Source organism: Trichosurus vulpecula, chromosome 1, assembly GCF_011100635.1.
Source record: "Trichosurus vulpecula isolate mTriVul1 chromosome 1, mTriVul1.pri, whole genome shotgun sequence".
Taxonomy (NCBI): Eukaryota; Metazoa; Chordata; class Mammalia; order Diprotodontia; family Phalangeridae; genus Trichosurus; species Trichosurus vulpecula.
Genome location: NC_050573.1, coordinates 436,693,878 through 436,838,056, shown reverse-complemented (window position 1 = coordinate 436,838,056; position 144,179 = coordinate 436,693,878). Strand labels below are relative to the sequence as shown.

Sequence of the window (144,179 nt, the reverse complement as noted above, 5' to 3'; positions counted from 1 at the left end):
CAAAAGAAAGGAAAATAAGGTATCTTATTCTAAGAGGGAAAACCGGGAGTTATCAGGAAAAGACTACTTAAAAGTACTATTTAAAAGGGACCTTACCAAATAGCAATATACTTAGATTCTAGGTCTTTCTGAGGATTTATAGATATGTTTTCAAAAGGCAGAAAGGTCTGTCCTCAATTGTATAATTTTTATTTCTAAACTGAATGACCGTACTTTTGAACAGCCTATATTTTACCAAATCATGTTCTAGATAGATTTCATGGGGAGTGGAGAACGGAACAAAACACATAGTTAAATTAATCTAGACTTAAAGTCAGAAGAAAAGCACAGCACAAAAAACGGTTTAGACTGTCTAACTCTAGAGGCAGGAGCCCTCTATTTGCTATACCATGCTGTCTCTGCTCATGTTGCTCAGGCTATAAAAATCTAGTTTCCAAATTTGACAGTCAGATTATCTATGGTTGTCTGCTTAATTACTTGCTTTGTTGACATTGCAGATCATTCTTATTCTTACTCTGCATATCCCAGCAGGGAAGCCCTTATAAAGATGTAAATGTAAACGCTGGGTTTTTTCTTCTTTTTTCTTTTTTTGGGGGGTGGGGGGGGGGGTGGGAGGAGGCAGAGAAAAGAAGGGAAGGTTGAGAAACAGTGGCTTTGCTCAGCCAGGTACAGTACTTGCATCTTCAGGAGAAGAGCTCATTTATTCCCAGCGTCAGGGTGGGTTGCAAGGAAGATGTGAACAGGGATATGGAAGGAAATACTTGACAGCTGCCCAACTACTTCTCAGCTGGGTCTTCAAAGCTTCATTATTAGCTTAGAAGTGAATTTGTAACTCACACAAACCCAAAATGGAAGTATGATTTAAAAAAAAAAAGCCCAAACTATAATCTAACCAAATATAAAATGCCTGTTGATTAGCTCCATGTAGCTTTAGGCACACCTGTGGTATACTTCATGAGTATCAAGAATCACACATGGTGATTGATAAAAACACAAGTGGTATCAAAAAAGGGATCCTCCTTGGTAACAAATGGACATCCTTGTAGGGATGGTTTTCAAGGGAACACACTCCCCTTCACTGTCATTCTTTGAGTCATGTTTTTCACTCTTGATAACATTCTGTTCTAAATTTGGGTTCAGTAATCTGAAGGTCCAAGGAATTCCTTTAGGTGAGCTTCCTGATCCCCTTGCTTTTCTGTACACTGCCATAGATCTTGTGGAGTTGGATTTAAGTTTCAGCAAAGCAAGGAAGATGCTGCCCCAGGGGCCATAGTTTCTGCAAGTTTCAACTGTTCCCTCCCAAATGAAGACAAGAAACCAATTACCAAAAGATTGAAGCAAGAAGAGGAGGAGGTTTCCAGATGTAAACCTCAGCACAGTTTAACATACAAAAGGGACTCAGGGCTCCACCCCAGGAAAGGGGAATGAAAAAGGAAAAGTAAGAAGAAGTACAAGGGTAATAAGGGAGTTTCTGTGATACAGCCTAATGGAGACCCAAGCCTTGTTATCATTCACTATGACAGTCATCTGTTGAGGTAGTCATTTTGTCATATGAAAATCTTCATCCCATATTGAAGGCAACAAATTCTCCCAAAACATCCCTTGTGTAAACTAAGAACTTGCATATGAAATTAACAGTAAAGTTTTGTTATTTTTTTTTTAATTTTTAAGTCAACTATAGCTACCTATAGTCTCTTACTGGAAAAACACTATTTCTGTGTAAATTGGTAGACTTGCATCTACTTTGTGTTCTCTTGCTTTGAAAGGGGCTCTTTCCGAGCTCCCTTCGGTGAAGATGAGGCTTTAAAGGATCTACCTAAGAGAAATCTCTTTTTTTCTTTTTAAGTAAGGCACAACACATAAATACTTTACAAATTAATACTTTCAGTGAACCCACAATACAAATTAATACTTTCAGTGTACCACAACAAAAAGCAACAATGCATGTATCATCCAAAACACTCTAGCTGATTAGTTCGACTTTCATTTCTCACCAACTTCCAGGAATTAAAATTTTTCTGCAGAAGCCAAATGAAAAGTCAATGATTACACCTATTTATCCCTTTTTTTCCTCTTTCCCTTTCTGTGTTCTCCCCTCAAAAAAATTCTACTTCACTTTGCCAAGTTCACTTTGACACACAGAATCCTTCATAATTCAAATGAAGATTATAGTCATATTAATCTTTTAACTTCATTTGCAAATTATAACCAGTACAAACAATATCAAATGCTTAACCCACATTAGCAAATCTAGGTCAAAAGATAGTATCATTTTTGCATGGATTCAAAAAATTGTGAACCATTAAATTTAAGATGTGTAACTTTTAATATGATCCATTACTTTCATTCTCAGGTCTGAGTTTATACCTATCTAAGTATAAACATTTAGATATTCTAGCTACACAAAACCTGAGAGCTGAAAAGGAACTCGCACCTAATCCAACTCAGTCACCTATAAAGGAAAAAACTGAAGTCTAGAGTATGAAAAGTGACTTGCCCAAAATAAAAATAAGAGAGTCAAAGACAGTAAAGGAAGCTTTCAAAACAATCACTTCAATCGGTCCTTTTTATCTTCCTTCAAGTTTTAAGATCATATATTGCAAGTTGTCACTTTCTTTGGAATTAACCTGACTTAGCATATTAACACATTTAAAATTGTGCTGAGGACATAAACAGAAAGAACAAAACAAAATCAAAACTGACTGCTGAGTAATTGTAATGACTAAACTGGAGGTTGCCCCCAAAAGATATGGGAATGCACCTGCTTCCTTTCTTTGCAAAGACTGTCAAACTTCATTGATACATTGCTTAGTTTTGCTATATTTCTTTGTCTTCCTCTTTTTACATGGGATGGCTCCCTGGGTGAGATATATTGGGAAATCAAGGTGATGTAAAAACAAAAAGTAGCAATAAAAATTTGTAAAATAAGATGCCATAGTAATCTAACTTAATATTATGTCATTATATATCATGTCCTGATATTTGGAGACTGGTCCCAAGAGTTTTATCAGTAAAAATGATCAATATTCAGTGGAAAGGTTGTGGCAAATTAACTTGTCTTACTGTACCTGCACTCTTTAGTCTAATGTGAGAATGCAGTTCTCAGGAGAGGAGCTGCCACTCCATTTGTCCTCCAACATGCTTCCATCAGAAAAGCTATTTGAAGGAAGCCATTTTTAAGCTTTCATTTTCAAGATTTTGGAATACTAGTAAACCAACATTAAATCAGATCACTTTCACAAATATTTTAAGTTGTAATTACTTCCCAATTACTGTTGTTAAAGTGATGAAAAATGAAATTTTGGAGAAAATAACTCTCTCTCTCTCTCTGTCTCTGTCTCTCTCTCTCTGAAGGAAATATACTTCAAGACACCTCCCTAAGTATAACAAAAACTGTATTGGAGGTGGGCTAAGGGGAGAAAAAGAAAAAAAACAGAATAAAGCAAGTATAGGTGAAAAGGACCTTAGAGAACATCTAGTCATTAAGAAACTGAAGTCTAGAGAGATTAAAACGGTTAAAGGGATTGCCCAAGGTCATACAGGTAATAAGCGCTGGTACTCTCTAGACCAGAGCCAGGACTCTCAAGATTCCTAGTCTACTCGCTTTTTCCCCTTAAGTCTTTCTCCTATCACATTGCCATTTTCCCTATTACTCACCCTTGTAAGTAAGTTTTAAAAGTCATTACTGTTTCCAAGTGAATGAGGAAGTCACTGAACCCAAGAGAAAGCTGTTTAAAATTAATAATATTTAAAATTCTAGCTTTTAAAAGGCATCACCTGAAACCTTTCCTTAAAGATGAATATGCAGCTTTTTAAATGTAACCGTTTTTTACAAGATGTAAATCACATTGCTAGAACAAATTTTGAAAGTCTTCTGGTAAACCCCTTTAGACATACATATATTTCTTCTATATGAACATATTCCTTGCATATATACATATTCCTTAAACATATATATATGTAAATTCCTTAAATATATATTGAGGTAGCACCAAAACTTCAAGTCAAAAAATTTAGTTCAAAGTATGGACTCTGCCACTACTACTTGAGTGACCTTGGACAAATCCTCACCTGTAAAATCAGTGAATTTGACGAGGTGACCTTTAAAGTCCTTTCCAGCTCTACATCTATGAGCCTATGTTTGAACAAATTATAACAGAAAGTTCAGCTCTACACAATAATCAATATCAAACACAACCAAAGATTGAAATAGTCATGTAATATATTTGATAAATTATTCTAAAACTCTAATCCATTTATGTAATGCAGAGTCAATAACGAATGGCATACATTACTGTCAGTTTCTACACCATAAAGCTGGCAGTATTTGCAATCATGTTTCTGAAATTATTCGAAAAACATGCTTAAATTTATATTAAGTATTGATTCACCCTCATGTCATGATGATTTAAAATTAGGAAGCATTTTTTTTGAAGTTCAATTATTTAGGGGAATGTGGGCAAGGAGGGCTGGAAGTTCCCCATTAAACAGGGTAGGGGAAGAAAGATTGGAAGGTTTTTTAATTCAAACTAAAGCCCTTAAATGAAGTTGCAAAATAAAAGATATTCTCCAGCAAGAGAAACTCTCAAGAAGCACCTGGAGCCCATAGGTACTATATCTGCCTTTGCTTCTCACTTTAATGCCGCAAGGGACAAGTTAATTCTTTACAATTCAAATTCTGGGCTACAGAGCCTAAAACAGAAGTCTCTGTACATTCTCGCACAACAGAGCAGCAGTTTATATTGGGGATGCATTTAATTTCCAAATAAATGCCTTCATTACTTGCTAGCAGCCAAGAGACGGCATGCTGTAGAAGAAAGAGTAGTGTAGTCAGGAAAGACAAGAGTTCAAATGCTACCTCCGATTACCACTAGCAGGACACACAAGTCATATAAAAATAAGGCTCAATTTCTTCATGTGTAAAACGAGATTGAGAACAAGCCATATACCTAACTTACGAGACTGTGGAGATGGTCAGACGAAATAATGTATGTAAACTGTTTTGCAAATCTTAAAACACTGTAAAACATCAGTTATCAGTACTGTTATTTTTATTACTACTACAAGTAACGTTTACAAAGCGAAAAACAGTAAGAGAAATCAAACTCCCTCCCCCCCCCCCCTTTTTTAGAGGGGAGGGGAGGAACCAACGGTGAAAACTACACAATAGAGTTCTGTAATTATGGTCACTGAAAGATTTAAGAAGTCTAAGAAAGAAGGATTTTTCTCGTTTAACACCAACATTCAAATTCAGATTGCATTCAAGATATAAACTCAAGGCCCTTAAAAAGACAACTCCTTAATACTTAAATCACCTTTAAAATAAGACGATCCTATAAAGGTTAGTTCTTACACTAAGACGATCATATGAAGGTTAGTTCTTGCACTAAGACGGTCCTATGAAGGTTAGTTCTCACACTAAGACGATCCTATAAGGGTTAGTTCTTACACCTGCGGACTTTAAAGCTAAATTTAGCCAAATTTAGCCAAAGGTAGAGAGGTCTTTTGTTTAAAACGTACCCATCCCAAAGGTTCCATTCCCCACCCCCACCCTCATTTTCTCCTTAGAAGATTCAAAGCCCAATGCAAAATCCTTACCCCATTTTGTTCAGTGAAAACTTCTATCGAAGTTGCTCTACGGAAGAATTTCCCAAGGAGTCTTTTCAGTGGCTTTACTGCCGTTGGTTCCCCACGTGATCCGCGCGTGTCTGGAGGTATTTCAAGGATGCCGAGACAATTCGGCTCGTTTCCTCAGGTAAATTAATCTCTCGCGTGGAGATCCCAAAACGTTCAAAGCGAAGGTGGCATCTGCTTGCGAGAGTTAAAATGCCGCGCTGGGGAGCAGCGGAGGCCAATTCTCATTCCACAGCGTGAGTCCGCGTGGGTCGATGCACAATCCAGGTTCATGGAGTCCTATAAGAAAGGAGTTCGGCGACCGCTGCTCGCATGTCCTTTTGCACAAGGATGCAGTCCCCGCGCCAGGAGCAGGAAGGATGCTCGCCTTCTTTTTCCGAGCTGCAGGGAGAGCGGGCGGCGCGTTCAAATCTCCCTGGCACCCCTGCAGGTCTACCGGGTGGGGAGCGCGACACAACGGGGCATGCAATTTTAAAATTGGTAAAAAATGGAAATCAAAACCCTAAAATTGGGGAGGAAATGCAACTGTTTCTGTCCCCCTTGCAAATAGAAAAAGATTTTTTTTTTTAAATAGAAAAATCTCAAAGCGCAAAGCCAGCAGCTCCCAAACGTGCACGATACTCCACGGAGGCGAAATCTTTTCCCTCCCCCTCCTCTAGGACTCTGAGCATAGAGGAGGTGGGGAACAGGAAGAGAAGGCTGGGGAGGATCGATTCATTCTCCTGAAGAGAATAAATGAAGCCATTTCAAGGCTGGCAGCAGGAGGGGAGAGCAGCAGCACATCTCTGGGGGAGGCCGAGAGATAAGGGGGAGGAGGGCCCCAAAAATCTCACCTCCCTCCACCTCCCCCTTTCCTTATTTGGCTGAATACAATGGAGCCTTGCCTGAGCTGGTCCCTTCATTCACTGCTTTTTTTAAATTAAAAAATATAGTCTTATTCTTCTCTCTCTCTCTCTCTCTCTCTCTCTCTCTCTCTCTCTCTCTCTCTCTCTCTCTCTCTCTCTCTCTCTCCCTCTCCCTCTCCCTCTCCCTCTCCCTCTTTAAAGCCAGAGGCTTCGAACCTCCCAGCGAGCAAAGAATGAATGAATCAGAGACAGCCGAGCCCCCCACGATTCTCCCCTGCACCGAGCCCCCAGCAGCACGGTGCGGACTGGAGGCAGCAGGGAGGGAGGGATGGTGGGAGAAAGAAGGGAGGGGATGTTAATATCAATTGGCTGCAGGGGCCCCTCAGAGGATGCAATCGGTTCTGCCCACCCGCGGGGGCCCAGGAAAATGTGGCTCTGGAGTGCTCGCTGGCAAGCTGCAGCCGAGGTAGCCAGTTCACATGCCTGGCCAGTCCTCCTTCTCCCCTGCCTCACACCTCCATCCTCACCCGCCCCCGCCTCGATCTTTCCTCGCTCTCCCGCGCTCCGAAGAGCGGCGCCAGCCCCGGCCGGCCCTGCTCGCTGTTGCTGTTGCTGCCGCCTCCTCCGCTGCCGGGCTCCGGGGCAAGCAGGCGGGGAGGCTGCTTACCCCACCGCTGGCTACCGCCTGGGAAAAGGAGGAGGAGAAGGAGGAGGAGGAAAAGGAGGAGGGAAGGAGAATGGCAGGCAGAGCAGGCAGGATGCAGGAGGAGGGAGGAGGAGGAGGAGTGGAGTGGGGGGAAGGGAGGGTGGGAGCGCTCGTCTCTCGGTCCCTCCCACTAGCAGCAGAGGAGGCAGACACAAGCAGCGGCCGCGAAAGACCAGCAGCTAACCCGGCGCCCGGAGAGGAGAACCAGGGAGGAAGGAGACGGGGCCGGCAGCGATGGGAACAGTAGGGGTGGTGGTGATGCTGCTGCTGCTCCTACTGCTGCTGCGGCTGCTGCCGTTGCCTCTGCTGCTGGTGCCCGAGGGGCTGAAGAGGCTTAAGCCGGCCCTGGAAAGAGGAGGTCACCGGGCCCTACCCCCCAGCCTCCCTTATATGCCCCCGGTTGGTCTGCTCTTCCAGTAGCTCCTTGCCCCAGCCCCTGCTGCTGCCGCTGCTGCCGCCGCCGCCGCCGCAGCCTCTTCCAGTGCCCACACCAGGCGCGCTCGCTGTGTCTCCATCCTCCCCTCCGGAGGACCTTTAAATAGCAACGTCACCGCGTTCCCCTCCGCACTCACGTCACCCGCCGCTCACGTCACCAAGGTGCGGGGGATGATGTCACGCGGCCGGAAGTACTGCTAAATTAGGGAAGAGTGGGGGAGAGGCGAAGGCGCTGCCAGGTTCCCTGTGCCCACCTGCTCTAGCATCTCTTTAAAGGCCAAAGCACAGGAGAGACAGCCCAAGAGGGGATCGGAGAAGGAAGTGGCGGGAGGGAGGGATTTTCTAGCAAGGAATAAGCCAGATACTAGTGAATCATTCATAGCAACCGCGCCCGAAGTGTCAAGCAGGTGATTTCCTATGTCCCACTCACTGCTGCTGCTGTTAGCAGTATCATAGGGCTCCTTGTGTCCCAGCCAGCGATAGCGTGTGGGAGGGAAAGCCCTGGCTCTTCCTGGTCGCTAATAATGATTATACAGCACCTTAAGTCAGTAAGAAATCATCGTAATTTAAAAAGCATTTATTAAGTGCCCTGTGGGCATGGCACGCTACAAAAGTTTTACATTAATAAAAGACAAGTTCCTGATTTCTTTAAGATTACTTACCAGAAAAGTTTGTCAAAAAGGAAGAGGTTAAATCTAATTCCAAGTTTTTGTGAATTGTGATAATTAAGAAACTCAGGAGCTAAGAAAGCAGTGGAGCAATTTCTTTTCTTTCTTTTTTTTTTTTTTTGTTAATTTGTAAAACCTTGTCATTGTACTCCCAATAGTCTGGATCGATTTGATCGATCACACACACACACACACACACACACACACACACAAATACTGCCACCAGAGATAATTTTCATTTTATGATTTCTGTAAAGTGCCATTAAGTATGAGGCATGCCTTTGTCATACTCTCATTTTCTGGCTTTTTACTGAGAATACCACCAAGGATTATCATTTATGTTAATTACAGAGGCAGGCTAGGATCGGCAGCCAAAAGGAATTTAAAATCAAAACATTTCCATTTTTCCTAGCCTCTTTGGATATGAGCAAAAAGCTACATTACAATATTTCTTCTATACTTAACAAGATGGATGATTTAACTGGTGTGAATAGGCAGTCAGCAAGGACTTACTATGTGCCAGGCCCTGTGCTGAATGCTAGGGATACAAATGTAACAGTGACCACCCTGAAGCGTACTGCCTGAAGGCCAAGTATATTACATTGCACCTTTCTCCCAGGGTTCTCCAATACTCTTCAGGGAGCTATGATTATCCAGTTTCCTTGTCCTTGGCTTCAGCCCCCACCAATGGTGTTCCTTCCATTTTAGAGGTCCCCTACAACCTAGTTCCATTTAACCACCTAACAGCCAGATTAGCTTTTACAAAGGAATATTTACTTCAAAGGTGTAGCAAGAATAAAGACCTAAATATTTCCCCCAACATGGGATAGTTCCCCTCCCCTCCGACCCAGGCAAGATTCTGAAATGGGGAGGAGGATGAGGTTCATAACTCAGCTCAGTTCCTATATATCTTGAGCTCACCCTGGGCTCAAGTCCTACCACCCTCAGTTCTCACGGCTTCCCTGATGGACTGGCAACAAAATGCCCACTGAAATCCTGCCTCTAAGAGACTTGAACCGGCCCCCTCCTCCCTGGGTCCTAGAGATTCCGCTATCTGTACCTAGAACTGAAAAGGGCAAATGAAAGATACCCAAACCCCACACCCGGGGTCACAGGGCCTACAAAGGGTGAGGAGAAAGACTACCTCTCTAAACAGTACAATTCATGATGCGTGTCCTGTGAGCGAACAGTACTTTCACCCCCTCTGGACACTACCGGAAAGAGAGAAATTGAGAATGTTCTAGTCTGGTAATTTTAAAGATGCAGCCTGTTCCAGATATACAGCCAATGGGAAAAGGCCACTCCCACCCACATGGTAGAAGAATGCAGAATGTCTTCTCTCAGAAGCAGGTCTTTAGCATCTTCCACATGTTAGGTTATCTGGGCATATGCAAATCAAAGCTCCATTACACAAGGAAAAGCACAAACCCATCTCTGTTCTCAAGGAGTTCACAGTCTCCTACACCATGGCAGAATTGTACTTCTTCCAAATCTGAGGAACTGGTCTTCATGAGTAACTCTGGCCAGGAAAATTCCTTAGCTGATAGCTAAACTAGTGGATGTGGGCTTCTTTGAAATCAGTTAGGCTGGTTCTGAAATGGCAGACACGCAATCTGTTGCTTGGCTGGAATTCAAAGCCTTTTTAGCTAGGGAAGACCTACCAGAGCTTATGCTCTATCAACATAACCTTTGATAACTCAGAGTTATGGGATCACAGATTTAGAGCTGGTAGGTAACCTAAAAGACTCCTCTAGTACAAAGCCCTGATATTATAGTGGTGGTAATCTCTCCATGGTGACAAGGCATCAGAATAGGACGTTAGTGGGATTCTTTGCCATTTCACCTTACATATTTTGATGCTTACTAAGATTTGCTATTTGGAATTCACCAATAGAAATGATATGCATGTATACAAATAATATAAACTGGAATGCAACCTATTAGAATACAGATCGTTATTCTACAGATCTATATACAAAGTGGATTGAATCATAGCACCAGAAACATAACCATCAGTAATGGCATATTAAATGATATTTTACAATTAAAAACCCCTTCTACCTATATTATTTTATTTGCTACTTCACAGATGAAGGAGGTACAGTAATATTTCTATGGTGCCTTAGTGCATGTATCGCTATTCCTATTTTACAGATGGAAAAACTGATGATAGCATAAGTGACTTGTCTGATATTAAAAAAAAACAAACCAGTAAACACAAGAGTTGCAAACCAGTTCCAGTGTAATTATAATGTGACAAACCCAAGCTAAACAAAATTAACCTCCGCCAAAATGCTATTTTTTAAAAAATCAAACTGTTTGGATCATTCTTACTACAAAGAATTTACTTTCAGGTGGTTCAGATCTTAAAAGACTAGCAAAAAATTTGGAATATTATGAGTAGTACCAGGCCATATTTTCTTCTGATCTTTAGAATGTAACATCAAGATTTCTCTCTGACTTTAGACTCTTAGAATTTAGAAGCAGTGAGAGACAAAAAGTTAAAATGTAGTTGCTCAAAAAACTTGTCTCTATGTGGCTAATTGAATGTTATATATTATCATATTCAGAGGGAGATGTAATCATTTCAGTTGAAACAAACGGATTTTCCTACTACTTAATTCCAAAACATTAAAACTCATGTTTTTCAAGTAATTCTGTCTCATCCCTTCTATAAACTAAATTTCTAATTTACCTATTGCTCTCCTTCAATTTATTTCTCTACAAACCATTTTTTTTGCTTGAGCTAACTTAACTTTTCTGCCATTTTCATTAAAGTTCTGATTGGCATTTTTCGAACAGTTTGTAACACCTTCGTATCACTGACTCCTAGTTTAAAATCTTTTTTCTATCTCAGCATTACCCAATTGTCACAATTATCTGTCAACTTCCACTTTTTCTCAGATTACTGACCCTTTATTGGAGGTTCTGCTTAGCAGAGACTTTCTTCTCGTCCCTTTTGTCTGTTGACAGGCTTCTTCTACATAAATTGAATGGTGACCTGGGAGAAAATTATCCAGAGTTTTATCTGATTACATCACATCGGCTTCTGCTCTCATTCTAGAAAATTCATCCTATAAATGGTCAGTCTTTCCTCCTAGCATGTGTGGGATGAACTATATCTGGGAGCACATATGCCCATCTTCACAAGGGGAACAAAATTCTATTTTTATGAAATATCTATTCAGAAAAAAAGAATGCAAAGAATTTCCTCCTTTGAAATGTTTCTAGTGAAATTTTCAAAGGTATCCAGGAATCAGGCATCCCCTTTCCACCTGAAAGTGCAAATATTTTCTACCCCAACAGAACAATGTAACTTAAGGCTCAGTCAGGAAGCCTATCCTTTCACTTTTCTATCTGTGTTTCCAGGTAAATCATTATATTGTTTTTCAAAATTGCAACCTTCCTAGAAAGTAAAAAATAATGTATTTTCTTTTACCATTAAGGACAAAACTGCTTTAGTACAGAGTTTCAGTTTAACAGTTCCTGTTTCCCATTTACACTTTGAAATTTGTAGAGAGGTTCATGAATACCCTCTGATTTTAGAAACTGTGGGCGAAAGCATCTGTTTTAGTTACAGAATTTCCTTCCATGCCCTTAATAGGAGATAACAATCTTCAATGGGATGTTTATAAATGGGTCATGAGATATGTCTTTTTCAAAGAAGGGAAATTTGAACACAAGAAGGCCTTCCAAAATGCTTTAATGTACCTGTTGCGTAACCTCAGAAAAGAAACATTCCTCTGTATTGCTAAGTCTTCTTCAGCTTCCTCTTTGTCTCTTCCAAAAGAACCTCAAAATAGCAAACAAAATAACAGGTAAACAGATCAGCATCATCCAAATATCTACTTATGAAGGAAAACCATATAGGCACTTAACTTTTTAAACCTAAATTTCCCCATCCACAAAAACTATATACATCACTAGATTATTGTGAGGAAAGCAGTGAGCAAACTTCAGGGCAACATACAAATGCAACATTTTTCTGGTTCACTTAACTTAAATTATGAGCTCTCTGGTAAATTGAAATTTTAAAAGAATATGTATAAATAAATCAATCAACAAAAAATATCATTTGTTTATTAAGCACTCACTACGTTCCCAGCACTGTTAAGTACTGGGGATACAAAGAAAGGCAAAAACACAGTCATGCCTTCAAGGAGCTCACATTCTAATGAATGCAAAGGAGGAGTAATAGAATATTACAAAATAACAGAATATAATATTATATGATCATAGAAGCAGGAAGGTACCTTTAAGGGCACTTAGTCCAGCCTCTTATCCCCTGCAGGAATAATAGCTATATAAAAAGCTATTTTGCCTTTGGAAAGTTTTAATTATTTAGAAATCATTCCCTATATTGGACCAAAATCTGTCACCCTGTAACTTATACTCATTTTTCCTAATTCTGCCTGTGGAGCTACATTAAAAAAATCTCTCTTCATAAAATAGTTCTTCAATTATCTGAAGAGAACTATCATATTTATACTTAGTTTATATTTAAATTTATATTTATTTATAAATAAATCTTTTTCTGGTCCAGTCCTAATTCCCAGAATACAGATGATGAAACGTTTTTCTCTCCTTTAAGTAGAGAGGTAGGGGACTGTGGGTATGGAATGTTGCATACTACATTAAATGTAGTTGCAGGGTTAACAGCCAAATTAACATCATTTACTTTTCTGATCTGGGTTACTAGAGTATTAGATCCAGATAACACTAGACTTTACATAAGTTTCATTTAACTTTTTCTTTGTTACAAGGGAGAGGTGTAGAATGAATGTATATATTAGGAAATGATTGTGGCATTTTTTTTAAAAAAAGGAATCAATTTAAAAAAACTTCAGTGGATCATGACTCATTAATGTGTGTAATCCTTAAAATGGTACAGAGAACAACCCTTTCATGCCTTCTCATCCTCTGAGTAGGGGCCTTCCTTTGGGTCTTTTGACTTCACTAGTATAGTAGTCAGCTGTCAACCTATTATTCCTCGCTCTTGTTACACAACTGATCTTTTCTGAGAAAAATTTCCTCGATAACACTTTTTTACACCCTCTTCTTACATGCAAATTAACCTTAGGAATACTCTTTAGCTACCATGTATCTTTCCATTATATTTTTGGTAGTTCACAATTTTGATTCTTCTAAGAATGTGGTGTTCCATGTTCACAGTTATATATAACTTCTACAAGAGACTATTTCAATCAATCTGTGATCTCATTGGTTCAGGAGTTCCCTCCAATGATACAATTTGCATACCTGACCATTTTATATAGCTCCCCAAAGCTTGCCACAGAGAACCACTGCCACTCAACACACTGGAGACTTTCCTTTTCTCCCAACAATATCATGAGGGTACTCATGGAGCATTCTGCCTATTCATCTGTCAGGCTTCATTCTTGTCACATAACCAGCCCATCTTCTTTCTCTTAATTATCCTTTGCTTTTGTTTTTCTTTGTCATTTCTTTTTTTAAATAATATTTATTTTTCCCCAATTACGTGTAAAAACAATTGTTAACATATATTGTTTTTGTCATTTTTAAAGTTTGAGTTCCAAATTCTATCCTTCCTCCCTCCCTTGTCTGATATAGGTCATATGTATACTATCATGTAATACATTTCCATGTTAGTCATTTTGTGCAAGAAGACTCAAAAAAAAGAAAGAAAGTGAAAAATAGTATGCTTCAGTTTGTATTTAGGAAACATCAGTTCTTTCTCTGGAGGCGGATAGCATTTTTCATCACGAATCCTTTGGGATTGTCTTAGATCATTGTATTGCTGAGAATAGCTAAATCATTCATGGTTCTTCATTGTACAATATTGTGTTACTGTGTATAATGTTCTCCTGGTTCTGCTCACTTCACTTTATATCAGTTCACCTAAGTCTTTCCAGGCTTTTTCTGAAGTCATCCTGCTTGTTATTTCTTAGCACAATAATATTCCATTAAATCATATACCACAACTTGTTTAGCCATTCCCCAATTGATGGGCATCCCCTTGATTTCCAATTTTTAGCCACCACAAAAAGAACTGCTATAAATATTTTTGTACAAATAGGTTCTTTTCCCTTTTTAAAAAATTATCTTTGGGATAGAGACCTAACAGTGGTATTGCTTGATCAAAGGTTATACAAAGTTTTATAGCCCTTTCGGTATAGTTCCAAATTGTTCTCCAGAATGGTTGCATCAGTTCACAGCTCCACCAATAGTGCATTAGTGTCCCAGTTTTCCCACATTCCCTCCAACATGTATCATTTTCCTTTTTTGTCATATAAGCCAATTCGATAGGTGTGAAGTGGCATCTCCAAGTTGTTTTAATTTGCATTTCTCTAACCAATAGTGATTTAGAGCATTTTTCATATGACTATAGCTTTGTCTTCTTCCTCTGCAAACTGCCTGTTCATATCCTTTGACCATTTATCAATTGGGGAATGAAGTGTGTTCATGTGAATTTGACTTAGTCCTCTACATATTTTGAGAAATGAGACCTTTATCAGAGATACTTGCCATAAAATTTTTTACCATTTTTCTGCTTTTCTTCTAATCTTGGTTGCATTGGTTTTGTTTGTGCAAAACTTTTCAATTTTGTATAATCAAAATTATCCAATTTACATTTTGGGCTTTTTTTTGTCATTTCTGGTTGGTTATATATTACAGCTTGCTCAACTTCCATGCACTTCTCCATAGCCCTCTGTGTATTAGTCATCTTTAGTTCTTTCAGTGGTGTTCCCTATCTCACTACCATATAGTAATTTGGGCATCCTTGAAAATATTGCATAATTTGATAAATGCAATTCAGCCTTCTCTTCCTCCAATAGAGTTCTGGATCCAATTCATTGTCCATCTGCAATACATGTTGAAAATGACAGAATTATTCAATAAACATGCAATTTAATGGCATGCCATTATCTGTGAAATAGATATTTTTCATTTGGTTTTTCCTGTGTGGATTGTTAGGCCAATCTCTCTTGGTTAACCATGAATCTCATCAAGGAGGACCTGTAATATTCCTGTATTTGATGTAATTAACAAGATATCACCTGAACAAGGAAACATTTATATAGAATCCCTCATCTATTCAGACTCAATGCAGGATATCTTTCATGACAGTGTCAGACACCTTCAGCAAGCTTCTATCTTCTTTTATGTCTTGAGGGGTGTTGATAATCAGGGTATCATTGAGTCAAGCTATCTTTGTGACGGTATCTCCATTGGAATTTTGAATAATCTTAACATGTATATGATAAATACTTTATTAGAAGACAGAACCTTTTTGTTTTATTGAATCAAATGCTTTAAAAAATAATTAACCACCATAAATATAGCAGCATTTACCTTCTCTATACCTTTCAATCAGTGGTATGACTGTGAAGGTGTGGGCTGTTATAGAAAATTGTTCTCAAATTTCTGCCTGTTACCATCCTTATCGTGTTTCCCATAAAAAATGCCCTTGATAGATGTGTAAATCATTCTCATAAAGATTTTATAGAAAAGAGAAAGTAGGCATGTGAGTAGGTAGTTACTGATGGGTCTCTGTCACTGTGTTTTTGGTTAGTTTTTTTTTTTTTTTTTGGTAATGAGTCAATCCATGTTTTCCCCCAGTTATTTGGTATTCTCCCCCACTCGAAATATCTTAAAAATCAATCACTCATTCCTTTCAAAATGGCATCAGCTCCAGCATGAATTTCTTTTATTGCACCCATTCTTCCTGACTTTGTTTCCTTATGTTATATTTCTGCTTCCTCAAACACCACATCAGGGACCAATGTATAAATACATGTAGTGTTTCCTCCTTCATTGATAATGAGAATTGATTGCTATAAATATTCTGGTAAATCTATTCCATTTTCTATCTGTGTATTGCTCTCCTTCCTGTTTCATCTATAAATGGCTCTTAGGATAATCTATCTTAGTTGGCTCTCATATTTAGCTTTTTTTTAGACTCATTGCCCCATTCACTGTTTTATACCATTTTATGAGGCAAGACTGCTCATTCTGCCACCCTTACTCATGACATTTAGTCTAGGGAGATGGGGTTGGAAGTGGGGGAGGGAGAATGCCAAATCTTGCTGCATTAATACATAAGTACAATGTACAAAAAAGAGAGGTGATAGCACACTGTCATTTGGGCTGATCAGACTACATCAAAAGGGCTGTGTTCGGTTCTAACTACCACATATAGAATGGAAGGGTAATAAACTGGTTAGATTAGAAATATTGTGAGGGAATTTGTTGAAAAAAACTGGAGATTTTTTTAAAAATTGATGAATTTTATTTCAATATGTCACATTATAATAAAAACAATTATTGTTGTTGTGCTTGCAACATAATCCCAGATGAAGCCTCTTCAATGTACAATCTCTAGAAATAGTTCCTTAAAATAGCATAAAATAGTGTTGACAAACTTTCACTTTCAGAGTTTTCAGCATGCTTTATAAATGATTACCAATATTGTCTAGTTTGTGGGTTTTTTTTAAAAAAACCCTTCATTTTGTTGTCATTTCAAAGTTGTTTTCTTTTCCATAGTTGTAGCTTCCCAAGTTAGCTGGCTGGGTGTGGCTGGCTGGGGTTTATATCACAAAAGAGCCCTTGGAGCTATTAGCTAAGAAGCTAGATCTCTACAAGGAAGAAGCTGTGCTGCAGTTGAAGACTAGTTAGTGGTAGCAGAGAGTAGTAGTGGTTCAGAAAAAAAAAAATTATCGTAGCTGAAGACCTGCAAAGGCAGCAATGTACCAGGTCAGTAAAAAAAAAAAAAAAAAGAAAAAAAAAAAAAAAGCTGCATCACAGTTGATGACCAGAAGAGAGCAGCATCTGCTCAACAGAGATGCCCAGTAGATAGCAGAGATGTCCTGCACAGGGAGTAACTTGATGACATTGGCAGAGGACACTAGGAACTCTACTGTGTAAGGAGCATGAGTTGTTTAGCCTTGCATGCATGCTTCTTGCTCATCCATGTTTCATGTGTGCACCTTCAGGTATGTTCCCTGCATATGTCCTCTTTCTCACTAGTCATGGGGTAACATATAGGAGAGTGTAATGGGAAGGAAGCTTGCTCATTCTTGAGAGCCTAGAAAACTACTCCAGATTTAAGGCCACTCAAAATCATAGCTCATGAGCGTCTAACTGGACGTTTACTTTTACCAGGCTAACCTGAAGATACATTAGTTCGAAACAAAAGACTGATTAAATTATCGAATGGAATGACAAAGTAAGTAATAAGAAAGCTTTCCCCCAAACATAAGAGTGTGCTCTCCCTCAGGTTACTATACCATCGATGATATTTTTACTATTTGTGTGGTTTTGCAATATATTAATTTGTGTTATTTATCTTTTTGGTACATTTGTCATGTCTTCCAAATTGTATTCCTTACACATAGTAAGCACCCAATATATATTTTAATTGAATTGAGTTATAGTTGTTTTCATCATCAATATCTAGCCCATACATTGAACACAATAGATTCTCATTGAATATTTGGTGATGATTAAAATTAACTATTGACACCAATGATGTAACATTGGATTCATACCTTTACCACAAGGTCGGAATGAATCCAGGTATGGAAGAAAAGGTGTCCACAACCATCTGATAAGACTGGAGAGGGGAAGCACTCAGCATAGTTACTAAGGAACATGCTTCATAGTTGGGGTTTGCTACTGTTACACTCTCCACCAGTTTTTCTGGTAAGATAACTTAGTTGCTTTCATTCTTCCCGTTTCTCCATTAGTTCTAGCCAACTCCCTAGCAGAAGAATATGTATACAAGTGTGGGGACTGTGTTTTGAATTAAAAGTTGATCATCTCTTATTTAGAAACTTAAGAAATAAAGAACATATTGGGACCACTGCTTTACAATAATTAAATATGCTGATGTAGGAGATAAAATTTAAATAATTACATAATATAGCAAGATCCATAAATACATGGAGAATTCATTTTTTCTCAAGAGTACCTTTGTAAAACCTCTAAAAATTATGAAATGTTAAGTTTCTTTTTTTAATTTAGAAATCAATTAAACATTTCTTGATTGAAGGTGTCTATGGATAAGAATATAGAATTGAGGGCTGTTTATTCTATTCCATTCTTTAAAGTTTCTACTACTTCGGTAATATTTTCCAGCTTCTGTTCTAAGCTGTTATTCTCTTTCCAAGTATTCCTTCTAATTCCTTCATTTCCCACCCACTCTGATTCTTGTCAAGACAAATCCATTTTTTTTTTCTGGGATTCTACTTATACTATTTCAGCATAATTCTCTTCTTTTAGAGTGTTATCCTTAGGTTCTTAGCTCATAATATTTCTTCAGTATATTAGAACTTTTCTTATGTTGCATATTTCTGCCCTCAAGTAGTTTATAATCTAACAGGGGAGTAAATGTAGCGAAAGTAAGCTATACGTAGGGGCAGCTAGGTGGTACAATAGATAGAATGCCAGGCCTAGAGTGAGGAAGACATTTTCTCAAGTTCAAATCTGGCCTCAGACACTTACTAGCTGTATGATCCTGGACGAGTCACTTAACCTTGTTTGCCTCAGTTTCCTCATCTGCAAAATCAGTATCTTTGCCAAGAAAATCCCAAATGGGGTCACGAAGAGTCAGACATGACTGAAACAACTGAGCAACAACAACAAAGCTATAAACTGGATAAATAAGAAATAATTTACAGAGAGAAGGCACTAGAATTAAGAGGGGTTGTGAAAGGCTTCTAGTAAAAGATGATAGTCTTAGTTGGACTTAAAGAAAGCCAGGGAAGTCAATAGGTAGAGTTGAAGAGAGAAAGCATTCCAGGCATGAGGGACAACTAGAGAAAATGCCCAGATCTGAGAGAGATTTGGATGCTGTTGGATGGTATCTCAGTTCAGCCTCAATTTTTTCCAAATCTTTATTAATATTTTTTGTTTTTATGCCCCCTTTATTTCTGAATATATCTTTCTCCTCTCCCTTACTCAGAGTCATCCCTTGTAACAAAGAATAAAAAAGGCAAGGATGGGAATGACTTCAGTCAAACCAACCCATACACCAGTTCAAGTTTACAGTATTTGTAATCAACCTCACTTTCAGTAAGAGTTGATTGAGCCTTCCTCTGTGAGCCTGGGTAAATCATTTCTCTTCTCTGTGACCTCAGCTTCTGAAGTCTGTCACTCCCCACAGCATGGTGTCCATCCCTAAACTGAGAATGACTTTCCTGTTCTTTGCTGTAGGCATGATTTACAATTCTTGCCCTGTGTGCAAAAATTCCTAGTCATGGTTCTGATATATATATTTAATAATTCTGTGAGTTAGGTGTCATTATTAGCCCCATTTTACAGATGATGTAGCTGAGGCTAAGAGGTTAAGGGCTTTGCCCAGGGTCACACAGCTGTTAAGTATCAGAGACAGGATTCAAACAACTATCTTCTTGGCTTCAGTACAATACTTTTTGCCACTATACCCCAGGCTCTCATTAATCAGAGGTCTGGATTGTTTGTAGGCTTCTCTGAACCCAAGAGAGAAAATAAATTGAACCAGGTCAATTCAAATTTAAACAGAGGAAGGACCCCTATTGACTGTGTGCTGCCAAATAAAGGTTCAAACTGTTTAGTGAGGGAGAAAGTAAACAGACATTTCCCCATGAGGGCTTCATAATTACTTCTTCATTATCTTATCTCTCCTTTCCCAGGTATCACACCATTTAAAAATAAACTAATAAGAAGAAAGAAGCAAGAAGCTTCCATTTAAATTTTTTACTTGTCTGCTGTATGTCAAAAGAAGTGACACTGAGGGAAACATCCTTTGATGCAATAATTTATTTGAAATATAGCTTTAATCTATGTTACATCTCAGGAATCTTCAAACCCAGTTTTTTCCTTTTACCAAAGAAAAGAAATTGATAGGGTTTTAATAGATTCACTCCATTAACATACCCATGGTTGTCTAAAATGTTAACCTTCTTCAATAGGCTTTGTAATAACACACAGGAGGGAAAAACCTCAGAATATTGATACTTGGGAAATTATCTGAGTCCAATGTATCTCCTGCTGGGCTTCTGAGGATGGATTTATTATGAAGTTCCTTATGTTATTACCTTGTCAGTAAGCTCTTTTTAGCATGCTGGCTTCTCTCTCACATATTGTCGAGGATGAATAAAATTATAGCTGTCCGTTAAAGTTTTTTATAAAAGAAAAGAATCAAGAAGCTTAGCTACTTGAGTAGTGGTATCATTCATTCTTTCATATAATGAACACTTATCATAGAGTCATAGGTTTGGAACATTACAGGACCTCAGAAACCCTCTATTCCATCTTCTCATTTTACAGATGAAGAAATTAAGGCCTTTTGTTGCTGTTCAGTTGTTTCAGTCATGTTTGACTCTCTGTGACCCCTTTTGGGGTCTTCTTGGCAAAGATACTGAAGCAGTTTGTAATTTCCTCCTCCAGTTCATTTTACAGATGAGGAAACTGAAGCAAACAGGATTAAGTGACTTGCCCAGGGTCACACAGCTAGTAAGTGTCTGAGGCCAGATTTGAACTCAGGAAAGATGAGTCTTCTTGACTCCAGGTGTTCTATCCACTGTGCCACCTAGCTGTCATAACTGAGGCCTGAGCAAATTAGATGACTTGCCAAAGGAGCCAGCACTAGTAAGCATCAGAGGCAGGATTCTCTAAAACCATACCTTTAGAAATTTCTTAAGACATAATAATTTTTAATTACATTCATATGGGCTCAGGGGTTCAGGGTAATCTCAGTCTTCTCAAGAGCTACTTGTAACAACAATGTTGCTTGCCACTACTGTGGCTGTGTAAGGCCAATAACACAAGTACACAGGAGGGCTACTAGGGCAGGTTCTTTGATCTGCTTTCCTAAGGAAAGCAACTTTAAGGGGTTTACAATTTCACTTCAATTAAACATACATATATCATTCACTTAGTTAAGGGTGAAAAGTCAGCACCCTGAACTTCAGAGAAAATACAAACAGAAATTACAAGCAGGAATTGCAAGCAGAGAAAAATAATACAAATCAACAGACAGGCTTCTAACCATCTGACCATAGCAATACATACATAGTTACCAGAGAGAGAAGCACTAACATCTGGGTTTTCAAAGCTGGGGGGCTCCTTAATGGCTAACCAGAGTCTGTCTGATCAGTGAGTGAGGCCCAAGCAAAATGCTAACCTCAAAGTATATATATACTTCTTCAGGGTCAGAGGGCTTCACACCTTTCATGACCTAATTAGCAAAAGGGTGTGGGCCTTCCTACAAACAAAGGCAAGACTCAATCAAAGGCACTTGATTGCCTTAGTGCTGAGAAGCACTCCAAAACAAAAGACAACAAAAACACTTTGCTTGCCATTACACAACTGAAGATCCTTGGGTTCTTAGTAGGAAGCTCCAGTAGGAGCAAGGCACCAGAAACCAAAGGAAGCTTACCTGATCCCATCCCCCACCCCCAATACTGAGTGTGGTATGGGAGAAGGAAGGTAGTCTGCTCTGGAGTAGCACCTTGTCCAGCGGAATGGAACTACAGGAGAGTAGGATTCCCCAAGGTTATGATGTACTCTGCTGCATTGCATTGGGAGAGAGACACATGCAGCTGAATGTGTCCTGGAGTGATCATCCTGGGGCTAGCCAATGGGGCTATATCTCTGAAACCTTTTCAACATGGAAGTTCCCTCTATCACCATCCCCAGAAGCCTTCAAACCTGGGAAGATCTCTCTACTCCTGTAGCATTTCCCTCTAATTTATTACTTCTTCCTGAAACCTCCAATTTAAGGAACGACCCAAACCATCATGCCCCTCCTCCACCCCTTCAGCTTCCTTTTTATGTGTTGTCTTCCCCCATTAGAATATAAGCAAAGAGTGCCTTTATTTTTGCTTGTGTTTGCATTACCAGTACTTAGTATAATATCTAGCATATAGCCTCCCTTGGTCACTGTTTGGGTTTTGATGTCTCAGAGTGAATATAAAGAGCAATTCCTTCTGTTTTGGCCAGAAACTATGAATGTCTTCCCCTCCCAGACTGATTTTTTTTGACTAGGTAAAAGAGGCCATTCTTTACCTCATGTTTTACCTAGCTTTAGTCACTGAATGGGTGTTGCCTCAGACAAACTTAGACCTGGTAAAGACCTTAGTTTAAAAAGGCCAAGGTCTCCCATTGCATCCGGTCCATCTCCAGTTCTATATTTTGCCCCTGGTCCCAGGTGGCTCCAGAGGAGAGAGTGAGGCTTGTGACTTTGCACAACTCTCCCTCACTTAAATCTATTTCACTTGCAAGTCAAGACATAACCTTCTTGATGTCATTCATACTCTTCAAAAATGAAGGAAAAACAACAATAATATGTGTTGTCTTCCCCATTACAATGTAAGCATTTTAAGGGCAGAGCGTGTCTTTTTTTTGCTTATATTTGTATTACCAGTACTTATCACAGTTCCTGGCACACGGGGAAGCACTTAGTGAATGTTTATTGACTTGACTTGTTTCCATGTATCATAATTTGTTCAGCCATTCCCCAGCTGATGGGCACTCCTTTATTGCCTAGCTGTTTGTTACTACTAAAAGAGCTGTTAACAGATATCTTCATGCAAACAAGCTCTTTTCGTATTTCCTTGGTATCTTTGGAATGTAGGCCCTATGATGGTATTGCTAGTTCAAAGGGTAGTAGTATCTTCTGGGTCACAGTTCAATACTGATTTCCAGAATGGCTACATCAGTTCATAGCTTCACTGACAGTGTCCTAAAGTGCCAGTTTTCCTGAAACCCTTCCAATGTTGGTCATTTTTCTCTTGTCAGCTTTGCAAATCAGATGGATATGAGAGAAAACCTCAAAGCTGCTTTAATATGCATTGATCTAATAATTTTGGATTTCTCTAATTATGATGATGATGATGGTGATGACTTGGAACATTTTTAGACTACCAATGATAGCTTGGACTTCTCCCTTTGAAAACTGCCTGTTCATATACTTTGACCATTTATCAACTGGTACCTGAAGAATTGTTTTTAACGTTGCTTATTACTGAAAAGTTGATTTGTCCAAAGGGAACTAAAATTTAAAGCATTTAAAATCTCATGTCATTATTAATGTAAGTAAAGGTGGACCTGGAACAAAAGTGTTTTAAATATTTATTACAATGTACAAGTTTGTCCGAATGGGTTTCAACATTCACAGCCTCTATCTATCTAGATGCCAAAAGCAATTACAGAAAAAATTGAAAACATAATGTGTTTGGTACTGTGCCCTGAAGACCAACAGCTAGAAATTTGCCACACACACACACATACACACACGCATATATACACACACAGACATACATGCATATATACATATACACATATGTGTATATGTACGTATGTGTGTGTGTATACTTTGGTAATGGGTTTCATTTAGAAGCAGTTAGGTGATGCAGAGGATGGAAGCCTGGATTGGGAGTCAGGAAGACATGAATTCCAATTCTGCTTACCATCTAGGCAGGTCACTTAACTCACAGCCTCAGTTTCCTTGTTTGTAAAATGTGCAAAATACCAGCTCTTTCCTCACAAGGTTGTTGTGAAGATCCAATATATATAAGGAGGGAATATGTGTGTATAGCACTTTGAAAACCTTAAAATGCTGTGTAAATGTTAACTGTTACAATTTGCCTTCACTTACCTACCCTCCTTAATTTAGCAAAGGCAAGCTCAGCTAGCTGCTTAGCTGGGACAGCATGGCATTGTGGTCCTATTATGGAACTTCACACCAGTGAGTGACCTCTTTTCAGTTCTTGTCCAGTTTGACTAAGAAATATGATACTTAGGTGATGAACAACTTCTCTCTCATTTGCCGTTAGCTTTGGCATAGATTCTGATTACTACAACAAGGGTTTATACGAAGGAAGGAAAAGCAGGAAATAAGCATTTATTAAGTACCTACTATGTACCTGAAACTCTGCTAAGTGCTTTGGAAACATTATCTCATTTGGTCCTTATAAAAATCCTAAAAGGTAGGTGCTATCATTATGCCCACTTTGCAGTTGAGGAAACTGAGGCAGAAGAGGTGAATAGACTTGCCCAGGGTCACACAACTAGTTAGTGCCTCAGATATTCCTGACTCCAAGTCCAGCGCTCCACTATACTACCTAGCTGCCAACAGGGAAGAAATATATGAAATTCTGGATTCTAAAAGTTTTCCGTTTGGTAATATCCCATCTACTTACATTCTTATAAACATACTTCTGTGTGCATATATGTGAATGTATGTGTAAAGTGATCTAGCCTGACTCTCTATAGCATACTAGTCTGTATCGGCTGCCATAGTATTGATTATGTACAATGCAGGTAATCAGATCTTGAGGTTAGGTAGCGCATATCTTCCTTGGTCAGAGGTTCTTTAAACCAAGTCTCAGAGTTCCAAGATGTGCTTTCAGTCTATTTTATCTCTCTCATGTATTCCTGAATGTACAGCTGGAAACAAGATGGCAGAATATCTATTTTAGAAAACTTCATTTACGAGAAGAAGAATAATCAAAAGAAAATCTTTTAGAAATCAACAAATACTTATTGCATGCCTACTGTGTGCAGGACACAGTGATGGGTCCCAAAGTGTCATACTAAAGAGAAATTTCTCATTGTCATCTAGTTCTTATGAGGAAGATGTTAGATAATCACTCTTTATATCCCTAGAAAATTGAAGAAGTGGCATTAAGGTGGAAAGAGTTTTAGTGAACAAGTGAAAGAGCTTCTTGATCTTCAGAGTAACACTTGAACAGGCTACCCAGGGAACTTATAGAGTCTTTTCTCCTCCCCTCTCCTCCCTCGTTCCCTCCCCTCTTTTTCTCTTTCTCTTGATTTACAAAGAATAGAGAAACCTGTACTGAATAGTTTAAGTTAGGAGCCAGTTACCTATTTGAGGTTCTAATAAAACTGGTAACCAAGCAGTCAACAAATATTTATTAAGCATTTACTATGTGCCAAACACTATGCTGGGGATACAAGGGAAGGCCAAAGATTATCCTGCTCTTGAGGAGCTCACAATCTAATGGGATAGTCAAGGCAAGCAGCAGTGCCCTTATGTCAGGTAGAGGCTCTGAAGGATGGTAAAAATAATGCCACTTTTAGGAGGCACATATCTGGTGAAGAACCAGAATGAAAAGTATGCCATAATAGAGTAAGAGAAGTGACATTGTATCCTGGAATCAGAAAATGTAGAAGAAATATCTTTACAAATTCATTTGGGGTGAGGGTGAGGTATGTTCTACTAGACCAGCAATTGGTGAGCAGCAGTAGTAGAGAGAACACTGCCTTTTCTTCAATAGGGTACACTAAACATGAACCAGTTCTTGACTCTGAAAGGATAAAGCAGTGTCCAAATATGCCACTGGCAGACCTACAGCATAGGCCACAGAAGTGGAAAGGAAAGAAAGAAAAATAAAGGAAGTAGGACAAGCTAAAGAGAGAGCAAGAAGGCAGAGAGAAAAGCAAGAGGAGCATACGATGAAAATTGGGATTGTCATCAACAAAAATTGAGCAACAAACCCAGGGACCATATGAACACAATTACAAAACACTTTTCATACAAATAAAGGCAGATCTGAACAATTGGAGAAATAATCAATTACTCACAAGTAGGTCAAGCTAGTGTAATAAAAACTACAATTCTAGCTAAATTAATTTGTTTATTCAGTGCTATACCAATCAAACTACCAAAGAATTGTTTTATAGAGTTAGGAAAAAATGCATCTGGAACAGCAAAGTAATTTTGGTTTATTCACCTCTTAATAGTTATTTTCCCCTTCTGAGTCAAGGGCCCTCAATAGTTCTCCACCTTTACCAGAAGAACTACTGAAATTTTCAGTTGTCTCAATTCTTTACCTTTATTAAAGCTTTATATATAAAAAGGATTCAGTAGTCATAAGGGTCACCAAATATGCAGAGGACCATGAATTTGATGATATCTCAAAAGATCAACTGGTTCAACCTTCTAAATTCACCCATTTAAGATGACTAAATCTTGGATTTTTTTTTCCTTTACACAGAAATATAAAAATCCAACTGACATAAACATTTATTGAATGATTAGCAAAACAGCCATTTTTATTTGATTTTTATTAGAAGTGATGAATTTATGTTGCTCAATCCACACTTACATGGTCTCCCTTATATTCAACGGAACATATCTGCAGGACAACTGATCAGATTCAGTCTATGGTCAGTTGGTCTACATGGGAAATGAACCCAGGATTTTGGTACTTTAACCAACCAAACTAGCCAGGCCTAGACAACCCCACAACACCGGTACTATTGAGACGACTAAAATTAACATTTTTATAGAAAAGGAAAAGGTTTTATGCCAAGGGGAAAATTTTCATGTATAGATCATGACACCTTACCTACATACCACTACTTAGTTTTTTATATTAAACCAAATAGAAATATGGTGCCAAAGAAGAAATAAAACAGTTTTTGGAGAGCTTGCCTTCCAAAGTTGGACCTGTATATTGTTAGCAAATATCCCCAAAATATGGAGTGAAATAGGAAATACTCATTCAGGTAGGAATTAGACTACATAGATTCTCAAGTCACCTTCTAATTCTGACATTCTGTGATACACAGAGACAAAGGAATTGGAAAAACTTCCATGGATTATTACAAAGTGGCCTTTTAGGGTTAATTGTTTATAGACCTTAAAAGGTATATGTAATAAGACTACTATACGAATGCAATCAGCCCACTGGCTAATGTGGAAATATTCTGCATAACTTCAAATGTAAAATGGGTATAATATTTCTTGCTTTCTCAATGGGTTGGGGAGAGGGTGGAGGAAGGGAAAAATTTGGAATTGAAAATTTAAAAAGAGAGAGAGGAAAAAAGAAAGGAGAGAAAGAGGGAAGGAAGGAAGGAAAGGAAGGAAGGGAAAAAGGAAGGAAGAAAAGAAAGAAAAAAGAGAAAGAAAAGACAGAAAGAAAGTAGAGAAAGAGAGAGAAAGAAACAAACTAACAAACCGAGGCAATCCCACTGGAGCTTGTACTTTGGCCTCATGGAGAGGAGAAGCTATTTTGGCTCTTTGCTAAAGGACACATGCACCCTGAACCATGACTAGTATCATCCACTGAGCCAGGAAGAGTAGTCTGCTCAGACAACCTAAAACAGTGACTCTGCTCTCTGGCTCTCTCTCTTCCCATCTGCCAAATACATGAGGACTTTTCTGGGATTTTTCTTGGATTTCCAGTGCTCAGAAATGGCAGTGAGCATACGTGCTACTTAGGTAAGCTAAAGCCTCCTCAGGTCCCTGGCTACCTCTTCTTGTTAGGTGCTTTTTTTTTCCCGATCATAGGTGACATTTCTAGCCTCAGAGGCAACCTCAGGAATTCAAGAATTAAGGGGTTCCTGGGTTCTTCCAGCAGAGCTGAATAGCAGGAGGACAAGTTTTCTGCAACTACACCGTTTTTGGAGAAGATAATCATGGCCAGAAAAATGAGCCCAACCCAAGTACAGGTTTGCCAGAAGATCTAAACCTTGAGGAAATTGTTGGGAAAGTGCAGATCAAAGGTGAAGGTTAAATGACTGCTCAACAGTCCCACAAAATGGCTCAGGTTTTAAGCATCACCCTCCTAAAAGAATCTAATAGGAGGTTACTGTTTCATGTCACCCTGTCCCAAAGCCTATTGGTATGAAGCTCTCTCCTTTTTGGTGGAGACAAAGGCCCTGTCCTGCAGAAGAGGGGCAGGGCCGGAGCTGGAAATAGATTGGAAAGCCTTTTCCAGTTTCCTTTCAGGACTCTTCAGGAAGAGTCCCATTTGGGGATTCATCCAAATCTTTTTCAAGTGAGTCAGGTTGCTGAAGGAAAAGACTCTAGGAAGACATGAGAGGAGCTGGCAGTCTCTACCATGTCTCTATTCCTAGATTGCTACTCTTGAAACTTCAGGGAAATTTCCCCTTGGGACTCTCTCTCTTGGTTGTGCTGGGTTACCTTATTCCTAATGGGAGACCTCTTTCACCCTGTATTGTCTAGTGTACATTCCCCGATGTATACTTCTGTTTTGCTACTGATTTGGATGAATGGGTGTTTTTTGCTATTCTTTATGTGTGTTCATTATGGAACTGGTATTAAGTGGGGAAGGGGTCAAGCCTTCAGTATAGTTTGGAATCCTCCTCCCTCCCTAAAATGACAAAACAATAAGAAGTTAGATGGAACCCAATCAAATCCTCTAGACTAATAATATTTAAGGAAGCAAACAGATACACTTTTAGCCCAGTACACCCTCTCTATAAGGAGAGCAGAGTGGCGGCCTCGTAAGCTCCTGTTTCTCTTTCTGGTGGGAATGAAAGTCTCCTTTGGAAAAGGGTAGGGAAATGGGGAGAGAGAGAAGAGGCTAGTGATGTCTATTCTGCCTCCCTTTGAGCTATATACAAGGATAGCCCCCTCATCACAGCTGGACCTCACTACACATGTGGGGGCCACACTCTCTCCTTACATGTTTTAAGTCTTCATTGATGTGCACTTTTGAATCTTTTACATTTTAAACATTTCTTTTCTGTGGAGGATATAAATAGCTGTTCTATACTTAAATGACTTTGTACAACGAATACTTTTCTGATCCTCTTTGAGGAGACCCTATATATGAACCAAACCTAAGCTTTAAGGTGATGTTTCCCCAGACTCTGGGATAGCAGATAAAAGAGACTGACAATGATTAGAAAGAGCCTGACCCTTCTCTTCAGAGTCCCAGGCTTTGCCTGGGCTGTCTTTGGATCACTAGATCCTACAGCTAGAAGAAACCCTTAGTGGGAGAGGGTACACAAGCCCCACTGAGATGAGTAGTATTTGTTGTTATAGGTATGGGGATGTCACTTCTGAATACTTACCTTGTCTTCTGGAGAAAATTAGGTCAAGGGATAAATCTAGCCTTTGAATCAAAGATCCTTCACCTTGTATTAAGGCATAAATAAGCTTTAGATGCTCCAAACAACAACAACAAAAAACTGCCTCATTTTTTCTTAAGGTAAAACCTTTCCAAATTTCTTTCAAGTTTATGTGTGCTTAAAAGATTATTTTGTCTTTCATTTTACTAACTTAGATAAATAGATATAGATAAGATTGATGAATATCTTTCTTTTCTTTTTTGTGTTCTATCACTTTTTTCATTAATTAATTAATTAAAATATTTTTAGTTTACAACACTTAGTTCCACAAGTGAAGAATATCTTGAAAATACATAAAAGTGATATGCATCAAATAAGGCAAATGGAAACATGGGAATATTTATTTTAAAAATAAATGAACTCTCTAGTTGCGTTTAATTGAGATAAGGGTCTTAAAGTCTGTACAGCAAATATTTTAAGGTTTAGGCAGCTAGGTGGAACAGTGGATAGAGCACTGGGCCTGGAGTTAGGAAGACCCGAGTTCAAATCTTGACTCAGACACCTAGTATCTGTGTGACAATAGGTAAATAAATCTCTCAGTTTGCCTCAGTTTTCTCAGTTGTAAAAAGGGAATTATAATAGCTTTTATCTCCCAAAGTTCTTATGAGGATCAAACAAAATAATAATTGTAAAGCACTTAGCATAGTACCTGCTACATAATAATTATTACATATACACACATTACTATTATTTCTAGTATGAGTATTATTATTAGAAGAAAACAGCTAAACTCATATCAAGAGTGTGAGAAAAGTTGTCACATATAAAATAAGTCAGTTTAGACATTAAAGGAGTAAATAAAATATTATGGTTGAATAGGAGTAGGAAGGTGATGGAAACAAACAGGAAGGAATAGGAAAAAAAAATCAAAGTAACCCAAAGAACAGGACACAAAAAATAATGTAAATGTGGAGAGTATTTTTGCATAACAATACTTAATATTTCATTAATTCAAATGCTAAAAAATGGAACAATGATATTTATTGTTCACAATTTAAATATTTTGTTTCTTTTCTCCCCTTAACCTGAGGTTTAAGCATAAAGTTAGGATTGTCCTTTTTTTTGGAGAAAAAGTGATGTTTTATGGTTTTGTGAGCTATTGGTTTTCCTGCTGAGAATTTATACTCTATTACAAAAATGAAATTAAGTGCATTTCAGAGTGCCCTCATAGCCCATCAATAAGAACATTAAATTCAATATTTGTGTAACACCAGTGTTCTGAGTAGGATAATGTTCTTTACAAATATCCAACTCACTAGTTTTTATGACACATCTATCATTTCAAAATAGTAACATGATTTTTTTCCTCCTCTTTGTAAATAAGAAAACTAAAGCACCATCAATTTCCTGAAGGGCACAGTGCATTAATAATATGGAGGTAGCTAGGTTATGCAGTGGACAGAGCAGAGAGCTGGTCCTGGAGACAAGACTTGAGTTCAAATCTGAACTCAGACACTTACTATCTCTGTAACCAGAGTGAGTCAATTCACATCTGTCTGACTCAGTGTCCACAACTATAAAATGGGGGTAGTAATAGCACTTACTTCCCAGGATTGTTGTGAGGATTAAATGAGATGATATCTGTAAAATGCTTAGAACATCTGTAAGAAATGGCGAACAGGATGCTATCAGAAAAACCTGGAAAGACTTACATGAAAACTGAGGTGAGTGATGCGAGCAGAACCAGGAGAACATTGTACACAGTAACAGCAACACTCTATGGTGATCAGCTATGAATAATTTAAGTATTCTCAGCAAAAAAATGATCCAAAATAATTCTGAAGGATTTATGATGAAAATGCTATCTACCTCTAGAGAAAGAACTGATGGAATCTGAATGCATACATTTTAAAATTTTTCCTTATTTTTCTTGCAATTTTTTGTCTGTGCTTTCTTTCATAACATGACTAATATAGAAATGTGTTTTGCATGATTGAACATGTATAGCCTATGTCAAATTGCTTGCCTTCTCAATGAGGGGGGAGGGGAGGAAGGGAGGGAGGGAAAGAATTTGGAGCTCAAAATTTTAAAAGTGAAAGTTAAAAGTTTTTACATGTAATTGAAAAAAAATTTTTTAAATGCTCAGCATATTCCCTGGTATATAATAGACACTTGAGAAATGCTTTTCCCCTTACTTTGTGGATATATCTAACTGACATTACAAAATATTTTTCACTTTTCTCCAATCTTCTCCATCTTGATAGTTATTAATATGTAACAGGGGTCTGGCCAATGAGCCCTGTGAACATGCGTGCTTGGGCAGCCTAATTCTGGAAGCATCTGATGATATAGAATGAAAGGGCCTGGCTCTCCACTTTAGAGCATTCACAAGCCCTGTTTCCAGTCTGTTTACCATATAAAGAAGAAGAATCTTTTAATCAGCTGCAAAGCCAGAACTAAGAGTCCATTCAAAAGTCACTAACTGGTCAGGGTGTTGCCTCTTTCCTGCCTGGCTAGTGTGAGTGAGGGAAGAAAAAAAGGAATAAAAAAGAAATTTACATGATAACTTTATTATATATTTAAAAGGAATAGCAAGTTGTACATAATAGATTTGTAGCTTAATGTGCAATCATCTTTTTAAAAATTATATCATGGTATAGAAATGCGTGTCTTATTTCATAGCTTAAAAATAAGGTAAATAAAATAAAAAAAATTGAAGGGAATGCTTCAAAATGGGGACTTGCGCAATTCTCATTAGAGAAAGACACACCTGACTGTTCAGAACCCTCAGAGGGAGATGTAGCCTTGCTCTGTGAACTTGTGTGAACAGGGGTTAAGATAAGGAGCTCCAGGAGCTTATGTGAACTACAAATATTTAACACTGTGATTTTTTTTCTTGTTAATGAACGAACTTAGTCAAGCATGTATGCAGTAATTGATTTTTAAGTCAGGATTCTATATCTTAGGACAGGGATGAAGAAATTTCTTTTACCAATGCAGGTCAGCACCTTTTTTCAACTTAAAATCTTAAGCACTAGAGCACTTATCTTAGGAATGGATAATCTTAAGGGAGAAAAAATGCTTTTTTTGAAATGTATTGTTAATACTATTAGTGACATTATATAAAAACAAAACAAAAAAAAAGAAATTGGATTCTCACACCAACAGTTCACCTGGATATCATTGTAGGACTTTTAATATTTATGCCTTTTAGGAAAATATTTAGGGGAAATATTGCATGGGGATATATTTGAGAAAAGGTAATAACAACATGACACTGTTATAAGGCCAGAGAAAACCACTAGAGGGTGTTCAGAGCTGTTCTTTTCCAATGTATTCTTTACATTTTTTATTATGTATCTTTGGTGACATTTAATATTTCTTATATCCTTTACAATCAATATAGAGAGTTCCTCTAAGTCCCTCCTATCTCATTCACCTTTCTTGCATAATTTGCCATACTATACTTCTTGTCACATTACAAAAATGACATCACAAATTTTCCAACCCTTCCCCAGGCTCCCTTAGAATAATTCTTTGCTGTAGAATTCTCTTAGTGTTTTTTAACATGACCTTTTCCAATAGGAATATTTGTTCATTTCTTCTGACATCATTTTCAAATTTGAAGATTCCTTACTGTATTTCCATTAGAAGTAGTGAGCACAATCATGAGAATTATTTAGTGGTTTATAATTTTTTTATTTTCCTGATAATCTACTTGATAACAACTGAAATTTCTACAGACCTTTAAGATTTGACAAAACACTCTTCCCCGTGTTGCAAAATACTCCTAAAGGTCCCTTCCCTTCCTGGAAGTGTTGACCAGAAATATCAATGAGATGCCACGGGAAGGTGAATATCCTGAAAATCCTTTGGTTTCTGCTTCCTTTGTCCTTGAAGAGATTTCTGGTTGGCCACTCTAGGCCATTCTTTCCTCATTAAGAGAAGTGGAGAGCTTTCTGAAACTAAAGCTATTGGTGGGAAAGGGGCAGTAACCAGTTGCTACTTGTGGCCATGGTCATGGCCCCTACTATTACTACCACTGCTACCCAACCTAGATGCAGTGATAAATGCCCTGGAATGGATCCTGGAGAACTGTGGCAGCTGCAACAAAGAACTAAAGTCAGAGACTTGAAATAGGGCTAGACCAGCAGGTTTGAACCAGGGCTTGTGGTAGAGTTTAGACTGGAGAAAGACTGAACTCAATTGACAGATGCTATGAAACCCCTAGCCTTGATGAGACCAAGCAGAAGGTGACTCTGACTCCTAGCACATTCTCTTCACCCTTCACAAGTTTTCTCTGTTGCTTGTGCATTCAAAGCCCTTCCTAACAAATTCCATCTTACCTTTCCAGTCTTCTTATGTCTTATTTCCCTCCACATACTCTTTGATCCAGTGACAGTGGCCTTCTTGCTGTTTCTCAACAGGACCCTCCATCTCTCACCTCTGGCCAGCCATTTTTTTCTTTTTTTCTCCCAGGGCTGGTATTCTCTCCTTTCTCATCTCTACCTCCTGGCTTCCCTGGCTTCCTTTAAGTCCCAGCTAAAATCCCACCTTCTGCAGGAAGCCTTTCCCAATCCCTCTTAATTCTAGTTCCACCTCTCTGTTCAGTATTTCCTATTTATCCTGTCTATAGCTTGTTGTTTGCATGTTGTCTCCCCTCCTTAGATTGTGAGCTAGTCAAGGGCAGGTACTATCTTTTGCCTTTCTTTGTATCTGTACAACTTAGCTCTATGCCTGGCACATAGTAGGCACTAAATAAATGTTTATTGACTGACCTACCTACAAGGATTGGTGTGATGAAAGAAATCCATAAACTTTGAAGCACTATATAAATGTGTCATTTTCATCATCAAAAAATTATTATAGATAAACTTTAAGCATGTGTAGCTGTGAATCTATAATTCGATTATTTTGCTGAATAATAAGATAGCATAGGGTGGTAGTCAAAGTTCCAAATCTGGAGCCAGAGGTCTTGGGTTGGAATCTCAGCTGTTACTACCTATGTGACCCATAGCAAGTCAGTTAACCACTCTGGATCTTAGTTTCCTCATCTAAAAAATGAGAGAGGCAGGACTATATGCTCTCTAAGGTCCCTTCCAGCTCTAAACTCTGTAATCCTACTGTCTAGACTATTAGCATTACAAAGAAATCTATTTTCTTCAAGGAGAACAAAAATATTTCCTTTGGAATCAATTCTTTGCTTTAATGTACATGCAGAAGCTAAGGAGAACTAAAACTTCACAAAGTACAATGAATGAGTATAACATTAAAAGAACTAAAGACTGCAGTGTGGATAGGAAGTCTAAATATGGTCATATCTAAAGAGGAGGCTGTGAATGCAACTATATTTAAATTGGTTTACAAAAAAAAGTATTGACGCAAATATCCGCTTTTCATTGATGTTGCAAAAAATGAGAACATAACAATAAATGGTAAATCTTCTTTAGAAAATACAGAAATGATCATTTCTAGTCCCTGTTATAAGTGTGAAATTGTTGCACAATTAAAAATTCATGTTTAGAATAGGAGAGAAACTGCTTGATTGGCTGCTCAGACAAGGCTTCCTCACATGGTGTCTGCCATGGGCTGCAAGTCTTATCTTTAGCTTTGCAGACTCAGGAAGTTGTCTACATAAGGTAAGGTTCAGAAGAATTGATCCTTGCTAATGAAACTAATGAAAGACTTATTTTTAAAAGCAAAATGTCAGTTTGTTAATTTTTCAAGAGATGCACATACACTTTGACTTCATGATACAACTACTGAGGTCAAAGAGAGAGGAAAAGGTCCCATAAACACAGAAATATTTATAGCAGCACTTTTTGTGGCAGTAAAGAACTGGAAAGAGAATGAGTACCTTTGAGAGGGGAATAGCTAAACAAATTGTAGCATATCAATCAATCGACAACCATTTATCGTATCTACTATATGCCAGCCATGGTATATGAAAGTGTAATGAAATATTATTGTTCTGTAAGAAATGATGACTATGATGAATTCAGAGAAACTAGGGAAGACTAGCATGAACTGATGCAAAGAGAAGTGATCAGAGTAAGAAGAACAATTTGTAAATTGATTACCATAATGTAAAGGAAAGCAATACTGAAAGTCTTTAAAAAAAACTCTAATCAACATAGTGATCACTTGTTACTTTAGAAGACTGACAGTGAAACATGCCTTCTGTGTCTTATTAGACAGTAAAGAAGTGGTAGATTACAGTTGCAGAAAGAGGCATACGTTTTCATACATGACCATTGTATTGATTGGTTTTGCTTAACCAGGGAAGAGTTCTATTAGGGGAGAGGAGATGACAGTGGCATTTTTTACAAGGGAAGAGTTCTATTGGGGGAGAGGAGATGACAGTGGCATTTTTTAAAAAAGCATAAAACATTTAAAAATTTGGGGAGGAGTAGGTTTCTGATAAGATAATTGATACCAATCATTGGTACCTGGCATATTGTTTTGGTAGGTTCTCTTAGAGGAACAACCAGCAACTTGCCTTTTGCTTTAAGGATAGTAATCATTATCTGTAATTGTATCCAACCAAGTTTCCTTTTTATGGAATAGTAAGCACAATTTAGAAAAATTCTTTAGATGTAACTGATGATATGAAGGAAATACATGTAGTTTTAATTTTAAAATGTCCAAACCAGTTGGAGGAGACTTTATACTTTGTTATAAAATTTGGTTTTGATGTTGGCTAACTGTGAGACCACAATCAGGTCACTTGGTATCTTGGGTCTTCTGTCCTTCCCCTATAAAGTAGGAAAAAATGCCTACCTCACAGAACTGTTGTGAAGTCTTGAGTGAGCTATGATTTTAAGAGCATATAAGATGATACACGTAAAGTGCCTTGCAAATCCTGAAGTATTGTATCATTGTCGATTATTATAGTTTTATCTATTTGTTCCTTTCTTTAATGAGGAATTATTTCTGTAGTTGTTGTTTTGGAGATCGATATTTAAGCCTAGAAGACCCTCTCCCTTTCTGACTTTAAAATCAAGGAGGAGTTAGTCAACAAGCATATATTAAGCTCTACATGTCAAGTCCTGAGCTAAGTACTACTGATACAAATGAGGTAAAAATAGTTCCTGACCTCAAGGAATTCACATTTTAATTTAGGGGTGTGAGGGGAGAGACAACATGGAAACAACAATGTACGTATAGGATAGATACAAGGTAAACCAGGACAGTACCTACCTACTTTGTGTAGAAGGCAGGATTTAAGCTGAGTCTTGAAGGAAGGCAGAGAAACAAGGAGACAGGGAAGAGTATTTCAGGAGGGAGAGTATTCCAGGCATGAGAGATAGCCAGCGAAAAGGCCCAGAGTTGGGAGATAGGAAGTCATGAGTGAGGAAAACTATAGAGGCCATTGTCATTGGATCAAAGAGTGTGTAGAGGGGAGTAAAATGTAAGAAGACTGGAAAAGTAGGAAAAGGCCAGGCTTGAAGGGGTTTAAAAGCCAGAGGGTTTTATATTTCATCCTCAAAGTAATAGGGAACCACTAGAGTGCATTCGCTAAGTGGGTTCATTCAGTAAGTTCATTCACTTGTGCTTTAGGAAGGTCAATTTGACAGCTGAATGAGGGATGGGCTGGAGTGGAGAGAAATTTCAGGGAAACCAACCAACAGACTATTTCAATAGTCCTGGAACGAGGTGATAAAGTCCTCCACTAGGGTGATGGTGATGTCAGAGGAGAGAAGGGAGCGTATAGAAGAGATATTATGTAGGTAGAATGGACAGGACTTGGCAACTGATTGGATTGGGGGTAGGGAGGAGTGAGGAGTTAAGATTGCCAGGTTGGTGCAGAACCCACAGAACAGCAGAGGGAAGCAAGGCTCCAGCCCAGGACAGCCTGGATGGTCTCTGGGTGAGGTCTATCCCCCACGGAGCTGGGAACGGAGTGGAGCAGAGCCCAGCCTGAGCGACTTGGACCATCCAGACCAGAAGCCAGGCGGAGGGGGCCCTAGCGCCCTGATTCAGTGAGCTGCGGCAGTTACGAGACTTCTCAACCCACAAACACCAAAGACTGCTGAGAAGGTTAGTGGGAAAAGCTGCGGGAGTGGAAGGAGTTCAAGGTTCCGCTTCCAGCCCCGGGGGCAGCGGAGGTGGGGCAGCTACGGCTGCTGCTGCTTCCGGCTCCAGGCCCACCTGGTGGGAGGAATTAAGTGGCAGATCAGAGCAGGGGTGCACAGCCTGCCGAAGATCTGAGCCCAGTTCGGGTTGGGGGTCCTTGGGGAAGGAGCAGTGCTGGTGCGGCAGAGCTGGCACCTCCCCCCCAAACGTGGAACATAGAACTCTGTAGTCTACAAGCAGTCATACCCCACTGAAAAACTCAAAGGTCAAGTTAGTTGGCTGGGATTATGGCCAGGCAGCGAAAACGCACCGAGACTCAGTCTCAGACTCTGCATTCTTTCTTTGCTGACAAAGAAGACCAAAACATACAGAGAGAAGAAATTAATAAAGTCAAAGAGCCTACAACAGAAACCTACAAGAAAAACATGAACTGGTCCCAGGCCATGGAAGAGCTCAAAAAGGATTTGGAAAAGCAAGTTAGAGAAGTAGAGGAAAAATTGGGAAGAGAAATGAGAAGGATGCGAGAAAACCATGAAAAACAAGTCAATGACTTGCTAAAGGAGACCCAAAAAAATACTGAAAAATACACTGAAGAAAACAACACCTTAAAAAACAGATTAACTCAAATGGCAAAAGAGCTCCAAAAAGCCAATGAGAAGAATGCCTTGAAAGGCAGAATTAGACAAATGGAAAAGGAGGTCCAAAAGACCACTGAAGAAAATACTACTTTAAAAATTAGATTGGAGCAAGTGGAAGCTAGTGGCTTTATGAGAAACCAGGATATTATAAAACAGAACCAAAGGAATGAAAAAATGGAAGACAATGTGAAATATCTCCTTGGAAAAACCACTGACCTGGAAAATAGATCCAGGAGAGATAATTTAAAAATAATTGGACTACTTGAAAGCCATGATCAAAAAAAGAGCCTAGATATCATCTTTCAAGAAATTATGAAGGAGAACTGCCCTGATATTCTAGAGCCATGGGGCAAAATAGAAATTGAAAGAATCCATCGATCGCCTCCTCAAATAGATCCAAAAAAGAAATCTCCTAGGAATATTGTCGCCAAATTCCAGAGCTCCCAGATCAAGGAGAAAATACTGCAAGCAGCCAGAAAGAAACAATTTGAGTATTGTGGAAACCCAATCAGAATAACCCAGGATCTGGCAGCTTCTACATTAAGAGATCGAAGGGCTTGGAATGCGATATTCTGGAGGTCAATGGAGCTAGGATTAAAACCTCGAATCACCTACCCAGCAAAACTGAGTATCATGCTCCAAGGCAAAATATGGATTTTCAATAAAATAGAGGACTTTCAAGCTTTCTCAGTGAAAAGACCAGAACTGAATAGAAAATTTGACTTTCAAACATAAGAATCAAGAGAAGCATGAAAAGGTAATCAAGAAACAGAAATTGCAAGGGACTTACTAAAGTTGAACTGTTTTGTTTACATTCCTACATGGAAAGAGGACATGGATGATTCATGAGATCTCAGTATTAGGGTAGCTGAAGGGAATATGCATATATATATATATATATGTTTATGTATATATATATATATAAGTGAATGTGTATGTATGTATATATCTATGTGTATATATATGTGTGACACAGGGTGAGTTGAAGATGAAGGGAAGATATCTAAAAGAAATAAAATGAAATTAAGGGATGAAAGAGTATCATACTGAGAGAGGGAGATAGGGAGAGATAGAATGGGGTGGATTATCTCACATAAAGGTGGCAAGAGGAAGCAGTTCTGTGGGAGGAGGGGAGAGGGCAGGTGAGGGGGGAATGAGTGAACCTTGCACTCATCAGATTTGGCCTGAGGAGGGAATACCATACATACTCAGTTGTGTATCTTACCCCACAGGAAAGAAGAGGGAGGAAGAAAAAAAAATAAAAGGGGGGAGATGATGGAGGGGAGGGCAGATGGGGGTGAAGGTAATCAAAAACAAACACTTTGGAAAGGGGACAGGGTCAAGTGAGAAAATTCAATAAAGCGGGATGGGTTGGGAAGGAGCAAAATGTAGTTAGTCTTTCACAACATGAGTATTATGGAAGGGTTATACATAATGATACACATGTGGCCTAGGTTGAATTGCTTGACTTCTTAGGGAGGGTGGGTGGGAAGGGAAGAAGGGAGAGAATTTGGAACTCAAAGTTTTAAAATCAGATGTTCAAAAACAAACAAAAAAAGTTTTTGCATGCCATTAAAAAATAAGATACACAGGCAATGGGGCGTAGAAATTTATCTTGCCCTACAAGAAAGGAAGGGAAAAGGAGATGAGAGGGGAGGGGGATGATAGAGGGGAGGGCTGACTGGGGAACAGGGCAACCAGAATATACGCCATCTTGGAGTGGGGGGGAGGGTAGAAATGGGGAGAAAATTTGTAATTCAAACTATTGTGAAAATCAATGCTGAAAACTAAATATGTCAAATAAATAAATTTAAATTAAAAAAAAAAGATTGCCAGGTTGGTGACTGGGAGGATAATGGTATCCTTGAAAGCTAAAGGGAAATTAGGGCTAAGTAAACCTCCTTTTATTCACCATTGAATGACCTACAAGTATCTCATTTTGTTTTTAACACTAAGCCTAAACTAGCAGGATCAACTTCAATGAGGCCTGCCTCTAACTAGGAACTTTGATTCTTTCCTAGAAATTTGAATGCAGAGTGCATAATGTCTAGGCTTTTTTTGCAACTTGTACAACATGGACTCCTTTGCACAAAAGAATGGATTGACTTTATTGATTTAATCATCTAGATTTATCTTAGCTGTTCTATCTACTCTATATAATATCCTATAATGCTTTTGTTTTAATTTTTACTGCTGTTAACTTGCCCTATTGTTGTTTGACTTGGATTATTATGATGACTCTATGATTATTATGATGATCTATTGTATATGAACAGTTTTGAGAGCTGGAACCTCTGAAGAGATTTATCAAAATGTTCAATGGGCACTGAACCAATTGGGCACTTGCTACTGTTGAATTATTATAACATGGGCAGGCTGCCTAATGGGGTGCTCTGAGTGGCATGTCTGAATTTTGAATCAATCCCAATGAACCAGTATGAGCATTTTCATAAATTTCAAGCTGGAAGGGTTCAACCCCTCCATTTTACAGATAGGGGAATTGAATGGGGAAATATTAAAGAAATGACCTCATGGAGGTGGTAGAAACATTTCCATGATGATTCAATCATTTTCTATCCCTACAAAAGAGGTGGCTTCCACATTGTTGATCCTCCAAGCAAGCAGATTTAAGTTTAGGACAGCCTACCTGTTTGGCCTTTACTACCAAATGCTAGTTACACAAAAGATCATCACAAGTAGTGAATAGCAAATCAACTTTTTTTATCCAAGCAAATAGCAAACAGAAATCTGAAAAATTATACAGATTAGAATATACCAAAAATCCACAAAGTGAATGAGCTCTCCTGCTGGGAGCAAGTTATCTGAGTTCAAACCAAGAGAGATACCACATTCCCACTCAGTGGGGAAAGTTCCCTTAAGTCTCTGTGGAGACCAACTGGAAATCAGGGATGTGTTGAGGAACTGATTTCCCCTATATATTTGTAGCTTGCAAAGTCTCTCTGTCTGTCTCTCTGTATATCTTGAGTCAGTCCTTAAAAGATTCTGGTACCACCTATATCTTCTCAAAGAATAAATATCTTTCCTTTTTAAAGCTCTCACACTGAAAAGCTCTCACTCCCTCTAACTGAAAGTTTTGCTCAGCATTATCTCCATCATTTCAGAGTCATGCCTGAACAACAGCCTACAAAATTTCCCAGGTTACATGCTTATATAGAACAGTCCTACATGGGCTTGTAAGTGTGCCCCATCATCAGATACAAGTATTGTTTAATGTAACTTGCAAGTCAAACCACAAGCCAGGCCAGCTCCCTTTTCACTCCCCTCAACCAAATGTGATGCTCAGCGGTCTGAGGTTATAGACCTAAAAGCAAGGAAATAAAGATAAACCCCAGGGGGAAGGGAAATCCTGCAGATCAAGCCAATCTCTGTAATACTTTGACCATAAAGGCTTTGGGCTCACTGTGTTAGCTGACATAGGCTTGGGTAATCTACCCTTTGGGGAACAGGAACAAGCACTAATTAGGGTTGGTGGAGGGGTGTAGCCCAAAAGAAAACAGATCTCACTCTAGACAGGACTGCCTAGTGATCCAGTATGTTTCTCTTTGTTGGAATCATTGAATAAAAATGAAACCAAGGACTGGTGTGTGTGTGTGTGTGTGTGTGTGTGTGTGTGTGTGCATACATGTGCATTACTTTATTTTTCCTTGCAAGTCATGCCATCACCTTCCTGACATTGTGGTCCTTTTTGAGAACTAAGGACGAATAACAATAACAACAACAGAGGACAACATTATATTCCCAGTCCCTTAGGCTCGTAATGTGGGATTCATCCTGGACTTCACCTAAGGAGAGCACTGTGTCACTGATCTACAAAATTCTGAGATGATAGAGATTGGCTCCCTACAGCCCTTGTAAAAATGGAGCAAAATATCTGCTCCTTCTGGTTCAGCCTCTTGCCAATCCCCAAGCAGATATTTCATATGACTGGACATGTGCGCCAATGTCATGTAGTAGTCATGGCCACCAATATTTTTCAGCAACTGTATATAATGTCTTAAGTAGGACCCCATGGCTGGCCATTGCCTGAGGAGGTGTGGGTTCCCCCTTGGTTGAGGTCTTTCAAGAACAAGATGGATGAAGGAGATCAAAGGAGAAGGACCTACATGTACAAAAATATTTATAGCAACTCTTTTTGTAGTGACAAAGAAATGGAAACTAAGAGTATCCATCAATTGGGGAATGGCTAGACAAAGTATGGAATATGCCATAAGAAATTATAAAGGGGATGGTTTCAGAGAAACCTGAGAAGAATTGTGTGAATGTATTCAGAGTTAGTGAGCAGAACAAGGAGAACAATTTACACAGTGGACAATAATATTATAAAGACAAACAATTTTAAAAGACTCAGAAACTCTAGTCAATGTAGAGACCAACTATTCACAGTTCCAGAGAACTTAAGATGAAGAAAGCTACTTGCCTCTGAACAGAGTACTGAAGGACTAAGAAAGTGTGCAGAATGAGACACATTTTTGACGTGGCTAGTGTATGAATTAATTTTACTTGACTATGCAGATTTTAAAAGAGTAATTTTTTTTTACTTTTTAGTAGGAGGAGATGTAGGAGGGAAAAAATACATGTGTGTTAGTTGAAAAAAATGTATTATAAAAAAGAAAAATGCTGGCTAATCACATCCTATATATTCCACATGGTCTCTGTAGTCTCTTCTGACTCTGAGATTCTATGATTCTTCAAGGTTATGATTCCACTAAGTCAGAGCTTTGAGTTATAGAGAGAAGTTCTAGTGTGGTATCTGGACCAATGTTGACACTCATAAAATGAAGCAAGAGGTGTCATAGGATCATAGATCTAGGACTGAAAGAGACCTTAGAAGTAGTCTAGTCTGGCCTTTAACCTCTTAGAGGTCATCTAGTCATCATTTTACAGATGGGGAAACAGAAGCCCAGAAAAGTTGAGGAACTTGACCAAGGCCACTCAGTGAGTGGCAGAGGTATGGCTACCCTGCCTGCCTGGTAGAGAACTGAAAGCCCTCACATCTCCCTATGATGTTCTCTTGACCAGGGTAGAGAATTCACTCCTCAGCCAGAGAATTCACTCCTCAGACAGTTTTATGATTCAAGGATGATTTTGATCACCAAAGAATATCCTCAAAACCCTTTAAGTGGTTTTAAAAATCTTAGTTTTTATGTAAGGGTAGGGGGGGTGAGTTGAATCAATTGCCCCACTCCACTTGAAGTAAGTGTCAAAATGCTCTAGCTTGATACCTTTGTCAGGTGAGAATATTTATATTGAATCAATCACTCCATCAAGAGTACTGAAAGGACTAAAATGCTTATATGAAATGAAATAATATTATACAGGAAGTGCATCGGGACTTGCTGAGAAAATTCAGCCCCATTCTATAGAGCTTTATATCAAATAGCAAGCTAGTGAGGGACCCAGAATTCTAGGGTCTGCTATATTCTAGAGGAGAAAGTAGTCCAGTTAATCCCCCAAGAGGTAGTCACCTGTTTCAGGGGTGGTTAGAGAAGATTCCTTGCCTCTTCCCCTCCCCCACTTCTTTTGACCAGAAGAAGATGTTTCAAAACTTCAGAAATTCTGTAAGACTTGTCTTCTCATGGGCATCCTAGAAGCATCCCCAGAATAGCAGTGGCTGTCGACAATGCCTGTATTAAGAGCCAGGGACAAATGAATTATACTGGATAAAGGCAGCTTCAGGGCACTACAAGCAACCCAGCAGAAAGCTGCACCATACTTAAAGAGAACTTTATGAGTACTCCATGAAGGGGAGAAAAGGACTTCCGGCAACTAGAAGTTTTGAGTTACTCCTTTGCCACATATACTTTCTAAGCCTGAGCCCACTTTTCCCTGGACTCTGTATGTACTTGTGGGAGAGTGTGCACCCAGCATAATGCGGATTTTTGTGCCAATTTTTCTTATATACCACCACAGTAAGTAACTGTTACTAAAAGCTAATTAAGTCTGGCTGGCTAATTGATATTAGTTGGTAATCACTGGAGATATCACACTGGTAGGGCATTGTGAGCAATACTACTAGAGCAGAGGTACTGCTCCTAGTGCCCCTAGACCCATGAACTTGGATTAAAAAATTGTATCTTTTTTCAGTGTAATTGTTTTCCTTTGTAAGCCTATATATTTTATTTTATGCATCTAAAAACATTGTTTTGAGAAGAGGTCCATAGGCTTTATCAGATTGACAAAGGGATCCATGACACACAAAAATATGAAAAGTTCTTGTAAATAAGATACCCCGTCTGAGTAAGCCCTAGAACCTTGAGGGGAGAAGTGAGCACTGGCCCTCTGAGGACCGAGTCTGCCACGGCAAACCCAGATCCTGTGCTACATATGTATCATCAGCATCAAAAGAGCAACAACATTTAACAAGCTATCACTGTATTCAAGAAAAGAAGTATCCATTTTTGATGGGAGTAACTATGTTTCTAAAATGGTTAAAAGTCTTATCTCAGATCCATTTGTCCCCAGGAAAAGGAAATGTGCAGATTTCAAATACAATCCTTATTTCCAGGAAACAGTAAATACCTTCACTCCTAGGTATTCTGCACTACTCTTAATCACAAGGCCCTATACCAAAGTGTCTAGCAACAATCAGCCTTTTACTAGTCAACAAAATCCTCTTGTCAAATTTTGTCAAACTGTCAGCCACAAGATAAAAGCCCCTAATTCACTGAGAGGGATCTTTAACATTAATATATATGTATGTATATATGTGCATATATACATACAGGTAAATATATAGGTGTACATGCATATGCACATATACGATATAAATACATATTATATATCTCAATATATACATATCAAAATATATTTCTATGTATATTGAATTTTATATATATTTTAATATATATTTCAATGCTTGTTTGGGAGAAAGTTATTTTGATGGTTTATAACAGAGGTCAGCAAACTACTACAAGGTTTTATTTTATTTAAAAATATAAAACCTATTCCTAGTTTTCCCTTATAAAAACAGATGGCAGGTCCTTTGGCCATAGTTTACTGACCTCTGATTTATAGCAACTATAGTGGGCTTTAGTATTGGGTTTAGTTAAATACTGGGTTGGATATTCAGAAATCAGTTGGAATTTTTTTTCAAATAAATGCATATCTTAAGAAAAAGCTGAATCAATGAAAACATGTATTCCCTTTAGTTTCTTCTCCTTAAATTTGAAATAACAGAAATTAAAAAATAGCAAATGGAGGTCATATGGATAACTTTGCTGACTTCAAAAATCAAAGTCTACAATCTCCTTCATCAGGATTCTGATGGAAGTTTTAAAAGTACCCTCAGGATCCTCAAGAGGCAGCCCTGTGTAAAACACAGGAGTTACTGAATGGGCAGAATTTCAAGATGACCTTCATTGCCTTCACATCTTTTTAATATCCCTTATTTTTAAACTTTCAAATGTTTACCTCCTGTGACAGTTCAGTTGTACTGTTCAAGTCATGCCTTGAAAGGGGGGCAGCCTGGCAGTGGCCCCTCTGGGATTGGGGGAGAAGTTGGGCCCTAGGAGGAATGTGTCATGGAACTGATATCTTGAGGGGGTGGCAGCCTGGGATAAGGGGAGGGAGCTGAACTGTGTTATGTAGCATAGGTCAAGAACACTGAGATGGTGTTACTGGTGTACTGGTAAATGTTTAACAACTGATTCTACACACACACACAGTACCCAGGACACGTTTTAAAGTTTAATCCGCATAATTAACATTTCTCTATCATGTTCTTAAGTCTAAAAAAACAACAAACAACAAACCAAGCGTTTGCTGATTTCCAAGTACTTCATTTGTTCATTTTCAGCATTTGCCAGTTTTGAGGAGTAAATGTTCACAGGAGAGAGCCCCTTTGAGTGGGCTCTAGCTATCCCTGAGATGGTCTCATCAGATTAAGGAAGGCAGGAGTTAGCTTGCCTTCCCTCTTGGTTGTATACTCCCCAGCAAAAAGCCTGATTGTCTCACCCTTGGTGTGACTGCCAGAGTTACTCCTGGGTAACAAAGCTGACTAGTTTGAGTTTCTCAGACATATAAAAGGAAGTACAAAGCAGAAGTGGGATGGGGTGGCTACATATGCCCATGATGGCATGATCTGGAACTGGTGACCAGGAAACGAGGTGGAAGCTTGGTTCTGGACAAGTTAAAGCAAAAACTCATGTATCAGAGACCGGGGTGATTCCCACAGTGTGAGTCCACATTTCCAATGGGGAAGAGGAAGGTAGAATTGAAAGTAGGATGTGCACTTCCTGCATTACATCATTATGTATTTGATTTACCCCCTAGCAGTTTGCAAAGAAAAAAAAATACTCACTTGAACGTCCTTATCTCCTAGCATTCTTGAATGGTAGCAAAGGGGAAGTGAACCCCTCTGAGCTTTTGCCCTCCCTGCTGACTTAGAAGTGGTAGTTGGAACTTGACCTATTAAAGAAATAAGAGGATCCTTACCAGAGGATTGGCCTGCAGCTGAAACATTAAAGGCATGCTATGAGAAGCCAAGAGAGCTGATCCCTGTTTAACCCTACCATTGGCATGAGTTGCTCAGACAGCATAGATCCAATGAGAATGGAGAGTATCCATTTGACAGTCAAACCCACTGTCCCCTTCTCCCAGTGTATTCACCTTCCCAGGGAAGTCTAATATTTACTCAGAACTCACTCATCCTTTAAAAACCAGCTTAAATGATACCACCTCCTACTAATTAGCTGTGCAGTGAAATTGCTGCCTTATCATATACGGTCCTATTATTTAAGTATTTGTGCCATATAGTTGAGCATTTATTTAAGTAAACCTTAATGAGCTTTATAAATATGAGTTGTTACTACATCACCATCACTGCTACTATCTCATTCACCATCTAGGGCAGGGGCTAACTAGGCACAGAAACCACAGAGGCTGCTGACCTTTGCCAGTCCCAAACTTTTTCCTGACCTCACAATTTGCCTTGGGTTCATTGCTCTGTGGTTGCCCATCTCCTCAGCAGGGGAGATAGACTCCCAGGGCTCCAATTCCATTCCCACCAAAAATAGGAACAATTCCAGTTTTGTCTCTAACCTAAAGATTAGGGGAGGGAGACAGATTGGAAATAAAGAAAGGTAGCCAGAGTATAAACGTGAATCAGGTATAGAAGAAGAAGTTTTAATTCCATAGAGAAAAAGAACACTAAGAATTTTTTTTTAAATCATAGGATGCTTATAAATTGAGAGTCTAGTTTTTGCTGTTGTCCAGTTGTTTCAGTTCAACTCTTTGTGACCCTGTTTGGGGTTTTCTTGGTAGAGATACTTGGTGTAGTTTGCCATTTCCTTCTCCAGTTTATTTGACAGATGAGAAAAGCGAGGCAAACATAAGTGACTTGCCCAGGGTCACAAAGCTAGTAAGTGTCTGAGGCCAGGTTTGAACTCAGGGAGAGGAGTCTTCCTGACTCCAGCCACAGTTCTCTATTCACTGTACCACTTAACTGCCCATGAGTCTAGTGCATGAATCTAACTAGAACATTTGCAACAGAACTATCCACTATTCATTTTATAATTTACCCTGAGTACAGCCAGATCAATGGCTAAGTGGGCTCTTTTATTTCTGAAGGTTTCTCTGTGGCTGACTCCCTCTTGGTCAGTCTGCTGTTGCCACCGTAATTGCTGTCATAGCCATTATCCCACATGGGAAGTGGGAAAGATTTTGAGATCTCATAAGGCCTTGAACCAAAAGGAAAGAAGACACAAGTAGCAGGTGGCCCCCATCCTAGAGAAAGGCTCACCTACTGGGCCATGTATTCATGGTTGGGCCAGATGAACAGAGAAGGCATTCCCAGGAGCTCAGACTTTCAGGTCTTAAAAAGTTGTCCTTACACCTCAGGGCTAGCCAAAAGGAGGAAATTGAACAATGGAGACAGACCCTTTAGTATATCCATGGAGTTCCAGTTCAACAACCAACAGGAAAGGCCCCCACTTCCATCATCCATTCCCAAGAGGGTATTCCACTCAACTGTTTTATTCTTGCATGTCATGTCCTCAACTGGATCATAGGTTCTTTTTGAGTAGAGAATATGTCTTATATTCATTTTTATATAACTCCATATTTCTTGCTTGCTTGATTTTTTCCTGTGGTGAAATTAACCCAGGCAATGGCTTTAAATTCATGACTTATAAAAGTATTAACAACAACATTCTTATAAACAACAACATTCCGACTTCACAGAGAGGGAAGAATTCTTGAAAATTCACAATGTGTTTCTATAGAGAAAGCTTGGGTAACGAAAGCTTTTAATATCAATTCAAATAGCTAGAAACTCTAAATAGGAGCAATTGGTGTCTTTCGTGGGGATACTTTCATAAAAATAAAATACAGGGCATTTCTTATAAAGAAAAATACCCAATAGTTGTTGATATTAAAAGCTTTCACAACATGACTACTACAGAAGTGTTTCGCATGACTATACATGTACAACCTACATCAAATTGCTTGCCTTCTCAATGATGGTGGGTTGGGAGGGAGGGAGGGAGAGAATGTGGAACTCAAAGTTTTAAGAAAAAAAGGTTAAAAATTGTCTTTACATGCAACTGAGAAATAAGATATACAGGCAATTAGGTATAGAAATCTATCTTGCCTTACAGGAAAATAGAAGGGAAAGGGATAAGAGAGGGGGAGGTGGGGTAGAGATAGAAAGGAGGACAGATTCGAGGAAGGGGTAATCAGAATGCACGCTGTCTTGGGGTGAGGGGAGGGGAGAGATGCAGAGAAAATTTGGAACTCAAAATCTCATGGAAGTGAATGTTGAAACTAAAAATAAATTATTTTTTAAAAAATATCCAGAAATTACTTAAAATAAGAATTTCCTGATTATGATTTACAAAACTATCAAGTGATATCAGAAGCCCAATCTACTGAACCTAGTGCTATATATCAGGCCTACAACTTAAATTTAAAGTCTGCTTGATATAGAATCAGAATTATGAATATGTCTCTGAAGAATCTTGCCCTAATTTGCCACAAAGAATGTATATAATTAAGAGTTGACTTTATCTAAACTATCACATGTGCAAAGCACTCTTACATATATTTCTTCATTCAATCTTTGTAAAACACAGAGAGGTTGGCACTCCTGGTACTATAATTCTCATTTTACAGGTGAAGAATCTAAGGCCCAATGAGATGAAGTGATAGGCTATTGGTCACACTACTATCAGGTCAGGGAAGGCCTGAAATTCAGATCTGTCTTTATTCCATGTCTAGCACAATTTCTACCACCCTATACTGTTTCTCTTACTCATACTACCTGCCACACAATACTACAATTACAGTCGTGAGGGTCTGTGGAAAATTATGGCAAAGTTTGGTTGCCCACAGAACTTAATCAATATAGTATGTCAGTTTCACGATGGCACGTTCTAGATAATGGAAGGTGCTGTGAAGAGAAATATGATTTTTCATATTAATCGATATGATACATGTAATGAATATACTAATAGATGAGATTCTCAGAATTGCCTCTTCTGGCTTGAGAGTCAGATTCAATGCAGCTTGAAATGATCAGTCAAACCCTTGACAACATTTATGTAAACACTTCGTTCTTGTGCTGTGTACCTTAAGTGAAGAGAATCAAAGGTTGTGGAACCTGTTCCCCTCACAGAACTCTGGTCCTGCACCCCACTAAGTAATGATCCTCAAAATTGGAGTAATATTGCTCCCACAGGACTCCAGAATTGTTATATTGTCTTCCACTGGTGGGTTTTTGGGGGCACCTAGGTGGTACAGTAAGTAGAGCACTGGCCCTGGAGTCAGGAGGGTCTGAGTTCAAATCCAGCCTCAGACACTTGACACACTTACTAGCTGTGTGACCTTGGGCAAGTCACTTAACCTCAATTGCCCTGCCTTCCCTCCTCAAAAAAACCCAAACACTTGTGGGTTTTTTGTGGGAAACCACTCTGGCCCTAGGGAACAATTGTTTTTAATACACTTCCCACCCCCCACCCCCATCTGCCTCCCTTCCCACCTGTGATTTATGTATATAATCTCTGTCTTCACTTTAGCAAGGTGGGATTCTAATCAGGAGAATTCCTGATTTGCAAATTTGTTCCTCATAATGAAACTATTAATTAAATAGTTACCTGATTATTGGCACTTTGTCTCTGGCCTGCTGTTTCATCATTCTCACATTAGAGACTAGCTCAGTAAAATACCACACTGAGGTAAATTATTTAACTTGAAAAGGCTACAAGCCAAGACTAAAGTAGACGGAGAGCTAGTGAATGAGTTTTTAATTCAGAGATGATTGTGCACTTGATGCAGCTTCTGAGGCTGAGATGCAACAAAATATGGATCAGTTCTCTGCTGCTTGTGATAATTTTGGCCTAACAATTAACTCCAAGAAAACAGAGGTTCTCTGTGAGCCAGCACTCCTCTCATACATATGTGGAACCATTAGTTACAATAATTGAAGCATTGAATGCTGTGGATAAGTTCACTTACCAGTATACTTTCCAGGATAAACACATAGATAAGGAGGTTGATGTACTCATTTCCAGAGCCAGATCAGTGTTTGGGAGGATCCAAATGAAAGAATGGGAGAGAAGAGGTATTAGACTGCCCACCAAACTGAAGGTCTACAGAGATGTTGTGCTGACTTCATTATTGTATGCCTGTGAAACCTGGACAGTACACCAGTGATATGCCAGGAAACTGATTTGCTTCCATTTGAATTGTCAAGACAAGGTAGGTCTTTCCTTGAGCTGAACTGCCAAGCATTCAAACTCTACTCTCATCAGCTGGCCATGTTCTTGAATGCTAAAAGACTTTTTACAGAGAACTCATACAAGGCAAGTGATCACATGGAGTTCAAAAGAAACAATACAAGGATACTCTCAAGGTCTCTGAAGAAATTTGGAATCAGTTGTGAGACATAGGAGATGCTAGCACAGGACTTCCTAGCATGTGTGCCTGTATCAAAGAAGGCATAGTGCTCTATGAACAAAGTAGAATTACAGTAGCTCAAAAGAAACATGAGATGCATAAATTTAGAGACATCTCCACTCCAAACATTCATATGAACTGTTTGTGCCCGTGCTGTGGTAGAGCCTTGTTAGCTCCTATTAGCCTGATCAGCCACAGTAGGATACACTGTAACTTGACCCCAACATAGTGATGTCATTTTGGTCTTCTTTGAGAATGAAGGACAACCACCACCTGCTAAGTTCTGATACTTCCATTCTAAGAGAATTCCTACTACTCAAAGTTTAGACTCCCTCTTTAGGATTTATGGATTATCATTTTCAAACGCTGTCACCATTAGAATCTATAGCTCCCATAATCCCACAATTTTCCCTTCCCATATTCAAGTATGCAAGAGTATTTCCTAATGTGTAGAACATTTATCCCTGGACACAAACATTTTTTTTTGCTGCTTGGGCAAGATGTTGTACCTCTTGTGCTAAGCTGTTAATTCCCTTTCCAATTCTTTGTTCCATATCTCTCATTTCTTTTCCAATTTTTTCCTTTAGCACTCATTTCATTTACTAAAAGAAAACTTAAACTCTCTCTTTTTTTAACTTTTGCTTTACTTCTTTCAGGAATTCTAGTTGAATTGGGGCCCAAGTTGTGTTTGTTTTTTGAAGCGTTGCTTTTATTTTGGATAATTCTCTTCTAGGTTTGTGTCTTGACCATCCTTGTTACCATAATAGCTTTTTATGGCATTTGTTTTTGTATATTAATTCTTCCGGCCTACTTCACGGCTTCAAACTTGATGTTAGGGCTGGACTTTACAGCACTTCTGCAGGGAAGGAGTAGACTTATCCTGTTGCTTCTTCCTTGGGGTATGGAGTATTATATTGTTCGAAGATCTAAAGGACAGCTTAGGCTGGGGACCTGCAAGCTATTCACTTCTCCCATCCCACCTTTCTGAGTTCTGCAAGGTACTCACCTGGGTTTGGGTATGAGCAACAGTAGACTGCTGCTGGACTCAACCTCTATCAGCCAGCTGGTTCAGAGGCTCGCCTTTGGTCTGAGATTCCTACTTTAGTTATTGCTCTGTAGGTTTCAAACTGATGTAGAAGCTACTATACAGATACTATACTATACAGGTGCTGCTTGCTTCTGAACTTCCTCCTTTCTTTATACATTGACTAAGGTCTAAAATGACTGCTCCTTATCTGACACAACCCTAGGGTTTAGGTTTCCTCCTCAGTTTGCCTTAGGTCTATGATCAGAACTGATTAGTGGGTGACAAAGCCACCAGATGGCACCCATTCCCATCTCAGTTCCCCATATGGGTCTGGGATTTCTTCTTGCCCTGGTGCACAGCATTTCCCTTGAGTTGGAGTGCCCACATGGCAGTTCCTGGCCAATTCCCTTTCTCCATGTCCACAGACCTCACAGTCTGTCTCTCTCTGCTGACCTGGGCTAGAGAAATGACTCACTGTAACTTTTTCTTTTATTTCCCCAGTTCGGTGCATTTTATTTTTTTTAAAAAAGTATTTTATTTTTCCTCAATTACATGTAAAAACAATTTTTAACAATTGTAGTTGTTTTTTAAAGCTTTGAGCTCCAAATTCTATCCCTCCCTTCTTCCCTTGCCCCCTTGCTGAGACAATAAGCAATTTGATATAGTTTGTATATGTGCAATCATGTAAAACATTTCCATATTAGTCATTTTGTACAAGAAGACTCAAAAGAAAGAAAGAAGGAAACAAAGGAAGAGAGAGAGAGAGAAAGAAAGGAAAAAGGAAAGAAAGAGAAAAATAAAATGTTTCAGTATGTATTTAAACAACAGTCCTTTCTCTGGAGGTCAATAGCATGTTTCATCGTGAGTCCTTTGGGACTGTCTTAGACCATTGTATTGCTGAGAAAAGCTAAGTCATTCACAGTTCTTCATTGTGCAGCATTGTATACAATGTTCTTCTGGTTCTTCTCACTTCACTCTGCCTTGGTTCATGTAAGTCAGTTCATGTAAGTTCATGTAAGTCTTCAAGTGACTTCACACAAGTCAGTTCATGTAAGTCTTTCTAGATTTTTCTGAAATCATCTTGCTTGTCCTTTCTTATAGCACAATAATATTCCATTACAATAATATACCGCAACTTGTTCAACCATTCCCCAATGGATGGGCAACCCATTGATTTCCAAATTCTTACCCACCATGAAAAGTAGTCATACATATGAGGCTTTATTAGAGATGCTTGCTGTAAAATTTTTTTTTGGTGCATTTCTAGATCTTTTTGGAGGAGTTTTTGAAGGTGAGCTCATTGCACTGATTCTTTCTACTCTGCCATCTCAGTTCCTCCAACCCCTGAACACAAGCATAACCCAAGAATGCAAGCTTTGCCCTATAAGTGGTGGAGAAATCCAGAGAGAGAGAAAGGTACAGTGGTGGACGACAAAGAGAGAGACAGAGAGAGAGAGAGAGAGAGAGAGAGAGAGAGAGAGAGAGAGAGAGAGAGAGAGAGAGAAAGGTAGGAAGACCAAATTAGATAGGGGCTGAGTTGCAAGGACTCCATGCATCTGTCCCTGTCTCCAATGGCCTGGGAAGTAATGATATACAGGCTGCCACTATCCTGTGGAGAAAACCATCTCATATTTGTCCACTATTAAATGGGCAGAGATAAAGTTTAAATGTATATACCTGACAGCAAGACAATGAGAGATGGCATGAGAGAGCAGAAATACAACTGAAGGCCATTGACAGAGAACTCCGGGGCACTTGTAGTACTTGCATTATGTGAAGCTAATTTACCCCCAGTTGCCTGCAAACAAAAATCCTCAAGGGAAAGCCCTTACCTGTTCTGGCATGCTATGGACAGAGAAATGTTGAGAAAGGTTGAGGACTGGGAGTGTGTGTACTTTGGGCATTGATATTAATTGGTTATGCTTTATTTCTAGCATTCTGATTAAAGCCTTTATGTAATATGTCTCTTTAAATGACCTTAAATCAAACACAAGGATGAATGAGAGTAGACAAGCAGGCTGAGGGTATAAGAGCTATGAGAATGGATTGGAGGAGAAAGAGGAAAAGGACCAATATGTGTAAAAATATTTACAGTAGCTCTTTTTGTGGTGGCAAAGAATTAGAACCTGAGGGGGTACCCATCAATTTGGGAATGGCTAAACAAGTTATGGTATATGAATATGATGGAATTGGTTGACTGTCCTTTCATTCTCAAAGAGGACCAAAATGACATTATTATGTTGGGGTCAAGTTACAGTGTATCCCACTGTGGCTGATCAGACTAATATGAGCTAACAAGGCTCTACCACAGCACGGGCACAAACAGTTCATATGAACATTTGGAGTGGAGATGTCTCTAAATTTGTGCGTCTCATTTCTTTTGAGCTACTATAATTCTGCTTTGCTCATAGAGCAGAGTGCCTTCTTTGATGCAGGCACGCATGCTAAGAAATCCCGTGCCAGTGTCTCCCATGTCTCACAATTGATTCCAAATTTCTTCAGAGACCTTGAAAGCATCCTTGTATTGCTTCTTCTGACCTCCATGTGATCACTTGCCATGTATGAGTTCTCTGTAAAAAGTCTTTTGGCATTCAACAACATGGCCAGCTGATCAGAGTTGTGCTCTTTATAGTAAAGTTTGAATGCTTGGCAGTTCAGCTCAAGAAAGGACCTACCTTATCTTGCCTTAGTCTTCCTAAGACAATTCAAATGGAAGCAATTCAGTTTCCTGGCATATCACTGGTATACTGTCAAGGTTTCACAGGCATACAACAATGAAGTCAACACAACATCTCTGTAGACCTTCAGTTTGGTGGGCAGTCTAATACCTCTTCTCTCCCACTCTTTCCTCCCAAACACTGATCTAGCTCTGGCAATGAGTGCATCAACCTCATCATCTATGTGTGCATCCCTGGAAAGTATCTTGGGGTATATGGGATGTTCAAGGAAGACTAGTATTTCTGGCATGAGGGTTGTTTTCCACTTTTGGTGTCCGTCTGATTGACCTAACTCTTACCTATGTCTCCAAGAAGCTGATTGTTTAGAACTAACATAAATAGCAATTGTTTTCTGTTCTGGTCAGAAACTTTAAAGGTCTTTCTCTCCCAGGCTGACATTTTTATGATGGTAAATTAGGCCATCTTTTGTCTCAATTCTTACCTAGCCCTCAGTCATTGAATGGCCGTTGCCTCAGACAAACTGAGGCCTGGCAAAGACCTTAATTTAGAAAGGCCGAGGTCACCCATTGCATCTTGGGCCATCATCAGTCATCTTAACTTTTATCTTGCCACTGGACTTGGATGACTCTGAAGGAGTGAAGCTGAAGACTAGTCTGCTCTGCCTCACTTAAATCCAATTCACATTCACAAGTCAAGACATTACCTTCATGATGTCATTGGTCCTCTTCAGAACTATGATGATAATCACCACCACCATTACCACCACCACCAATCACGGTCAAGCTTTAAACCAGCCATGACCTGTTGCCCTCTTTGTTATATCTTCCCAACATCTATAGCTTTTGTTCCTCTCTCTCTGCCTCTGTCTGTCTCTCCGTCTCTGTCTCTGTCTCTCTCTCTCGAATTATATGCAGTGTCTCATCCCAATCCTGTATGCTGAACTGCCAAATTCATTGACTTTCTGAACTACTCTACCTCCTCAAAAACCTTGCTCATCTCAGAATGACTCCTACTTTGGCTTGCTCTCCTGATTGGTGAATCTCTGGCCAGGCTTAACATATTTTAAGGAGCCCCAGAATCTGCTTTAATTACCTTGGAACTCATATAACTTAAACCTTATTGAAAACCTATGGACTTCAATCAAGATAAGACATGGAAAAGTATACTATTTGTTAAAGGTATATTTAATATGCAATGTGATAAAATGTGGTTTTATGATGACGAATTAAAGAATATGTTTCTGGGACAGGACTTGCTTCCCTAACTTCCATGAGGAAGCTTCCTCTACAAACTGATTGGTTCTTGTTTGCCTGACAGAAGGTTCCAGCCTTCTGGAGTGAGGGACTCTCAGACTTGGTAAGTGCCTGAGACCATGCAAGTCAACATACACTGATGATACATTGACCAGATACATTTCCAGATGGAAATGAGGGGGCCATGACCAGAGAAGCTAAGTGCCATTGTATCCTTGCCATATAGACTTGTGTTAGGGTAAAGTAAACCTCCTTTGTTATATGTTCAATAACGCAATGATCTGTGAGTAGTAGTAGCTGTCCCTCTAGGGACCAGTTCCAGTTGGGCAACACAGCTCCTTCCTTCCTTCCTTCCTCCCTCCCTCCTTCTTTTTTTATTGTTTTCTTCTTTCCCTGCCTCCCTCCCTCCTTTTCCTCCCTTCTCTCCCTCCTTCCTTTCTCTCCTTCCTCTCTCTTTGTCCACATAGGGAATCATACCCTTAGTTGCAGGTCTTCTGCCCAAAGGAATATAAACTTTGATCTCGGAAACCTTGAAAGATATCTTGGGGTTTATGGGCTAGATTTCTTTTTTAAGGACCACGCCTTAAACCTAAATCATTCTGGCTCTCATCGATTTGCCACAATAGGTCCCACCCGAAGCCTCACTGGTTACTGTTTGGGCTCTAATGGCGGCAGAGTGAGTGTAAATAGCAGTTGTTTCTGTTTTGGCCAGAAACCCTGAGGGTCTTCCTCTCCCAGATTGATTTTTTTTTTTTGACTAGGTAGAAGAGGCATTCTTTGCCTCATTTTTTACCTAGCTTCGGTCAAACTGAGACCAGGGAAAGACCTTAGCTTCAAAAAACCAAAGTCTCCCACTGCATCCTGGCCATTCCAGTCGTACTGATTATATCTGATATATCTGGCCACTGGACCCAAATAGCTCTGGAGGAAAAAGTGAGGCTGGTGATTTTGCACAGCCCTGCCTCACTTAAATCCAATTCACTTGTAAGTTATGACATCACCTTCCTGATGGTCCTAAATGGTCTTCTTTGAGAAGGAAGGACAAACCACAAATAACTTTTAGTGCCTCCTTTTGATCAAATCTGAACCAAGAGGGCACTGGGATTAGAGCCATGCTTACAGCAAATGTTGAACGTGAATCAAAATCTTTTTTCTACAATCATGATTTAATATTGAGCTTAACAAGATTTTGACACTTTTTTTTATTCTTCATCATAAAACCATACTTTAATCACATTGAATATTAAGGGTACATTTAACTCAATTAAATTAACTCAATTAATCAGCACAACACTATGTATAGACATTTAATGTCCTGGGATTTATACCACCTCCTTTCTTGGATATTGTCTCCTGTGAATTTCTGTCTCAATTGCCATTCTTCATTTATTGAAACTTTTTTCATTCCTCTATGATATCTAGCTTGGTGCATATACACTGGCCTTTACCTTTCTCATCTTTTTTTTTTCATTTAAATGCCCTTTTTATCAGATTTGCAAGATACTTGGCACAACTATATTCTTCCTACCTTTATTAGGTAGTTTTCCTGGACCAACTATCCTGACCTCTGTGGTCTCCACCTACCTGATTTGGTGCTAGCTTCTCTGGTTCAGCCCCTCTACCAGGTCTTGCCCTCTCCTTTTTTTTTCCTGCAGTTCTAAACTGGATAGAAAAAATTCTGAGTCTTTTTTTGTATTTATCTTGATCTTTCTAGGACTGCTTTCATGTTTTTGTTGGGGTTTCTTGGGAGCTCTGGACTTCTCTATGACCTTTTACAATGCCATTTTAAACAGATGTTCTTTTTTCTTCTTTCTTTAATCAGCATGCTTTCTAGGCTTTCATTGAGTGTTTTTCTCTTGAAATTTTTGGTGATTTAGCCTGTTAAAAATATTCCCCTTAATTCCATTTTCGACTCCTCCTCTTTTGCTGGTGAGTATACCTCAAAGTCTAGGTTGCAAAGTTGTCTCAGTCACTGTGCTTTCAGGGATATAGGGTTCACTGGCCTGGGGTCCTGGGCTTAGTACCCTCTGGAATGACAGGACTGCCTATAGTTGGGTTTCAATGTCCTCTCCTTCAGGCTTACCACAGCTATACACACCAGCCTACTGCCCTAATTCATTTGTTGGCTCTTTTCCTTTCATTTCTTATAGCTAGGCTAAATCGGTGTCTGATTTTTTTTAATTTATATTTTTGGTTTACAACACTCAGTTCCACATGTTTTTGGGTTCCAAATTTTCTTCCCCTCCTTCCCCTCCCTCCCCCCCCTCCTCCCCCTCCAAGATGGCATGGAGTCCGATATATGTTCTACATATAACTTTGAATTAAACTTATTTACACAATAGTCAAGTTGTAAAGAAGAATTATGACCAATGGAATGAATCATGAGAAGGAAGAAATAAAACCAAAAAAAAAAAGAGAGAGGGAAAAAAAAGAGAGCAAAGTTTGCCTCAATCTGCATTCAGACTCCATAGGTCTTTCTCTAGATGCAGATAGCTCTTTCCATCATGAGTCCTTTGGAGTTGTCTTTGAACCTCATATTGCTGAGGAGAGCCAAGTCTATCAAAGTTAGTCATCACAGAAGCAACATATCTGTGGTCATATACAATGTTCTCCTGGTTCTTCTCTGCTCACTCAGCATCATATCATGTAGTTATTTCCAGGTTATTATGAAGTCTGTATCTTTCCCATTTCTTACAGCACTATAGTATTCCATTACATTCATATACCACAACTTGTTTAGCCATTCCTCAATTAATGGGCATCCCCGTGATTTCCAATTCTTTGCTACTAGAGATGCTATGAATATTTTTGTACATATACGTCCCTTTCTCACTTGTGTGATCTCTTTGGGATACAGCCCTAGAAGTGGTGTTGCTGGGTCAAAGGGTATGCACATTTTTGTAGCCCTTTGGGCATAGTTCCAAATTGCTCTCCAGAATGGCTGGATCAGTTTACAACTCTACCAACAGTGTAAGTGTTCCAATTTTCCCATATTCTCTCCAACATTTATCATTTTCCTGTTTTGTCATGTTAAGCAATCTGACAGGAGAGATGTGGTACCTAAGAGTTGTTTTGATTTGCATTTCTCTAATCAATAGTGATTTGGAGCATTTTTTCATATGCCTATAGATATCTTTAATTTCTTCCTCAGAAAACTGCCTGTTCATATCCTTTCATCATTTCTCAATTGGGGAATGACTTGTATTCCTATAAATTTGACTCAGTTCCCTGTATATTTAGATATGAGGCCTTTATCAGAGACACTGGTTGTAAAGATTTTCTCCCAGTTTTCTGCTTCCTCCTAATCTTTGTTGCATTGGCTTTGTTAATAAAAAAACTTTTCAATTTAACATAATCAAAATTATCCATTTTGCATTTTGTAATGCTCTCTATCTCTTACTGGGTCATGGATTCTTTGCTTTTCCATAAATCTGACAGGTAAACTATTTCTTGCTCTCCCAAACTGCATATAGTATCAGCCTTTATTCCCAGATCATGAACCCATTTTGACTTCATTTTAGTATAAGGTGTAAGATATTGGTCTATGCCTAGTTCTTGCCATACCATTTTCCAATTTTCCCAGCAGTTTTTGTGAAATAGAGAATTCTTAGCCCAGAAGCTGGATTTTTTGGGCTTATCAAAGAGTAGATTGCTATAGTTGTAGACTACTGAGTCTTGTGTACCTAACCTATTCCACTGATCTGCCACTCTATTTCTTAGCCAGTACCAAGCAGTTTTAATGACTGCTGCTTTATAGTACAGTTTAATATCTGGTATGACTAGGCCACCTTCCCTAGCATTTCTTTTCATGAATTCCCTTGATATTCTGGACCTTTTATTCTTCCAGATGAATTTTGTAATTATTTTATCCAGCTCTGTAAAGTAATTTTTTGGTAGTTGTGTCTGATGTTTTTACAGGATGGTGGGGAGAGTGTTTCAGACAGGTTCTCTACAACTTTAGTAGCCCCTAATGGAGAGCTGGGCCCCAGTTAGAAGTCAACATATTTTCAACCTCTCTCTACTCTATCTCCTCGTATGACTAAGCTGTCAGTTTCTGCCCTTTGTTGTGGGAGAGGGAGAAGGAAGGAGGTAAGTGTTCTTGCAGAGGCTCTGTATCAAAGAGTGTCCCTTGATGGGCCCCAGGTACAAGCTAGTTAGGGTCCCTGATAAGAATATGAAAGCTAGAAGGTGAGGGCCGGTGCTGATCACTCTAAGGATTAACAATTTAGAGTTTTCAAGTGTTAATTTATAGAGATTTTACCTTGTTTGGGTTCTCTATGATTTGTCTTGTGGATTCTACTATAATTTTCCAATCTAGTGCATGTAACATTTTTCAGAGGTTAGAAAATTAAAGATCTGGAGAAAGTGAGTAATGTGTCAGCTTACTGTTCACATGATTCCTCTTAATGTGCTCTTTAAAAAAATTATTTTTCTGAACTTGAAGAGCACCAATAAATAGGAACATTACTATAAAGAAAAAATATAAGAAGAGGATTCTATATGAAACCAAGAATCTCTGTAGTCTATATTTTAAAAAGTATATGATGTTAGTTTCAAAGCTATCCTGCTTGTCTATGTCTTTCTACAAACTTCCTTCTTTCTCTCTGTGTATCATTTTAAAATATTTCTATGATATTCTTTTCTTTTTCTTTTGGCATCACTATCAATAATACTCTTCTCTCCTCAATCCCCCTTCTCATGACTTTTTTAAAATAAATCCCTCCCTTGTAACAATAAGCATACTCAAGCAATATAAAAACCATATATCTCATTCTTCACTTTTAGTCCATCACCTCAGTTAGGAGGTGGGTAGTATGTTTCGTCACCAGTTTTGTGGAGTAATGGTTGGTTACTGCAACTATCATAGTTCTTAAGTCTTTCAAAGCTGTTTTTCTTTATGATGTAGTCATTGTGTGTATAGTTTTTGTGGTTCTACTCACTTTACTCTCCATTAGTTCATGCAGGTCCTCTCAAGTTTCTCTGTATCCATCCCTTTCATAATTTCTTATAGCCAAATAATGTTCTTTTACATTTATATAGTACAATTTGTTGACCTTTTTCCTTAATGGCGACCCCCTTAATTTCCAGTTCTTTGCAACAAAAGAAGATGACTGACATTATTATTTTTATACATGTCAGTCCTTTCTTTTATGCTATTGGGGTATTTTTCTTAGTAGGGGTATTGCTGGATCAAAAGGTATGCACAATTTAGTGACTAGGCAAAATTCCAAATTGTGGACTAATTTGGAACTCAACCAGTAGTAGATTAGTGTGCCGTCCTCCCACAGCCCCTCCAACAATGATCAATTTTCATTTTTTTGTCATCCTTTGCCAAGCTGATAGGTTTCAGATGGGACCTCAGAATTGTTTTAGTTTGTATTTCTCTTATTATTTGTGATTTGAAGCACGTTTTCATATAGTTATTAGCTTGGACTTCTTCCCTTGAGAACTACCTGTTCATATCCTTTGACCATTTATTATTTGGAAACTCTATGATTATAATACATATTGCTCTCTTAATTGCCAGATCTAATGGCTTTTTTTAATTGCTTACCCTTCTTGACCTCTCTGAAGCATTTGAACTGTTGGTCACCCTTTTCCTCCTAGAAACTTTCTTCTCTCTGTATTTTGTTCACATTGCTCTCTCTCTCTGTTCTCAGTTTCCTTTGCTGGTTTACCATCCATATCATGACCCCTAACTGCAGGTGTACCGCAGGGCTCTGTCTTGGGCCTCTTTCTTTTCTCCCTTTATACTCTCTTTCTTGGTGACCTCATTGGTTTCCATAGGTTTAATGATCATCTCTGTATAGATGATTCCTAGTTCTACATATCTTTCCCTAATCTGCCTCCTCGGCCTCAGTTGTGCATCATGAACTGAACATTTAAAACTGGATTTGCTGTATGTATCTCAAATTTACCTCAAACCTAATGAAACGCTGACTACCGCTGACTGAAAGGTTGGCAAGTTAGATTTCACTCAACCTCCACCCCCTCCCTGCCCCAATTTTTCCTCCCTCAGGGTTCTCTAGTCCTATTGTAGGTGTCTAGGCTCTCTTCAGATAGTTCAACCCCCTACTGAGTGTTCTCGGAATTATGGGGGGTCCCCTGCACCCCAGCTCCATTTAGCCACTAAATCAGATTAGTTTTTGCACAGAAATGTTTACTTCAGAAGGTATAATCACAGATATTAAAATTTAGTCTCCCCTGCCCCACCAATACATGGGAGGCACAATCTCCTTCCTCCCTTCCTCTGTACCAACTCAATCTCTGTGGAGGAGATGAGATGAGGTTCATAGCTTAACTTGATTCCCACACAGCACAATACCAATTCCAAGTCCAGATGCCCCATTAGGCTCAGGTCCTAGGCACCCTGGCTTCTTAGGGCTTCCATGTTGGACTAGCTGACTATATGTTCTGCCTTTAATCCTGTCTTCAAGTTTGTCACAACTTAAACTCCTGGGTCCCATGAGGATTACCTCTGACACCTGCAACTGAGGAGAACAAACAACACTGATCAGAAGCCATGCCAAAACATGCCTGTGTTAAACTAGTTAGTGTCACGAAGGGGCTACAGAGCTGGCTTTGAAACCAGTAAGTCCTGGGTTCAAGTACTACCTCCAACATATACTTGTTATGTAACTAAGGGTAAGACATTTAACTTAGTGCTCCAGGAAACTCTTTAAGACAATGAGAGTTATAGAGACCATGCTGACCCATGTTGGTAGAAGGAAGTTTCCTCATCTGGAAGCTCCCTATACTAATGAAATCCCAGGTCAAGTCCCCAGCCCCTAACTCAAACTCAGTATGCCCCAAGCAGAGCTGAACTTTCCCTCTAAAGTCACCTCTTTCTCCAATCTCCCTTATTTCCATCGAGACACCACCATCCTTCCAGTTATCCAGGTTTATAACCTCAGAGTCATCCTTGATTCCTCACTCTCACGCATCCCAGATAGACAAAGAATTATTATCATTTCCATATAATCCCTCTCCACTCACAAAGTGACCACCTTAATTCAGGACCTCATCTACCTTTTGTCTGGACTAGTTCAAAGGACTCCTAATTGGTCTTTCTATCTCAAGTCTTTCCCCACTCCAATCTATTATGCACACAGCTGCCAAAGTGATTTTCCTAAAATGCAAGTCTGATATTATCATCTGTCCTACCCTACTCCCCTACACACACATGCACACACACACACTAACACACATACACATACGCTCAATAAACTACAGCGACTCCCTCTTACCTCTAGGATCAAATACAGACTTTTGTTTCTCATTTAAAGTTCTTCACAAATTGATCCCACTCTATCTTTCCACATATAGCCTATATAAACTCTGGTCCTTATCCCTACTCCATTGGCAATCCCTTGGAGGTGGCTACATCTCTCCCTCAGGGTTCAAAGGGTGCTACATCTCTCCCTCAGAGTTCAAAGGGTTAAGGTGATTCTTTCTAAGGCTATCAGCTCAAACTGGTGTGTATGCCCCCAAATCATCTTCTCAATATCATTGATAAGCAATTAATATCAATTCTGTTTCAAAGAGATATTTACTTAAAATATATAGCAAGAACCAAAGTACAAAACCATCTCACTGAGTCTGGGTATACCCTTCCCTTTATCTTCTCCTTTGGGAGGACACAAAACATTTGTTCACCAAGTTCACTTTTATTTCAAGTGTGGCATAGCTGATGGATGAGTTGTTTCCCTACTTGTAGGACAAGAAATGTCAGCTGCAAGGTCAGTCTTCTGTTGGATTTCATAGATCACTCCTTAGGGCTATTCTCCCCCACCAGGCTCAGATGCCAACAGACTCTCATATGAATTCCAGTTCCTGGCTCTTCAAACCTTTCAAAGCTCACAAGGTCATAACCTAGTCTGTTCCAATTCCAACACTCATTCACTTAAGAGCAAACAAGAATGAAATACAACAAAGACTGAAAAACAGCCTCATGGTCCACTCACTCATAGCTTCACTTGAGCTCAAGTGAAGAGCTCAATCTGGAGCCCTTTTTTTGCTCATGGGGAAGCAGAACAACACCATACTAGAAATGTTGTATGTGATTAACAACCACCATTTTGAAGGATGTGTTGCCAAGGTCCATCATCCAGTTCAAATAATCCTGGATGAGTACCATGGTTTTTATTCTTTTCCAAAATATCCTTCAAAATATCTTCCGAATATGTGAACCTAACACTTATTGGTTAGTTAAACTTAACTTACTTGTTGATTGGCTTGGTACTTTAAATGGACCTGAAAAGGTATATAAACTAAATCTATACAATAGGAAAAAGGGACTGCTATCAATGGGTAGTCTCTGTTGGTGTGCTAATAAATTTCTTTCCCTTTCAGTTTATTTGACTTCCAGTCTTTCAAACTGCTGATAGGTGAAATACTCCCAAATCACAAGAGGCCAATTCCCTCCAGGTCAAGAAATTCCACAACAATCACTAGCAGGAGAGAGAGGGCTCAATTTGGCTAAGGATTAGCAACTTTTGTACATACACCTAGGAAGGGGTCAGCAGTCAATTCAAAGGTGGGCAATAAGGTATCAGGAAAGACTAACAGAGTTCTTGCACACGTTTTGGAGTAGCCCTCCATTCTGCTTTTCTGGAAATAGCTTCCTCAAGCATCCCCTGTGTTGCCAACAGGCAGAGCAAACTACACATGCCCTTTGAAATGAAGAGCTGAGACCCTTCATTGCAAGTCATAATGAACTTCCAGAAGCAAGACCACTAAATAGCCATGTAATTCCCTTGAGCATACTCCCAGGTGTTGGCCAGTCCTTGGTTATACAGCCATATTGCTACTATCACGAGAATCTTTTACTTTTTATTAGTCTTTATTACTCAGGTTTAGGGTTGTCTTTCCTCTTTAGGTTATTCGGCTGTCTGAAGCCTGTCCCATTGGATATTAAATTTTAGTGAAGGTCCTTCCCGAGATAAGAAACCAAAAGGGAAGCCAGGTTTCCCAAAGTAGTTTGACTTGTTTTATTTGTGGAAGGATCCCAACAGGATCCAAACCTGTGATAATCTTCTGACAGGTAAATTTCTCCTCTTAATTAGCCAATCATGAACTGTCTAAATGTAGCAATATGTAACTTGCCTTAGTTTAGAGCCAAACTAAGTCTGTTTTGGGGCAGCTAGGTGATTCAGTAGTAGATAGAGTTCCAGGTCTGGAGTCAGGAAGACTTCACGAGTTCAACTCCGGCCTCAGACACTTCCTAGCTGTGTGATTCTGGGCAAGTCACTTAACCCTGTTTGCCTCAGTTTCTTCATCTGTAAAATGAAATGACAAACCACTCCAGTATCTTTGACAAGAAAACCCTAAATGAGAACATAAAGAATGGGACACAACTGAACAACAAGAAGTCTGTTTTAAATTTTACAGCCTTAGAGCATGTGTGTGTAATTGCCTCATCTTTGATATTGGTGAATGAACAAGGATTATTTCTCTCTCTGACATAATTGAAAACTATATATGCCTTGTTAGGACCCTAATCATGGTTCAGAGTTATTTTTCTGAGCTTAGAACCTATGCTTAAACATAATAAAACCGAGGTTTTAATTCCTGGAATCTCTATATAGTGATCATATAATACCAATTTATCTATTACAAGAACCCCATGGGAATATTTTTCTTTTAATATTGCCATCTGTATAGTCTGTAGAACATTCAAATTGGCCTTGTTGTATCTTTGTCTCCCTGTCTTTGCACTGGCAATTTCTCCATGCCAGGAATTTTGTCTTTACCTCCAACTCTTAAAATCCCTGCTTTCTTTCAAGATCCAGCTCAAGGGCTGCCTTCTGCACCAAGCGATTCTAGATTCCCCTTGTTACTAGGGCCTATTTTTGCATGTTATTTGCCCATTTAGAATGTATGCTCATTGAGGGCAAGGACTGTTTTGCTTTTGTCTTTGTATCCATACAATGCCTGTCACAAAGGCAATAATAAATACTTGTTGCTTCCTTGACACAATAGAAAATTCTCAGGAAAATATGAAATGTAAAACTCATAGATATGAACCCCAATGAGTCTTTGGTAAATGAAATGTATTTCCATGGAAATGTTAACTAAATTTTACTGGAACTTAATGTAAAAGGAGATGTAATTCCTCTTCCTTTTTGTTCCCTTGTGTTGAATTAGAATGCCATTTTTGTTAAAGTTTTTTGATACTACAGAGCAATAAAATACAGAGGCAAATATAATTTTTGTTTCTGAATGGAACTTAAAACATTTCTCATTAATTTATGTGAAATTATATTTCTATTTTCTGCAAACTTGAAGGCATAGCCTAATGTCATTTTGCAAGATAGCTTGCTTGTAGCTTGAAGAATATATTCACATGATTGGTATTTGAGTCTCTTTTTTTCCTCTCAGCAAACTGCTACCTTGTGGGTGTCCTTGCTAGTTTCAAGATCTACTTTGCATTTTCCTAGGGAAGATTAGAAGTAGCCATCTGGTTAGGAATACTCTGATACATTCTCATCTGATCTGAGGCTTCTTTCAGTTTAAGAAAAGACAATGGAGCATAAAGCTAGGCAGACAGAATATAAAAAATACGTGGACCAGATATAAAACCTTAAATTCTGAAATAGTAGAAAATTATCACTTTATGAGGAGAGGTCTTTGTTCTTTCAAGTCATAAAGGCTTTTGAGCATTCCTCCAGGAATAATGATTCAAGAGAGAGGAGTCTGATAACTCTGAAACTGGTTCGTTTCACCTTCTGGACTTATGGAGCCAGAAGCTGAAGCTGTGGAGGGAGCTGGTGAGATGGAAATGGAGAGAGCTGCTGTCATGAGGAATGGACAAGAATTTGGTAGCAGTTGGGACTCCTGATGCCAGGGTACTGTGGGAGAAGCATGAACAGCTTATGTTTAGGATGGGATCTGCACAGTGTTAAAATCAGATATTCTTTCCTTCCCTCTTCTCTCTTCCCCAAACCTCCCAAGGGGTGAATGAGTGCACTAACTTTGGACTTGATGCTTCCAGGTTTTTACCTTTGTATGTTTAAAAGTTTATTTTGTTTCATAAACTGGAAAACATGATAGATAAAGCTGTCAAGCAATCAAATTGCTAAATGGGCTGTACTATTGCTTGAATGCAGTGTTAGGGGAGGGGATAAATGAGAATGACCCTGGAAGAAAGATTTAAAACTGCTGCATCTGCCCAAGTGAGGTTTCTGGCTGAGGGCTTGGAGTTAAAGGAGAGAGTTATTGATTTATTTTAACAGCTTCCTAGAGCAGAGTTTACAGTGTTTTCTCTGGGCATCAAAAGAGTCAGGAACAATATGGGATGTTAACTAGCCAGATGAATCAGACATCTACCATTACCTCAGACCTAGTTCAAAAGGAAACTACTATAACAGAGTGGGGGTGGGGGGGAAGCCTTGCAAGTGCTTAGAGAGAAAAATCACATCCTAAGTGGGGGAATAGCTTATACCACAAAAAGAAATGGCTCTCTCCAAAATTACCAATGATTCCGTAATTGCCAGATCTAATGGGCTTTTCTCAATTCTCATCCTTGACTTCTCTGAAGTCTTTGATACTGCCAATCCCATTCTTTTCCATTATACTCTTTTCTCTCTAGGTCTTCCAAGATAACATCCTCTCCTTGTTTGCTTATTATCTGCCTGAATGCTCCTTCTCAGTTTCTTTTGCTTGATCTTCATCCAGGTCATGCTCGATAATCATGGGGAGTCCCCTAAAGTTCTATCCTGGCCTCTCTTCTCTTCTCTTCTCCCTCTATATTATTTCACTTAGTCACCTCTTTTACTCCCACCAATTCAACCATCACCTCTTGGAATAGCAAGCACCCTGGCATACCAAGGATGGCCTGCTAGCACAGGTTCTCTGATCTGCTTTTAAAGGAAGAATAGCTTTTAAAGGTGTCAACAACCTGACTTTAATCAAACATATATACCACTCACTTAGTTCAGGGGAAAGGTCAGTACCCTGAACATAGAGACAAGTAGAGAAAATATAGAGAAAATAGCACAGATCAAGAGACAAGCTTCTAACTGTCTGACCAAAACAATACATACATAGTTACCAGAGAGAGAGAGAAACACCAACATCTGGGTTTTCAAAGCTAGAGAGTTGGGGGAGCTCCTTAACAACTACTCAGAGTCTCATCTGGCCAAATCCCACTAACATTCTTCTGGTGAGTAAGCCCCCAAAGCAAAACCTTACCTCAAAGTATACATACCCTTCTCAGAGCCAGAGGGCATCACAACCCTTGTGACTCAGTGCCTAATTAGAAATTATCAAAGGTGTGAGGTTTCCTATAAGCAAGCTTCCCCCTAAGGCAAGTCCCTCCCCCAATTAATGGGCCTGAGGCTTGTTAGTGGGCTAGGGGACGATGCTTGGAAGATCTTCACATCCCATTAACATTATACTTCTGTATAGATGATTGTCAGATCTACTTATCTATCCCTAACTTGTCTTTTGACCACCAGAATTACATCTCCAACTGCCTATTAGGCATCTCAAAATGGATGTATTGTAGATATCTTAAACTCAACATGTCCAAAATTCAACTCATTATCTTCCTTTTTTTCTTATGCTACTTAATTTTTTTATATTTTATTTTCAGTTACATATAAAAATAAATTTTGATGTTCATTTTCAAAAATTTTGAGCTCCAAATTCTCTCCTTTTCACCCCCTCCCCCTCACTGAGAAGGCGAGCAGTTGGATAAAGGTTAAACAAGTGTAGTCAAACTCATTATCTTTTCTCCAACTTTGCTCTCTATTCAAAAGTCCTTTTACTGTCAAGAATACTACCATTCTTCCAGTCACCTAGGCTTGCAAACTAGGTGGCATTCTTGACTTCTTACTCTCATACCCCATAGTCAATTTTTTGCTAGTGATGTAGATTCTACCTTCATAACATCTCACAAATATATATTCCCTAGTCTCCTCTGACATTGCCGCAACCCTGGTGCAGGCCCTTATCAGTTCACAAATGGATTATTGCATTAGCAATAATGGTGTCCTCCCTGACACACAAGTCTCTCCTCACTCCAATTCATTCTCCACTGGGCAGCTAAAGTGATCTTCCTAAAATGCAGGTCTGACCATGTCCCACCCCCCCACCCCCACTCAGTAAACTCCAGTTGCTCTTCATCACATCCAAAATTAAATATAAAATCCTGTTAGGCATTCAAAACCCTCCATAACCTGTTCCTCCTTCTTTTCTAGTCTTCTTACACCTTATACCCCTCCTCCCTCTACATATTCTTTGATCCAGTGACACCTGCCTCCTTACTGTTCCTTGAATATGACATTCTATCTCCCAATTCTGGGCATTTTCTCTGGTCTTCTCACATGTCTAGAAGGCTCTCCCTTCTTATCTCTATTTTCTGGCTTCCTTCAAGTCCCAGCTAAAATTCTACCCTTTACAGGAATTCTTTCCTGATCTTACCTTAATTGTAGTTCCCTTCTCTGTTGATTATTTCTAGTTTGTCCTATATATACCTTGTTTGTACATAGCTGTTTTTAATAGTCCATTAGACTGAGTTTGAAAGCAGGAACTGTCTTTTGCCTTTTTCTCTGTCAGTGCTTAGCACAGTGCCTGGCACAGAGTAGGCACTTAATACTTACTGACTGCCTGATGCAGGTCTGACCCTGTCACTCCCTATTTAATCAACTCCATGGCCCCTTACTTCCCCCAGGACCAAAGAGAAAACCCTGTTTGATCTGTAAAGCCCTCCACAACCTGGTCCCTTTATATCTTTCCGGTCTTCTTGCATCTTACTCCTCTCCGTGTCTCCTGAAGTCCACCGACACCAGCTAGCCTCCTTGCTGTTCCTCACAAAGGACACTCCATCTTCCAACTCAGGCCCTTCTCACTGTCTTCTGTGCCTAGAACTCTCTCCCTCTTCATATCTCTGCCTTATAGCTTCAGCTATAGCCCTACCTTCTTGAAGATGCCTTTCCCAGTCCTTAATCTTAGTATCTTCCCCCGAGATTCTCTCTCATTTGCTCGGTACATATCTTGCTCTTACATAGTTGTGTCTCTTTCTTGAGTGTAGCTCCCTGATATCAAGGACTAAGTTTTTTAGGGTTTTTTTTTTTGTCCTTTCTTTGAATCCCCAGTGCTTAACACTGTGCTTGGTCTACAGAGTAGATTCTTAAATGCTCAATGCTTGATTCTAATCAATCAACAAGCATTTTCTTTGAATATGGAAAGGCCTGTTATGTGCTAGGCACTATGTTGCTCACAATACAAAGACAAAAACTAAATAGTTCCTGCTCTTAAAGAGCTTACACTCTATTGGGGAAACAATCTGTGTGCCTATAGATAAAAAACAAAACGTATGCAAAGTACAAGATAATGTGTGTGTGTATGTGTGTGTGTGTGTGTGTGTGTGTGTATCTGACCACATGCTGTCACGATGTACTTACTAGCAACTGGTGGAGTGGGGATGGGAAATCAAGGAAGGCCTCCTCTAAATTGATGTTTGACCACAAAATCTATTAAAGGTCCTGTAGTGAGCCTTCCTCTGATATACCTTGGGCCACCTTTCTTTAACATGTATCTGCAGCAGCTTTGGAATTAAAATTGTAAAGCTCCTTGAGGGCAGACTGTCTTTTGTCCTTTTTTGTATCCTTCCCACTTAGTACAGTGCCTGGCATGTAGTAGGCGCTTAAAAATGTTTATTTTTGTTTTTTTTAAGTGGAAGGGGAGGAGGATAGACAGCCTTGCAATCCCTGGATAACTGGGTCTCTGTTAATATCTCTCCTCCTCCATCCTTCTCTCAGAGATCACTTTCCCAGCAACAACGGAGAAAAATTATTTGGATGCCTGGTCATACGAGAAGTAAGAAATTTAATAGGGAGTTATCTCAAAGAAGATGGGTGGCAGTTTCAAGGCAAGCGAAAATGAGCGGACAAATTTGCCCCCAAAGCACCAGTGACCGGCAAGGCCGCCTGCAGCCGGTGTACGTCATGTGGGGGAGGGGCGGGGCACGTGCTTTGGGCAGCTACAGCGGCCCCCAAGGCCAAGGTCTCAGGGCACAAAGACACTTGGTGACGCTCCAGTCCTGGGGCGGGGGCGACAGTGTCCATGGAGATGGCGGTCGGGGAGCCTCTCCAGGCCTTCCTGGTTGGGATAAGTCCCTTAAGATCCAGCTTCCGCGGCTACCAAAAACAGTGCTCGGTGCAAAAAATTCCATCTCGGGGCGCTAAGAAAGCCAGAGTCCACGCCGACTCCCCTCCCCTACCATCCGCCCCGGTCCCTTCCCCGGCCCCGGCCACTATTTCCGCACAGCCTCCGAAGGCGCGAGGAGCCGGGAGCGACCGCAGCACAGCATCCTGCAGGGGGTGCTCCTCCTTCACATGCGCAGACTATCGCCGAACTTCGCAGCAGAGGAGAGAACAGGAATCCGACCTCCCGCTCGTTTCCGGGTGTTCCCTTCTTTCCGGTTATTCCCTTCCGGGTCGCTGCCCGCTTCCGGGTGTGTCTGACAAGGCCCGTCCCCGTCCCCGGTGCTCGCCGCTCAGCTTCACCTCGGCCGCTTATCAGCCCTCCGCCCCCTCCTTTTGTGTGTCTCCCACTTTCTCCGTCTCCACCTCTTTTCTCTCGTCCATTGTTTCAACTTGGAGCAAAAAGAATCGGCGCCCTACGGTCTCTCGACAGAACGAGCGAACCTCAAGGGCTGGAGCCGCGGCCCAGCTGCCCCGGGTGGACCCGGGACCCCGCCCGCCGCAGTCGCAGCCGCCGCCTCCTCCTACGACCCCCCTGCCACCGTCGTCGCTCCTCCGGCCTCAGAGGGTCCTGGGGCGGCTGGTGCCGGTGACCATTCACTTCCCGGACGACTGCTGTGAGTGTCCGGGCAGGGCGGGCTGCGGGCCCGGGCCGGGCCCATGGGCTCCTCCGGCCCAGGACTTTCCACCTTTCCTGCCTCCCCCCCTTCCCCCCAGCCTCCTGGCCCGCTTTGTCCCAGAGCTCCTCCTCCTCCAGCGGGTTTAGAAAGCGAGTCCTAGCCCGGGACGTTGCGGGTTGAGGCAATCAGAGCTTGGTTTGGAGGTTTGCATCTCTGAAATTGAGGGAGAGGACGGAGCTTGCAAGTTGCGTGCGTGTGTGTGTGTTTGTCTGTGTCTGTGTCTGTGCAAGAATTAGCCCAACTATTGTCTCTCTGATGCTAGGCAGACACTTGGTGATTAATTATGTATGCGTCCCTCCCACTTATCCAAGCCCTGGAAACGAGATGCCGGTCCTATCCCGGAGGATCGACTTTTCTCCCTTTCGGTCCCTTTGCTGGGAGGGTGTGGCTTGTGTGTGATCGTTTTGGTTCCTTAATTTACTGCCTTTCTCCTCCTTCCAACAACCTTTCTTTCTTTTTGAGAGTATTAAGCATAAAATGACCCAATACACTTGAAGAGTATTGAGTATAAAGTGACTCAGTACAATTGAAGAGTGTTGAATATAAAGTGACCCAGTACCATTGAAGAGTGTTGAGTATAAAGTGACCCAGTACAATTGAAGAGTATTGAGTGTAAAGTGACCCAGTACTATTGAAGAGTATTGAGTATAAAATGACTCAATCAGTATTATTGAAGAGTGTTGAGTATAAATGACTCAATCAATACTATTGAAGAGTATTGAGTATAAAGTGACACAATACTACTGAAGAGTATTGAGCATAAAGTGGCCACAGGGTTCTTTTTACATAGAAGAATTAAGGAAATCGAAACTTAAAATCCCAGTGTGATGACTTTGCACTTAGTGTTGTGAAACTACATTTTTCAAGTATTAGTCTTAAAACAAAACCAAATTCTTGTTATGGTTTTAGTTAAAAATTTTCACTTCTCAATTTGCATTTCCCCCAAAATCACTTTTCTTAAAGGTTTTAAAACAACAAAAAAATAGGACTTGATTCATGGTTTGTTTTTGTTTTGTTTAAGCTCTTTAGTTATAATTAGCTAAGGATGCCTTTCCTGAAGTTGCTAGTAGACTAGCTTTGAATACTGTTGGTCTATATCCTGGACATGATGCTTCATCTGTTTCCCATAGTTTGTCTGGTTTTTGGCTTGATAGAGGAGCAGGGAGTTTATTTTCTCTGTTGGAGAAACTCTGATACTTCAGGGGGTTTTCTGGGAGTTTGAGATGGGCTATACTAATAATCCATCTTTATTAGAGTGAAATTGTGGCGGTGGAATCAGCCGGCCTTCTGAGAATTTTCTCGAACTTGGGCTTGTCATTGACAGGGTAATTAATTCTCTTAATGTTACCTCAGTAACAGAACATCTCTTGAACCCTTTTCAGCTTTGAACCCCAGGACTGGACTGAGAGGTAAGTTGAAGTGTGGGAGTCAGGTGGTATGGTACAGAGGAAGGAGCACTGAATTTTGAGTCAGAGGACCTAGATTCAACTTCTCTGACTCATCTCTCAAATGAGGGAGTTGTACTGAATTGATTTCAATTCAGTAAGCATTTATTAAGTGCTTACTATGCCAGGCCCTGTGCCAGGCTCCTTAACCTTGAGAAGCTTGTCTTTTATGGAGTGTTGGGGAGAGGAGAACAACACGTAAATAAAATCTAGAAAGTAATTTCTGTGGGGGAGGGAGAACACAGGTCTAATATGAAGGGTAGGTTGTTCACAATAGAATGGATTTCAGAGGCCACACTAGAAGGGTAGAGAAGAGTGGGATGGGGACACCGTAGGGATGGGGTTGAGCATGGACAGGAACAAGGGAAATGATTAGGGAAGGGAGCTTGGGCCTAGGAATCCTCCATTCAGTCTATTCTAAATGAAGCCATAGGAGAATAGATAGTCACTCACTTTATAGGAAAAAAGGTAAAGATGATTTGCTTATCAATTCCTGAGAATGAGCTGGAGGATGGGGAAATGGTATGGGATGTCAGGGTAAGAGTTGGTGGTATCTTGGGATCAGGATCATTATAGAGAGGTGAAGCATATTTGAGGTACTAGCCTACAGTTCGGTCAGCTGTCTCAACACAAATGCTAACTAACGTTGAGGTCCCTTTCAGCTGCAAATCCTACGGTGTAAGATTTGCTGTAGATCTGCATAGGACTTTAGGATATTTTGTGATTGCTGACATGGATCCAGAAGAAAAAACAAAGCATATTATACATAGTTACAGCTATGTATGTATAGAGTTTTAGTGGATAGAAATTGACTTAAAAGGCTATCTGAATTCAAATCTAATAGCATTTCTAGATAATAAGGAACACATATGTTGCAACGGAATTGGCTGCAAGGCATAATTCATTATGCTGAACCCTATTTGATTGTGTTTCCCATCAACTCATTATCTAAACCAGAAGTTGCATTTTGTAGGACATATGTAGGCTCAGTACTGAGCTGTACAACAATGGCTTGCAAGGGAGTTGCAGGGTGTGCCTGTAGCCAGGATCTCTTGGAATTTCATCTAGTTTGCACCACTTGTCCATTCTTTGCTGAGGCAGCAGGGCATGGAAACTCTAGGACTCGAGTCAGCAGAGCTGATGGTATTGCATCCTAGTTATTAAGAGTATGAAGCCTGACTTCCCAGCCTTATTTCACTTGGCTAGGGTGGCTGACTCCTTTTCTTGGGGTTAGTGCCTTGATGCTTAATTTCTGCAGTGGAGGTTGCCCAGGTAACTGGGACATAATAGGGGTAAGGCATTATAGTGTCTATCCTACAGTATGTTGTGGGATCTACAATACATTGTAGGATCTTACAACGTATGTGCTGTGAATCTTAAACTGTGCATGATACAAAGTTCTATATTACAGTATTGAGGAGAAAAAGGACAAAGTTTGTGTATATTATTTAGAGAGTGAGGGGAGCTTATTTTCACAACTCATCTTTGGGTAACATATTGTACCGAATCCCTTCTCTGTTTTTATAAATTCTATAAGATTATAAGATGCATTAGAAAGATATTTATAAATAAAATAGACTGAATAAAGGTAAAATGTTTACATTTCAATCGATTTTTTTCTGATCCTAAATTTTACATGATAAAAAATTTAGTTTTCCTAAATAATTTGTTGAGGTAACGATTATATGATGAAATTTTAAGTGTTTATTTGTCATTTGATATATGATTAATCTAGATCAATATTTTAATAGTTTAGTAGATTTTTGGTCTCACAGTTCACTACAATGGTATAGATCATAGCTATACCTCATGTGTATGATTTCTGCCCATATTGCTGTTAAATTCTCCACTAAGGATTTGCCCAATATAGTAGAGGCGTTCCTTTATATTTTTATGTTCTCTGGGTAGCACAGTGATTATTTACTTGGTATCCCTTTCTCTTATTACTCTGGCCTACCTCCTTTTTTGATATAACTTGGTAACTTAAGACAATGACACAATGATAACCAAAGCATCTTATATCAATTATAATTAAAAGATCCTAGACATTTAGTTTAGCTATCAGAGCATTTTTAAATTGACTGTATCAATGCTATTGTATGATGTGCATTTTATGAACTAATTTTTTTAAAAATTGACTAGCAGACAGAAGAGAAAATTGTAATATTTTCTTTTTGTGTTAATCTAGGTACCAAAATACATGTTCACGTCTAGTGAACAAGAGCATGTTCCCAAACTCCTCGAACTTGGGTCGTCCACCCTTCCATCCAAAGTATCAGCAGCCCAATAACTTCTTCAAACTTCCCCTCAACCTATCCCCAACCCTTTCTCACCAGCAGATTATAGATGCCCAGTTCAACTGTCAAAATGTAGAGTAAGTATAATGGCATTTTGAGTTTTGACACAGAACCCTTTTGGGGCTATGTTGTTGCTAAAAAGTATTGCCTTATTCTTCCCTGGTCGGACCATATCTTGTGTTCAGTTCTGGGAGCCACGTTTTAGGAAAGTCAGTTGATAAGCTAGAGAAATCTAGAAGAAGGCAGTCTGGGTTGAGATCAAATGAGGCTCTTTTGAAAGAACTGGATATGTTCAACCTAAAGAAGAAAGACTTGGGCAGTGATAGTTATCTTCCAGTGTTTGAAGAGGTGTAACAGGGAAGAGGGATTAGACTTATTTTGCTTTGTTCCAGACACAGGGTAGTGTTACAAGGAACTAAATTTAGACTAGATATAAGGAAAAACTTCTAACAGAGCTATCCAAAAGGAGAACGGTCTACTTTAGGAGGTAATGAGTCCCCTGTCATTGGAGAACTTAATTTAGCAAAGATTGGAAGACCACCTTTTGGTATGTTGTAGAGAAGATTCTTCTTCAGTTATTATAGGTTGTACTAGATGGCCTCTGATATCCTGTCTAATTTTGAGATTTATTAATCTATAGATTTGTTTCTTCTTTGGAATGTCTATTGTTGCTCTGAAATTTTTTCTTTAAAAAGAATATACCATTAATCATTATCCTGTGAACTTTTTTTTTTAAATAGTCTACCAAGAACTCTCTTAAGTGGGAACCTTTCACCTATCCCAACACAGTCATTATCTTATGGAAATGGAAGTCCAATACGAACATCAACTTCTCCCGTATTCCGAGGAAGGAAGTAAGTACTTTTAAAAATAGTTATTCTGAAAACTAGGAAAGACCAATTATGGCGGTGCTATCTCTAATTATTTTCTGAATTTGTCAGTGAGTTGGGGACCAAATTTGCTTTGGTGACTTAGGCATCTGAACAAATTAATTGGATAAGGGTATAGGAGGCAAAGTGGTTTAGACCAGGGAGGCACTGTGGTGTGCTAGAGAAAACACTAGGTTCAGAGTCAGAGGATTAGATTAAAATATTGGCTTAGAATGGCAAATGGGCAGGATATAGAAAGAAGAGTACCTTATTGTTCATGGTTCTGTGACTTGGCTTAGAAACTTAGAATTTTTGTGTTTAGAGGAAGGGCCTTAGACACTCCTCCTTCTGGGCGCCCCCCCCCCCCTCCCTGGCCCATTTTACAGCTAAGAAAACTGAGGCCCGTAGACATTGGGTTTTGGCTGAGGTCCCACGCTCAACTAGTTACATAGCTAGAACTAGAACCAGGTTCCTCTGGTCCAATGTTTTGCCACTGTATTATGCTGTTTTTTTCATTTTGGATATTGCACTTAACTGCTAATCCCTGAGACATAAATTTAGTTGTTAATTCCTTGCTTTATTATAATTTCTGTGGATTTGAGAACTTTCTCCCATTATTGAAAGGAAGATAGTGTGGTAGTGCTGCTACACTTGAGAATTTTAAAATTTCTTCCCTTTCTAAAATAATTTCTAGAGACTGTCTAGTCCATTCATTGTGCAAATGAAAAAACTGAGGCCCAGAAAGGCTAATTGTCTAGTTGAAGATCACATTACGAGTTAGTGACTTTGGTTCAAGTAACTTGGGAGACTAGAAAAAGAAAATGATTTTTAAAGAGCAATAATAAATATATTGAAGTTATACTTATACAGATCTTTTCTTTCTAAAGTGATCATGTCAGTATTTCTAAATTAGATGTTTCTGGTTGGTCTGAATATTCCTCAAATACATCATGTTTGATTATTTGAAACTAAGGCATGAAATTTATTTAAAAAGTTGATTTAAAATATGTAATTATAAATGAAAAGTTTACTGTAAATATAAATGACACGTTTACTGTAAACTTTAACAGAAAACTTCTCTGTATTGAATAGCTTTTATGGTAAAAAGATCTTTTTAAAGCCTCTGAATTTTAGCAGATTTTTCACTGAGAATGAGTGTGTGTGTGTGTGTGTGTCTTATTTATAATAGATACACATACACACACACACACACACAAACACTTTATCGCACCAGTTTTATTATGAAAGTGTGTTTTGATTGAGGAAAATTTATCAGATTTTTTAAAAAAAGGTCATGGCTGACACTTTTGTAAGATTATTGTTAGTTGACTCCTGTAGTTTAATTATATTCCCATATGTATAATTGTGTTGCTCTCCATATTTTATGTCACTTTATGTTCAATATGAATATTGACTTTAGCCATGGAATAGTGTTGTTCTCTATTGCAAATGAAAGTGTGCACTTGTCTTATTTCTTAGATTTGTCATTTGGGATTTGACTCCATCTATAACTAATGTTGCTGTGTTGAAAGTGTTTCAGTTGTGTCTCTATGTTTTTTAATTTAGTCTTTAAGCATTTTATTACTGGATGTCGTCATAGTGAATCTTAATCAGAATTTTTTTTTTTAACAGGAGATTAAGCAATGAACAAAATGTTCCTCTTGATGTTAAACGGCAGCGGTTTCATTCACCCCATCATGAATCAACTGTAGCTAACCAAACAGTGCCTTTACCAGATGAAAGACGATATTCAGCACCAGGATCAGTTACTCCACCGTTGTTGCATTCCTATTACGTACCAGATTTAGTCAGATCTGTTCCACCGTTTCGAGAGGCACCATTTTCAGAACCTAGAGAATTAACGCTTCCAGTGGCCAAAGATGAGGTAACATGGATACACATTTCATTTTGTCTTTTGGGAATTTATTTAATTGCATTTTTTTAACAAAATGCCTTACCTACAGTAAGTGTTAAATAAATGTCTATTAAATTGTTAATAATAGAAGAAGAAGTCTTCATGGATGTTAAGGAAGTCAACTATTTTGTGGCAAATAGGTCTATTTGTGAAAGCCTTTGTAGCTTATAATTTTGTGAAGTTCATAAACAACACAGATTAGAACTCGAAGTAATAAATTCCCTAGTCCATTTTAAATTCATTGAACTTAAATCTTATCTTTTAAACATGAGAGAAGTTTAAAGTGGCTTTAAGTGGCTTTTGAAATAATTTATAAAGTCGCCTTCTTTTGGTACAGTTGTTTTTATCAAAGGATTTAGGGTTTTTTTTTTTTTTTTTTTTTTTTGGTGACTATCTGAGAATCCCAGCAATTACTGAGAAGTGACTCATACTAAGTTACTAAGTGACAAAACTAGAATTAGGAAGAATGGTATCTATCTAAAATGTTATTTGCCAAGTAACATTTTAGATGAAATAAAATTATTTAAATTAGTATTCTTGGAAAATAACTCCATCAACATGGAGGAATGTGGTTTTTTTTTTTAAGCATCCAAATTTAGAAGCATATGTACATGTTCCATATTCAGTTAAACTTTAAAAATACCAGGCAATCAGGAGGAAAATTCATTATATAACTTTTTTATTCCTTGCCTGTTGTGGACTTACATTAATTTTCATATAGTTTTGAACTTGCCCCAGTTCTTAACTGAGATTCTTGGAATTGTACACTTTTCCATATTTTCTTGCCAGGAAAAATAGGACAAAAAACAAGAAGAAGAAGAAAGACTTAAATTAGAAATGACAAATTTGGGGTATTCTAAAGGACTTCATTTGTTCTTCCTTCTTTATTTCACTCACCTTTTAAAGGGAAACTTTTTTAATGGCAATAAGTAAGTTGACACATTGCACAGACTAGTTTTTGTGATTTGATGGATGGATATGAGATTTCCTTTTTTGATAATTTTGTTCATTCACTTGACAGTTAATTATGCATTATTGACAATGTGCTAGGCACTGGGAAAGAGACCTAGTCTCTTCCTTTAAAGCTTAGCCTGGAAGATGTATATTCTAGTGGTCCAGAACCACAAGAAATCTTAAGTGTATGTGAACTGCATATATTTGTGGGTAGGTGTAACTCTAAATGGATTTTATTATGTAAAATTCATTTGAAGTTTTTATTCTTTTTTGCATAATGTTTCTAATGGGTAATTGTTATTTATAAGCCTTAGTTATACATCCAGAGTATAGACATGTATTTTTTTGTATTCACCCTAATTCAAGAACAAATAATTGATATCATTTAGTCATTGATATATACCAGTACCTTTTCTTTAACTTTCTAACATAGAAGAAAATTCTCTTATACCCTAGACATGAGGGATCAAAGTATTTATCATTGAAGAAGTGAGAGTGGGAATGGGATAGCACCAACTTTTCTCTGTCCTTTACTGTCAGCTAACCTAATAGCCTAAGAATCAAAAGAAGCAATGGGATTTATTTTCTAATGTGTGACATTCCCCAGAACATAATTTCTTTTCCACCTTTAGGATCCATTTTGTATCTGTTTTGTAAAAGGCTTGGTTCTTAGATCAGTATACTGACATCTATGAAATTTTTTTCTTGATTATAAAATTTATTTCAGTATATCACCATATAAATGGTGTCCTGCTTCTACCATAGTAGATTGCAACATCATCAGACCTTGGGTAGATCACTTAAATTTTCTGTCTCAGTTTTCTCAACTATAAAATGAGAGGGTTGTTTTCAATGGCCTCCTAGGTCTCTTTTAGTTCTAGATCTATGAATTGTAAATTCTTCCTAGAAGACATACCCAGTATGCCAGTTTGCCATTCTTATTTTCTCTACATGACTAGCTCACCATTTTCTGATCCTATACGTCTTCTGTAGTGTTTCTGCACTCCGCATTGCTCTTTGGCTTATTTGTCTCTTTAATTCTTCTGAAATTGTGATATTTCAATATTTATAGCCGTGTAGTGTAAATGGGAAAATAGTGTTAGATAAAGGTTGTTGCATTACTAATCAGTTTGGAGTTACTGAATTCCTGCCCTGTTTCCCAAGTGCCATCCAGCCAGAACTTTTCTTGCTTGTTATTTCTGGGCCCAGGAGTTCCTTAATTCCATAAACTTCCATTTTTTGTGTGTTTTCAGACCCCTATATTGTGATTGGTTTTTTTTCCCTTCATCTTGGATTGTAGGTAAATATGTGATTTTTCTGGTCAATAAAAATGTAACTGTAGAAATTTGAGGGACATTCTTTAGTGATACTGCATTCCATCTGTCTGTCATATATCTCTTGAAAAAATATTGTGTTCTGTTGTCACTTTGTTAAATCATACTTCTAGCAAAGGAAAATGGTTTTTTTGTTAATCATAGATATTATTTGCATTGACATAATAAAACCTAATTAAGAAGTTTTTAATATTCTGAAATTAGGTTGAGATTTACTTTTTCATGGTCTGTAAGAAAATGGTTTGCATTGATAATGTAAAATTGTAGGAAGATTTTTCAAACTACTAAAATGAACAAATATTTTATAGGTATTACCAGGGATTATAGGAGCCCCCTTACAATTACTAACAATCAGTACAATAATTACAAATAATTACTTTTATTAAAATGGATTCTTCTCCACAAGAGGATTTCATTGTTGGTATGGTTCAAGTTATACATTTTAAAGCAATAACATTTAATTTATTTAAATTTTTTTTGTATATTTTTAAATATATACATCAAACATTTAACAAATACCTGTGTGCAGAGCACTGTGTTAGGTATTAGAGATAATAAGTTTGTTAGATACAGCTCTTCTCTCATGGAACTTGTAGTTTATTAGCAAGAGATTATTAGCTGTGAGCTCTAAGAACACGCATAAATAGCTGTGATATACAATAATATATGAAACGTGTATTAGAGAATTGTAGCACAAAATGCAGAGTGAGGTCCACAGGGAAGGTTCATGGAAGAAGTAACTTTTGAATTGAATTTTAAAGGAGTGGTTGAAAGAGGGCAAAAGCAGAGGAAGTGAGGAGGGAGGACAATCGGGATAAGAAATAACTAGAAGCCCCCTGTCTAACATAGGCCAAATAAGGAAGAAAAATTAGCCATCATTTTCTGTAAAGAGTATTGTATTATTTCAGACATCAGTACTATCTTAGCCGGTTAATTTGTAGTTTGCTTATTTGAGAAAGAAACAAATTAATTCTCAAAAGGTTTTGTTTTCTTAGAAAATTTTTATCAGCATTTTCCATATATACATTGAATCTGATAGCAGTGAGTGAGAAAACTGGAATAAATGCCAATTTATATTGAAATTCTTAATTAACCAGAAAACCAGTTTCTTGAATTCCAATTTCTCTTATTCCTAGTTTGGATTTGTGACCTTGCTGGACTCATAGAATCTTAAAGAAGCAGTATGCTAGAGATCAACAAATCTAACTCTAATTGAACTTCCAATCCAGTGCTCTTTCTACAACAGTGCTAATTTGCATGGCTCACATCTGTACTTTTAAAGCTAGCAGGTAACATTCTGCAGAAAACTCTACTGTTTTTCGTGTAGTTTCAGATCTTGTTTGGCACTCCCATCAGAAAAATACCTCTCTCTCTGCCTCTTCCCCCAAGATAGTTTTACTCAGAAAACCATCTCACAGCTGACAGATGGAGAATGTGTACTGAGAACAGCATGTAAAAGTTATCCCCTTCAGCTTTACACTTGTCAAGATATTCACAAATTTTCCAGAAGAATGTAAAAAAGTAGAAGCCTTAAAATATATTCACTGTTCCTCACAATAAAATGTACTTGCTCTTACAGTAACTTCATTGCTAATTTTGTTTTAAAATGGCTTTGGAAATAGATTGTGATGTTACTTAGAAGTTGGACAGTGTATACTTAGATGAAAAATCAATTTTTAATGTTCCAAATTTTCTATACCTTTTCAAATGTGTTGTCTCATTGTGAGCATGTTAACCAACTGCAGTGCAAAATTACTTGCTCCTATAATTAATTTTAAGTGAAAAAAAGGTAATTAGATTTTGATGAGAGCCCGAAAAGGATAAGGCATTCTGTATAATTCTTGTACATGGAACAATGGAGAAATTTTTAGAGATAAAAATAATGCTTTTGAACTAGAAACTAAAATCTTTTTTACCTAAACCATCAGCAATTAATTTTTTTCTTTGGAAAAGCAGTGATACCTATTTAGATAAGTATAATCTGTATCACCCATGTACACCACTGCTTGTTCATTTTAAAATTCATATTATTTATTTAACTAGAGTTATGAACTTTGAGCTGTCTCTTGAAATATTTCTCTGCATCTGGCGCAAGTGTATGCATCTGTCTGAATCTTATCCTATCAGCTCACTCTACTTTCTGTGTTTACTTGATGACAAAGAACCAAGTCCAACAGAAACAATGAGGATTCCTAAGTGAACAGCTAGCTACTGAAGAAGCTTCTCTTTCTTACAAGTAATTCCCTTAAGAAACTTTGTGGGAGGGAAAATTATTCCTATTCACAGTATAAGAGAAACGGGAGATGAGAAAAGGTGGAATTTTAGAATTCCAAGAAAACAATTAAATTTTAATTCAGCAAATATTTACTTATTAAGCACCTACTAGGCGCTGGAGATACAAAGACAAAAACAGAACAGCCCTAACTCTGAAAGCTTTTATTTTACTAAGGGAGTACCACCTGTACATATGCAAATAGAAGATAAGGGAAATAAAAGATGGAGAAAAAACTAACAATTGGGGGGATCAGGGAAATCTTCCTAGTAGGGGTGGTACCTGAATGAAGCCTTCAAGGAAAGTAATGCTTCTGAACCACAAGGATAAGGAGAGTACGTTCCATGTATGGGGGAATGGCTTGTGTAAGTGCATGGAGGTGGGAGATGGCGTATTAGGGTTAAAGAATCATTAATATTCTAGTTTGGCTGGAATGTAGGGGAATGTTGTGAAATTTGGCTAGAAAATTAGTAAGAGACAATCGAAGGCCTTAAATTTCAGTCTTAATTGCATTTTATCTTAACAATGGAGATCCACTAAACAAAAAGTTGAGCAGACAAGTGATGTGATCTGACCTTAGGAATATCAGACTTTAGTATACCTTAGGAAGATTATTTTTAAAGCTTTGTGGAAGGTGCATTGGAGAGAAGAGAGTCTAGAAGCAAGGACACAAATTAGGCTATTATAGTGGTCCAAGTAAGTGATGAAGAGGTCTTGAACCTGAAGGTAGTTGCTGTGTGAGTGATAAGAAAAGGATGGATTAGAGAGAGATAGCAGATGTAGGACTGATAATACTTGTCAACTGATTGGATGTAGAGATTGATGGAAAAGGAAGAGACAACAATTCTGAGGTTACTTTGTGAACACTGGATGGTGCTACTCTAAGCAGAAATAAGAAAGTTTACAAGAAGAGTAGGTTTAGGGGGAAAGATGCTTAATTCTCTTTTTGGGATAAGGTAAGTTTGAGATGCCTGTGTATTATCCGGGAGGAGGTGTATAGCAAGCAGATGAAGATACTTAACAGGAGTTCAGAAGAGAGAAGGCTGTAAATATTATTCACTCTATTTACAAAATTACTAAAATGTAGAATAGAAGTGTGTATGCTACTTCCTGCATTAGAATGTGAGGTCCCTGAGAGCAAGGACTGTTTTTGCCCCTCTATGCCTAGCACAGTACCTGGTACATAGTAAGCAGCTTAATAAATGATTGTTCAATGATTGATTGATTTCTTTAAACCGCCATGAACCTTGTTCTGTAGGGAAAGCCTTACCTTTGGAGCCTCTTTTCTTATTTTATATACAATTCTAATAACTTGAGCTTCTACCCTTGAGTCCTTTGTAGCTAACAGAAGATTGATTACTAGCCTAGCTCCAAGTCTTTCATGGTCCAAGATGGTAGTCTCCAAAGTTAGAGGCAAGGTGTGACTTTAGGGGAGAGTGTGATCAGTCATTTAGAGAATAGGAATATAGGCTACATTTCACTTCCTCTGCCCCTGCCCGCTCCCCAGAGCCACAGACATTTACTAGCTGTGTAATCCTGGGCAAGTCTCTTCATGTCTGTTTGCTTCATTGTCCTTATCTGTCAAAGGGGAATAACAACACCTACCTCCCAGGGTTGTTGTGAGGAGCAAATGAGATGATGATAATGGGCTTAGCACAGTGTCTGGCTTGTAGCGAGTGGGGTGTGTGTGTGTGTTAGCTATTACTGTCATTATTAGTATTAGCTATGATCATTTGTCGGCTTTTCTCCAACACTTTTACCTTCACCTCACGCTTTCCAACATTTTCCTACTCTAACCCTTCTCATTACTGACTTCCTGTGTAGCTTGATTGGCGTGGACCTCTCAGGGAGGTTATTACCCAGTCAGATCCAGGCTCCCTCAGCAGCTGCAAAGGCAACGTTTTCTGCAGTTTTCTCCTAACAGTATATGCACATTCCCTCTTATTACCAAAGAAACAAGCTCTGTGCTTGGAGAGGTAGGGGTGTGTGTGTATGTGTGTGTGTGGTGCAGGGGCAGTGGGGTGTTGTGTGAACTAGTTAATGCCCCAGGTGCGCCGCCCCCCTTCATTTTTCGGTGTAAAGACTGAAAAGCAAAGGTAATACAAGGAATGGATGGCTTTCTATTCCATTACTTTTACCTCTAAACAAACTTCCTATTTCTGTCCATAACACTGCCATCCCTCCCAGTCACCTGGGTGTTGTTACACTTAACTCTTCATTCCTCCGGAACCCCCCCAACCCTCATATCCAATCAGTTGCCAAGTTTTGCCATTTCTGCCTCCAACAGCATAATCTATTGCTCCATTCACAGGTTCTCCACCCTAGTTCAGGCTCTCACCACCTCTCACTCTTCCTTGGACAATTACAGTGGCTTCCTAATTGGGTTCCTTGCCTCCAGGCTTATCCCTCTCCAATCTGTCTTACACAAAGCCGCGGAAATGATTTTCCTAGAGCATAGTTCTGATCATATGACACTTTACTAACTAAATGCAGTGATTCTCTATTGATTTCAGGATTTATCCTTTAATTTCCACTTTTGCATAATTTTAATAATGTAATTATTGATGAAGTAGTAAATATTTGTAATTTATAAATAAATATGTAAGTCTAATTTGAAAATCTAGTGACAGATGAAACCCTGTGGGCCCTTCCTGGTCTGAACTTAAATTTCCAAGATTAGATAAATTCAATTTAATTCAACAAGCATTAAGGACATACTATGTTCAAGCCACTGCATTGGGGGCTGGGAATACAAGTACGAAGACAGAACTATCCATGTCCTCAAGGACATGCTCAGGGAGAGAGACATAACATATGCACAGATAGTTATATTACATGGAAAACTGAGGAGGGAGAGAACACTAATGGTGAATCATAGAAAGTTTCAGGGAGGACGTAGAAATTGAATTGAACCTTAAAGAAGGAACAGAATTTGAGAGAATCCATTCTAGGAATAGATAGGTAGCTCTTGTGCAAGTACCCAGGTTAGAGTATTGAGTTCAGTGAACACTTCGATCCTCACCCTTCTTCGTTTTCCTGTAACATTGACACAGTTGATCACCACCTTCTTGGACTGTCTCTCCTCTCCAGGTATTTGTAATACTGCTCTCTCCTGGTTTTTTCCTGTCTATTCAGCCTTTCTTTTCAGTCTCCTTTGCTGGTTCTTCAGGTCATACCCACTAATTGTGAATGCCTCCTAAGTCTCTGTCCTGGACCCTCTTCTTTTCTTCCTTTAATAATAATAAGAAGAACTCCAACAACAATAATAATAGTTAACATTTATATAGTGCCTATTATTAGCCATCGTGTGCTGTGCTAAACACTTCATAAATTATCTCATTTATTTTGTATCATTTTTGTCATTATCTCATTTGATTCTCACAACCACCTTGGGAGGTAGATGCTCTATACTATTTCATTTGATAGTCTCATGAGCACCCATGGGTTCAATTTTCACTTCTGTGCAGATGGTGCTGATATCTCTATCTCCAACCCTAATCAATTACTCTTTTAACCTCCAGGCTTACCTTACCAGTTGCCTCCAGGCCATGTCCTGCAGCATCAAAAATTCAGTATATCCAAAACAAAACTCTGTATCTTTCCTCCAAATCTCCTGCTCTTTTGAGCTCTCTGTTTCTGTAAAAGGTACCACCATTCTAGTCACCCAGCACTGCGGTGTTGTCTCTGACTCCTCATTCTACTTTACTTCGTACCTAGTCTGTTGTAGAGTCTTGTCATTTCTAATTTCACAGCATCTTATAAGTCACAGCTGCCTCTTGCCTGGACTTTTGCTGTAGCTTTCTAACTAATCTTCTTCTAAATCTCTTTCTACTCTAATCCATTCACTACCTAGAGGTAGTTTTTCTAAAGTAGCAGGCCTGATCCCTTATTACTTCCAGGATCAAAGATAAACTCCGGTTTGTCATGTTGTTTACAACTCTTTATCTTTCCAGTCTTCTTATACTTTGCTTCCATTTTTTCATTCTATGATCCAGCTAGCTGTGCTGAGCTAATAGTAGTTTCTTGAATAGCACATCTCATCTCATGTTTGTCTGTCTGCATGGGAATCAGATCATATCCCACCTTCTACAGGAGGCTGTTCCTCCTAAACTTCCCCCACAGCTTCAGCTAGTAGGGCCTTCTCCTTCAATGTTATGCCTCCTCTCTCTTCTGTATGTAACTTGTGTATATCTAGTTATTTAGATGCCATCTCCTTTTGCCTTTCTTTATACCCACAGGGCTTAGTACAATGTGTGTTATGAAGTAATTGCTTAAGAAATGCTTGTTGACTGACTGACAGTTTGGAACTGGACAGAGTAGTCTAGTTTGTTTGAAACATAGAGGTATAGTGATGGGAAATGGTGTTAAATGAGGTGAACCATTTAATGAGGTGCACCATTTGTGGCTATATAAATTATTTTAAAAAATTATTACAGTTAAGACATTTTCTCTCATGTGTATCTTAAATTACTGAAGCTGCCATTAAAGTCCACTTCTTTCTTTATCTGCAGAGATGAGGAACAAGTAGTTGACATCTTAACCTGCTGTACTTTAAGCCTTTTGTTAAATCGCTTCAGCCTTATTTTTCCTTCCTAAATAGTAATTTTAGTCTTTTGTATTGGGTAATTTTCTTCATCTTCTGTAGCTACCATTCCAACGCTCAGCGCTCTAACCTTTCTCCAAATAATCCATATTTTATTGTACCAGAATTCTAGTGTGCTCCTTGCTAATGCTAAATACTCTCTACAGATCTTAACTATTAGGAGAATAGTTTATGTTGTTTTCAAACTATCTCTACTAACTTTCTGTATTTTTTAAGAGATGTTTATTGGAGATAGTGCTTCTAGATTTAACATGGTAATATCAGGATCTTACAAATAAAGTTGGAATAAGAAGAGGTGTTAGTGTGTCTAGGGATTGTCTTGAAGTGGATGGCTTAGCTCTCTTAACATCAAAGTGGAAATTAGGTTGTGCCGGGTTATAAACAAACTCAGTGTGTGTTCAGAGTGATGAGAATTTCTTTTTGGTCTTTGGAAGCAGGATTTGAATCCTCACTTAGCCATTGTTAGTGATGTGTGTTTGTGTATGATTAACTTTGACCATAGATCATAAAATGCTAGAATTGGAGGACACTTTAATTTTACATTGATTTCTGCAGTTGTTAATATTGTCCTTCACCAATACTTTATATTTACTTTGTCTGCATTTTGTATTTACTTTTTTGTGTAAATGCTTCCCTACAGGAGAATGTAAGCTCCTCGAAGACAGGGGCTGTCTACCTTTTACATTTGTATTCCCAGCACCTAGCATAATACTTGTAGGTGCTTAATAAATACATGTTCAATTGAATTGAATTATGAGCTTTTGAATGTTGATTACATACTGAAAAGGGGGCAATGTGATGGTGAAATTGTCACATGCCTTACTAGCAAATTTATGTTAACGCTTGCAGTCTTGTCTAAACCTTTTCCCTTCCCCTTTCTCCCATTTAAGGAAGGAATTATACTATAAAAGGGCCCTTTCTATCCATGAAACTTAAAAAAGTTATAGAGAGATGCTTTTTTGGGGGTTTTGAGAACATGAAATAGACTTTCTAAGAATACTAAGATGATAGTAAGCAGCTAGAACACATTTTATAGACAGATTTATTAAATAATAATTGAACATAATAGATTTGTTAAAATTTTGAACAGGAGTTTTTAAATTTCTGAAAATACAGAATTTATAAAGTATTTTTTTGGGGGGGGGTGTAAAGTTGAGTCAGCAGGTATTGAACGTATTTCAAGTGTGTCAGCAGCGAACGTGTGATTTGAAGAAGAAAGAACTCTGTCGAACTCAATTGCAGAGAGAAATTCAACTGATATTTCCACGTATGTTTTATTTTATGTATCCTTAATCAAATTTACATTTCAAATTTTAATATCATTTAATATCTAAATTATATTTTATAATTCCATGGCTTTGTTTTTTTAAGAGAGCAGACTCTTCTTGGTTGGATCCTCATTGAATGGATTTGGTACCAGGAGCAGTGATGGTGATTTGTGCCTGGTTGTTAAGGAGGAGCCAGTAAGTAACTAAACATTTTTAAAAATTTCCATTATCAAGGTCATCCATACAAAAATATAAATATTAGCTAGTATATACTATAATGATCTCTTTTTAGTAACTAATATTTTCTTGCTTGCATGTAACTTAAGCTGGAAAATTCTTTCTCTCTTAAGGCACATTTAGGAGGAAGTTACAGAAGTTAACCAGAAGTTATAGCATTTCCAATATTATATAAGATTTTAGGGTCAGGAAAGAAAAGAACATTAGGTTTAAAAAAATGGGCTCTGTTCCTCTAAATTTAGGTTCTTAGTAATGGCATATTACAAATATTTATTTTCTTTGATATTTAAAAAGTTTCTTATTATTTGAGGTAATAAAAAAATTGAATAATAAGAATTTTCACTAGTAATTTCCATGATTCCCCTGGCAATAATGAGTTCTGCTAACTGCAAGTCAGAAAAGTGACTTGTTCCAGAAAATAAGTGGTATTTCTTTGGCATTTGGAATAGTATAAAAAGTGAGAAAATAATTCTGAAATGTTAAAAGAAATTGCAAAAGACTCCGTTAAGAATGCATTACAATTTAAATGAAAGCTTCTGTAGACTCTTAATAAAAAACTCTAATATAATTTTTCACTCTGAGTTTTGCCACAAGCTATTCTCTTTATTCTCCCTGGGTATCAAACTAGGTTATCAGGCATACTTTTAAGTACAACATTCCATTAACAAACATTCTTGTCAATCTGTAGTGCAATGATAATTGATGTTCATAATGATAACTCAGAGGCACTATAAGATTCAGAGATTTTTTTTTCTTTCTCACCAAATAAGGATTTCATTAACTTCAACAAGGCTCTCAATCTTATTTTATTTTATTTAATTCCCTGAAAATTTGTATAGTATGACTCTTCTGACCAGAATTGTGAATTCAATGTATTCTCCAGCTGCAATTGATTGCAATATTTTTCTTCAGGGCATTTAAGAAAAACTGTAATCACTCTGCTCTTTAAGCTTTAACTTGTTATTTATTAGTGTTTCTCATTAAATTTGATGGTTGCTAATACATGAACAACTCACAGAATCTAGACTAGTATTCTATTTTGTCAGAAATATGGTTGCTTTTCATCATTTTATTAGGTCAAAGAAACTACATGATGGCTTTCCATTGCGTACCTTCCAAATTCAAATTTAGATTTAAAATCCAAGATATGATCCAGAAATTTTTAAGGGTCCTAAGATTTATGTGTGTATATTCCAAACTTGAGAAAAAATAAAAGCTTGGTTCTGTGAGGATCTTTAAAAATTATGCTCCCTTTAAATTAAAGAATAGGTATGGAAAATGAGAAGGGTGTGAAAAATATATTTATAACTTTTTAATATTTGTTTCAGGTAAATCAGAAGACTGAAGCAAGATATATACTCAGCTTAGTCCAAAAACATTTCTGTACTAGACTTTGTAAGTCTCAGATGCTTTGAATTTATATATTGCCCCATATCTCCATGATGTTGTAAATAATCTGTGTTCCAGTAAAGTTAATTATATTTTTCCAATGAATTCTAACATCCTTGTATATATGAAAAGTGATGATTCATTTAACACAAGTATTTATTTAACTTCTTGTACTAGATGCTGTGGGGGACATAATTTATGACATCACCTTTTTTCCGAAGTTAACATTGTTCAGTCGTTTTCAGTCATGTTTGATTCTTCATGACCATATTGGGGTTTTCTTGGCAAAGATACTGGAGAAGTTTGTTATTTCCTTCTCCAGCTCATTTTACAGATGAGGAAACTGAGGCGAGTGGGGTGAAGTGACTCGCTCAAGGTCACACAGCTAGTCAGTGTCTGAGGCCAAATTTGTACACTCAGGAAGAAGAGTCTTACTGACTTCCATCATGCCACCAGCTGTACCACTTGGCTGCCCCTCACTATAGCCAACATTTATATAGCACTTTTAAGTTTTGTAAAACAATTTATATACACTGCATGTGTCTCCTTTGACAGTTACTGTATTGTCTAATAGAGGAGTTAAGATGTACATGAAGAGCTATAAAAAAATAGGTGACAAAATACCTCTTATGGTACATGATTGTTGTATTAGTTAGCTTATATGGTATAATCACATAGCTATAATTCTGCCTGTGGTAATTAAGAAAAACCTAAAACCTTGTCCTGCATCCTCTTATTCTCTCTGCACTCTCAGTTGGTGACATCATCATCTTCTGTGGGTTTAATTGCCTCTGTGCAATTTACTCCTTGATTTATCAACTCAGCCCATTTTCCTTCTGAATTCCAGTTCAATGTCACCAAGTGTCCATTGGATATTTTGAACTAGATGTTTCTGACTCAGTATATCTGAAACAGAACTTAACTTTGCCCTAAAACCCACTTGCTTTCCAACTTCTCTGTTTCTGTTGGCAGCACCACTATCCACCCTCAACTCTTTACTCTTCCTCAGCCAATGGGTTCAGTAAATTGCCACAGCTTCTTGATCCTACTCCATAGTAGCTCTTTTGTCAATTTCCCCCTCTCACACAGTCATTACCCTAGTTGTGGCCCTTATCAGTTCTCACCTAGCCTCCTAATTGGTCATCCTGCCTCCTCTCTTTAAGCCCTTCCGTCCTCCACACAGTAATTTTCCTAAAGCATGGATCTGACATGTCAGTTCTCCTCCTCTATAAACTCTAGTAGCTCCGTCTTCCTTTTAGGATGAAATACAAACTTTTGTTTGACATTTCAAAACCTGGCCTTGACTGTTTGTACTTACTGTTGTTTACTCTTTAGTCCAGACAGATTGGCGTTCTTCTTATTTTCTGAACTCCACCTTCTGTCACTATGCCCTGGCTTTTCCCCGTGCCTGGAATGTACTCTTTCCTCACCTCTTCCTCTTGGAATCCTTAGTCTCCCAAGACTTATTGCAAGTGCAGCCTTCTTGAAGCCTTTCCTGATCTCATGAGTTGCCATTCCTCTTGAAAATTATCTTGTAATAGGTATGTTTTCTCTAGTAGAATACTTTCCTTGAGGTCAAGGTCTATTTCTGTTTTGGTTTTGTATACCCAGAGCCTTGCATAGTTCCCAGCACATGGACATAAGACTGCTTAATAGATGCTTGTGGATTGACTAAGAAGGTAGCATATGATCTATATTTAAAAATTAAAAACCACTATTGAAAAACGGGCTGTGAAAAACAGGCAGTGGTTGAATTTGGTTTCTGGTGCAGTAGTTTGCTGACCCTTGCAGTAGAAGGAAGGCTGGCTTTAGAATCAGTATTGAGGTTCATATCCCAGCTCAGCCACTTACTAACCTGTGTGATAAAGGCAGCCAGGTGGTGCAGTATATAGAGTGCTGTGCCTGACGTTAAGAAGATTCACCTGCCTGAGTTCAAATCTGGCCTCAGACACTTACTAGCTGTGTGACTCTGAGTGAGTCATTTAACCCTGTTTGCCTCATTCTTCATCTGTAAAATGAACTGGAGAAGCAAATGGCAACCACTCTAGTGTCTTTGCCAGGAAAAAATATGAGATCACAAAGAATTGGACACGACTGAAACAACTGAAAAACAACAACAAATCTGTGTGACTTTGCACAAATCATTTAATCTTTTTGGGTCTTATTTTCCTTGAATGAAGAGGTAAAATGAAGGAGTTGGACTAGGTTGATAAATTAATAAATATTTATTAAGTACCTAGGCACTGTGATAAGAACTTCTAAGGTCTTTTTCAGTTCTAAATCTTTGATCCCATTAAGTAGCTATTATGTGCAAGGTATAGGGCAAGGATATGTAGACATGGATCCATTTCCCTTATTAAAAGAATGTAAGCGCTTTGCAAGTAGGCATTGTTTCATTTTTCATATTTCATCTCCAGTAACTAGCACAATGTCTGACACCTGGTACGTGTTTAGTAAGTGTTTTTTAATTGACACAACAATCTCTTATCTTAAACTTACAGTCAAATGGGGGAAATACAGATACACTATTAACAGTTAGACAAGGACAAGTAAAATCAGCACAAAAGAAAGGTTTTGGCAAAGTGTCACAAGAAATTTTTAGGATGGAGTATTTCTTTTTGCTAGTGGTTGGGAATGGGAGCTTTCATGGATGTGGTAATTTGAGATTTGGATCTTAGAGGGTATCACTGAGAAAGAGGAAGTCTTCTAGGTATAGGAGATGGCATGACCAAAGGGATAGAGACAGGGGATGGTAGAAGAAGGATAGTAGTTAGTCAGTTTTGGTTGAAACATGGACCTGCATGAAGAGGAGTAATATGAGATGATGCCAGGTGGGTAGGTCAGAACCCAGGGCAATGAATGACAGCAATAGAGACCCCAAAGTAAAGGAAAATCTTTAAGTTATTGGCTTGCTCATGGTGTAATGGGGGTTGTGGTGCTGGAAGTTAATTCTGAAACCTCAGAACTTTTCCCCAAATATCATCTTCCTTTCTTAATTGGCCGCCACTCGACTGTTTCTCAGATCCTAGGAACTTCTCTATCAGTCAGGGACCCTGTACTCTTTAAATTCTTCTGGTTCTCCTACTTCTTTGCTCCTTGTTTATCAGTCAACAAAAATTTAATGAGAATCTATTATGTTTCAGACACTGTGCTCAGTGCTAGGATAGAGACATAAAAGCCTCAGTCCCTCCCCTTAAGAAGCTTATATTCTAATATGGTATATAATATGGTCACAGACATAAGTACAGGACACACACACACACACACACACACACGAAAACAAGCAAACACATGGTTGACAATTTGACAGTTGGGAGGAGGACACTAACAAACGGGGGAATTAGGAAAGACTTGAGAAGATAGAGGGAAGGCAGATTGTGAGGATTTTCTCTAGTACCTCTGGATCCCCTGACTCCATATTTCTGGCTCCTATTTAATTTTCTTCTTTCTCCTTTTGCCTGAGCATTTATATCGCATAAAATTAGGCTGTAACATATTTCATCAGTAAGTGCCAACATTTAATACGGGAGGTGTATTGAAGTGTGATAATTAAGTTTGAGGTTGAAAGTTTTGTATAAAGAAATTAGATTATTGTTGTATCATGGAATCCCAGAGTTTTAGAGTTAGGATTTTCTATGTATGTATAATAGGAATGTATCCCCAGAGCTAGATGAGACCTCAGATGGCATTGAGTCTAACTTTGTTTTTCATAGATTTGGTCCAACCTCCTTATTTTACAGATAAGCAAATTGAGGCCCAGTTAATTTTGGAGGTGAAAAATACTGTACCATGAATTTACTTAATGTATTTGAAAGCACTTAAAGGATAAAATTGAGTAAAGGAAAATAGTTAACTTGATTTGCCTTTTCTCCACACTCAATTTTCCTTGTACTAGTCTTACTTATGTACATAATACATATCTCCCCTTTAGAATGTAAGCTTGAGGGCAGGGATTATTTTCTTAGTTTCTGTATCATTGTTGGCTAGCATAATGCCTTGCACATAGTAGGCATTTAATAAATACTTATTGAATTGAATTAGTAATTTGAATTTTTGATTAAATTCTTTTTGAAACCTATCATTGCTTTCTATTTGTTTTAATATAACTAAATAAAGGATAACAAAGTGTCGATTTGCGTTGCCTGTTTTGTAGAATCAGGCATTTTTTATTTAAAAAGCTTTTTTGGGGGTGGTAATTTCAGAATAAACATGGATTTAATATTAACTTTTTTGGAATCGAGTGACACTATTTGAGCCAAGTTCTCCCTGTTTCTAAGCTGAATTCTTATTTAGATATTTTGGAAGTGGCATTAATCACAATCAGACTTACTCATTTTTATCTCATGTGAATTTTTATTTTAAAAGTACTTTTGAAATACAGATTCGGGGTAGGCCAGGTGTTGGTTAGATGATTTGGTGTGACTTACTGTTCTATAATAAATGGGGGGGGGGTACCACTGTTAAGTCGACTAACATTTATTAAATGTTTATTATGCGCCAGGCACTGTGCTAAGCTCTAAGCATACAAATGCAAGGAAAAAGAAAAAGATAGTCCTTGCCTTCAAGGAAGCTTACATTCTCATGGGGGAAGACAGTGCATGAAAGAAAGCTGAAGAACAGGGGCCAGGTCTAGATTGGTTGATTGGAGGTGTATTTCAGATACAAGAGTCCTAGATGCAATAGTTTTCTTCCCTCTCTTGTAATATGACCTGAGACAAGTTACTTTCCTTCTCTGACTCATTTTGATATGTAGCTTTGACAGTTAATAAATCTATGATGAAATTTGCCAAGTGTTGTGGATATCCTTGGATACTATGTGGCCTTGGCAGCCAGATGAGTGAATGATTACTACTTCTGTTTGAGTGTGAAATTAACAGAATTTAGGGAATGTGGCAGAGAGAAATTATATGGCTTAAAAAACATTTCACAATCAAATACACTGAAGTTTTTCCTTAATTGTATTATGGTGACTATTGAACACAGAATCAGAATTCTTACAGGAAAGACAGGTACCCATAACAGATATAAGGGAAAGGAAAGTACAAGAAAGAGATTCAGGCAAAGTACTAGGAGACTTCAGATGAAGGAGAGGTCACTGTCATCTGGGGTTGTGTTTTGGTCCCTTTATCTCTCAAGACTGTCAGTTAAAAAATATGATTTCAGGATAGTAAATATTTGAATTGTATGTGAGGAACTTGGAGCACTGAGAAGTATATCAACATTTAAAATGTATTCACTGTATTTTTCTTACTTTTTCAGCAGGCTACATTGAGAGACCTCAGCTGATTCCAGCAAAAGTGCCAATTGTGAAATTCAGGGATAAAGTCAGGCAAGTAGTTAGTGTATACTGCCTTTTCATTAGTTTTGAATCATTTGTAGATAACTTGCTTAACTAATTTTTATTTATTGCTGGTGGATAGCTTTGTCTTAATTGTTTTCAGAATTTCCTTTTTATTAAATCATCAATACTCCTTTTTGTGGAATATCTGAACAGAGTACTTTTGCTTCTGGGATTGTTCCCATCAGTGTTTTGTGAATTAGATACTTTTACGTATTTGAAAAAATGTGTACATAAATGTGACATACATGTCACAACGTGTTAAATAATCTAGAATATAAATCTGCTGTTAAAAAGATGCATTTCAGAGCCAAATAAAAAAATATATGTATATACATATAAATTTTTTTATTGTTACACTACTGTGCCATTTCTATTATTGTGGATAATTTAAATATGATAGGATTTATTAAATACCTGAAAAAGAAACATGTTGAATAGTAGTAAACTTATATCATCATTTATAAATAAAGACTATAAACTAGATATTTTTGTTACCTTAAAAATGGGCAGCTTTCTTGTAGATAAATTTGGAATAGTCTTGAATATATTACGTATTGTTTCAGTGTTGCTTTTAAAATGCATACCTACATCTATATGAGTAGTAGGGGATCTGCTTTTTGGTCTGTTGCCATTGTTTGCAGGGTTTGTCATTATTTTTTGCTTCTTGGTATCTTGGCTTGCTTTAGAAAAAAAAATTCCCCTTTTGTGTCTGATTGTACTGTTCTTTCCCAGAAGTCATGAGCTATTTTGTTTTGCTTGATGAATCAATTTGTTATTCTCTTCATTTGGACACTTTAATGTCTTGGCAGGAACCTTTAGTTTTACTCTGAATGATATTTGCCTCTTTATTCCCATGGATTTTAAAGTAATGATTTTTATAGTTCCATATTATTTTAGAATATTTAAACACAATCAGATAGCTTACTCAGAAATGGTTTAATGAGAGAGAGTTACATTTACAAATCCTTGGTCTAATGTCGGTTTACATGGAAAAGTATACAAGATTTTAAAATTACTTTATTCATCTTTGTAGTTGTATCCTTTAATCCCACATGTCCCTGTAGCTACATATTTGAAGGGTTACTACTCAGAAATTCCAAAGGATAATTTATATTTAAATTCAGACTAAATCTTACTGTTGTAGAAAATACTGTTATAAGGAAAACCTCTATAATAACTAGATTTAAACCTCAGTCCATTTATTCTTAAAATGATTTATAAACAATATTACATCTCAGTAATAACTACTCACTTTGCAGCTATTTAGATAAAAAAAACCTAAATGTTTTATAAAAAACTTGACATTGGATACAAGTAAACTTGCCTTTAGTAAATACTTACATTTAAAATATTTCAGAGCATAAAGCAGGGGTTCTTAAACTAGGGTGCACAAAAACCCCCTGTCCTCAAGAGTCAGTGATTAGACTTCAGGGGGTCCGTGAACCTGTTTGGGGAGAAATTCCATCTTTGTTTTTACTAACCTCCTACTGAAATTTACCATTTCCTTCGATTATAAATGTAGGCAACAAGCATTATTGTCTCTGATACAAAAAAGTTTTAAAACCTCTGGCATAAAATATCACAACTTTTTTTAGTTACTCCCTCTAAGATTTCACTATAATTCTTTGTCCATTAATTCTCATTCATTTCTCATATATGATGTATTAGTGTGCTTCATTCTTCTGATTCTGTTTTATTTATGTTATTTTATGAAGGTCTTTTTAGATTTCTCTCTATCTCTCGTCCTTGTTACTCTGGATTGTACAATAGTATTCCATTAAGCTAATTCACCACAGTTTAGGAGGCTGTTTCTAGATTTTTACACTTACCAAAAATCTTGTTATAGTCGTTGGAAAGCTAGCTCTTCTATATTTTTCATAACTTTTAAGGTATATTCCCAACAATGAAATGATTAGATGCCAAGGTACAATTATTTTTCTGACTTTGTATTATCAGATTGCTTTTCAAAAAGATTCTACCAGTTTACATTTCATCAACAATGAATAAACGCTTCTGTTCCTCCAACTTGTCAGCATTGATTTTCATTGGTTTTAATTGCTTTTTGGCAGTCTTATGAGCACTTGAGAGTTGTTTTAATTTTTCTCTTTTTGATTATTAATCTGAGCATTTTTCAAATAATTAACAATTTTTGTTTCTTCTTTGAAAATAATCTGTTCATATTTTTTTGACTGTTTAGTCATAACCAGTATAACCAAATTCAAGTAAGCAATAAAATGTTAACACCTCTTGCAAGTGATAAGGCATTTTCTTCTATGTAAGTTTCTCGTATTAAAATCTTCATAAATTCTTCTTATACTTATTAGCAACAAGTCATTGCTGTTGTGCTTTGAGATTTTTAAAGCACTTTATTTACAACAACCTTGCAAATAGGTAGGACAGATACTATGTTCTAGATTTTACAGATAAGGAAACTAATGCTTAGAGAGGTAAATGATTTGACTCAAGTCACAAAGCTAGGAAATGGTAGGCCCAGAGCCCAGTCTCCTTCTGGAAGTGTTTGTACCCTACTGTCCTATACTACTTACTTCTCATTGTAATAGAGAAAATAGAAATAAGTCCATTAAAAATTTGGAAACTGATGTGTCCAATTTTTATTTATTTTTACTTTATTCTTGATCTTAAAATTATAGCTGTTGGAGCTCTGGTTTCATGCTAGTTTACATGATTAAATATTAACTCAGTCACTAGGGAGTTGATATTTTTTAAAGTTGTAATTTTGATTGTTTGATCATCTTTTTTCTCTTTAGTTGTGTGGAGTTTGACTTGAATGTAAACAATATTGTAGGAATAAGGAACACATTCCTCCTCAGAACCTATGCATATCGTAAGTTTTCTCATTTTATTTCTGTTTATGAGTTTACTTTTTTTTCTTTAAAATTTAAATGGTACTGAGCAAGTTTTTCTGATAAATACTGATTTATACAGAGTTTTTAAAATATAATTTCTTATATTTGTTTATATATTTTATCATGTAATATCATTTTACTATTTGCACATTAGTTTGTTATTCTGTAATCATTTGCTTCTAAAGTTTAGATATAGCAAATCTATTTTAATAGACTGATTTTTTTTTTAAGGGTGAGCTGTTAAATTTGGGAATTAGTTCTAGAATATGTCATAGCAGAGTTTGTAATAAGTGCAGGTGATAGTGCATAATGAGGTATGAAATTTTTGATCAGACTGCAATTTAAAAGTTATGCAAACATTCAAAGTAATTTCATCATCTTTTTCTTTCACTATTTTTAAGTCTTAATTTTACTTACAGTTGAGAGTCGAGTTCGTCCCTTAGTACTGGTGGTTAAGAAGTGGGCAAGTCACCATGAGATAAATGATGCTAGTCGTGGCACATTAAACAGCTATAGTCTTGTATTGATGGTTTTGCACTATTTACAAAGTAAGTACAATCAGCTTTTCCCCCCTGTCTATTGAAATTAAAATGCAGTTAAACTTCATTATGATGTCCTCTGCACTGACCTTGACTACACATTAGAAACATTTTCCAAAACTCCATTAAGGGTTTACAGAAATATTTTACATATCTTATATTGCAGTGAATGTGTTGCTAAAAATAACTCCCTGGAAAACATAAAGAAGTTTGACTGTGTTTTTATTCTTTCACAGTTTTTCTCACTTGCAGCCTCTTTTGCATTAGCAGCACTGTCATATCTTAGAAAGAATTTTACCAGTATATCTGTAGTGGATTCATTACCTTGAGGCAAATGAATGCTCAGGTGGCCCATTCAATATGCTCAAGCACCAGTCATCTTAGTTCTTTTCATGCTAGGCAAGAGCTAGATAATATTTCTGTGAACCTATTTAGGAATTTTACCCCACAGTAGGTTAGAAATAATTGTCTTTGATTCAGTTGTAAGCTAAAGTCTCTTTCAGGGCTTTAATATTTACTGTGATCTTATGAATATCTCCAGGTTCATTTATTATAAGACTTTTGAGCTAGATAAGCATGAAAAGTCCAGTTGTGTCTAGTTTTTCTGTTTCTTGTTTTTTGGGGGATTGTAACACAAAATCATTACTTGTAACTCAGTTATGAAGAAGCAACTTCTGGCTAAAGTGATAAATGAAAATGAGTTTGTGCTTTACATTATTCAGTCTAATGAAAATTTTGGTTTGTTTTGAAAACTTTTTTAAGTAGGACAGGCTGATGACCAGATCAGAATGGGAACTTGTACTTTAGTGTAGCTGTACCCGGCCTTAGAAATAGTTAGCAGTTAATCTAGCCTTAGAAATACCATTTTTTATGATTAACAGTTTTTGCTTGGTTACTTAGACACTATATTTCACTTATTTTCTTTTTTGTGTGCTTTCCTTTTGAAGAGCAGGGTAGTTAAAAACCATTTACAAGGTGTAGTACATTTTTGTGTATATTCATTAGGCCAATTTGGCCTAAGGTGAACTACTGATTTTTGCTTTTGCTTTTTCACTGAATAAAATCATTTTATATTTGTGCCCTTTTTTTGTTGGAAATGCTACTGCATATATATATTCTTTTATACTCACAAAAGGAAAGATATTTGTATTTTAATTCAACCTTCTGTGGCTGGGATCGCTTGGTATTGAGTGTTTTTAATCTTTTCTATTTAACTTGATAAATACTTGTTTAAATTCATTAGTTAAATTTCTTGCTTTGGGTGGGAAATTGAATTAGATGACGTCTAAAGTCCTTTGCCCCGTGAGACTAGCCCTAAATTCTGTTATTCTCTGATGCTATGGGACTAGTTTAGTAACTCTTATTAATATTGAGTTGTTTAATTTAAATTTGATCTGAGAAGTAGTAGAAAATGATTGTAGGGAAAAATATCATGAAGAAAAGTTTCATAAATTATAGGTTATAATAGTAATGTATAGGGTACACTGGAGACACTTGAAGTTTGTGTATACATATCTTATCTCATTTTTCATACTAGAGTGTAAGTTCCTGGAGGGCAGGAATATGTTTGTATCTCTCATCATGCCTACCATCGTGCTTACCAGGTGGGCGCTCAGTAACTGTTGGATGAATGAAAGAGAATAGAGGTAAGGAAGTTAGTTGGAAAGCTGTTATGGTAAACGAGGTATGAGTTGATGAAGACCTGGACAATAATGTTGACTGTAGAAATAAAGATGAAGATATTAATCTGAGCGATGTTTCAGAAGAAGCACCAGTGGCAATAATGGGGAAGTTTGAATAAAGTTCTGAATTTTGTAGGGAGTGTATTGTAATAAGTTGAGTATTGGGTACACAAAATTTATGTGCTCTGTATGCATCTGAATAATGCAAGGGACAAGTCACAGCTCAAAATAAAAATTTGGTGGAATTTAGTCTCTGTAGAGGTTTGATAATAGAGAAATTGTCCAGAGTAGTGAGTGTTGATAGAAAAAGCAGTAGGTTAAGGATTGAGCTTTGGCAGATCTACATACTGAAGGCAGAGAAGAAGAGGTGTCACTAAGCAAAGTAGAAAGAATAGTTAGAGAAAGAAAAAAATCAGGAAAGTGTCTTAGAAACCAAGATGTTCAGGAAGTAGAAGGATCAGTGGCAAATGCAGAATGAGAACTGAGAAGAAACCATTGAATTTAATAGACGTAAAGTCATTAGACCCTAAGAATGGAAAGATTTTAGAAACCTAGTAATTTGTGGCACTCTTCTTTACATAAATGTTTGATTCAACCTGAGTATCAAAACATTCATAAGATTTAAATGAATTTTCAGTGAACTATTTGGTATTTCTTGGCATTAATGGTTTTACTTTAGTAGATGGGAGAAGAGATTTCTGATTACATTTTATGAATATACTGTTTTGTCCTGATGTTTTAATATTATGGTTCTAAAATCACTTTAGAGTTTTAGAAATTTATTTCTATTGTAAAGATTAAATATATAAATTAGATTAAATACCAAATCAGCTATGTGATCACAAATTCTATGATCTATGATAACCTGAAGTGGTGGGTACTTTCTTGAGCAAAAAATTGGTCTATTCACTTTACTTGACCTAGAAGCATTTTGTATTTGGTTACCATTGGTCAAATTTCCACCACTTCCCCAAAAATCTTTGTAAATCTTAAGAATATCACACTGATTTGTGAGAGATACTTTTTGCACTATCCCCAGTTACTCAGTTATTTACTATAGATAATCTTTATTTTAGCAAGCTAAGGTTCTGTGAATACTAGGTTATTCATATGATTAACTGATTTGGAAAGTATTTTGCTGCCTGTTGGTAATTTCCATTCCAATGACTTTTAGAAGTTTGGGATCATCTGTGTTAGTGAAAGTCTTAAAATGAAAGCCACTTCAGCTTTCCTCTTTGAAATTGAATTATAAACATAATTTTTTTTCTCTTATTGAACTACTAATTGATTATATATTACGATAAGATAACAACAATAATAACAAAAAATTAAGACTACTCTTGGTTATATATTAGTTATGTTTTGGTATTTTAAGGTATACCCCAAAAGCTAGGGCATTTTAAAAGCCTTTTAAACATCATATCTTTTAGTAGTAATTCTGAATACTTGGACTTCTGAAAAGTAACTTCATATTTAATATGATTAATGCATTTGTGATTATGAACTAGAGAACGTTTTTTTGGATTGTTTTTACCAGATAGAAATGAGAACTTTTCTATCCTCTGCAGTAATAAGTGATTTTTTTATTTTTAGCAACACATAGCAGAAAGAATTGTGGTAAAATTTATAGATGTTTGACAACTCTGTGCTTATACAATATCCCAAAAGTCTTAGTGCAGTTTTGGGATAACACTGTATGATGGGAAGACATGAAAATGTACTTTTTGTTTGAAGAAGAGTATCAGATCAAGACATACCAAAAATTAATAACATTAAGCAGTTTGGTACTGTGGAAAAAGTATGTTTGGAGTTAGAAGATCTGGGTTCAGATCCTATCTGTCATTACCTTTGTGACTTAGGGCTGAACATCTGGCCTCATTTTCCTCATCTCTAAAATGAAGGTATTGGCTGAGAAATTTTCTCAGCACTAAATATTTTATTCTTTGAACTTGAATCTGTATTCATCAGTCACCACATGGTGTTGATTGGCAGGCTTATGTGAAAATCTTTCGAGTTGGGCAGGCATAAATGCTTGTGTTTTTTTAGAGCTAATAAGAACTGGAAATATATTGTTTTGATGACACATTTTCCCCTAAGGGCTATTTGAACCAAAAATCATTGACTATCATAGATAATTAAAATAAAATCTATTTTATATGACAGAACAGCTTTGGAACATTTTTTACTTTTATGGCAATGTGTATTTTTTCCATTGGTTCAATCTGCAAAAGACACATATTGATACTTTGTAATGGTTTTTTGTGGAATGTTTCTTTTAATTTTCATAGAGTTTTAAAAAGTGGGATTTTCTTGAGCAGTTCAAGGTGAAATTTTGTAGATGTTTTTCTCTTTCATCTTGCTCCTCTTCCTCCAAATCCTCCTCCTACCTCAGTTGAACTTAATGATTGTTTTCAGTGAAACTATTATTCACCCCTCCTTCAAAGTAGTACTGCTTTTGGTAACTTTGAAACTAGAAAAAAATAATAGCCAGTGTAGCATGGTATAGGGACTTCATTTGTAGATTTCATTGGTATAGGGAACTCATGGATGAGGAAACTCCCTATATAGATGCAGGTCATACTCAACTACAACTGCACTAGAACCAGATTAAAATGTATTTGAAAAATGTTTAACAAAGTAAAAATATAGTACAACATAGATAAGGTTAATTTGTGGTTTTCTAAGATTATATTTAGCCTTCAGGATTCCATTTCTGTTTTGAGTATGGCACCACTGACCTAGATAGAAAACTGAGAGGTTAAGTGAGTTGTCAGTGGTCCTTGTCAGTATTTGTCAGGGGAGGGCCTTGAATCTAACTCTTTTTGGCCTTGAGGGCAGCTCTTTATATGCCCCAGCTACTTCATACAATAGCCAAAAAAAAAAAAATGATGATGACAGTATTAAAAAATACTAGCTAGCATTTATATAGTGCTTTAAAATTTGCAGATGCTTTATAAATATCTTGTTTCATCTTTTCAGCAGCCCTAGGAGTTTAGATACTATTAATATCCCTGTTTTATTGATGAAAAAACTGAGGCAATTTAGATTACTTGCTCAGGTCACACAGCTAATAAACATAGGTGGTTAGAGCTGAACTTGGCCCTTTAAAAGTAGTTCAAAACTTTGTCTAAACTTTTGTTCAGAATATTCCTATTCTGTTCTCTGGAAATGGACCTGTGTTCCCATATACTCTGCTTTCAGAATTCTCTTGTTACACCAGGCATTTTTCATTAACCTTTCCTTCCCCCAATTCTTTGAACCTTTACTTGGAACCACCACAACAAAAAAAGTTCAAGCAAAATAAGAAAACCTTTTAATTGAGGCCAGTTAAATACTGTCTTTGGAGCTAACATGTAACTTTTACTTTTGTGTGCAAATTAAACCAGTCTCAATTAGAGAAAGCTGTGGGGTTATACCAAGAGACTGAAAAGATTAAAAGAGACAGTTACTTCCTCTGCGGGGAAACTGCTTTGGGGCCAACAGTATTTGTTTTATCGTATTGAAAAAAAGTCCCCCTGAAAGTTGTGTTAGCTAATAGGCCAGACTTGGAACTGGAAGTCAGATTATAAATTTTAGTTCCAGTTCCAGTTCTGTCATCAACTAACTTGTCAGTCTGTCAGTAAAAATTTATTAAGCACCTACTATGTGCCAGTCACCGTTCTAAGCCTGGGGGTACAAAGAAAGGCAGTCGACAGTCCTTGCTCTCGAACTCACTGTCTGATGGGAGAGACAATATGAAAACCAACTATGAACAACTATATACAGGATAATTTGGAGATAATCAATAGAAGGAAGCCACTATCATTAAGGGGGATCAGTAAATACCTTTAGGTGTTTAACTGCTTTGTGATTCAGTTTCCTTGTCTGTGAAATGAGGAATTTGGACTAGATAATCACTGTAAAGTCCCTTAGCCCTAAATTTCTATGGTTTTTCTTTTACTATATGTAGGGGAAGAAAGCAACAACTTCAAATATAGAAAAAGTTAAACAGACTTATTTCTTTTGATCATTTTAAACAATTTGACAGGGTGCATAGAAGCCTTTGACTTAAGGTAGCTGACTGCTAGCCCCTTGGAGTCTGAACCACAGGATCAGGAAAAACCAAGGCTTTTTGACTTAAAGTTCACAATTAAGATTTAGTTGATAAAGAGAAAGTTAAGAAGATACCAAAATGTAGCTTAAGCATCTATTTGTTTAAATGCTCTTCTAAAAGAATTATTCAAAAATAGCCATGTTTAATAGTTTTTCAGTTTTTAAAAATGAGTTATATTTTTTATGTAGTTTGGAAAATTCACGGGCATAAATCTGTAGAAAATTAAGCACAGAGCTCTCTCTGAATCTTGGGAAAGTGCACTCCTTGCATTTCCTACCCACCACTACACTAAAAACTTGCAGGTTCAGCTGTTTTGAGAGAAGAGTTATAAAGGTTGTATCTGCAAATACAAAGTTATAAAGTGACAGCAGATGTCACAGCCAGATTCCTCTTAGTATATATGCTATTTAACTTGGAAATAAGTTAGGTATTTTTGGAAGTATTTAGCTCTTTCAGGCTATTTACTAGAGTGCTATTAATAAATTACTACTGCAATGCACTAAATGCAACCTCCCTCCCAATATGATTCAGTGGTAATTTACTAAATAGTACCCTGACCAAAAAGAATTAAAATACCTTTAAAAGTGCCAACTTTATTTCCAAAAGGTAGTGATGACTAAATAGTTGTAAGAGATTTATTTTTCTGAAATGTATTATATCTCATTTATAGAAAAAATATTTTGGGCTTAGAGCACTGTCATGGACAGAACAGATGATTTGGAATCAGGAGGCCTGAGTTTTTATTCCTATAGTGACACTGATTGTGTGAACGTGAGCAAATTAATAAGCTTCTCTTTAACTTTTCCTCCTGTAAAATGGAGTTATATAAGCTGCTAGCTGGTAGGTTCTGAACATAAATGAGATAATAGAAATAAAACTACTTTGGATTTTAACTTAGTGTTAGAAACCTCAAAGATGGTGATGGTCATTTTATGTTATAGCAAAGAATTTTTTATGGCTTATGTAAGGAATAAAATGTCCCAAGAAAGTAGAAGAGTTGTACAATATCCAAATGTCACATGGAATGATGGAAGGGTATTTATATGGAATTTTTTGGGAGGGGGAGGATTTTTTGGGATCTTCTGGGACAATTTTTATGGGACTTACTACTACCCTTCCTTTACTGATAATATACCTCATGGGTTTTTGGTTAGCAGATAGTTGGTGCCATTCTCTACTTATCTGTATAACTCTTAGTCTGTCCTTGGAAGAAGTCTGTGATTTAGAAAATCTAATTTTTTAAATTTTTCCTTTTTAGCTAATTTATTGTCAATATAATTTGAAGACAGTAGTACAGAAAAGGAATTTGTATATATATGTATGTGTGTATGTGCGTATTTGTGTATACGCACACACATATCTATCTATCTATCCGTCTATAGATAGATAAGTAGATAGATGTTAGATTTCTTGATTTGCATTGTTTTTTCAGTAATCTAACCAGAATTTTTAGATGTGGTTTTTGTTTTTTTGATACTAACCTAGAGACTTTTCGAACTGAAGTGAATGGGGCTTGAGTTTATTTGTAGGGCGCTCTAGATTTTTGAGCATTTTGCATGCCTCCCCCCGCCTCCCCCCCCAAAACCCCAAACAGACAAAAAACAGACTTGTCCTTACTACCGTTATGCTAAGGAATTAGAGATTAGTTGACATGACTGGTAAATTATAATTTTTTTCTGCCAGTTTTTCTCAGTCATGTATTCTGAATGCATATATGGTCTTGCTGGATTTATCCATTAAAATAATAAAGGACTTTCATGTTCCCATATTATCACAAATCCACAAAGTATGAATATAGGGAAACTTAAATCAAACCTCTTTTGCAGTACATTAGAAAATTGTATGTATTATTCCATCACGGGCAAATTAATGTTTTCTAGGAGTTGTTTTTTAAGAGAAACATTGCCAAAAGGCAGATTAAAACAGTGGATCAGCAACATTTACGAAGTAATATTATAATTATTTGATATTGTGTTGATGTAGAGCTGTATAATTTATAACTGAGAATTGGAATATTGTATTATTTAAATATATCTCAAGTATACCTTATGGTGCTATAGGAAGTTTACTGATCCCAAGTAAATCTTGAAAATTCAAAAACTCTGACTTGGAGTGCTTGAATATGGATTTTTTTTTCAGTTATTTTTCCTTGAGAATATTGGGTTCCAGCCTTTCTCAATGACGTGACATTAATTTCAGTGCTTCTGATGAGGATGAAGTTGGGTAAAGTTGCTGAGGAATGACTTTTAAAATGTAGTGGTATTATATAAAGGCAGTGCTATCTTGGAAGGAAATTCTGTTTATTTTATATTTCATTTTTGGTGAATATCTTTTCTGATCTCCTTCCTCCAACAGTGTCTTTAAAATTCAGTAAAGTTAATAATTTTTAAGATGATTTTCCAGTGTACAAGTTATACTGTTAGCACAGCTTTTGTTGTTCTAACTTTGGTTTTTACTTTGTAGCACCAATTAAATAATAAAGGGACACAGTTATTCATGTGTATATAAGGCTTTTTATAGGACAGGAACATTGTGTTGTGTTGTTTAAAATTATTTTTGGTTGCATAAGGGCACATATCTTTCATTTTAGAAATTTATTCATACAGAATCTGTAATATGCTACACTTGTAATTTTTTTATGCCTGATACTGGACAAATTTCATGTGTCCCTTCAGATTTTTAGAAAAAATAAAACCTGTTCTAATGAGTTGATGTTCTAAAATGAGTAAGTAGCATTTACTTGTGGAATTGTTTATTCTTTGATTTAGAAATAATCTGTTAGTAATTAAGTGTTCATTTGCCATCATAGATGACTTTCAGATTGAAATTTAAAGACCCAAGTTATTTTCACAAAATATATGAAAACTGGTGAATTTTAGCATAAACAATTATAATAAATTTTAGCAGTCTCACACCTTTGGTGTAGATGACAAACTATTGCTTTTTTTTTTATGTATTATGTGAATCACGGAAGCTTTAAACTTTTTTTTTTTATAGCCCTACCTGAACCCATCCTTCCATCCCTCCAAAAAAATTACCCAGTAAGTGTTTCTTATAAATTATTATGATTCATAGTATGTCAAATGTATATAAAAATAATTATATACAGGATTAATGTGAATATAAAAGTGATAATATTTACCTTTTACATAAAGTAGATCTTTATATAGAGGCTGTTGGAATGGCCACTAGAATATTTTAAAACATGATTCCATGTAGAAAAATTTTTAGCCAGATTCTCATAATACTGTATTTTTTTTTATTTGGCAGACTTTTTTTTTATAGTAAATCAATAGTGGAGTTATGCCATGGTGCATAAAATTATCAATAATAGTAGTTAAACATGCCTGGCGAATACCCCTTTGCAGCACTATGCTATACTTTATCCCAGTTTTCTTTGTATTAATTTTGGATATAGTTCTTTGTTGTAGTAATGCTAATCATTCAAAATTTCATTTTTGCAGTTCTTATTTAGTTCTTTTTTTCGAGTTCTTATTTATCTTCCAGTTCTTATTGTAATTTGATGAAAGCAAGAAAAAAAGTCATGAAGCAGATAAATGGTTACTTATAGCTTTCATTTGATCTCACCACATTTTATTGGCTAAAAGGAATAAATACTTTGTACTTGTATATATTGAATTGAGAGTCTCATTGGAGTTAATTGGAAACTCTTAAGAAATAAAGAATATATCTTCTAAAATCCTTTTGATAGGTATTAAATAATTAGGACTAAAAGGAAATTAATCTTCGTTCATTTCCCACATGCATCCTCTTTTTTCTCCCCCCATTTCCTCATTTTCCTCCCAGATACCTCCTTTCACACTTGTTTTATAGCTCCATTCTTTTTTCTTTTTGATCGTTTATTAGTCTTTATTCTTGGTTGTGTTTGGTAATGGTATTGGTTGCATATGCTCAACAAGCAATTGGGAGAATGATAATTATTTTTTAATATTCCATGTTGATTGGAAGAAATAATGCATGAAATATAGTAAATTCAATATGATAATTCTAGTATTAGTGGCAAGATGAATTTCAAGTTTCATGATTTACATTTTATTGGTATTCCACTGACCCTGTTTATAGGTAATTCTTTATAATAATAGTCACATTTTCATTTTGAGATTACATTTTACTGGCTACATTTGTTTATAGATGTGGTCATCTGGTTCATAAGCACCACTTTTTTAGTTTGCTCTGTTCATTGCCTCAGGGTAGACATGCTTTTGGTTTGAGTATAACATTAAAGAAATAATTTAGTATGTTATATGTCTTTTAAAGCTTTCACGATAAAGTACAATAAGCTTTCTGTTGTCTGGCCATACATAACAGTTTTCAGAAGCGTGCGATAAAATGCACCTAATGCTAAAACTTTTTTGTATGTAATTTGATCTTTCTTTGGTAATTGATATGGCACAAGTTCTTGCTATTCTTTTGGGTCATCGTGAATAGCAGTTATTATGATGTGTATATGTGAATATTTGTTGGTAGAAGTTAGATTAATAGAGCTGTACAATAGTAGAGGGTTCACTAAATAAATTCATTCTGCTGAAGTATTTGCTGTATGTAAATGCTTATTGATTTGACATAAAGCAACAAAAATTACTTTATAGGTACTTACTTTTAGAAGTAAGTGAGGTCCTGGGGAAACTACTGAGACCTCTCCCCCTCCCCAATAACATTTATGTTAAAGTTCCATCTTAAATTAGGAAGAGTACCTCTAAATAAATTTCTCGCCATGTTTGCTTATTTCTTTGATAACATTTTCTCACAGTGTTGACAGGTTGATTGCTTATTGATAATTCTTGTCCTTGGCTGAGACTTAAATGAGTATAACTCAAGTATAACTCATATCAAGTAATTGATATGGCACAAGTTCTTGCTATTCTTTTGGGTCATCGTGAATAGCAGTTATTATGATGTGTATATGTGAATATTTGTTGGTAGAAGTTAGATTAATAGAGCTGTACAATAGTAGAGGGTTCACTAAATAAATTCATTCTGCTGAAGTATTTGCTGTATGTAAATGCTTATTGATTTGACATAAAGCAACAAAAATTACTTTATAGGTACTTACTTTTAGAAGTAAGTGAGGTCCTGGGGAAACTACTGAGACCTCTCCCCCTCCCCAATAACATTTATGTTAAAGTTCCATCTTAAATTAGGAAGAGTACCTCTAAATAAATTTCTCGCCATGTTTGCTTATTTCTTTGATAACATTTTCTCACAATGTTGACAGGTTGATTGCTTATTGATAATTCTTGTCCTTGGCTGAGACTTAAATGAGTATAACTCAAGTACATTGCAGTATTATGTATAGGACTAGAAATCTAGAAACCAGGGCTCTAAACTTACCTATGTGCCCTTAAGTTTGTACATTGCCTTTCTGGATCTTATTTCCCTCATCTGTAAAAAGAGAGAATTAAACTAATTAGCATAAGGTCCCTTTTCAACTCTGAAAAAGTTATAATTTTATGTCTCATATATACTAAGTGTTTTGTTGTATTAATCTTAAATTTCATAAACACTGAAGTATAATTATAGAAAAGCAAAGCATGCAGTTTACGACATTACAGTGGAATATACCAGTAATTCCATCTAACCTCTATTTGTGTTAAAACAAAGCACTTTTCTTTCCTTTTTTTCCAAGAAATAATGTAAAAACCACAGTGTACTATAGAAATTGACTCCTGCATGATTAAGAAAGTATCTATTATACGGAATTTTTATTTCTTAAAATTTGTTGTAATTTATTCAGTAGTTGTGGTCTGTTGACACAGTAAAATTACTTTGGTCTTACAAAACCAAATATTATAACATCCATTAAATTGGGGTTTTTCCTGTACACCATTTTCTTTTATCTTCGTGTATTTGTTTATTCATAAAGAATTGTATCTTGCTTTAATATAAGATTTGACTTACGAACCAAAGAGACAAGTTTTTCCACTTTGCAGAAGAGCTCAAGGAAGGGTTCCTTTAAATGAATCCTCTTTTTTATTTAAAATATTGGATTTTTAAAAAATTAGGTTGAGAGAGTACCTTTTAGCAACACTTCTCTTATATATTCTTAAAACAAATTGTTGCCAAATGTATCATGTATTTTTTCTCAGAAATATTTCACTATGGTAATTGGTTGATATTACTGATTTTTCTTTCTTTTTTTTTTGGTAATTTATAGTAAGATGTGAAGTATTCATCAAAAATATAATTCATGTACTCATTTAATCTATATAAAAGAAATGGCAGTAAACTGAAAACATTGTCCAAAGTGACATTGTAGCAGTTTTATACTTAATCTTTGTTAATCTGAAAGTTTAGTGCTACAGTGACAAAGTAATTTGTTATAGGAAGGCAGATAAAGTCAGAGAAAAGTTTAAGTATACAAACGTTAAGATGGCTAATACAATTTTTAATGTCTTAATTTTGACTAGTTAATGTGACTTTTCTAGTATTTTTAGACTTAATTTACTTTGGGATAATTCTTGGATTTCCTTTACTGCTGTAATGCTGTTGGCTTTATAAAAAAGCCATTCATGCTGACATAAAAGTAAGAGAAATATTGTAGAAACTATAAGTTATAATAACAAAATTAACAGAGGCTGACATTTATGTAAAAGTCATTGGTGAACTCCTATGCAAGTTTAAAAGCCTCATCTTCCTTGAGCTCTGTTTTGTTTGACACTGATGAACATTCCTTGCCTCATGAAATTTTCTCAAAAGATTCCCATAATAAAAATAGGTTACTTCTGTAGTGTGCTCTCAAAATTTGCAGATTGTTTCATATACCCTGGCACTATACATATTATTCCCATTTTACAGATGAAGAAACTGAGGAGCAGAGAAGTTAAGTGACTGCCTCTTTTTAAGTAGCAGCAAGTATCAGAAGCAGGATTCTAATACTGGTCTGTCTTGTTTGCAGATTCAGCATTCTTTCTGCCATATTTCACTTAATTTCACCAATTACATTAGATAGTAATAAGATAAAACTAATCTTGAGAAAATAATAATTGGATTATTCCTTCCCTTCTCGGTAAAACTCTTTGAGAAAGCCATATGAACTAGGTGCTTGTTCCTTCTCTCCTCTTTTTCTTCCTCTCCTCTTCCTCTTTTCTTACTATCTTCTTAATCCTTCTGCAAGTTGCCCTTAGATTTCATGATTCTACTGCAACTGCCCTATTCAAAGTTACCAGTGATATCTTAATTGCAAAATCCAGTAGCCTTTTCTCAGTGTTCATCCTCCTTGATCTCAATTAAGCATTTGAAACTGTAGACAACCTTCTCCTCCTGGGATACTTTCTTCTCTTGGTTTTCTTGGTAGTACTCTTTCCTGATTTTACCTGTCAGACTGTTCTTCCTCTGTCTCCTTTGCTGGATCTTCACCTGTGTGATCCCTATTAACTATAGATACACCTAGGCATCTGTCCCAGGCCTTCTTATCTTCTTCTGTATTATCTAGTTTGGTGATAGTGTCGGCTTCCACTCCTGTGGATTCAATTATCATCGCTACATAGACAATACTTAGATTAATATGTCTAGCCCTAGTTTGTCTGCTGAGCTTCTAGTCTTATGCCACCAACTGCTTCTTGAACATCTTAAACTGAATATTCTTCAGGTTCTAAAATATATAACTTATCTTTTTCCTCAAATACTTCTTCCCAACTTCCCTATTACCATTGAGGGCACCAACATCTTCCCAGTTGCCCAGGATTACAACCTTGGTGTCATTCTCAGATCATCACTTTTAATTTAATACCCCCATCCAGTTTCTAAAATCACAACTCTCTTATATATTCCCTTTTCTCCACTCATCACTACAATCCTGGCTTAGGCTTTCCTTATCTCTTACCTGGACTATCACACAGTACCCTTCTAAAAAGTCTCCCTCCCTTATATTTCTCCTGTCTCTATCCGCATGCCATTTGGTTGCCAAAATGATTTTTCTAAAACATAGAGGGGGACATAACTCTCTTTCACCTTCCCCTCTGCCCAATCCAGTGGTTCCCTATTAAACTGCATCCTCTTTGACATTTAAAAATCTTTACAACCTTACCTTTTCCTTCTTTGCCATCTTGCATTTTATTTCCCCTCCATGCATTCTACAATCCAGCTACCCAGGTCTGCTTGCGGTTCTTTGAATACTGCTCCATATCCTGTCTCTTGCCTTCTCAACTGAGATTATTTTACATGTGTTGTATGTGTATAGTTATTGTCTTCCACATTAGAATGTGAATTCCTTGAGAGCAGGAATGGTCTTTGCCTTTCTTTGTATCCTCAGCATTTTCCAAAGTATTGTAAACTGCATCCTGTATTGTAAACTGGCATATTGTAAACTCTCAATAAACTCTTGTTGACTGATGGACTGACAAAGATATTTTAAACATTATAAGCTTAGTTGTGAAAACTTTTAGTTCTCAAATGCAAATAAAATGAACTCACTAAATGTATTACTCTTATTAAAAACTCAGACCTGCCCAAGCTATACAGTTGATTTGATTATACCTTTCAAATATGAATTTTTTAGTTTATGTTCAAGTTTATTTTTTAAAAAAATTAATGAAAACACATTTTAAGTAATTAATACTTAACTAGACAAAAATTCCTGTTAAGTAAGCTTTTTAATAACTTTCATGATTATAGGATAGATATATTTTGTGGTATAAACATTATATATAGTAATAATCAAGTTTTAAACAAAACATAACTTATAGTTATTTTTAATAGGTGTCATTAAAAAACGTCATTGAATTAGTAATGGCTTTCATCTCCTAGATAGACTAATGGTTCTGGGATGAATTTCAAAGGATTATCTAGTCTGGTCCTTTCTATACAGACAGAAATACTTAAACATTTTTAAACTAGATGTCCTTTTTTAAAAACAGTAGCTTAGACCTTATTATAAGCTTCCTATATTTAATTTAGAATAAAAGGTACCCAGTTGCCCAAATCTCAGGCTTTTAGGATATGATTATTTATTTTTATAGAAATGGAGGGACTTGTTGGAAAGCTTTTTATTTATTTGGGGGGGGGGGAAGTAAGTATAGCAGTTGCAAGCACAGGGAGTACTAGTATTAGTATGCATTTTGGAAAGCTGTTTATGTTGATAGAAAACAGAAGAAAGTAAATAAATTTTAGAAAATCTGAATTATATAGTAATAAAATCAGTTTTAAGGTAAAATACAGATTTATACTAACAAGATACCATATATCTTAAACTTCATAAATATATATGCAGAAACCTTTTTAAATTGCTCGTATATTTAGCCAAGAGCTAAGTATCATAGCAAACAGGCAGCTTGCTGTATCATTTAGCATTGAAGTTTTCAAGGGGAACCACAAAAGATTATAATCTATTTGACATTCAGGCATTATTGAGCAAATTGTTTCATTGATCTGTTGGGCTTTTGAGTTCATAGTATGGTTTGTCTTCCTGATGAAGATAGTTTCTAGGTATGTTTGCGCTTGAGGATAAAGTGAAATGATTTAAGTAGTGTTTATTAGAGCTTGAAGAAGATGGAAGAAATAGTCTATGAAGGAAACCAGGTCTTGCTGGCCACATGAACAACAAAATGGAGAAGTAGATGTTTTCTCTGATCCCCACTTCTCATACCTCTCCAAAATAAGTATTATGCCACAAGAGATAAAGCAACTTCAGAATTTCACTTATTTCAGATGGTTAAAGATAGAGGTATCAAACTCCTATCACAAACAAACTCTGAACCAGATTAAAATGTAATTGGGAAATACTTAACCAAGTAAATAAAAATACTGTACAATTTAGATAATCCTAATATATGTTTTTCTAATTCAGTATTTGGCCAGCAGGGATGTATTTGAGTTTGACACTACTGGTCTAAGATACCAAAATCCATAATGAAGAAACAATACAGTAGGCTAATCCCTAAATCACTCATACTGCACTCTCTTCCCCACCCCAGACCTCACTTTGGTCTGCCAGGCTTGCTTTAAAACTCAATTCTGCAAGCATATGCCCTTGCCTCTTCCCCTCCTTACACCTCCATCCACTTACCCAGAAGGCAAGAGCTTGCTCTGTCTGGCATTGTGGTAACTCTTTGTGCTGGAATAGTAGTTGGTCTCTGAATACTCAGTACTAAGAGGACTGAGGATAGAAATGGAGTAGGATCCAGTGTGTATGTGGGTCCACCAGGCCTGAAGCAAGGAGACCAATATCCAACTGGGACTAGTTCTGTCATTCTGTATCTTTTTCCCTGGTCTACTCCTTGCCCCAGTCCTCTAAATAGGAGCAGAGACTAAGGCCAGTGAAATGTGAATAGCCCAGCATGGGAGGAGACAGAGACAGCTTTGAGGGCAGGCTCCAGGAAACTGCTATCAGAGTTCCCTGAACTATAGGGGATTAATAAGGAAAAAAGACTGAAATTACCAGAAATCTCAGAAAGAAGAAAACTTACTTAAATATCTTAAGCATAGGCAGAGAGACCAACAGGAAAGATAGTAACAAAAGGATAGATGGTCTCCAGATCTTCTAAATGATTCCAGACACCCATGAATAAATATTATAAGACAAAGGAAAATGAAATGAATTAGTATCTGATGAGGTAGAGGACCCAGTGAATTCCCAAGGGAGCATGGAACCACAGTAGGATCTTCCTGAATGTTGTAAGAGAAAAATAAGAATTGTGAAAACAGAATTTATGGCCTGCACAGCAGAAATAATTGACAGAGCAGAAAGACTTGAATCCATCATGGTAACCCACACCAAAGAAACAACAGAGAGAACAAAAGACTGGGAACTCAAATATACAGACTGTTGGAAATTCAGATACACAGAAATGAAAGAGAGTCTGGAGGAATAGAAGAAAAAGTATGAAAGAAGGCAGGAAGAAAAAAATTCTGAGGACAACAAGAATTAAAACTGTTGTCAAATATATTGAAAGTAGAAGAATGTGGGTGGCTAGGTGGCGCAGTGGATGGATCACCAGACCTGGAGTTGCAGGCCTGAGTTCAGATCCAGCCTCAGATACTTGACACTTACTAACTGTGTGACTCTGGGCAAGTCACTTAACCCTGATTGCCTAGCCAAAAAACAGCAATGAAAGAAAGAAGAAAAATGTGACTTAGAGAAGAAAGGATCATAGGATTATAGACAGAGCTAGAAGGACTAGTGATTATACAATATAGTCCTCTCATTTTCTGGATGGGGGAACTGAAGTACAGAGAAGTTGCCTAAGGTAATAAAACAAATAAGTAGCAGAACTGGGGTTTGAACCGAAGTCCTCTTGACTCCAAACCCAACATTCTTTTCACTGTACCATTAGTTGAAGCTCAAAAGAATGAAAAGAAACTCTGAACTCCTAGATATAAGAGGTATGAGACTCTTTACATGGAGGATGAATCAATTTTTTAAGAAGTCAGGATTACTTCTGTTACAGAGCACCAAGGAGGCTCTACAGCTGTGTGAAAGTGCAAGGATACTATTAATGTTCTAGAAATGAGAGTAGTCATAATTGTTAATGATTTCTTGTCAAGCAATGTGGAAGCATCCATTTTTAGATCTGACATGGCCAATCTAGAGGTATATTCTTTTCCTCAAGCATGCTAGATATAATTGAGGGCTCACAACCATTACCCTTTGAAAAATAATGATGAACTGTACTGAACCTCCAGAAAAAACCTGGAAAGTAGTTATAGTGACGTCAGAGTTCAAGGTGGTAAAATGAAGAATTTTGAAATGCAGATTGTGTTTTTTGCTACTTCTTTGAAGTAAAGGTTGGAACTTTGAAAAAGAATGGAAGATATTAAAAATTAACAGATGAGACATAAGGAGTAATTGAAGGGGTTTGAATCATAGTGTAGGATACCAGAATGATGTCCTGGGACAGAGTGCATTTAATTGTGAACAATTTGCTGAGAAATTTGCCTATCTTATCAAAAGGCTTTAAACTGAAAACGGAGGCAGTAGAAGAATGCTCAGATCTATTATGATGGAGGTGTGGACAAGCTGTCCCATAAATTCAAATATTGCTTGGAAAGATTCTTATAATTTCAGGTATCTGTATACTAAAGCACCACAATATGTCATTGGATTGTAAACTGGAAGAGAGCTGGAAATGATCCCTGTCAATTGGTCACTTAGTAAGCATTTATTAAATGCTTGTTATGTGCCAGGTCTTCTGCTAGGCATTTGAGATAAAAGTACAAAATGGGAAGAATTTTATGTTCAATGAGCTTACATTTTGTTAGGGGGGAAAGTACGTACGTGTATGTATACAGACACACAAAGTAAACATTGTGGTTAGTGAGGGAAGGTACTAGCAACTGGAGAGAGGGGTTAGCCTTGGTAAGGGGTAAGGACACTTCATCACGTGAGACAGGGGTGAAGGAGGAGATAATGGCAGAAGGCGTCCGAGTAATGGGAAATAAGGAATAATGGAGAAGAGAGAGTTCATGGTAAATGGCCTCAATTTTTTCTGTTGCATATGAGGCAAGGTTCTTATCTGAGAGAGTAAGGGGAGGGGGATACATGAGAAGTTTGAGGAGGAATAAAAAGATTTGGAGGAGCCATTGTGGAGAGAGCAGGATAGTGAGTTGATGGGGGAGATATAATAGGATTAGTAGCAGAATGGTTACATCATTTTGTCTATGCTAATTCAGTAGCACATATAGAGGAGTGAAGGTGGTAAATAAAAGGCTGAGGCTTGGCTAGGTGTAATCAGTAAAATGAAAAGGGGGCTAGGGATACAAGAAAAGATGCTGTAGAGATGAATTGATTCATCTGGGAGTCAAGATGGGGAAGAGAGGAAAGTGATTAGTGTAGGGGAGATGGCCTGAGAGAGAATTGAGAGGCTGAGATTAGAGGTGAGTAATCATAGTCAGAGAAAGAGGTTTGGAAATTCTTGAATGTTGAAGTAGTACATTTGTGAGTGTTGGCAAGCTTGAGGGTATGGCCATCTTTGTGTGTGGTTAAGGTAAGTTGGAGTACTAGCTCATGGGAAATGAGTAGGTTTTGAGGAATTGATTGGTTAGAGTATTTGAGGGAGAATCAGTATCTATGTTGAAGTCCTCTAGTTAATCAGGGCAGTCATTGGGAAAGAAAGAAAAATTGTGAGGCAGGAGTTGAACTCATTAGGAAGGAGGGAGAATGACTTGGGGGGTGGTTGTCTGTAGGTAACAGTTACCAGGCTTTTGATTGTGGTAGATATGAGTAGACGTGAACCTCAGTGGAAGAGAAAGAACCTGGAACTGGCAACAGGAAGCAAAGATTCTCCTGCCTTGGCCAGTTAGCCAAGAAGAATGAATGAAGGTGCAGCCAGTACTCAATAGGGTGATGAAGAAGTTGGTAAGATCCTTCATGTCAAGTCAACATATACTCTGATGCTTGTTGATTTAAAGGCGGAAAAATGTGAGAATAGGGAAAAATGTATGGGAAAATATGGTTCAAGAAGAAATGAGTTTACACAGAAGCTTCACCTTTTAGATTATAGATACTTTCTTTGAAAAAAATTAGTAGGCACTGGATATGGCAGCTACCAATTAATACTATAAAAAATATATCTTACTGGACAGGAAAGACTTTTTATTGATGTGGGCTTTATCCCTGAATAAGCAGTCTGTGTGCAGTTAGATTAGAGCTAAGATTGAAATAAGTAAAAGAAGAAGAAAGAATAATGAGTAAAAGGTCCTGCATGCAGTGATTTAATCTGGAATTATTTAGACAAGTAGCTGAAAATAAAAAATGGGAAATGTACAGCAGAAATGACCAACTATAAAGTAATTTCATCTAGAAGTTTACTTAGTGTAAATTAATTGTCACAGTAAGGATAAAAATCCAGAAGGCACCTTACTATGTCTTACTTATTAATCAGATGGAGAGAGGTGGCTTCCAAAAAGCAACAGTGGGATAGAATGTGAACTATTTGTTTAGTCTTATAAAGAAAGATGATGGATGATTACGAGCAGTATTACCTCATAATGCAAAGAGCAGCAGTGGATGGTAAAAACCAGTTTAGAGAAAGTCTGGCAAGACAGCCATCCATCCAGTCATTCCAAGGTCATTCAAGGATAAAGATGGAAAGAGGACTACAAACATAAGAAAAATGAAAAAATATTTTAAAAAACCACTTAGAACAAATTTTTTCTCCATCAAATATGGGTGTTCTACCGCACTAGGATCCTAATATGACTTGCCAAACATACTTATTTAAATAGGTAGAAATAATGTTGAAGAAAACAAAGATAGGAAAAGCAGCTAGCTTGGATCAAGAAAGCATAGAGGTAGTTCATCTTGAAGGTGATAGAATTGTGAGGGTGTTGAGGGCCTGATACAAGATATTTTGAAGGAATACACATACCAAAGACAGGAAAAAAATCTCAGACCTTATTAATGTCTTTAAAAAGTAATCAAGAGAAGATCTCTAGCTACTAACCACTATACAAAATCCTTATGGGTCATTTTTACCCGAATCAAGGGCATACTCAATAATGGAATTAGCAGTAATCATTCCTAGCATTTATGTAGCTCTTTGAAGTTTAAATATTTTATTTTTCTTTCAAAATTATATGTACAAACAATTTTTAACATTCACTTTTTAAAATTGTGATTTCTAAATTCTCTTCCTAAACTTCCTCCTCATTGAGAAGGCAGGCAATTTGATACTGGTTTTAAGTGTACAGTCATACAAAACATTTCCCTATTGGTCATGTTGTGAAAAAAACACAGACCAAAAAACAAAATAACAAACCCAAGAAAAAGAAAGTTTAAAAAAGAAGTATGTTTTTCTTTTAAGTGACAGATGTCATTTGCTAGGGGCTGTATAAAGAGCCCATGGTCATATCAGATTAAAAGAGAGGCAATCAATTAAGTTTTAATTAAGTGCCTTCCATGTGCCTATTGTGTTAGGCTCTGGGGATATAGGTACAAAGAATGAAACAATTCCTAGTCAGAACGAGCTGACATTCTAATAGCAAGAAAGTACAAAATAGCTTAAATATGTTAATAAGTACATATATACATAGAAAAAGTAATTAAATACTAAGTAGTTTGGGAGTAAGGGGATATAATCATAATTACTCCAAAAAAGTAATGTGGTCCTATGAAAAGAGGAAGACAAAAGGCCAGATTTAGGTGGGTTATGTTTTTAAAAATCTTTAAGGATAACAAAAATTACTTATTTAGGTATATTTAGAGGACAAAGAACAAGGAAGGGATATGCCCACTGCTTGCAGCAGATGATAAAAAGAAATCTATGCTACTCAATTCCCACTTTTTGTTTCCATCTTCTCTGTTACAGTCTTCGGGTTAGAACGAACATGTTTAAGAGACAGATGATATAAGAAAGGACACAGTTGTTTTAAGTGATTTTTCTCACTCGACTCAGAAGAATCATTTACCACTTACAGAAATGACAGGTCTTATTCTTATAGACGTATCTTTGTATATATTTAGAGTCTATCAGTACTTTGCAGGAAATAGGCCCTTAATATCTGAATGCAGTATTCTTTGAGGGACCCTTGAGAATTGCCAAGATGCTAGAAAACTGGAAAATGCAAAAAAAAAAAAAATTAAGAGGAAAAGATTAGATTCTAGAAACTGAACTACCAGTGAGCTTGACTTTAATATCTGGCAGGGTTTTAGAGGGGATTATTGGATCTTTACACCTTGTTGCTTAGTGACTCTTTCTTGATCTTTTATCCATATAGCAATGAAAACAAGCAGTATCCCTGAGTATCCTTTTGTGATAGGAACCTTGAACAAATAAATCATTCCCTCAAGGTCTTACAGTATTTAAATAGATTAGGGATCATAGTTCTTCATATCTTATTTTGCAGTTTCTTGTCTTTTGTTTGTATTCAAATCTTACAATTTTATGTTTATTGATAACATTGATGGACTCAAATTAGCATCAGTTTTAGATGGATTATACCTGTTATTTCATTGGTATAAAAAACTCCCAGCCAGGAAGCTTCCTCTACCAATACAGATCTGTGCCTACTCCAACATTTACATAGACTGAAAGATTTACCTGAAGACCTGAGAGTGACTCACTCAAGGTCACATAATAAATGTCAAAAGACTTTATTACTCTGAGACTGACTCTTTTGCAATTGATAGAGCACTGGTCCTGGAGTCAGGAAGACTTGAATTCAAATCCAGGCTCAGATACTTTAATTCTGTGTGACCCTGGACAAGTCACTTCACCTCTGCCTCAGTTTCCTCATGGAATAATAACAGCAACTACCTCCCAAAGTTGTTGTCAGAGTCAAATAGATAATATTTGTAAAACATTTAGCAAAGTGCCTGTAACATAGGTGCTTAATAAATGCTTGTTTCCTTCCTTTTTTCTTCTCTTCCCTTCTCCCTCTTTCTCATTGCAAATTATGGCTGATAAGGAACTTTGTTCTGAAGAAAACTTGTTAATTTCTTATTAGTTAGAAAAGATTGGCAATGCTATAGATGTGTGCTTTATTTTATTGTACCTTAATTTTTCAATATTAATGATTTTGAGGTCCTATTTTGTGTATGACACCAAACTAAATATATTTACCTTTATCATTTCATCTTAGAATTTCAGATTTCATTTTAAATGTGCTTACTTTGCCTTTATTTGGTAACTGACATTTTGAGTTGATATCTTTAGCTCTAATTTACTGATCTCCTACTAGAGAGAATTTGGGAATTTTACTCAAACTCTGATGTTGCTTCTTAACTTATTTTAGTCATGTCATCCTAGTGAGAAGAGAAGAATATTTTTATCCTCTATGCATAGTGTGGATAGCCCTTGTATGTGACACTATAAAATACTTATTTTCCAAAGTGTGATCTGGGTTACAAGGGAATCTAAAGTTAATTAAGGAATTCTGAACACTATTTTTAGATGGCTAGAATAGAATTTATAGAACATTTCAAAGCAAATACAGCAGATTTTTATCACCTTTACCAGAAACAAAACATGTTTTATGTAAGTCTCAGTTACACGTGAATAAAGTTTTGTCTATATATAGTGGTAAAGACCCTTCAACGTTAGTAGTGCCTTTTATAGAATGGTTCCTAGGCTGTACTAAAGACGACTGCCAAAACCTTGGTGAAAAATTGAATTGGAAATGTCTTCTCAAATCCCCAAATTCTATGTTATTTGTGGCAGAGAAGAGATCACAATTAAGACATGTAAGATAAAACATCACCTGTGTTTTCTCCAAAATACTTTAGATCAGATTACATGAAGCCCATGAGTTGTGTGTATTACAAATTGCTATATGTTTTTTCCTTTTCATTTTGACAGGAATCCTTTAGTTCTTCTATGCAGCTGCACCTTGTACATCAAGCTCCACATACCATTCCTCCTTACCTCTCAAAGAATGGGTCAGCTCTTGGGGACCTGCTATTGGGCTTCCTCAAATATTATGCCACAGAATTTGAGTAAGTCATACATTTTATATTTATTGACTCTTGTATAATTCAATGTTGTAAATTTGTTCTGAAAATGTTTTTGTATAATTGGTTCAGAAATGAGTGCTTTGTAAAACAGTATTGAATTTTGTCTAATTTTCAGTTCCATGACATACTTTAAAAGAAGTGAAATGTATTTTTCGTTCTGTGAGTCAACCAAAAATTTGTGTGTATATACATACACACACACGCTCACATACATATACACACATACACACACACATGTGTGTGTGTGTGTGTTCACTTTAGTTCTTTTTTTTTGATTTCCAAAATAAGCCTGTTTTTAACTAGCTGCTTTTTAAGGGGCTAAGCTGGGGGTGGTGGGGTGGTGGTGGTGGTGGTGGTGAGGTAATGCTTTTACACTAAGAAATTAAAGGAGAGACAAAAACTTGGATATGTTCACGAACACTGGCTATCCCAATTATAACAACTTTGGTTTGCTTCAAAAAGTGAATTTCATGAGTAGCTGTGAGCTCTTCCACCCAGCATGCACTTGCCTCCCCACTGCCTCCAGGTATGGCACCACCTCCTCTCTCTCTCTCAAGGGTTTAAACTTGCCATGGAACTCCAAAGTTCGCCATGGATGATGACATGGTTGATAATGGTTCTGGAATGTTCAAAGCTGGCTTTGCAGAAAACTGTGCCCCTCGAGCTGTCTTCCCTTCCATTGTTGAGCACCCTAGACATCAGAGTGATGGTAGGTATGGGCCAGAAAGACAGCCACGTGGGGGATGAGCCCCAGAGCAAGACAGGTATTCTGACCCTGAAGTACCCCATTGAACAAGGTATTGTCACCAGCTGGGATGCCATGAAGAAGATCTGGCATCTTACTTTCTATATGAGCTCCGTGTGGCCCCTGAAGAGCCCCCATGAACCCCAAAGCCAACAGAGAAAAGATGACTCAGATTATGTTTGAGGCCTTCAACACCCCAGCCATGTACATTGCTATCCAGTCTATGCTGTGCTTGTGTGCCTCTGGTTGTACCACTGGTGTTGTGTTGGGCTCTGGTAATGGTGTAACCTACACTGTGCCCACCTATGTAGGTTATGCCCTTCCCCACGCCATCCTCCATCTGGATCTGGCTGGCTGTGATCTAATGGATTACTTCATGAAGATCCTGACTGAGAGAGGGTACAATTTGATTACCACAGCTGAGAGGGAAATCGTGTGTGATGTCAAGGAGAAGCTATGTTACGTCACCCTAGACTTTGAGCAGGAGATGGCCACTGCTGCATTTAGCTCCTCTCTGGAAAAGAGCTATGAGTTCCCTGATGGTCAGGTTATCACCATTGACAACGAGAGGTTCCGATGCCCAGAAGCTCTCTTCCAAACATCTTTCTGTGGAATCCACGAAACTACCTTCAACTCAGTCATGAAGTGTGATGTTGACAAGTGTAAGGATTTGTACGCCAATACCTTATTGTCTGGTGGTACCACATGTACCCAGGCATTGCTGACAGATGCAGAAGGAGATTGCAGCCCTAGCTCCCAGCGCAATGAAAATCAAGATCATTGCCCTACCTGAGTGCAAATACTCTGTCTGGATTGGAGGCTCCATCTTAACATCTCTTTCCACTTTCCAGGAGATGTGGATCAGCAAGCAGGAGTATGATGAATCTGGGCCCTCGACTGTCCACTGTAAATGGTTCTAAATGGACTGTTTGTGGTTTTTTTAAATTGTTTTTTTTTTCTTTTGTCAAAGGGTATGACATAATTGCCCAAAAAGGGAGATGAGATTGGCATGGCTTTGTTTTTTTTGTTTTGTTTTGTTTTTTGGTGCTTGCCTCAGGATTTAAAAACTGGACCAGTAAAGGTGATGAGCAGTCAAAGTATGTTGGAGGTAAACATCCCCAAAGTTCTACAGTGCATCTTCAGGACTTTGATTGTACATTTGGTTTTTTTTTTTGTTTTTTTTAATAGTCATTCCAAATATTGTATAATGCATTGCTACAGAGTTCCAAGCCTCTGTGAACGCTGTCCTCTGCTAGAGCAAAGGAGCTACGTAACAAAAATCCAGATTGGAGGGAGGGGGGAAAGTACTAGTATTGCTTTACATGTAAATTATGTAATCCTTTAAAAAAAATAAACTTTTTATATCTTCCACCTTGATACTTGTTACTTTTTAAAAAATTGTCAGCTATATTGAATGGCCCCCTAAATTCCCTCCCTGCCCCCAACATAGATGTGAATAAAGACTTTACAGTTTCCCTTTGAGTTTTATGAGATTGGTGCCAGTACTTGGGGGAGGGGAGGAGCTTTACCTGTACACTGACTTAAGATCAGTTCAAATAAAAGCGCACATGTTAAAGGGGAAAAAAAAGTGAATTTTCATATATAACAACAATATTTTAAAGTTTTTTTTTCAGTATAACTCTTTAAAAAGTAGTTTTATTATATAGAATTCTGGTATGCAGTTGCTCAGTAACATCAAAAGACAGTGACATTTTTGTCCATAAAAGAATAGGCTACTAACTGGAGAAGAAAGTATTCTTTTGATATGATTTTGTTTTGAAAAATCCTTCTGGGATGGAGAAGGGAGAGGAATACTCTCTCTAGTAATAATACTTAGTTTAAGCATTTCTTAGATATTCATTGTCTTCCAAAACCATATATTAGTGAACCAGAGTTTAGTTCTGTACAGAAAGGAACTATCTGAGTCTTGCCTGCTGGGCTCTGATTGTCTGAAATGGAAAAAATTGATGTGAGTGAATTTGTGACGGAAGAGATTTATAAAAAAAAAATGTACTAGTTAACTCATTTAATTCAAGTACAGTGTTAATGGTGACGCTTGTGTGTATTTATATATATGTGAGTATATATTTGTGTATATATATGTAAAATGGATGATTTTGTTCTCATTCAAAGAATTCTCATCTTCATATATTAAAAAGTTCATTCTTTTTCAAAACATCTCAAAATTTATTGGTGAATTATACACAGTAATTATAGAATATTAGCTAGAGGTTTCCATGTGGCAGTATTCTTTAGCTGAGGTTAGACTAGCTTGTTAAATTTGAGCCTTATGGCCAGTATGTTTTGTTGAAGAATTTATTAGTTTTAGGTAGATACGAGCTAAGGATACTTACTGCATTTTAAATCTTGAAAGGTGAGAATATTTGCGTCATGTTTCAGGTTTTAGTGATTTGAATAAAACTAAGGAGTACAAAAATATTTTAAAAGGAAGTATAGGAAATGGATATTAATGTATATCATGAATTTCTGTAGCCATTTTGTTCCATCCTGGGAAATTTTTCTTGAGGCAGTTGGAGTTAAGTGACTTGCCCAGGGTCACACAGCTAATAAGTGTTGGAGGCTAGATTTGAACTCAGGTCCTTCTGACTGCAGGGCCAGTGCTCTATCTGCTGTGCCACCTCCCTCTTCCTCATCTCCCTCTTATTCCTCCCCCCCACACACACTCTCTCTCTCAGAGAATCAACCCATATACCTACTTTCCCAATTTTACCAAATATCTGTAAGTGTAATCTGTATACACAATGAGGGTATCCTTGTTGAAGAAATGTGTAAGGAAAAGATACTCTTTAACAAAAAAACCGCTCTACAGTAGTCTTCAGACTTTTAAAATCAGATTCCCTCCACTAAGTCCATGAAAGAGTTAATTAGAGGCTGGTGTTAGTGGTGTAGAGGAGCCAAATATTGCAGAGGTAGAATTGACAAAGCCTCAGTTTGTTCATTTCTAAAAATAAGAGGATTTGATTAGAGTATATTGATTAGAATATGTTAGTTTACATTCTAAAACAATGTTGCCTTGGGCTGCCATGCCTACTGAGTAAAGAGGTTATTTGGGGATGAGTCAGTTTCTAGGCTTTGTTTTCTTCCAGGGAATTTATTTACATTGATTAAACTTAGGAATTGTTGATTATGTCAGTGTCTGTTCGTTCACTTGTGTACTATTTTTAGGCATTAGCAGCTTGGTTTTTTTTTTTTACTTTAAAAATTTATTTTCAATTTATTATTTATCTTAAGCCTTATTTTCTATTTAAATTGAGTTGCAAATTCTCTCCCTCCCACCCTTTCCTACCCACTAAGACAACAAAGCAAAATGATACCAATTATACATGTGAAATCATGCAAAACATATTTCCATATTAGCCATATCACAAAAAAAGAAGAAAGCAAAAAAAAAAAAAACAAACAACCCAACTCCAAAACAAGAAAAGTATGCTTCTGTTTGCAGAGTTCATCATTTCTTTCTCTGGAGGTGGATCACATTTTTTCATTATGAGTCCTTTGGAATTGTCTTAGATCATTTTCTGATTATCATTACAACATTGCTTTTATCGTACACAGTGATCTCTTGGTTCTTCTCACTTTGCATCAGTTCATATAGGCCTTGCCATGTTTTTTTTTCTGAAACCACCCACCTTGTTAGTACAGTAGTACTCTATCACAATCATATGCCACAACTTGTTCAGCTGTTCCCCAGTTGATGAGCATCTCCTCAATTTCCAATTCTATGCTACCGCTGAAACAGTTGCTATAAATATTTTTGAACATATAATTCCTTTTTCTTTTTCTTTGATCTCTTTTGGGTACAAACCTAGCAGTGGTATTGTTGGGTCAAAGATATGCACATTGTTCACCAGAAAGTTTGGACCAGTTCTCAATGGCACCAACAGTTTATTAGTATACCTGTTTTCCCTCATCTCTTCTGGCATTTGTCATTTGTCATTTGTCACAGATGTGAAGTAGTACTTCAGAATTGTTTTAATTTGGTTTCTCTAATCAGTAGTGATTTAGTGCATTTTTTCATATGACGATAGATTGATTTCTACTTTTGAAAACTGCCTGTTCACATCCTTTGACCATATATCAATTGGGAATGGCTTTTAGTTTTTATAAGTTTGACTCAGTTCTCTGTATATTTGAGAAATAAGGTCTTTAGCAGAGAAATTTATGTAAAAATTTTTTTGATATTATTTCATTGTCTGTGGTACCTTTTAGCATATTGTAGTTACCCTGATTATCTCTTTTAATTAGGTCTGTTTTTGCTTTTGTTTTATCTGAGATCATTATTCCTACCTCTGTCCTTTTTACTTTAGCTGAAGTATAATAGATTCTGTTCCAGTCCATTATTTTAACTCTGTATGTGGCTTTTTGTTTCAACTATGTCTCTTGTGTACAACATATTGTTAGATTCTGGTTTTTAATTCATTCTGCTATTTATTTCCATTTTATGGTTGAGGTCATCCCATTCACATTTCCTGTTATTATTACTCCATCCTTCTCTGTCTCTCTCTTTATCCTATATCTTGATGTCTTGTGGAATCATTAGCTTCCACTTGCCCAATTCTGATTTTTAAGAAATTCTTTTCTTTAGGGAATTTTTGAACTTCTTTTACCATTAGGCTAATTCTATTTTTAAGGTGTTATTTTCTTTAGTACTTTTTGTGCCTCTTTTACCAAGCTGTTAATTCTCTTTTCATAATTTTCTTTCATCACACTCATTTCTTTTCCAATTTTCCTTCCATCACTTTTACTCTTCCAGGACTTCTTTTTGGGCTTTGGTCCAGTTAATACTTTTCCTTGAGGCTTTGGTTATAGTTGTTTTCACATTGCTGTTTTCTTCTGTGTTTATGTCTTGGTCTTCCCTGTCATCATATGGTCAAGTTTTTTTTCTTTTTGGTTTGTTCATTTTTCCAGCCTATTTCTTGACTTTGAACTTTATGTTCAAGTTGGGCTCAGATCACCTGGGGTGAGGAGGCACTATCTCAAGCTTCAGGCTTTTTCATGCTGCTGTTTTCAGAACTTGCTCTGAAAATTTTTCAGTACTTCCAGTGTGGTATGATCTGGAGAAAGGTGTGGTTACTGCTCTATTGGTCTACACTCTGGTCTTTACTCAGGAAGGGTCCTGCTCCCCTGCAGTCACAAGTACTAGCACTCCTCTTAGTGTTGGAACTGTGACCAGGGACTCTGCTTCTTTGTGGCTGACCACAAGTGCTCTTCTCTACTGTGGAACTTTGACCCAGAACAACTTCTGGGCAGTAGAGTTGCCAGTCAGTGCCCACTGCACTCAGTCCCAACAGCTGGCTCCATATACTTTCTTTCTGACCAGTTGTCCAGCCCTTTTAACACCTCTCTACTAAGAGTTCCTGAAGCTGCTGCTGCTGCCGCTGCCGCCACCACTACTGTTGCAGCTGCTATCGTGACTGTCACCAGGGCCAGCCCTTGTGTTGTTGTTGAAGCCCCTGGTCTAGACTCCCACCCTGGTATCACAGACCTCTCCTGCTGACCTCCTAAGTTGTCTTAGGTTGGAAAAATATCTCACTTTGACCTTTTGTTGGTTCTTCCACTGCAAAATTTAATTTGAAGAGTTTTAAGTTGTTTGGAGAAAAATTTTGGAGAGTTCAGCTGGGTTGCTGCCTTTACTCCGCCAGCTTTATCCTAGCAACTTGTTTAAGTGGATGTGCTGTAGTGGTTGGAGAGATGGACTTAGAGCCAGGAAGAAACCTTGTTGCAAGTTCTACCTCTGATAAATATTGGGTGCATGAGCCTGGGCAAGTCACTTAGCTTCTCAGTGCTCTAGGTAACTCTCTGTGATTAGAAGTTGCACAAATGGTTCTGACCTACATTGGTATAATATTTTCTCATCAGGAGTTTGCTATAGCAATGAAATCACAAGTCTGTCCCTAGTAACTTGTTTAAGTAGGTCAGATTGTAGTTGCCTTAGTGATGTGACATATCTTTTTATCTTTGTTGTTTCTTTTCATTTGGTGGTTATGTTTATCTTTGCCCTAATGAGTTTGATTGTACATAGCTAATTCAGAATGACTCACTTCAGTGAGTTGTTCCCTGTACTTTAAAATATAATCATTCTCATATTTAGTGATGTATTCACCAGTGTCTCTCATCTCTCTCCTTTAAGACAATGCTCAGGATATGTAGGTCTGTGGCTTCTCCAAGCCTTTGTCCTCACTTACTTCTTACCACCGAACCATATTTGTAACCTATTTTTCGCCATTCTTTGCCTGCCCATCTTTGCATTGAAGTCACCAAGTATTAAAATATACATATATTAACTTTATTTGCAAGTACTTTTTGAGTTTTTTTAATAGAAATTCTTTTTTTTTTCTTATCTGTGAAATAGCTGCAATCTCCTAAACTGCAGTTATTCTGGTTGTCTTTTTGCCAATACTTGAAACACGTCAAGATGAGTTGATCATCTTGTTTGTTGTTTTTTATCTCTCCACAGTAAAAATGATGCTGAAAATTCCTTTATCTCTCCAAGGAGGTCCTTCCAATAAAGCTACAACTTCATTTTGTCTTCTGGTTTCATTTATAGCAACAATGCTAAGATTGCTATGCTTCAGTTTTGAACAGGGATCTCACATTAAAGTACCAAGAGTTAATTTACTGTTTAAAAATTATCTAAATCTATGTAATTTTTAGCACCCTTTTCATCCTTTCTTTGCCATTCTCACTGCAGAAACAGAAATAGGGCCCCATGGGACTGATGGTCATTTTCTACATTTTATTTTTCCATGGGTGGCCTTGGCCACAGAACTCGTAACCAGAAGGCCAGCCTCCTGCTGATTAGCTTCACTACTTAGCTAGGCTGGTCCTCAGAAAGGAATCATAGTTTATTACTGGGACTGCACTTGAAACCTTCCCAACGTGATAGAAACTGCTAGAACATCTACGTGACTGGTGTAGCCTTTAAGAGCCTAGAATCACTTCCATGTCACTATGAAGCATCGGGTGTGAGGAAGAGAATGTTTTTACTTGAAAAAAAATATATTTCACTTGATTAACAAAAAATATTTTTCTTCTTTTAGCTGGAACAACAAAATGATTTCAGTTCGTGAAGCCAAAGCCCTTCCAAGACCTGATGGTGTTGAGTGGAGAAATAAATTCATCTGTGTAGAAGGTAATTTTTTTACCCATTCTTACAATTATTTCCCATATTTTGGTGTTACTACCTGAATTAGTTCAATAATTTAGTTTGTGATTACATTTATTTGTGATAAATTTCACATTTTAGGCCTTTTTTCCTTCTCTTTCAGGGCCACCCGAGGAGATAACAATATTTTATAATGAAATTATTTCTAAATTTATATTTTTTAGGAAGGAAAGGGTTTAGACCTCTGATTTCAAAAATACAGGGAGTTCTCATGGTACCTGTACCATGTACCATGTACCTGTTCCCTGTAGCAATGAAAATTGGAACCGACTCTGCAGTTACAGTCTCCGAGATTAGTCTAGGTCATTGAAAAGTTAAGTGAATTACTAAGAGTCACATAGCTATGAAGGACTAGTCAAATTATGATTTGCTTTAGTTGGAGAAAATGATGCAGTTTTCACTTACTCTTTAGTCTTTCATTTTGTGAGGCAATTTGGAGCACTTTCTGGTCAGTCATACTATGGATATAAAATATAAGGTACTTTAATATTTTTCCTATAACTTTTTAGGCTATTTAGATATAAAAATATACAAATGTTTTACTTTATTTTAGCTGTAAAATATTCAAGAACTCTTTGGTAAATCAGGTCATGATTAGTTGTTAAAATTTCCAATTCCTTATAAAGCTTATCAATTGTTATACTCTGTCCTTGTTGTTTCATTGATATCAAGTTATCTTTTTGAGTTACAAAGAAAGGGAGTTTGATAGTGAGGAAGCGTGATAAGAGTTAGAATAACACTGACCCTGGATGAAGACAACCTTGGTTTAATTCCCGGCTGTACTGCTCACTCTTGGTGTGATTTGAGTCACATTCTCTGAGCCTTCATTTCCTCATCCGTGAAGTAGAGGGAAGTAATAAATGAACCCTGAAATCCCTTCAGACTTCAAACCTATGATTGTGATCTTTAAAATGGAGATGACAATGTTACTTATACAAACTCTCCTTTATAGGGATATTTTAAGGATCATGTGTGATACCCTATAAAAGTGATACCTAAATGTAAGCTGTTTATACACTCCATGTAATCATGCATGGCTTGGGGCTGTGTGGTTATGATACACCTAAAGTAATAAGCATTAGCTCACTGTGGAAGTGTTCTTTACTTAAAGCAAACTTGAATATGTTATATCCTCCTCAAATCATTTATATAAATTTAAATGTTTTTCAAATGATTTTGAAAATAGAAAGTAATTTTAAAGCAAACATGAGGCAGTATTTAAAAGATAATTAGAGATGTCATGACAGTGGAAAAAGTTTAGGCCTGGAGTCAGGAAGATCTAGGTTTAATTTCTGTCTCTGACACTAGCCCAGTGACTCTAAAATAAGTTGTTTGATAACAATAACAACGGTAATTATTATAGATACTTGCGTATTACTTTGAGGTTTGTAAAGAGAATTACATACATTTTCTCATTTGATTATTGTAACATCCCTGTGAGGTAAGTGCCATAGTTATCTTCATTTTACAGATGAGAAAACTGAGGATTAAGGGTTTAATAGGTTTAATGCTCATAGACTAAATTGTAAATATTGTCAAACTTTGCATTTTCTACAATCAGATAATAATAAATCCTTCATGTATTTGCGCATTTGAAAGGTAAGTTGTCTACACACATGCTAGTTTCCATTTCTTCCTAGGTATTTGTAGTTAAAGATATATGTAATCAGTTGTATCAGCTCTCCTATTGGAATAAACAATATAAGATAAATAGTAAGGAATATGTATGTTTTAAATCTTGGAATTTAAGTAAAAGGTATAGTGTAATTTCTAACTTGCCTTATCTTTTTACCAAGACAGATTAGGGGACAATAACAAAATACCCATCTGGGATTTGTTAGTTAGGGCTTTACCTCATCCTTTGTAGGAACTATAGAGCATCAGCTTCTTTGCAGGCCTTGTCCCCAGTTAGGCAAAACTATTTAAAGCTTCTAGAATAAAGCTGGGAACTCAAGTAATGCTGAGGAAGTAGCTCCAAGTGCCTGCTTCTTTGGTTTCCAGGGCAAAGATAACACCCTGGATTATGTGAGAGGTTTAGGCTGGATACTCTGAGGAACTCCCTGTACCACCTGCCTGTCCACCTGGCCAAGCACTTATTCATCTCCATGATGTTTTTTAGGTGCCTCCAAATGATAGGCAAGTCTTTCTTTCTAAAATTTTAGTATTTTGTCATTAATTTATGGCATTTAGATGTACTAAGAATTTAGGCTAGATTTGTTGAAATAATTGGATAATCATTAAAAAATTATCTGTATAGAAGTTATTACAAGTTAAAATAATTTAGGGAGTGGCACCTAGCCTACTGCTATGGTTGTCTAGTGGTTGCTTAATAAATGTTTGTAGAAAATATTAAACATTTTGCTACTGGTTTTTTAACTGAATTAGTTAAAAGTACAAAATGAGCATATGTTTTATTTCTTAAATATTGGTTGCTTTAAAGTATCAGACCTGATAAAATTTGATCTTTTATGGCAAACTATATTTTCCCGTTAAAAAAAAATACTACAATGCAAAATAAGTCTCAAATAATAGTCTTCTAAGCTGTGAAATACAAGGGCAGTGTTTTAAATTATTATTGATATGTTTATGTGACTATAATATTTGTTTCCATTTAGAGTATAACCTTGGAATGTATTATGTTACATTTACTTAGTTTTTTTTAATAAAAATTATATTTATAATTTCATTAAAATAGGCTAGTGTTATATTGGAATTATGGTATTGATATCCACTAAATTTTAGTATTCAATATAGAGTCAGTCTGTGTGCCAAAAGTCCATAAAAGTAAGTACCAGAAGAACTTAAAACATTTCAGTCCAGATCTCTGAGGATAGAGTTAGAGTATATCCTCCAGCATATCATCCTATATCTTTGTAGGATAAAAATTCAAATATATTTTGAGATTTTTATGGAGAATTTTCTCTACTCATCATTTCAGGGCAGTATTTTTTTGTAATATTTTATCATGCACTTGGATTAAACAGGTATCATTATTCATTTCTTTGTTCCATTTTAAGCACAAATTAGTTTTTCATTGGTAAGAATCTTAAATGAATGTTTAAATATGAGTAATTAAAACTCAGCTTCTATTGAAGAAACATATATATAAAATCAAGAGAGTACTGATGCATGCCTTCTTTATCAGGGTCCAAAGGACTGTTTGTGTTAGAGTTCCCTTTGCATTTCATTTGGAATTGGGCCTTATCCACTCACACACATCAGTATGTATATGTCCATCTCTCTATCTGTCAGTCTTCCTAACTTCCTCCCCTTCAACTTCAAGTAACTGGACTTGTTTTCCCATGGCGTCTTGGAGAGGGAAGAGGAGCTGCCAAAAACATGTGTCTCTGCCTCAGAACTAGAAAAGGCGTTTGATGATTGTGCCCAAACATCAGCTGGACTCTGATCCTTGATTGTAACACATGCAGCTTGTCCTTCCACTGAAGAAGTACTTGTCATCATAAAGAGTGGAATTTGCTGGCATTAAAAATGTGTGCCTTTTATAAGTTCTTACCTTATTTCCTTTTGTCTCTCTGCCTTTTCTTATTTCTCTGAGACCAAAGGAGTTATAATGTTACTTGTTCCCCAGTGCCGGTTCAAGACTAGATCCACCACCATCTTACTGGTTATCTTCACAGAATTTCAGGATTGGAAAGAGAACTCAGACATCATCTAGTTCAGTGCATACTTGAATAGGAATTTCCTCGTATAATATGCCTGACAAATGGTCATCCCACCATTGTTTGATGAGGAACCCACTAGCTCTGGAGGCTGCCTGTTTTGCTTTTGGACAGCTCTTAATTGTTAGGAAGCTTTCCCTTCTGTCTGCATTTCCATTTATTGCCCCTGGATAGCCCTGCCCTCTAAAGCCTAACAAAATAAATCTGATCCCTCTTCCATATAGCAGCTTTTACAGGTCTTTTCATCCTTATCACCTTATCTCTTCTGTAGTTTGTCAAAATAATTTTAACAATATTGTCCGCAAAACTGAACATAATATTTATTCCAATTGTGGTCTAACCTGACAGGGCTCTCACCTTCCTCTTTCTGAACTCTTTCTGTATTCATGAAGCCTAAAATCACTTCGGCTTGTCATCTTGTAATGGAATAGTCAACTGCAGAAGTATAGGATGAGGGTCTTGTGGCTAGACAACAGCTGACATGGAAAAAAAAAATCTGAAGTTCTTAATGAGCTATGAGCACAATGAGGATTGACTTTTCAATTGATTATTTTGTTACAAGTATAGGAGCTTACACTTATCTATATTAAATTTCATCTTAATAGATTTGATCTGTCCTAGCCCTTCAGTATCTTTTTGGATCCTCTCTCTTTTCTGCAGTGTCTTAGTGATTTCCCTCCAGCTTTCTCCCATCTGCAGTTTTGATGAGTATGCCATCTATCCTTATCCAAATAATTGATAAAAATATTAAATAGCATAACACCAAGGACAGGCCCCTGGGGCACTCTGTTAGAAGCCTCCTCCCAGACTGTCATTGTCATAAATTATTTCTTTTTGAATACATCTTACTGTTTCTAAATCCACCTAGTTGTATTATCAAATAACCCACATCTATCCATCTTGTGCAGAAGGTTGCTATGAAAAAGTATAATCATATCCAGCTCTGATATTATCTTTAATCTTCACTTGAAGTCCATGCCATCTACTTTTACCCTCTTCCCCAGATCACAGAATCATCACAGGTTTTACCAACTTTTTCAGTTTCTTAAAGCCATTATCTACTATAGGGTTCTTTACAAATATACTCGCCTTGTAATGTGTCTTTAAAAAATAAAGTTAAGCTAGTTGTGATAAATCCATGGAGGGCTGGCTTATAGTGATCATTGTTTTTTTTTTTCTTTAATTGCTCATAAACTATCCTTTTAATAATTTTTTTTTGTAGAATTTTGCCAAGAGTTGAAGTCAAGCTCATTGTATTATAGTTTTAAGAATCTGCCCTCTTCCCATCATCAGTTCTTGCAGCAAGATTATCTGCCTTCTCCTTTAAGGTTGATCCGCTTATAGAAAGCATCTCTAAGCATTACATATTTCCAGAGCTTCAGTAGTTCTTATTCTTCTCTGTCTCCTCTTCTTTTGCCCTTCACCGTCCTGATACAGTTCAAGATTCCCTTTGGCCTCTTCAGATTCTTTCTTCCTTTTTCTCCTGAAGCGCTTTGATATTTTTAAAGGAACACTTCATTCTCCTTAATAATCTGGAGATTTGAGTTTTCTTTCACTCTTTCATGATAGGGAAAACAACCTAAGTTTTCTGACATAATAATAGCTAGCTGCTATCTGACAATGGCAAAACCGCAAACACACTGCACTCTCTGAAAGCCACACAAAAATTTCCCTTTTATCTGTCACTGTTGTAGCTCATTACTGTAGCAGAATGCCTGGTGTATACCAGTTGTTAATTTCCTGGAAGCTCCTGAACAAAGCTTTATAGTAACATTATGTAAGCTCTCTGTTTCATGGGCTTTCTGCATTTCTGGGATCTACTCTGTCTTTTTCATGATGGTACTTACCACTATGCCCAGCTGCCCTCCTTTGGCAAAATTTCTGCCAAATCCCTGATACTTCTCTGGCCCTGTAGTTTATCCTTTTTCCCTTTACCACTAGGAGTTCCTGTGCCTACATTCCAGCTTCTACACTAAGCTTTAGTATATTCTAAAGAAGAGTTTGAAAAGATACTAGAGCATCTAAGTGAAATATCCTTTGGCCTGGAGTGTGAATGAAGGTCAAGAATAGAGATTGGGCTTTGGAAGCCTTGTGCACAATTGCCTAGTAGCCAAAGCTGTGGGAATAAATGAACTCACTGAATAGATGTGTTCTACCCACTCCACTTACAACTAGTGGTATCTATGCTAGTAGAGAGATAGGGTTAGATTTTAATTACTTTTAACTATTAGAGAAAAACACAGATTTGAAGTAAACAGTAGGGGAAATTTATTTTCATTTAGCAATTTTCAGCCATATAGCATCATAAAGACAACGTTGATTGATGTTAAAAAGACTGACTTTTGCGACATCAAGCAACCTGCGAATCATTGAAAATACTATGTTTCCCAAATGCAAGCCAGCCTGATCTCTTTCTGTTCATTTTTGGGCCTAGTTTATTGTTGGCCTATCCTTTTGACACTCTTACTCCTTTTCTACTCTCTCCTACCTCCTCTCTCTCCTTTTCCTTCCCCTCATAACTACATTTTGTAATCTGTAATCTAGGCAATACATTTTGAGAAGTATTAGAGGTTTTAAGTCTAAACATCCCTATTTTTTATTAAAATTGAAATGGAGCTAAGCTTACAAGTACGTATCACTTTTCACTAACCTATCCCTTATTCTTGTTAGCCCATACAAAGTTGCTGTGCCTCTTTCTAGTCCAAGGCTGATGCTCATCCATGTATCTCACCTTTGGAAAGGAAATTCTACTTTAGTCAGGAATGTAATCTTAATTCCAGCTGTAACTTTTGGACCTGAGGCACTAATGCAGGCCATTAGTTTGTATAAAGTATATTATTTTACATCTCAAAGAAAAGTTTCAGACTGTTGTTTCTATCTGAATCTCACCCTAAGAAACTCAATTGCACCCTCATTGCTGATCAGCAGTCTTCTGTGATTAGCTGCCTTCTACATGGAATGATTGTTCTAAATTTGTGTCACTCAATCCCTACTTCTGTCATGTCTTTCCTCCCTTTAATCAGATGACCTCACTTTCAGTTTTATTGAAAACATTAGGGCAGTCCAGGGTAAACTTCCCTGTCTTTCCTCAGAATCCCTCTCTACACCTCTCTTGTTACCATCTTATCTAAGGAAATTGTGTCCCTCTGCCTTTCTGAGGTTAACATTCCCACCCATGCTCTTAATCTCATGCCTTTTTACTTCCTCTAGTACCATGTTCCCTTAATTGCCCTCTTTCTCTAGTATCTTCAGTTTCTCTCTCTCTCCTTCCCTTTTTCTCCTCTGGTTTCAAATATTCAGTGATGCTTCATATCCTGGAAAAGTTTTCAGTCAGCCCTGCTGCCGTCTAGCTGTCAGCTCTTTTACTTCAGTAGTAAACTTTTCAAATGAGTACTTGAAACCTGCACAATCTCCTCATCACCCATTCTTTACCCATCTGCAGTCTTAACCCCTTCACTTTACCGTAGTCTGACAAGGCGCCAATAATTTGCCGTATCCAGTGGGTTTTTTGTCCTAATTCTTTTTCATTCCAAACACCAGCAAAGAACGTTTCCATAAATGTGGCCAAGCACAAGAGTTCTGTGTGAGAGCATTGGATGCATGTCATATTGCTTATGCGTGATCTCTCTGTGTGCATATATAGAGAGAGATACACACACACACGTATGAAAATTTTACATGTTACTTTAATAATTGTGTTGCTGGTCTGTTCTTCATTCTAAAATTCCTTCTGTTCTCTACTATGCATTAAAAAAAAATTATCAGTTTTCACTCCTCACCCCTTTTTTCACATCACTCTTGCTAATCCCTTGGCAATTCCTCCTTTCCCTTATTTAAAAACTGAGAGAAGCAGTTGGGGAAAACCCTGTTAACCAATACGCACACCAAGCAAAAAGAATCCACGTATTGGCCATATCTGAAAATGTATGTCTCTGTACCTTGTGTCCATAATTTCTCTGTTAGGACGTAGGTTACATGTTTCATCATAAGTCCTGTGGAGATTTGGTTTGCATTGCTTTGATTAGAGCTCTTAAATCTTTCAAAATTGTTTTTCTTATGCTGTTCTTGTATAATTTGTTTTCCTGGTTCTACTAACTTCACTGTCAGTTCCTAATACTTAGGATTCTCTGAAATTGCCTTTTTCGTCATTTATTATAGAACAATAATGTCGCATTATGTTACATTTATATGCCATGATTTGTTCAGCCATTCCCCAGTTGTCTAAGAGGTAAACTAAGCCAGACACTTAAGGTCTGGTTCTTGCTTTTTTTCCCCCACCCCACCTCCTCAGATCCCTCCTCAGGCTCAAGAAATTTGCTTGCTCGCAGCTCTTTTCTCTTCATGTATTCCCCCTTTTAACCTTTCCCCCGTCTTTGCTTATTTTTCTGTTGTATTTGATTTATCTGTACACCAATAAAGGTATGTTCAACCCTCTTTTTTCCATTTTACATAAAAGTGGAGGTTTATCTAATGCCCATTCCCTCTTTCCACTTCTTCTATGTTTTCATATACTCTTTTCAGGCCCCCCAGTTGTGAGAAATAGTAAATTCCACCCTCTTCTTCCTACTTCCCACACAAGTATATATTCCTCTTTTACTCTTCCCTTTTCAGCCCCTCAGAACTGAACCAGTTCACCCCTGTAACCTCTCTTGTTTAACTCTTTAATACCTTTTGAAGACATAAGATTCTAAAGGGATACTAGTTTATTTTCTCTCTATTAGGATGTTAGATGCACTGCATCATCATAAAGCTCTTTCCAATTGTTCAAATCAGTTTGCCTTTCTGTGTTTCTAAGCTCCTTCTTAGTTCTGGTATTTTCATCTAAAATATTTGAAAGTCCTCTACTCCACTAAAGGTCTATTGTTTTTCCCTTGTAGGTTTATGTTCAGCTCTGCAGAGAACATTGGTTTTTTTTTTATTATAAACCTATATCTATTTTGCCTTTTGAAATATTATATCCTAGGTTCTCCTGTTTTATAGTAGAAGCTGTAAGGTCTTGTGTGATCCTAACCATGGTTCCTTGGTCTCTGAACTCTGTGGCTATTTGCAGTCTTTTTTCTTTGATGTTGAGTGCTCAGATTTTAGCTGTGACATTTGTAAGACCTTTTATTTGAGATTCCTTTCAGGAGATGATAGCTGGATTTTTCCTGTCTTTGCTTTGCCCTCTGGTTCTAATAGATCTGAGAAGTTTTCATTTATGGTTTCTTGAAATACAGTATTTAGGCTTTTTTTTTTCCCTTTGATCATGGTTTTCATGAAGTTCAGTGATTCTCAAATTATCTCTTTTTGACCTGTTTTCCAAGTCAGTTGTTTTTGATATCTGATATCTTAAATTTTTTCTATTTTTTCAATCTTTTAATTTTGTTGGAATATTGCTTGCTATCTCACAGAGTTAATGGTTTCTAATTGGTCTATTCACACTTTCAGGGATTTTGTTTCTTGGGGAAGGTTTACCACTTTCTCTTAAAAATTATTTTCCTTCCATTTCTTCCTTTGAGCTTTTTATTTTTTTTTTTAGTCTTTTAGTTCATTTCTTCTTAATATTCATGTAGTCTTTTTGGAAAGTCATTTTTTCCTCTGAGTCCTTGCCTAGAGTTGTTATGGAGTTGCTTGCTCCTTCAGCCAGATTTTGTTTCCCCTTCTTTCTCCTTTCTAACTTACAAAAATTTGCTCTTCCACGTTCACAACTTCAACTATCCCATCAGTGCTTATGATTTCTAAATCTGTCTTTTACTTCACACCTTAACTTTGGCCTTGTGAATCCACCTGACTACTAGACTTTTCTACTTTATTTTTTCACACTGGATATCATATACATAAAGATATGAACAGTAAAATTTTATATGAACAGTAGTCTTAACAAATTCTTACTGTACGCATCTAACATTTCAGAACCATTTGATGGAACAAATACAGCCAGAGCTGTGCATGAGAAGCAGAAGTTTGACATGATCAAAGATGAATTTCTAAAGGTAAATCAGTGCTTCAAAATTGAAGGTATTATTTTCTTAGGTTTTGTTGAGTCTCAGGATCAGTGGCCAAATAGTATTTGGAAGAGAAAAAATGTTTAATATGACACACTACTTTTTATAGTCTGTTAAAGTAATGTGTACTCTGGATTCTTATACAATGGAAACATATATTACTTGGAATTAGAGAAGTCCAAGGAAATGTGGGCCTATGTAAATTTGCACAGTAATTTATACTGTGGAAAATATCTGCTGCAACCTCTCAGCAGCTAAAAATACTCCTTGCAGTGCTTCCCACTGGTTTCTGGGAGTTTTATTGTAGATATCTGACTTAAAAGGATGGCGTCTCTTCCACCTGTTTGTGTGTGAACTACCCTAAGCAAGAAGGGAAGTAGAGCAGTCAACTTTTACTTATTCTGTCTTGCCCTATATTTATGTGCCCAATACAGTAGTTCCTTTTGCCAGAAGTCTTCCCTTCTTCCTAAGGTCATAATATAAAAATCTAGCATGGTATATTTGGGAAATTAAAAATAACAAACAAGCACACAAAAGTTGCGGTTTCATATAAATTCAACAAACATTTGCTAAGTTTATACTGTGGGTAAAGTATTGTCCTAGGAACACAAAGAGTGAACTAGTTAAACTGTGAGGGTCCTTTAGGGTCATAAAAAAAATAGAAAGAAAATGGACATTGTTTTTGAGATAACTAAAAGTGCCCTTGTGAGTGTTAAAAGTAGTGCCTGAGATTTGTCTTTCCCTGATTTGCCACTCAGAACAAAAGTAACTGTATGACTGACTAGTAGCATTGTTTCTGATGTCATAGTAACACTGGATGTGGTATCAGAAGTGCTTAGGTTATGGCTATGTGCCTTCTAAAGTGTGCAAACCATTTAACTTTTCTGAGCCTCAGTTTTTCCGTTTTAAGAGTTTTATCCTTTTTTTTTAAACTTCACTATAACTTCCCAGTAATACTTTCATTTGCCATGGAACCTTCCTTTTTAGCAAAGAAGTAGAGGTAAACAAAGTAAATTAATACATAGGCTGTTTCTGATAGCCTATTTATTCCTCATTCTATCCCTTCAGTTCATAAACTGTCTACCAACAGGAGAGTAGGAAGTATGTTTTACTATCATTCTTGTTTCAAGATTGACCATTAGTTTCTTCTGTTTCTTGCCCAGCCTACCTTACAAGGGTTATTATGAGAATCAAGTGAAATTCTGTATTTGAGGGCTGTTTTAAAACACGTATTACTTTCACTTCTAAGCAGATATACCTTTTTTTTAAAGTCCTACGTGATTCCCTCATTGAGAAATGGAGGTGTCCTGAATACTAAAGGCTATGCCAGCAGTGGGCAAACCCTGGTAATTTCTGCTAAATTGGAAAGACTTGAGTACCAACTAAATTAGCTAATCTGGGAAAATTGGCCCCTAAGTGAATAATGATGAATTTCTTCACACTTTCTGAAGACTGGCAATTGAAGCATAGAGGTTCAGGTAAATAAGTACACTTAGAGTAGAATTTAAGCATTTGCTTGTCAAGATTAACTTGTTAAAGTTAATTGATTTTTATCAATGTATAGCTTTTTGTACAGATAATGCTACTAATCATAAAGTTCACTGATTAAAATCAGAACACAGTAGAAAGGACTTCAGCCTTTGCTAAATACCTGATCTTGAGTAAGCCTAAAAGGACCCCCATGTAAAAATTGTTGTTGATTCTCTTTTGTGAAAAGTGCTCTTGAGCCCCCAGTTACATATGATATGGGGTTTACCATTTTAGTATTACTTAGGTTGTCTTCCCTTTTGGAGAAGTGAAATTATAGCTACGGACGTGAAGAATTATGAAAATGAACATTATTTTTTAATTGTTGAACTAAGTCAGGTGAAAAAATGTAAATCATGTTTCTTTGAAAGTTAATGAATATATATATAATATAGCAAACGTAGATTTTTAAGAATGCTTTTTTTCCTCTCTCTCTCCTAGTCGTGGCACAGATTGAAAAGCAAGAGAGACTTGAACAGTATACTACCTTTAAGAGCTACTATGCACAACAGATAACTGGCTTCTAATTCATTCCTAATTACTTCTGAGAAATAAAGGACATTATTAACACCTCAATGCATTTTGTTCCCTCCATGATGGTTTCTTTTTAATTAAATATTTTCTTTTTCAGATTTTGTTTAAAAATATTTGTATAAAAGATTGCATATTTTATTATGGCATTTACTACTATAAACTTTAGTTAAAAAATGCATTTCTAAAAATGTATATACATTGTTGAGTTACAGTAGAGGCTGTTGTGCCATACGTTTCAGAACAGAAAATTAACTGGATTTATGAAAGTGGTTAGAGCAATTAAAAGGACTTCAGAAGGATCAAAATGTAATTATACCATATTAACACAGAAGACATTTGTTAATTTATGGAAAAGATGTGATCAATATGCTCAAAGTTTAACAACATTCAGTTGCTATTTCATTGTCCAGATCTACAGTAGCAAAATGAAAGTTAAAGCAAAAAAAAAAGTTGCCATAATTTTTTTGTTTAAATTCCAAGGATAGATGGGGCATATGACAGGAGAGTACGTTTGGGTTACTGTTGGAATTAATTTTTCGTGTTGAAACAATAATACATTTTGCATCATAGTTCTGTGAACATTGTACCCAGGTTGGTGGATTCTTCAGAAAAATCTACTCAACTGTTGACATACTGGAATGTCTCCAGGTGTTTATAATAGCTCAGTGCAATGAGCTCTTTTCCTCCACTCAGCATTTTCGAATTTTTACTTTTTCCCATGATATAAAACAACAGAAACACTTATCAAAGTTTAGATTATATCCTAGTTGTAGTATCAGGATTTTTCTGAATACTAGATTACAGGAATATAGTCTAAACTGGAATTTTTAGATAGTAAGTTACTATAAAATATTTTAAATGATCCATCATAAAATGAATATATGTAGAGACTTAATATTTGTAAAAAGTAGAACAGGTTCCTTGTTTTTTTTAATGTTTTCTTTCCACATGAAGAAAATGATGGTGACTGCTAAAATAGCTGCTAAAATAAGCCAAGTTTCTTTTTTTAATTTTGTGTAAATGTTTGTAAATTGGTCAGCTATTGTAAATTAAAATATAAAAAGTAATTAAAAATTTTTAACTTTTTAAAAAAGACTATGAAACTTCTTTTAGACCTGCTGTAGCACAGTTTGTGCCTGTAATGTATTTGTTATTGCAGACCAATTCATATGTCTAAACTATTGCTTTTCATTAATTTCAGAAAGGTTCAAATTTTCATTTTTCTCTTTAAGTATAATATTTTGTATGGTGTCAAGTGGAATAAAGTTTATGTATGGAAAGTATTAGCTTTTTCCTATGAATTTATGTTAATTTCATATTTCTTAGTTAGTTCTCTTTAAATGGCCAGGACAGGTAGGGAAAGACACAGAAAATTTTACATGTATATTTTCTCCCAAAACCATTTTCAAGAAAACTAAATGATTCTAAAGACCTACATGTGATGCTGTAAGGTTACTCCCTATGGCCTATAAACAATTTTAGTTTTTTCAGTTAATTTCAAGAAATATTTCTTAAGCATCTAGTATATGCAGGGAACTAATCTAGGCTCTAGGATCTTTTGACATTTAAAACAGTTCCTATTTTTGTGTTTCAACAGTCTTATTAATCCTTTCAACATCATTCTTATTTGGTAAATTTAATCACATTATTATACCTGTTTAGATAACAGTGTTGTAAGTATTAGTTTTTTCTTGCCACTTAGATGTAGACCTGAAGATGAAAGTTAACTACAATACAAAGTATTTGTCTGGCACTGTTAGGAATGAATGTTTTGTTTTGCATAAATAAATTCCTCACTTTGCTAAAACATGACCCTTCAAGCAGCAAAACTTGATCTAAACCATTTTTAAAAGATTGACTTATTGATGTCTTTTTAAAACACTGGTATTTCCAAATACTGACTCTCTCCTTTCATCCCAAATTTTCCCTTGTAACAAAGATATAGTTAAGCAAAATAAAACCAGCACATGGACTATATCTAACAGCACATGTCCTGTTCTGCACTGTCCTCCACCAAAAGAGAGAAAGAAGTATGTTCCATCATCAGTCATCTGAAAGCAAGATTGGTCAGTACATTGATCAGAGTATCAATTCCTTTTCATGTATTTTCCTTTACATTATGGGTCATTATGTAAATTGTTCTTACTCATCAGTTCACACATCTCCAATTTCCCTGTTTTTTTCTAAGTTTTTATAGTTATTTTTATGCACTAATAATTACATTATTATACTACAATTCCAGATTTTTGTCACCAAAATGAATATTGTTATCTATAGGGCCTTTCTATCATTGACCTGTCATTTCTGTCATTGTCGCTGACCAGTAGTGGAATCACTATATACCTCTTCATGCACTCTATTGTGCAGCCAAACTATCCTACCTACTGTTTTTGACACACAACATATAATTTCTTTTCTCTGTGCCTTTTTACTGACTAT

General features: G+C 37.1%; 2 protein-coding genes and 1 pseudogene across 5 annotated transcripts in view; 2 read left to right on the top strand and 1 right to left on the bottom strand.

The window, feature by feature from the left end:
* HOMER1 (homer scaffold protein 1) overlaps positions 1 to 6,592 on the bottom strand; it is a 171,058-nt gene extending 164,466 nt beyond the window's left edge. The window contains exon 1 of the mRNA XM_036734320.1: positions 5,599 to 6,592. Coding sequence (XP_036590215.1) covers positions 5,599 to 5,603 — 5 coding nt within the window. The 5' untranslated portion in view covers positions 5,604 to 6,592. The remainder of the gene's footprint in view (positions 1 to 5,598) is intronic.
* Positions 6,593 to 27,333: 20,741 nt separating this feature from the next.
* Positions 27,334 to 143,023, top strand: TENT2 (terminal nucleotidyltransferase 2). 4 transcript variants are annotated; one of them, XM_036762636.1, is made up of 16 exons: positions 71,122 to 71,509; positions 72,955 to 72,981; positions 75,206 to 75,391; positions 76,055 to 76,168; positions 77,816 to 78,068; positions 88,414 to 88,528; positions 88,633 to 88,724; positions 90,095 to 90,161; positions 95,415 to 95,484; positions 98,265 to 98,341; positions 98,783 to 98,911; positions 107,675 to 107,718; positions 121,930 to 122,066; positions 129,891 to 129,982; positions 139,588 to 139,667; positions 141,648 to 143,023. In XM_036762636.1, the coding sequence occupies exons 3-16, from the start codon at positions 75,243 to 75,245 to the stop codon at positions 141,720 to 141,722; spliced, it is 1,494 nt and encodes a 497-aa protein (XP_036618531.1). In that variant the 5' UTR covers positions 71,122 to 71,509; positions 72,955 to 72,981; positions 75,206 to 75,242; the 3' UTR covers positions 141,723 to 143,023. The 4 variants fall into 4 exon arrangements, with proteins under 4 accessions (XP_036618544.1, XP_036618531.1, XP_036618537.1 ...); XM_036762649.1 differs by lacking the exons at positions 71,122 to 71,509; positions 72,955 to 72,981 and adding an exon at positions 27,334 to 27,501; XM_036762642.1 differs by lacking the exon at positions 72,955 to 72,981 and having other exon boundaries at positions 71,132 to 71,509.
* Positions 122,676 to 123,749, top strand: LOC118852933 (annotated as a pseudogene).
* Positions 143,024 to 144,179: the final 1,156 nt, after the last annotated feature.

Excerpts from the sequence above, each read along its gene's own strand:
- TENT2 (XM_036762649.1), top strand. The coding sequence starts at position 75,243 with ATGTTCCCAAACTCCTCGAACTTGGGTCGTCCACCCTTCCATCCAAAG. Across the intron at positions 88,529-88,632 it reads AATTCAACTGATATTTCCAC|AGAGCAGACTCTTCTTGGTT; the intron begins GTATGTTTTATT and ends TGTTTTTTTAAG. Across the intron at positions 98,342-98,782 it reads CCTCAGAACCTATGCATATC|TTGAGAGTCGAGTTCGTCCC; the intron begins GTAAGTTTTCTC and ends TTTTACTTACAG.